General features: G+C 44.1%; 1 long non-coding RNA gene across 1 annotated transcript; it reads left to right on the top strand.

Annotated features, from left to right (window-relative positions):
- The first annotated feature begins 35,433 nt into the window (after window positions 1-35,433).
- On the top strand, window positions 35,434-142,494 carry LOC109279046 (uncharacterized). Its single transcript, XR_002085973.2, has 3 exons — window positions 35,434-35,548; window positions 73,704-73,751; window positions 142,394-142,494. It is a non-coding gene; the product is annotated as an uncharacterized LOC109279046 (long non-coding RNA).
- The last annotated feature ends 1,685 nt before the right edge of the window (window positions 142,495-144,179 follow it).

Genomic DNA, 144,179 nt, shown 5'->3' with positions numbered 1-144,179 from the left:
GGTACGAGTCTCTGCCCTAGTCTCTGGCCCTTCCTCCTCTCTCCCCACCTTCGCAGGACAGCACTGTGATACAGAGCACAGCCTCTAGGCTTTGACCGTGTGGTTCATCCCCCAGCTCCACCACTCAGTGTACGACCTGGCCCATTGTATAAATTCTCTGCTGGGCATTGGTCACATTCACTGTGTGCATATATTAACCTTTAAATCCCCACGTTGGCCTAAAGGTAGATGATCATTGCTATCACCATTGTACAAATGAGGAAACTAAGGCTTATAGAGTAGGAACTGTAACGATATATGCAATTATAAGTATTCCTGGTTCAGGACTAAGTTCAGACACTATCTCCACCACCCAAACTCACCCTTCTAAGCACAGCTTCCTTCCTTCATGCTTGCCATCCCACCCTGGGGTTACTTCTGACTTGGTAGTTACCATCTTGTTGTGAAATGACCTCTTTTTGTGTCCGCCTTTTACAACTCGGCTCTTTGAGGGCAGGGACCAAGCCTCAGTGATCCGTGCCGGTTCACCGCCCAATGGAGTCTTAGTCAGTGTGTCCCAGGAGAGCTTACCTAAGTTAGCAGGGCCTGCCAACTATCTAGGGGAAGCCCGAGGCATTGTCCAATAAGGGAGAATATGGAAGCCGAAGATAGGACCTTAGACAGAAAGACAAAGAAAATATAATGAAGAGAACAGCTTTATTTTTAGAGGAAATTTAGCATTTTCCTTAATGGAACTAAAACAATGACTCTACACCACAAGTCCAGAAAACTTACTCGAAATAGCTCTGCATAGCCCCGTCTAGTAGGTGGAATCAGATCAAGACGCAGCCGTAAGTGTGATTCATGCCCTGCTCTGTTCTCATTCCCTGAACATGCCTATTTCCATCTTCTCAGGAGCCACGAGTCTGTCCCATTGTTGCATACAGGCAGGCTGGTCCGTGGAACCAGGAAAATAGTCACATTTAATCACAAAGGAAGCTAATGTATCAATAGACCTTGATATCACGTGTGTGATATAATTTATATCACTGGTGGCTCTGCCATTGGATCAATGGGAGAACAGTGGCACCGTTAATAGGATGGGGAGATCACGAGTGGAGGCCCTTCTGAGGGTGAAAGGCTCTGAGTTCAGATTGGCCCTGGGTCTGATCTGCTTCCTGCCCCTACTGTCTGCTCTGCCACCCAATTTTAAATAAGCTAATGGAGGCATTTTATGAAAGGAATAACATTTCATTACGATATTTTTGAAGGGTTGCCTTTATGAGAAAAAGTATCAAAACAGCCTTCAGACCGTTGTGGACTTTACAGAAATTTCTTCGGGTTCTTTGCGAAGGGTGGCTTGTGACCAAAAAGTTCTATTCAAACCATAATCAAGAATAATAGGGGAATTGTCATAATTTATCTCCCGTGATCTAATCTCTGACCAGGCTTACATCTCAGACACACCTTGTAGTTTGTTGTGTGTTGAATCTGTGTGAAAAAAAGAAATTAATCCCCCAAATTAGTCCCGCCAGGTGTTTCGGAAAAAAAAAAAAAAAAAGTTTCCATATGACGGCAGCTCCTGTCAATATCCTGCTAAAGAATGAGACTAATTTTTTTTTTTTTTAAGTTTATACAGTCCTGACTTTGTCTAGGGACTCCTTCAGTTTTCCTGTCTCCAGTAATATCGCTTTAAACATTTGCTTTCTCCAAATCGCTTATGCGTTCTGTATAACTCCACTTGTGAGGCATCTTGGCATGTTACTGTGGAAATATTAAATCATTCCATATGTGCCTGTGTTTGCCTCTCCAGGTATATTTTAGAATTTACTTGAGAACTGTGACTGTATCTTCTTGTCCTCCTCCTCCTCCTCCTTTCTTCCTCATCTACTCTTGCCTGGGAACACCTCAGTAGTGTTCACTGAGCAAGTACTCAGTCATCCTCGACTGGTTGATTTCCTCATAGAAAAAAATAGAAGCTACCATTTATTGACTAGCATGTGCCCTATATGAATGAAGTGCTTTACCTATGTTCTTTCTTTAGTCCTTACAACAGCCCCGGGAGTATCGTCCCTGCTTTCCAGCTCTGGAAACTGAGGCACAGCAAGAGAAGGCAACTTGCCCAAAGTCACAGCTGGTGGATGAGTGGCATAGCTGGGAGTTAGACGTGGCTTGCCTGATCCCAGAGCCTGGGATGTCCTATGATCCCACTCATTTTCCGTCCTTTTAACTAGCAACTTCTCAGGAGTCATTGCTCTGCAGATCTTTTTTTTTCTTTTTTAAGTTTATTTATTTTGAGAGAGAGAGAGGCAGACAGAGGTGGAGAGAGAGAGAATCTCAAGCAGGCTCTGTGCTGTCACCCCAGAGCCCAATGTAGGGGTCGATCTCACAAAACGTGAGATCGTGACCTGAGCCGAAACCGAGTGAGACACTTAACCTACTGAGCCACCAAGCTACCCTGCTTTGCAAATTTTGAAAGGAAAGCATGTCCTTGGGCTGGTAAAACAGACATCTCTGATAAGAGACACTGGATAGGAGGCTTGTTGTAAAGTCTTCATTTCTAGAAGGCTCTTGTTTCCATATGCCTCTTGTTATACCCAGGCTCGTTGGCCTATGCAGCCATGGTTAACTCGTTCACCATCCTCTACCTTCTTGCTACTGTAAGTGGGGTTCTTGGACCAGAAGAATCAGCATCACCTGGGGTATTAGAAAAGCAGACTTGTAGGTCACCTCAACTTACTGAGTCAGAATCTACATTTGAACAATATCGCTACATGATTTGTGTGCGCATTACAGTTTGAGAAGAACTGTGCTACTTATCAGTTGTCACGGGACATGGGACTTCTCTCTCCTGTGACTATTGGTAAAGAAGTCAAGACGGGTCAGCAAATTCATTCCAGTGAAGAGAGCGACATCACCACATCAGTCCAGGGGGTAGTGCTGATTCTCTCCCATGAACACATAATCCTTAGCACCAGCTGTTCCAGTCTCCTGTATCAAGATCAATATTTCAAGTTAGTTGAAAATTCTCTGGATATAGAGTCATGTGTTGGGATTAAAATATAAAAGTTTGTCGAAGGAGAATTTGAAAATTCACCGTGCTTTCTACAATATGTCCCTGATGCCCATCTTCATAGTATCCAAAGTTCAGCTGCTAAATCCATGTGACATTTTAATCTAGCCCAACGTCAAAACATCGTAACTTTGTTCAAGAAGAGGTGAGTTTAGGATTACAGCCCCTTTTTAAGATCTACGTTAAGAAATGTTTATGCTACCAGTCTCTAGCATGGGCCAAATCATGTTGTTGCTGTGGGCATAGCATAGAATAGCCTCCTTATTTTTCTCTCTAACCTGCTTAGAGCCCTATACAACCCCGAGTAAGCATTGCCCTTGCACTGGTTTGAATTCAGTGGTATTTTATAACATAGGACTGGTGATTATTTGGCAAGGGCTTGCCGTGTTTTGCTTTACCATTTAGACCCTGCTTCTTTTCAAAGAATACATTTAAATTCATTCTCTTTCTCCACACTCATCTTTAAGTATTTATCACATGATGTGGCCAGTACAAAACAAATCAGACATGAATAATTGCCCCCGAGGAGAGTACATTCTGGGGTAATGGGCCCCCACGGCTGCTGCAGGCAAGGGGTATAGGCAGAGTGGAGATCTTGCAAAGAACCTGGATACAGAAACTCTGGGGCTGGGGGGGGGGGTCACTGATCAAATGACACATCTCAGGCACCCAGCGCTGGGTGGTTGTTCAAGGAGCACGTGTCCTCTCCCCACCTGGCATGCAGGTGACACCGACAGGCCACTTCCCCTCTCTGGGTTTGGTTGGGGTACTTCATCTGTAAATACTGGCACATTGCAGTTCCAAAAAGTTAATCCCTTCTTTCAACAGGTTGAGGTCTGTGTGCCAGTGTGGTAGATGTTGGGATCTCAGCAGTGAAGACAGTCTGTGTTCCCCGAGACAGTTCTTTCTGGCAAAGGAGCCAATAAATGAGCACATAAATAAAATGAAATAAAGATTGTCAAAGGAGAGTATATTTTGGAGAAAATTATACACAGGAAAAAAATTGGGAAAAGTCTAAACTCCTCTGTCCAAGGTGTCCAAAAGGTAATGTTCTGGGGAAGTGAGAGTATGGCCGTGGTCTGGGAAGGTCTTACAGCAGAGGAAAGACTTGAAGACATGAGCAAAGAGTGGAGAGACTATTCCAGAAGGAAAACAACCTGAGCAAAGGGGAATGGGCTAATAAGCCTGGAACCTTGTTCACGGCATTTTTGCCGGGAGCTGGCATATATGAACTAATACATCTGGGGCGCCTGTGTGTTTCTCCCACTAAAACACCATATTAAAAGGTGCATTTAGTTAACACATTTTCTACAGCTTCAGTAATAATCTATAATTACATAATTACATATAATTGGATAGTGTCTGTTGTATATAATTATGTAATTAATATATTAATATCATATTATGGTTCATAATTGAGTTATAGTGTGTAATTAATATTTTAGTAATACAATTAATATTAATAATGCCTTAGCTAATATTAATATGTAATTATATGATATGGTTAGATATGATGATACCATTATATGGTATGGTTTTATGTAGAATAATATACAATTAGCACCTTTAAGCCTCTTCATATCTATGACTAAGTATTTTATATTTAATACTCAGCAACCTCAAGGTGGTATTTGATCTCCATTTTATTGATAAGGAAACAGTTTAGGAACTTGACCAAAGTCACATAGTAGGTGGTGATGTTGTACATGAATACAAAGTTGGAAACACAACCCACATTCTTAACACTATGCCAAACTATCCAGATACTCTACATACTGTAGAACCTTGGCTATTGTATACTCAGGTACAAAACAACATAGGATATTAGAACAAGAAAAATAATCCCTTTATGCATAAATTTCCCTTCTGTAGGGGAAGAGAAGGTATGATATATAGATCTGAAACTATTGAAGCAAGATCATATAGCAATCGCCTCTTCCTCAAATCCTAGAAGTACATAAAAAGGCTTGGGGTGTGGTTATTTGGGTGAGACTTCTTAAAATTGATAATTTTGTGGGATCTCCTATGCTAGGCCAAAGTGCCAATTCGATTGTTTATCGGGCCACGTGGCTCTGTGGTGTGCAAGCATCCCTTCCCAAGATGGCTTAAAAATGCCAAGTCCCCAACTGAGAAGGACTTGGGTCATCTGGGAAATTGCACACATTTGAGTTATTGATAAGATTTCTAGAGTGTGTGTTTGAGTATCTTTTACTCGGTCTTTTTTGAGTTCATGGGAGGCATTTAATCAGATCAAAAATGATTAAAAGAATGGATCTAGTTACACCTACATACCTGGGTTTGAGACATGACCCTGCCGCAGTGGCCATACGTCTGTGTTGTTGACTTAAATGCCCAGCCATTGCGCTTACATTGTGGCCCCAGGCAAGCAGAGTCCACATCACCCAGGAACTCAGTGGGATGCAGAAACTCAGGCCCCACTCTGAAGGCTGAATGGAAAGCTCTAGGGACAGGGACCAGGAATCCGTGTTTTAACGAGCTTTCCAGATCTGGGAGCCCTGTGCCCGACCTTAGCTTCCTCATCGATAAAAAGGAGATAACACAGGAATACTATTCTTTTCACAGTATCTTGCGAAGGTTAAGTAAGATGATGTAGGTAAGGACATTGCTTAACACAATGTCTAAAGTAAGAGTATTTGAGGGCTGGCTCAGTCGGGGGAACGTGGGGGGACTCTCAATATCGGGGTTGAGAGTTCAAGCCCCATGTTGGATGCAGAGATTACTTAAAAATAAAATATTTTTTTAAAAAATAAGATAAAATAAAGTAAGAGTATTTGATAACCAGGGTATCTGGGTGATTCAGTCATTTAAGCATCCAACTGTGGCTCAAGTCATGATCACATGGTTGGTGAGTTTGAGCCCCGTATGTGGCCATCTGCTGCCAGCTCAGCGCCCACTTCAGATCCTCTGCCCCCTTCTCTGTTTGCCCCTCCCTGGCTTGCTGTCTCTCTCTCTCAGAATTAAAAATAAACTTTAAAAAAAGAGTATTTGATAATTACTATCTTTTTTTTTAATGTTTTAATTTATTTTTGCGACAGAGAGAGACAGAGCATGAGCAGGGGAGGGGCAGAGAGAGAGGGAGACACAGAATCGGAAGCAGGCTCCAGGCTCTGAGCTGTCAGCACAGAGCAGGATGCGGGGCTCGAACCCACAGACTGTGAGATCATGACCTGAGCTGAAGTCGGACGCTCAACCGACTGAGCCACCCAGGCGCCCCAGATAATTACTATCGTTAATAACTTTTTTTTTTTTTTTTTACTTATTTTTGGTTTAGAAAAGTGAGAAACCAGGACCCGAAGCAGACGACTCTGTCTGCCTCAGGCTTCAGCAGAAATTGATTCTTACAGTTAGATGTCTGACATTTGCCTTATGTCACTAAGAAAACCTGAATTGTATAAACAGGTTTCTGTTGTGGTCTTCCTTTGGCTCCTGTTTGAAAACGAAGGAGGCCTGTGGCTGAGTGTTTTACGGCCAGTCCAGAGGCTCCATAGAACAGCTCTGATGGATGTGTGTGTCAGATTGCAAAACAATCTTGACTGGAGCACTTCAACCAGAAGATTTAGAAAACCACCTCCAGGTGTCACATTTGGGAATACAAACACTAATGAAGTGACGTGCTTCTTCCCAGGGAGATATGACACCATCACGGCGAGCTGTGACATGCCCATATATATCAGGGGCTGAATAAAGTCCTGGTAAGGCCTGGCTTGACCCACAGTGGCCTATTCCAAACCACCTGAATCCATTCTAACTTCTCAGCAACTTCTGTTTAGTATTCATTTATAGGAGTTTGGGCATCTATCTTGCTTACAGCTTCCTTGCTTCTCACTTGCTCTTTCCCTCTCAGACAAAGGTCAGCGCACTTGTTTGTAAAAGGCCAGAGGGTAAATGTTTCAGGCTTTGTGGGCCATAGGGTCTCTGTCGCAACTACTCGAGTCCACGATTGTAACTCAAAGGCAGCCGTAGACAAGGCGTAACCAGCTAAAAGTGGCTGTATCCCAATAAAACTTTATTTACAACAACAGATGGTGGGCCAGATTTGTTCCACGAGCTCAAGTTTGCTGACCTCTGACTCAGAATCTCAAAACATCTCATAGAAAGAACCCAGATGACCAGGCAGAAGAATAATTCTGTGTCCACAGGTAAAGTTATGGCTTAGGAGTTCCTGGCCTCAACTGAGCCAGGCCTTGGGTAATGAAAGATAACAAGAATGTTCCTCCAGACCAGCTGAACCAAAACCCACTCTGAAACTGTTTTGCTCCCACCTGGTGGGAAAACACCTTTTCTCACTTTAACAACTTTTATTGAAGGTGTTGTCTCACAGTTTGGGACCAACTAAATCACATTCCAAATCTAAAACAAGGAAGTCTTCCTGTAAGTGATGAGACAGAAGGGCTCAGACACCAATGAAGTAGGAGGCCAAGGCCCAGCCTTAAATCATAAGAGTAGAGAGTGAATGCCAGCATCTAACTTTTCTAGAATAGTTCAGGGTATGTAACTCCTGGTGCTTAGAGACAGCTGAACTGGCCCCTCTGCAAAGAGATAACCCAGAGGGTATGAATGTCATAAATTATTCTTTATCCTTGCCCTAGGAATGCTAAAGTAATAATATGAATCCCTTATGAGACTACAGCAGAAGAACCCGGTTGACAAGCATTTGTGACCTGGCCTGTTCTTCCATTTGAAGAGTTTTTGCAGTGCCAGGTGTGGTTTGAGACTCAGCCTCGTATGACTTATTCATTCCAAAGTTGGAATTTGCTTCGTGCCAAGGGAGCCATTTGTAACAAATGTCATTGCTTGCTTGTCCAACAGCCGTTCCGATGCCTGCTTTTTTTTTTTCCCTCGAAGAAGAGGTGCTAATTTTGTTGGGGTTCCACATGTCACAAAGATAAATCTTCGTTGGTTTCGTTCAGGGATGATCGTCCCATTAACCATAGCCGTGAGTTTATGGAGATGCATGTGATCCAGTGCTAACAAGTGAAAAATCAAGAAAAATCTGTGGGGAGGCTTCAGGAAAAGCTATCTTCTCCCTTAAAAAGAGGCATAGGCGAACATGTGTCCTTCTCTTGGCATTGTGCATGTAGAGCATGGAACTGTGGGTCCATCTTTAACGCTGGGGGATGCTAAGCTGCGGATAATAAAGCAGAATAAACCCTGCCCCTGCCTTGACTTCCTGTTTTTGAGGATGTAAGTGTTCCTTATTATGGAAACTGACTTGAATTTTCTGTCTCTTGCAACCAAAACAGTCCCGAATGATACCCATTGCTGTTTGGTCTTCCCCAGGCTAGTTCAGGTCTCTTTGCTCCCACCAGCTCTCAAGCTCTCTGCTTTCACTATCCCCACCTCATCTTAGCGCCCAATAGCGACTTAGTAATTGTGCTTTGTTTTATTTTCTTTTCATAACTGATAATCCTTGAGGTTGCGATCTTACCTGTTAGAATTTCACCAGGGAGCCACTGGCCGGTAAAGTAGTTCTAAAACCAGCTCCTCGCAGACTGAAGTGATCCCAGCCTGTGGCTTTGTTATTGGAAGTGTTGGTAGTGATAACGCTGTGTTTATTTTTCATTTATTCGGTGCAGTTGTCCTCCCCTAACAAAGACTGTAGGCTAGTGGATACAACCACATAAGGAATTATTTACTGTGTGATGATGGACCAGAGAGGGAACTGGGGGCTCTGGAGGTCCAGAGGGAGGGTCTGTCATTGGCTTACCCGACAGACACTACCTTCACATTTCTTCCAGGCTTGCAGAGCCTCCTCCCCTGTAAATGTCAGACACTCACTCTCCAGCCTCCGTTGTGGCTAGGACATGTACATAGGAGCCCCTTCTGGCCAACGAGACATAAAGGAAAGCCTTCAAAGGATTTCTAAGAAGGATTTTCCTCGAAGAGTAAGATCATCCCACAGAAATGTTTTCTTCCCTTTCTGCTCTTGGTTGTTTCGTGGGAGGGCATGATTCAGAGCTACAGCAGCCATCTTGTGACCATGAGGTAAAAGCCAAGAGAATTGCAGCAAACGAATCTAAGTGTAGACATTATCATGTCATAGAATCAGCCCTATATCTGTGTATCTCCAGATTTCTTATGTGACGTTACAACTGTATTTTAGTACGTGTTACTTATAGCCAGCAGCATGATAAATGGTAGCAAGGGTATCTAACCTGGACTGGAGAATCTAAGAAGGATTCCTGGAGGAAGTGACTCATAAACTAAAGCATGAAAGATATGTACACATGATGTAATAGGAGGAGAGGTTATAAAGAAGGGTCCAGAGATGTGGAGGAGAGAATACGGCAAGTTTAAAAATGCAAAAGCAGTGGCTATGGCTGCAGCATAAAATATTATTTATGAAGTGGCAAGAGATAAGGTCAAATAAGTAAAGGAGGGAGGACAAATCATATATAACCTTTAAGACATGTTAATAAATTTTGCCTTTTTTCCTAGGGATATTACAAACCCTTCTGAAATCTTTCTCATTATCAAGGTCAAAATTAATCACTTCTTTTACACACTCTGATCACATTGCTGATAATTTAAGGGTTGTAGTTTGTTATTCAAGTATTTGTTTCCTCCAGTTTAATTCAATAATGATCATCCCATTATCCATACCAGTGATTGGTTTATGGATGAGCATGGAACCCAGTTCTGCCTAATGGAAAATAAAGAAAAATCTGCTAGAAAGCATCTGGAAAAGCTATCTTCTCCCTTCAAAAGAAGCATCAGGGAAAATGTGTCTCCTGGAGGGCAGAAACTATGTCTTATCTCATTTATATCAACCCCCGCCAACAAAACCTAATCAAGGTTTGTTGATTCAAATTGCCTATCTCATTAGAAGTTACAGAACCTAGACCTATTTTTTTTAATGTTTATTCATTTTTGAGAGAGGGAGAGAGAGAGCGCCAGAGTGCAAGTAGGGGAGGGGCAGAGAGAAAGGGAGACACAGAATCCAAAGCAGGCTCCAGGCTCCAGCTGTCAGCACAGAGCCTGATGTGAAGCTCGAACTCACGAACCGTGAGATCATGACCTGAGCCAAAGTCGGACGCTCAACGGACTGAGCCTCCCAGGCGCCCAGAACCTGGACCTATTTTAAAGTAGTTTGTCTTCTTTGATCCTTTCACTAGCCCCACAAAGTGTAGAGAGAATCCAAGCTTCTCACAGCTGGTTAGGGCGGAGCCATAGGGCTAGAACCATGTTGTATCTCTATTCATCCAAAAATATTTGTCACTGTATCATACCGTTTTATCCCATAGCAAGTGTTTCCATGGCTATGAGCTTGTACATTTATTCACTTGCAGTGAGGTCCCAGTTTGATGAAATTAAGAAACAAAATTTTCCATGTAGTCATTGCCAAAAGCTTTGTAGTGGTGAAGACATCCAGTCACACTTTCTTTTCTGGAGAAGAGCTCAGAGTAGCCCTTTGGAGTTAGCAGACACAGGGCAACAAAGCCTCTATGCTGTGGTTTGAGAAAGGCTAGCATCCCCCCATGTCTCCTGGTCTGCACATCTCACAGAATACTTCAGGCTAGATGATGCATTTGTGTAGAAACTGTATTAGTCAGCGTAACTAATTACCTACCATAACAGATGAACCTGAACGTCTCAATGGCTCAACTCAGTGTTTTATTTCTCTCTCAATATAGAAATTGACTTTTAGGGGGACCACATTAAAGACCCAGGCTTGTGTGTCCTTCTTGCGGGTCTCTCTTGTGGTTCCATCCTCCCCAGCCTCTTCTGAGTCCAGTAGACAAACAGAGCGAGAGAGAGAGAAGACTTTTCCATGGACCTCACTTCTGCCCACATTACACTGGGCAGGACTCAGTCATGTGGCTGTACTTACCTGCAGATGAGGGTGGAAAATGTAGTCCACCTGTATGACCAGAAAGATAACCAGATGATTTTGAAAGACAAATTGACATCTCTGACTTAGGGACCAAGGGGAATCTTGAGAAGAAAGTGTTGATAGCCCTCCATCTTCTGAACCTTCTCAGGCTCAACCTTATGTAGTACTTCCGATGAAATAGGATAGTGCAGAGAACGATGGCGTACCTAGAAGGGAATTCACCATAAGAGACAAGATAGACTTGCCTGTTGCTTTACCTTAAAGCCAAGGTCATGTTTTTTACGAATGAAAATTTGTTCCACATATGATAAGTGGGTGAAATTAGAAATCCCTCCTTATCCAAATGGGTATTTATATATTAGAAGAGCTATGTACTAAAGAATTGCATATATTTTCAGCGCGCCTGGGTGGCTCAGTCGGTTAAGCGTCTGACTTCAGCTCAGGTCACGATTTCACGGTCCGTGAGTTCGAGCCCCGCGTCAGGCTCTGGGCTGATGGCTCAGAGCCTGGAGCCTGCTTCTGATTCTGTGTCTCCCTCTCTCTCTGCCCCTCCCCCGTTCATGCTCTGTCTCTCTCTGTCTCAAAAATAAATCAATGTTAAAAATAAAAAAATAAAAAAAAAAGAATTGCATATATTTTTGAAAGCCTATACCCCAATATAATACCATTTAATATAAAATAATAATCTATTATAAAAAAAACTCATTTATTGAGTACCTATTGTATGCTCAGCGCATTCTAAGTGGTGGGGTACAGGTGTCCCTGCCTTCACGCCCTCCATAACAAATAAATATGATTTCAAGTAATCTTAAGCACAACGAATAAAATGGAGATTGGTTGCAACATTAACGGATAAAAAGTGACTAGGAGAGAAGGGTCTAGCACTCTTTTAGGTTGGATAGGGCAGGAAATAGCAGTTGTCACCAAGAGAGAGAAAGGCTTCATTTCTCCATTTCTAAGACCCAACAAGATTGATGCTATGCCAAAAAGTACTGATAACCAAACACTCTTCTGCATTGGTCCAAGACTACTGCAAGTTTCTGGACCTCTTGCTTTCAAGAGCCACACTATGTAACCATGGTGACAAAAACAGCCCAAAATGAGCTTCCTGCGCAGGCTCATGATATTTTCCAGGGTTTTCTCTATAGAGGATGGTAATCAAGAATGACCCCTTTTGCCAGTGACTACCCCTGGGATTCTCATACTTACCCCAGGAGGTACATCTCCTTAAAAACACACTAAGGAGGGAGGCACCTGGGTGGCTGTGTCAGTTAAGCATCCGACTCTAAATTCCAGCTGAGGTTATGATCTCACAGTTCACGGGTTCGAGCCCTCCATCGGGCTCTGCACTGACAACATGGAGCCTGCTTGGCTCCCTCCCTCTCTCTGCCCCTCCCCCGCCCACTCTCTCAAAATAAATAAACATTTTTTAAAAAGGATTACAGTGATGAAACTCAGGCCTCAGAGTTACGCAGTTTGAGTAGGAAGAAGAAGTGGGCTCACAGGTAAAGAAAGGCGTATCAGTTCCACCTTCATTTCACAATCATTTCATCAGCGCTTTCTATGGGTCAGCTACTGTGTTAAAACCTGGAGATAAAGCGGGGCCTGGGTGGCTCCGTCGGTTAAGCCTCCAACTTTGGCTCGGGTCATGATCTCGCGGTCCGTGGGTTCGAGCCCTGCATCGGGCTCTGTGCTGACAGCTCAGAGCCTGGAGCCTGCTCTGGATTCTGTGGCTCCCTCTCACTTCCCCGCCCACGCTCTGTCCCTCTCAAAAATAAATAAACGTTGAAAAGAGAGAGAGAGAGACCTGGAGATAAAGTAACAGGTGTGGTGCACCCCTGACTTGCTAGGTGTTAGCCTCCAGGGAAACAGAGTGCTCGACAGAAAAATCAAAGCTGTCCATGCACGAGGGTTCATGCTCTCCCGATTCCGTAAACTGGGGTGCGGTTGTGGAGGCTCTTGGGCCACTCCACACGTCTCTTCACGAAGACGTGAGTCCATTCTTCCACCGCGAGGCACTCCTCCCTGAAGGGGCACTGACTTCCTGTTCCTGTTAATGATTCTGCAGGTGCTCCCCCAACGAGGGAATTCGGCCTCGTTCCGCTTCACGACCAGGCAGCTGTGGGCGTCCCACAGGGCGGTGTTCTTACCTTATCCCGGGATCCAGCCCCCACATGTGTGTTCTCATTCTGACCCTCCCAGGTCACCCCGTGGCTGCCAGAAACCACGCGTCCCTGTTGTGCGTCGTTCCCCCAGAGTCGACCTTGTACATGACACAGGTGCTGTCGGGGGCCACGTCTGAACTCCGTGCCAAAACAACTAGCCCAGAAGGAACCTTCGGTCAATCTGGTTTGTCAGAAAGCCAAAAAATAAGACATGTGTTCGATTGAATTCATGGAAGAGTTGGTCTGTTTTATTTTTAGCTGAATTTAGTCTTGTTGGCTCGCGTATCTAGGCAAAGTTCTCGTCTCCTAGGGTTACAAGAGCTCACGTAGTCAACAGCCACCACAACAAAAATGTGTCCATTCCCCCCAGCCCCAAGATCTTCTTCTTATCTCCATAACCACCGCAGAAAGCAGTTGAGGGCAAGAACTGTGTCATCTTCTCCGTCGCACAGAGTAGGTGTGTATTAATATGCATGCCAGTCAAGGCCCCTCCAGGAAAGAAATGACCTTACCCAAACGGAATCACGTGAGGAGAACGTGGCACAGGGACAATTTGCAAAGGTGGAGGCAGGTGTACAGAAATGGTGGGAGATAGGGCAGCAACTCCGGGTAGTAACAGAACTCTGGCTAGGCCCGAAGGGGCATGATGGGGGGATGTGGAACGGAGAGACCAACAGTCAGCCATCTTTATCCAAGGAACACACCCACTATGTGTCTCATCCATAATAGCAGGAGACCTGGCGGAACAGAACCCCAGCCTCATGCTCCTCCCTCCCTCCGGTCACCTTCCTGGGGTCCCCTGTGGCCAGACTCACCTGGAAGCCTGAGGGCACAGAGCCTGTGAATGTAACTCATACCTGTCAGCCTCCCCGAACACAGAAAAATCTAGAAGGATGGAAAGTAGAGCTGGAGGGACAGACAGAAGTTATCCAGCCCAGGACCGTGTCAAATCTAATTTCCAGGAGAGTTTGATTCCACTCCCTCCCTGGATCAGCATCTTACGTTTCAAGTTAGGCAGGTACGTGGACGCACAGACTCTTGAGCTTAGCCGAGCTTTGAAAGCACCAATCCCTCTGGGATGCAGAAAATGTCTCTCAAGTATCCCCAGCAACTGGCAGTCCATCCCCCTCTTGAATGCTTCTATTGATAGGAAGATCACTCCACGTCAAAGCATTTGAGGGCACTTGTAGTGAGCAGCCTCCATAGCCCAGCTCCCTTTTTCTAGTTTTGTCCTCTGAGGTCGTCACAAGTTTAAGCCCCCAGCTCCTTTTCCCAAGGAAGGATGTCTGAGCTTTAGAACACATCTTCGTCTGGGGTGAGAAGCTGTAAAGCTTGATCTGATCTCCCAGGCAAAGGCACAAGGGAGCCTATCTTACCAAGAGGGCAGGGAAATCACTTCTCTCCTTGCACCCCAGCGCAAACGCCTCTAAAATTCAGAGCATCCTAAAAATGAAGACGTGCCTATGAACTCCCTGAGAACCAGGGCTGGGACCCTGTAGACAGACTGAATTGTCTGAATTGTCTTTCGGAGCTGCACGCTCCCCTTGGCAAGACAGAAGAACCCAATGGCGATGGCCCACGGCAGCCAGCGTCATTAAGGAAAACCTAGCAGCTAAAAATACCCGCCGCCAGCTCTGAGGACCACACCGTCGCCAGTTCGTTATTATTTCATCTTTTCAAAACTCCCAGCCTGCAGAACGCACTCCGCATGGGAAGGACTGGGGCATTTGCAGGAATCAGTGTAAAACGCAGACAGTAGTTTATTTGTTAGGCTGGTAACACGTGAGAAACGGAGGAGAGATTTGTTTTCTGTAGCAGGAGGCGGATCCAGCCAGCTGGCAGTGTGCCTGAAACAAACAACCAAGAAACAACTAGATCTGTGTGAAACTTGGTGAGAAAGTTTTGAGTCGGTCGGGCAGGGAAGGGGCCGCCGGTGGAAGATAAAACGGGCCAGCAGAGAGGACAAAGAAGACTGTCGAGTTCTCTTACTGGTGGACTCACTGCATAGACGCACATATGGATTCCCTCCCTCCTTACCATCTCCCGCCCATTTTCAACTGTCACCACGTCACTGAACCATGGAGAGCCCTGGACTTTGTCCTGTGTCTTTCTCACCAGTTTTAAGAGTTGAAATTAAATTTGCTGGGTTCCATCTCTTCTACTTCTATTCAGCAGCTGCAAGCTTGGAAATATCAAGTTAGGACGATAAAGGAGCAATTTCGGTGGTCACCCCACTGTTTGCTGTGTAAACTCAGATGCCACAACAACACTGAGAGACACATTTTACTAGCCCATCTTTTGACTGTCTAAATATTTTAAAATTTACTTTCTTTAAAATTCACTTTTTTTTTTCCTGTACGGCTAGTTCTAGGAGTTTTTGTAAATGCAGCCAGTTGTGTAATCTCCACAGTGAAAATACAAAGCGCTTCTTTTGCCTCAAAACTTCCCCTTGTGATGGGGCGCCTGGGTGGCTCAGTCGGTTAAGCGTCCGACTTCAGCTCAGGTCACGATCTCGCGGTCCGTGAGTTCGAGCCCCGCGTCGGGCTCTGGGCTGACGGCTCAGAGCCTGGAGCCTGCTTCGGATTCTGTGTCTCCCTCTCTCTCTGCCCCTCCCCAGTTCATGCTCTGTCTCTCTCTGTCCCAAGAATAAATAAAACGAAAAAAAAAAAAACAAACTTCCCCTTGTGCTAAACCTTTGTGGTCACATCCTCCCCCAACCCAGCCCTATCCCCTGGAAACTACTGCTTCTCTGTCCCTACAGTTCTGTCTTTTTAAAATGTCATATAAGTGAAATCATATAGCATATAGCCTCTGGAGTCTGTACCAGCCACGTTGTACAAGTAAGTCAAAGGAAGTTCAGAGACATTTAGCATCTTGTCCAGGGTCACACAGCCAGAAAAGCAGAGCAGAAATTTGAGAACAAGCCCACTGATCCTAAATCTTATCCTCCTCCCCAGTGCTGAGCTGGAATTCTACCTGGCTTCTGTTTCCTCGGCTCCCTCATCAACATTGGGGGTGGTGGCAGAGGGGTGCAATGAAATCACCAACGCAAAAGAACTTAGGAAAATATAAAGGCCTTTGTGCACGGCAGCGTTTCTTATTGTTTGTAACAGTCTTTGTCCCATGCCAAGTATTTGCAGGAGGGCCTTGAGCTTTCCAAATCTCCCTACTGAACTTGGTGGCATCCCTTTGAACCTGGCCGTATCAGTCTGTTTAAAGAAACACACACACACACACACACACACACACACACACACACACACACACACACACTCCTTCTGCTAAGGTAAGAAGCACCTCAGGAAGTCAAAGGACCTGTCTTGACTGGAAAAAAGAATCACTGTTTTCTACAAACAGAGATTTAGCTAATGGAATTTGGGTTGTGCAGGGATGTTTTGGTCATCTGAAGGCATTTTTCTATTCTCAGGACATGAAAGTAAGTGCTATGAAATAAAATTTGACTTGACTCTTATGTCACAAGAAGTAAACATCATCTGCTGGCCTGATGGCTTGGATGCCTCTCTTTAAACTGCCTCTGCCAAAGGCTTTGAAATGTTTGCTTTCAGGCTGGATTCAACCATCAGAATATTTAGAGAAGCACATACGCCAAAGCCCACAGAGCAGATCCCTCTCTTGGTGAAGACAAACCTGCAAAGCTGTGGTTTTCTCGAAGCCACAGCAATAGGAGTCTGGTTCCGTCCCCCACCCCTGCTCCCTATAAATGTCATCAAAAGCAAAGGTCTTCTTCCTTTGTTACGGCTACAGATGGTACAGTTTTAGAAATAGGCCCAACCAAGGCTTATGAAATACGATAAAACCTTGGTTTGCGAGCATAATTTGCTCCGGAAACATGCTGGTAATCCAAAGCACTTGTACTTTGGAATTTCAAGCGAATTTCAAGAACCATTGGCTCAGTTGTGATGTGACTTTTGGCATCACATACTACGGGTATTGTAAGACATGGCTCGTTTATCACCTTAAAATTTATCAGAAATGTTTTGTCATCTTGCAGAACGCTCGTAAAACCAGTTCCTCACAATTCAAGGTTTTACTGTACCTGGAAGATCACTCTGTTCCAATATTGCCCTGTGGAGAGATGATGCAAACCACAGGTGCAATTTTAAGTTCTGTAGTAGACATATCTTCAAAAGCAAAAAAATAAAATAAAATAAAAATAATAACAATAATTGAAATTCATTTTAATAATATATTTTAAACCAGTATATCCAAAATACATAATCCACATCCAGTTATTCGTGAGATTGGTTTTCTCATCCAAGAAAATGACAGTGATGTCTACTCACAGAGTAGGCGGGAGGATTAAGCGACATACTCTGACTAAAGTGCCTGACATGTGGTAAGCGGTCAATAAATGTGAGTTGTTTCTAGAAGCATCAGTATTATTCTTTTTACTGGTATCATAACTCTTACTGTGACTATTGAGAAATCAAACCTCACAAGTCTGTCTTTGGGTTTCTCGTGGAAAATGGAAACCAGAATCAGATTCACCACCTCCAAGGTCAAGGGGATTTAGGAAAAAGGCAATCAAAGGAATGAATCATGCTTTATAGCCCCTAAGTCTTTAAAAGATTCTTTCCCTTGTGCTACTGTTCCAGAGTCACAGTTAGCCTGTAATGTGGAAAATGTTTTATCCTCTTTAGGGATGAGGAAAGTGAAACCCAGAGAAGTTAGGTAAGGTGCTTAAAGTTACCCAACCAGAGCAGGATAGTCAGGACTTAACTACAGCGCTTTTATCCCCAGAGCCATTTTTCTTTTTTTTTTTTTTTTTTTTTAATTTTTTTTTTCAACATTTTTTATTTATTTTTGGGACAGAGAGAGACAGAGCATGAACGGGGGAGGGGCAGAGAGAGAGGGAGACACAGAATCAGAAACAGGCTCCAGGCTCCGAGCCATCAGCCCAGAGCCTGACGCGGGGCTCGAACTCACGGACCGCGAGATTGTGACCTGGCTGAAGTTGGACGCTTAACCGACTGCGCCACCCAGGCGCCCCCCCAGAGCCATTTTTCTAAGAGAACTCCAGCCATTCGGAACCTCAGGTCTGCATCTGAATGCGGGTTCTGCCACTCACCGTGTATGCTGGGCAAGTCGCCTGACCTTTCTGAGCTGGCTTTTCTCATCTGTAACTTGGTAATATCTTGCGCGTGGGGCTGTGGGAAGGTTAAATGCAGTGGGTTCGTCGACTGAGTAGCAGAGCACTCTGCAAATAGTCACCATACAGTCTGCGTTGGTTTCCTAAATCGGAACCCCTACCGGACTTGCAAGTTGGATGTTGAGTTGGTTGGATATTACTCTACACTTTGGGCAGAAACTGTCAGGGACCAGGGCTCGTAAGACACCACTTGTTTAGACGAGAAAAAAATCACTGAGGGTTGGGAGTGAGCGCTGGCGTCCTGCCTTTCCTGCCTGTTGATTGACTTCAGGGTGCCCATCTGGCTTCACATGCTTTTTTTTCTGTGAAGCCTTCCTCACCCTGCAAGATACCCTGAAGAGGCCTCATCTTGAAACCATCACTGCCATCCGGCTAGCAGACACCGTGCTCAGCTCTTCAGGGAAGGCATAATGGGGGAAAAAATTACCCCACATCAAGAGAAGTGTGGCTCCGAGTCTTAGCAGGGACACACATGGCCGCCTCCCATGGGACAGTTGTGGAGACTTTAATAAAAGTAAAGAGCTGTTTATAAAAGTGTGGGTATGGTTAAGGGAAACCAGCGAGCGGTGGGGTAGAGCCTTGTGCTTAGCTGCAGAGGAGCTGCGTCTGCTCAGGCTTGAAGGCGAGAGGAGACAGAGCCAGAATTTCACCGCAACTGGAGAGGGAGCTCTAACCAAACTTGGCTGACCGGAAGCATGGCCCTCAGTAGGAAGATGCAGCCACGCTGTGGAGGAAGGAAAAGGGAGGAACGAGGAAGGAGGAAGGGAAGTAAGCGTGGTGGCCTTACTCTCAGATCTCATGCCAGTGCCCCTGATGGGCCTGCATTCAACAGAAAGTCAGAGGGAAAGGGAGCCCGTTGGGGGAGTCCATAAAGATCAGCCCTCTGGAGCACAGAGCTTGGTAAAGAAGCGAATGGTACTGGAGGGACAGATGGACACTGTGCAGCACAAAGTTCTCATTTGGTTTGGATCTTGGAACTTTTCCTCCTTGGCCGATTCTCCAGCCCCCAAATCTGGGAGGTGTTTTGGAAGAGAGCACAACCAACATATTGCTCTTCAAATTCTACCCTCGTATGCTCTAACATGCTCACTGACTTGAGCATGAGTTCTCTTCCTCCCCGACATCTTTCTTTCTGAGCGGCATTTTTCCAACACGCACACTATAGCAGCTCTAGAAAAGCATGTTCGGTGTGTGACTTAAGAAACCACTGCCAAGAGGAGCGCCTGGGTGGCTCAGTGGGTTGGGCGTCCGACTTCGGCTCAGGTCACGATCTCACGGTCTGTGGGTTCGAGCCCCGTGTCGGGCTCTGTGCGGACAGCTTGGAGCCTGGAGCCTGCTTCGGATTCTGTGTCTCCCTCTCTCTCTCTCTGCCCCTCCCCTGCTTGCACTCTGTCTCTCTCTCTCTTATAAAAATACAGAAACATTAAAAAAATTTTTTAAATAAATAAATAAACCACTGCAAGAGAACCAAGGCTGACTAAGTCCTTTGATAGACCAGCCACTGTGCTCGGTGGTTAACAAAGGTTACCCCTCAATCTGTGCCCTCGAGGATTCTATCATCTAATACGAAAAGGAGAAAACATGTTTGAAGCTCACCACTTCAACTGCAAACATAAGTGTTACAAAGATAACATTATACTGGAAAATAGGGTTGGGCTTTGGGTTAGAAGTTTGGGAAATGGTTAGCACTCATCTGAAAGAAGTGATTTACACTAAGAAAAAGGATTTGATGGAAATCTGATGGAGATGGGCATGGTATTTCATATAGAGCAAGAGAGAGAGACTGTATTTGACACAAACTGAAATATTGGCCAAAATGTCTTAGTCCCTGGACCTGATTTTATTAAGGCTGTGTCTGATTTATTTCAAGCCCTTAAGGTAAGCAAGAGGTTAAATCAAAATAAGGCAGTTGGAGCGCCTGGGTGGTTCAGTCGGGTAAGAGTTCGACTTCGGCTCAGGTCCCGATCTCGCACTTTGTGACTTCCAGCCCCGCGTCTGGCTCTGTGCTGACAGCTCAGAACCTGGAACATGCTTTGGCTTCTGTGTCCCACAAAAGAAGCCCTAAAGACCTACACAGCTCCATCCCTGACCACACAGAGTATGAGACTGAACCCTACCTAGCCCCTCTGGGCCTGAATAAATTTGTATTCAGTGGTTGCAGTGGGCTAGGGCAGAAGAGGAACAGGAAAAGAGAGGGAATTGATCATCTGTCATCTTATAACCCCAAGAAAGGTAGATAAACTTTTTCACTTTTCAACCAACTCTGGACACAGAACACATTTGGCTGCACTAACAAGGATACTCCGTGTAATAGAAGTTGGGATTTGGGGTAATTTCAAGTTGTAAAATGGGAAATCTCTCTTCTTCATAAGTAATTCATTGACGAATTTCCTTACTAATTTTCATAAAGTTTTCTGTGGATTGTACATCTAACACTCATGCAAGATTCTCGAAGTAACACACATACAAAAGTGAATATATAATGACCTGTCAACCATCTTTTATTCCATCTTACAGAGATTTCTGCTGAATAACTTTTCAAGAAATCTCTGTGTGTGTTTAGCTTTGGAGTCGTTTTTTTTTTTTTTTCCTTTGACACATTTTGTTTGACACAAACATCCTCATTTTTAACGTAGCACTAACTTTTACTGCATTTTCCTCCATCACAAAATAATTCCTTCTTTATTAATTTACCCTTTTAACCATTTTTAAATATACTGTTCAGTGGCATTAAACACGTTCATGATGGTATATAATCATCACCACTACCTCTTTCCAAATCTTTCTCGTCATGCCCAACAGAACCGCTATACCCATCCCTCCCATGCCCACGGTCCCTGTAGAAAAATATTTTCTAAACATCATTTCATATTGACTACAAAATATTTCTTATATGGATATTCTATTGTTTATTGAACCATTATTAGAACTGTGGACAATTATGTTGTTTCCACATTTCTCTCCAAGGCAGCAGCAAGCACCTATATGCGTGCATGCTTCTGTTTGGTTCTCCTTTGTATCTGGTGTTTCTCTGCTATGATATTCTAGATTTTCATTTGTGTCAACTGTGTTTGCAGTTGCTTGTTGGAGCATTTGTACAATACATGGTGTAAAGTCGGGATCACATAAATTTACATATATTCACAAACATAATTCTTGTATGTGATATGTGATTATATAACATATAATTCATATACATATTACTATATACTTGAAATAAACTCCTGGAAGTGAATTTACTGGGCAAATGTGAAGTATTTTAAAGCTTTAAAGTTCCTGACAAAATAGCTTTGTTAAATCTTTATTATTGGGGTGCCTGGGTGACTCAGTCCATTAAGTGCCCAACTTTGGCTCAGATCATGCTCTCAAGGTTGGTGGGTTCAAGCCCCACATGGGGCTCTTTGCTGACAAAGCAGAACCTGCTTCGGGTTCTCTCTCTTTCCCTCTCTTTCTGCCCCTCCTCCACTCATGCTCTTGCACTCTTTCTCTCAAAATAAATAAATAAGCTTAAAAAATCTTTATATTTATTATTAAAAAAGATTTTCACCAAATTCTCTCTAAACCGTTTATCACATTTAGTAGATAAATAAGAATTATATCTAATACTTATGATTTCTCTTACATAGCTTATCAATGAAGAATGTATTTCTTTTACATGTTTATTAGCCATTTTGTATTTTGTAAATTATCAAGGTATTTGGCTGTTTCCCTGCTTCAATTTTACTATGCCTCTTATTCATTTATCTAGGTTAAGATTGATAGAGAATACTTACCTTTTGCCAGAGTTGTTTGAGATAAATATTATCCCTCATTTGTTGTTGGATTATTATTTGTGATTTTTATAGCGAAATACAAAGTATGAAATGTGTATATGATATAATCTTTAACCTTTGGGATTGTTGTCTTTTGTTTTTACTGTTAAAAGCTCTTCCCCAAATGAAGAGTCAGTAATCACTTATTTTTTAGATATTTGTGGTTTAAGGGTTTTTTTCCCCCTCTTCAACTCAAGTATGCCCAGAATTCAGATGGAAGTTTTGTATCCGGTAAACTTTTTTTTAATAGCTAATTCACTGCCATCATATTATCTACTTGTTAAAAAGCTTCCCCACTGATTTGTGATAATGTCTTCAACATATAGGTCAGAATTCAATGTGCTTGGTCTGCTTCACGCTACCCATTCTATTTCAGTGATTACATTTTTATTCCTACAGCAATGCCATACTGTTACAATCATTTCACTTATTTTTTTTTAACTTGTAATCTTTTACTGTGGAGAATTTCAGGAATATGCAGAATAGACATGATTAAATTACAAAATCCTATGTACTCATCATCCAGGTTCGATGCTATATTTTTTTTAAAAGAGCACGGTAGCAAAGCCCAAAAGAAATGGCAAAGAAAAAGGAGAGCAGAGACTAATAACCTTCCCACACTGCGGCTTACTCAGTATGACTTAGTCTCTACCAACAAAATGAGTATAAAATCGTAAGATGTTAGGGAAAAAACTGTTGTTCCAAGAAACCTAGCTAAGGAGAGCCAGTGTCATTAAACAATATATATGAGGTTCTGATATTCCTACAAGCAGGACAAAGAGAACACCTAAGTCATATAAGAAGTATGTGAGTTCATAAGAAGTGATGAACCTTTTCTTTACAAGAAATTCAAAGAGGAATGTTTTCTTTAAACATTGTTGAACAAAATGGACCGTGTCTTCCAAAGTAGAATTGCAAAAGATAACAAAGCAAATTTTAGATTACTTTTCCTTTTCTCCACTTTGGATAAAAACCAAAGTCTGTTTTTCATCACCATCTTGAGCACATTTCCACCAAGAGCTAAAGTCATAGCCTCAAGGTATGTAGTTTTTCAAAGATGCCTAGAGAATCGAAGGCAATAAGTCACACGTTTTTAATTAATGGTGCCTGTGTCATGATGAAAAGAGTGATAAATATAAATTTGTTCTTTCCTTAGAAAAAATAGGAGATTGATATACCTTGCTTTTGACCGGTTCTTCTCAAAGCGTGGCCTGAGGCTTTTTATGATAAGTGTTAACGAGTTGGAAAAAAAAAAACACATGTTTTAAAGTTCTTGTTCCAGGTAACGTGGAATAAACACACTCTAGACTGTATCTCCCACCAAATGTAACTATAAAATCTGGACAGAAGGCATAGAGCAGTTGTTGGAGGACTCTGAAACATGATTAGTAGCAGGTGAATTGGCGAAGATTAGAATTTAAAGTATTACCAGAATGGTTGTGCGTTTATCATTTTTTCTCTTCTAGCATGCCCCAGCCCGAACACAGTGCAGCCTAAAACCCCAAAGAGAGCACAGAGGTGCACACAGAGCTCCAGGAGAACTCTAGTCCTGGCTTGAGAAGAGGGGACAGGAAACTTCTAACCCTGAGAGACCGTGTGGGAATCCTCCATTTTGCCTTCTTTTTTTTCCTTCTCTTGTCTCTCTCTCACCCTTTCACCTCAGCAATCCCACGGTGGTAGTGACAGAAGCTGGCAGGAGCCAGAACCCTGCGGGAAGGACATCTTCCTCTCCTATAGTTGGAAATGTGATCCCAAGAGAGTAGGGCAAGCCCTCCATTGAATTTGGTGCCTTCTCTATCTTCTTGCCACTTGGGCCCAGACATGGGTACAGTCACAGATATGCAAGACAGAAAAAGTAAATGAAGCCCCAGCTATCAGGCCACAGGGCCAAAAAAAGGAGCCCAAGGGAAGTGAAAAGTACCAAACGCATCCAGCAGGGAAACTGAGAAAACAACTCTTAAAGTTGCTCCCTCTGAGCTGTCTCTGCTGGAGTCTGATCCTAATCAGCCAGCCAGCAACTATGAGAATTGAGCTAACAGATAGCCCATGGCCAAGGTCCCAAATGAATCACTGAGTGACACACAAGTAGGACAGATCCTAATAGGACTATCAAGACCTTGAAAATTGAAATGACACTGGAAACAGTGCCCGTATTTTGGAATTTATGGTCTTAACCTCACCAGTTTGATTGCCTGCTAAAATAAAAATATCAACAATTTTCATCAGATTTAAACAAGACACAGATTTTTATAATATAATATTCAAAATGTTCAGAATACACTCCAAATTACTGAGTATACAAAGAATGAGAAAAACCTCAAACTGCATGGAAAAGGCAATCAGCAGACATCAACATGACAATGACATATATATAGGAATTATCTGACAAAGACTTAACAGCAGCTATTATATAAATGTTCCAACAAGTAATCACAAACACACTTGAAATAAATGAAAAACAGAAAGTCTCAGCAAAGAAATAGAAACTACTAAGAACCAAATGAAATTTTAGAACTAAAAAAACTCAATAACCAAAATTAAAAACTCATTGTATGGGATCAAAAGCAGATTGGAGATAACAGGAAAGAGTTGGTGTACTTGAAAATAGGTCAGTAGAAATTGTCTAATTTGAACAATAGAAAAATATTTTTCTAAGCTAATAAAGCCCCAGGGACATGTGAACCACTAACAAGAGGTCTAACATTCATGGCATCAGAGTCCAAGGAGAGAAGGAGAAGGAATAATATGCTGAATAAGTACTTGAAGAATCAATGGCTGAAAACCCCAAGTTTGGCAAAAGACCTTTATCTACAACTACCCAAAGCAATCTACGTATTCAACCCAACCCCTATCAAAATAACACCGGTATTCTTCACAGCACTAGAACAAACAATCCTAAAATTTGTATGGCACCAGAAAAGACCCCAAATAGCCAAAGCAATCCTGAAAAAGAAAACCAAAGCTGGAGGCATCACATTTCCGGACTTCAAGCTGTATTACAAAGCTGTAATCATCAAGACAGTATGGTACTGGCACAGAAATAGACACATAGATCAATGTAACAGAACAGAGAACCCAGAAATGGACCCACAAATGTATGGCCAACTAATCTTTGACAAAGCAGGAAAGAATATACAATGGAATAACGACAGTCTCTTCAGCAAGTGGTGCTGGGAAAACTGGACAGCGACATGCAGAAATATGAACCTGGACCACTTTCTTACACCATACACAAAAATAAACTCAAAATGGCTAAGAGCCCTAAATGTAAGACAGGAATCCATCAAAATCCTAGAGGTAAAAGCAGGCAACAGCCTCTTTGACCTCAGCAACAGCAACTTCTTACTTGACATGTCCCCAGAGGCAAGGGAAACAAAAGTAAAAATGAACTATGGGGACCTCATCAAGGTAAAAAGTTTCTGCACAGCGAAGGAGACAATCAGCAAAACTAAAAGGCAACCAACAGAATGGGAGAAGATATATGCAAATGACCTATCAGATAAAGGGTTAGTATCCAAAATCTTTAAGGAACTTATCAGACTCAACACCCACAAAACAAATAATCCAGTGAAAAAAATGGGCAAAAGACATAAATAGACACTTTTCCAAAGAAGACATCCAGATGGCTAATAGACACATGAAAAGATGCTCAACATCACTCATCATCAGGGAAACACAAATCAAAACCACATTGAGATATCACCTCACACCTGTGAGAAAGGCTGAAATGAACAACACAGGTAACAACACGTGTTAACAAGGATGCAGAGAAAGAGGAACACTTTTGCACTGCTGGTGGGAATGCAAAGTGGTGCAGCCACTCTGGAAAACAGTATGGAGGTTCCTCAAGAAATTGAAAGTAGAACTACCCTACAACCCAGCAATTGCACTACTAGGTGTTTATCCAAAGGGTGCAAAAATGCTGATTCGAAGGGGCACATGCACCCCAACGTTTATAGCATTGTTTATAGCATTATAGTGCTATCAACAATAGCCAAAGTATGGAAAGAGCCCAAATGTTCATTGACTGATAAATGGATAAAGAAGATGTGGTATGTATATTCAATGGAATATTACTTGGTGATCAAAAGGAATGAAATCTTGCCATTTGCAACAATGTGGATGGAGCTAGGGTGCATTATGCTGAGCAAAATAAGTCAGTCAGAGAAAGACAAATATCATAGGATTTCACTCATATGTGGAATTTAAGATACAAAACAGATGAACATAAGGGAAGGGAAGCAAAAATAATATAAATACAGGGAGGGGGACGAAACCCTTAAATGTAGAGAACAATCTGAAGGTTGCTGGAGGGGAAGTGGGTGGGCAGATGGGCTAAATGGGTAAGGGGCATTAAGGAAAACAATTGTTGGGATAAACTCTGGGTGTTATACATAGGGAATGAATCACTGGAATCTACTCCTGAAATCATTATTGCACTATATGCTAACTAACCTGGATGTAAATTAAAAAATTAAAAAAATATGTGTCTATTAAAAAAAAAAGACCTTTATCTCCAGATTCCAGAAGTGTGGCCAGCCCCAAACTGACTAAGTCCAAAGAAATTCAAGACCAAACATTACCAAACTACTACATTAGAGAGAATGAATTTTCAATGGAAATTTACTGAAAGCCACCAGAGGAAAACAATGCATCACCTACAGGCAATCAATGAACCAAGTGACTGAACATTACTCATCAGAATACCACAGATGCTTGAAGAGAGTGACACAACGTTTTTGAAGCCCTGAAAGTAAAGAAGTGCTAACCTAGAACTCTATATCCAGTGTAGAAATCCTTCAGCAATGAGGGTAAAATAAAGATACTCTTAGTAAAGAACAACTAAAAGCAGAGTTGCTCTAATTTTTTTTTTTTTTTTTTTTTTTTTGCCAAAGGAAATACTTCAACAGAAGTGAAATGACTCCAGAAGGAAAAATTGGAACATTCAGCAATGGAGGGAAAGCAACAGAAATAGTGAATATCTGAATAAACATAAAGAACTCTCGGTTGAATTCTTTAAAATATTTGATGACTGAAAGGTAAAAATTTAACATTGTATACGGAGTTTTTAATGTATGAAGATATGACATATAACAACTGGAATGTAAAGAGAGGAATATAATGAGACCTACCTGGTAATAAGTTGTCTCCATTGCACTCAAAGTGGTAAAATATTACTCGTAAATAAATTATGTGACATTAAATATATATATACTTTAATCATTAGGATAACCAATTAAAACCTTTGTAAAGAGATATAGTCTAAATCACAATAAATAAATTAAATGATATTTACCCTGATGCAGAGGTCAACAAATTATGGGCCATTTCCATCCTACAACCTGTTTTTGTTTTGACTGCTATGCAAAATGTTTCCATATTTAAAGATTCTTTAAAAAGTGAATATGAAACAGAGGGAGAAAAAAACATCAGGTTGTATATAGCCCACAAAGCCTAAAATATTTCTTATCTGCCCCTCTATAGAAAATATTTACTAACTCCTAAGAGAAATGAAAACATATTCACACAAAAATCTGAATCTGAATGTTTATAGCAGCTCTGTTCATGATCACCAAAATCTTGAAGCAACTTAGGTGTCCTTCAACAGTGAGTAGATAAACTATGGCATATACATATAATGGAATATTATTCCATAATTTTAAAAAAATGAACTGGGGCACCTAGGTGGCTCAGTCAGTTAAGCGTCTGACTCTTGGTTTCTGCTCAACTCATGACCTCACAGTTTTGTGGGTTCAAGCTGACATGATGACAGTATGGAGACTGCATGGGATTCTGTGTCCCCCTCTCTCTGCCTCTCCCCAACTTACGCTGTCCTGTCCCTCTCAAAATAAATAAATAAACTTAAAAAAAAAGAATGAACTATTGATACACACAATAGTATGGATGAATCTCAAAGGCTTTGTGTAAGGAGAAGGGAGGTGCTGTAGTGTCAGAGGAAGTCAACTAAAACAGAAAATCTAACTAAGTTCCAGAGTCTCATAATAACCAGTTATCCACCTTTAATCATAAACTGTTCATCATACCAAGAACCAGAAACATGTCAAACAGTGAAAAAGGACAATATAATCTGAAAACCAAGATGGCAGTAATGTTAAAATTATCTGATAAAGAATTTAAAGCAAACAAATAATCCAATTAAAAAATGAGCAGAATACTTGACTAGTCATTTCTACAAAAAAGGATATACAGATGGCCAACAGACACATGAAAAGATCTTCAACATCATCATCATCAAGGAAATGCAAATCAAAACTATAATGAGATATCACTCCAGAATGGCTAAAATCAAAAACACAGGAAACAATAATGTTGGCAAGGGTGTGGATAAAAAGAAACCCTCACGTACTGTTGGTGGGAATGTAAACTGATGCAACCAGTGTGGAAAAGAGTATGGAGGTTCCTCAGAAAGTTAAAAATAGAACTACTCTATCATCCAGCCAGCAATCACACTACTGGATATTTACCCAAAAAAATGTAAAATCCCCAATTCAAAAGGATACATGCACCTCTGTTTATTGCAGCACTCTTTATGATAGCCAAATGATGGAAGCAGCCCAAGTGTTCACTGCTAAATGGATAAAGATGTGGATTATGTACACAGTAGAATATTATTCAGCCATGAAAAAGAATGAAATCTTTCCATGTGCAACAATATGGATGGAGCTACAGAGTATAATGGTAAGTGAAATAAGTCAGAGAAAGACAGATACCAAATGATTTCACTCATCTCATATGTGGAATTTAAGAATCAAAACAAATGAGTAAAAGAAAAAGAGAAAGAGAGACAAACCAAGAAACAGACTCTTAACTGTTGAGAACAAACTGACGGTTACCAGAGGAGAGGTGGGTAAGGGATAGGTGAAATAGATGAAAGGGATTAAAGAGTACTCTCATCAGGATGATCACTGAGTAATGTGGAGAATTGTTGAGTCACTATATTTTACACCTGAAACTAATATAGCACTGTATGTTAACTCTGCTAGAATTAAAATTAAAAACATGGGGCACCTGGGTGGCTCAGTTGGATAAGCATTGGACTCTTGATATCAGATCATAATCTTGCAGGCATGGGATCAAGCCCCACTTTGGGTTCGACACTGAGCCTGGAGCCTGCTTGGGATTCCCTCTTCCTCTCTCTCTCCCCCTCCCCACTCATGCGCTCTCTCTTTCTCTCTCTCCCTCTCTCAAAATAAACATTTAAAAAACTTAAAGGAAAATAACTTAAAGCGTCCATCATAAAACTGGTTCAGCGGACAATCATGAACAGAATCAAAATAAATAAAAAATAGAACATCTCAGCTAAGAAGTAAAAGAAGAACCAAATGAAAAGTTTAGAACTGAAAAATACAATAATCAAAATTATAAAACTTAGTGAATGAGTTAAATAGCAGAAGAGAGTGAACATAGGAAAGAATCGTTGAACTGAAAGATAGAATAATATTACCCAATCTAAGCAACAAAGAAAACAATGGACTGAAAAAACATGAACAGAGCCTCAGGAACCTGTGTTACTGTAACATTTGTGCTCTTGAAATTCTAGATGGAAGGAGAAAAAGGCAGGACTAAGAAGTACTTGAAGAATTAATGGTTGGAAATTTCCCAGATTGGCAAATAAACCTTCAGACTCAAGAACCAAAGCAAATTCCAAATGAGATAAACTCAAAATCTATGAGACATGTCATGGTCAAACTTCTGCAAACAAACATAAAAAAATAATCATGGTACCAGCAAGAGAGAAATGACACCTCTGGGGGAAAACCCATCCAGCTGACAGTGTACTTCTTCTCATCAGGATCCATGGAGGCAAGAAGGAAGTGGAACAACATTTTTCAAGTACTAAAAGAAAAAAATTGTCAACCCAGAATTTTATATTTCAGTAATAAAGGGACATCAAGACAATTCTCTTAGGAAAACAAGGAGGATTTTCCCTAAAAGAATGTCTAAAAAAAGTTCTCCCAACAGAAAGAAAATGATAAATAAAAAAACTCAGAATATCAGAAAAGAAGAAAGAAGACTAAAAAATATGGGTAAAAACATTAGATTTCTCTTCTCCTTTTGAGTTTCTTAAGTTATGTTTGATAATGGAAGCAAAAAATTATAATACTGTCTACTGTAGTTCTAAGTATTAGAGAGGAACTATTTTAAGATGATTAAAAACAAGGAAGGCTAATGGATATAAAGGGAGATAAATGTTCCACACTTCATTTAAACTGGTATATTGATGGCACCAGTAGATGGAGGAGTTACGTGTGTATACAATGTAATATCTAGAGCAACAAATTAAAATAGCTATTAAAATAAAAGGAAAATGTAAAAAAATGTTAAGAATAACTTATAAAAGCTAAGAAATAGAAAATGGAGCAATGAAAAATAGAAAAAGCAGAAAAGAAAAATTTTAATGACAGGCTTAAGCCCTAATATATAAATAATTACATTAAATATAAATTATATCTATATTAGTTATAAAAATTATATATAGTGTATTGTATACAATTAAATAAAAAAATACACAAGACTGAGCTTGGCAGAGACAAAAACAATGAATAATGTGGACTTCAGAGCAAAGAAAATTACTGGAGTCCAAGAAAAAAGGGTCAAACCACCATGAAGACAGAGTAATACTAGGTTTGTCATGCACCAAACAACAGAGCTACAAAATATGGAAAGCCAGAAACTGATAGAATTGAAGGAGAAATAGACAAATATAAAATTAAATTTCAAGACTTAAGCATCCCTCTCTCAACATTTAATGGGACAACTAGGCAGAAAATCACCAAGGACATGGAAAAACTCAACAGTGCCATCAACCAGCAGCATCTAATTAACATTTTATAGAACATTCTACCCAATAACAGCAGATACACATTCTTTTCAAGGGCCCACAGAACATGTACCAAGAAGTCATATCTCTTAGACCATACACCGAATACCAAGAAATTTAAAAGAATTGAAATCATGCAAAGCATGACCTATGACCACAATGGAATCAACCTAGAAATCAATAAAAGAAAGTTAACAGGAAAATCACCAAAACTTGGAAACCACAGAACATACTTTTCAATAATCCATGGGTCAAAGAGGAAGTTTCAAGAGAAATTTGAAAAAACATAGCAGTGAATGAAAATAAAAACACAACATATCAAAATTTGTTAGACACAGCTAAGGCAGTGCTGAGAGGCAAATTTATAGTAGTAAATATATATGAAGAGGGAAAATCTTATATAAAGAATCTAAATTACCACCTGAAGATCCAAAAAAAGAAAAAAATAAGCCTAAAGGAAGAAGAAGGAAAGAAATAATAAAGGATCAGGGCTCAATGAAATTGAAAACAGAAAAACAATTCTTGGAAAAAAATGTATGAAAAAAGAACTATTTTTTTTCTTAAAAGATCGATAAAATTGACAAACCTTAAGCAATAGTGACAAAGAAAAAGAAGACATGAATTATCAATATCAGGAATGAAATAAGGCCATCACTACAGACTCTGCAGACCTCAAAACAATAACAAGTGAACAGTGTAAACAACTCTACACACAAATATAACAACTTGGATGAAATGGACCAGTTCTTCAAAAGGCACAAACTACAACTCAGTATAAAAAGGATCATTTGAAGGGCTGTAAAAAAAAAAAATTGTTAATCACATTTGTAATGTAAGAACTTCCAAAACCATACAACATGACCAAGTGGAGCTTATTTCCAGGATGCAAGGTTGGTTCAGTTTTCAAAAACCACTCACTGTAATCCAAGATATTAACAACCTAAAGAAGAAAATCATGATCACATCAATTGATGCAGAAAAGACATTGACAAAATTCAATACCTACCATGAGAAAAACTCTCAGAGAAATAGAAATGAAACTTCTCCAACTCAGCAAAGAAAATGTACAAAAAACCTACAGCTGGCATTATATTTAATAGCAAAAGACTGAGTACTTTGTCCCTAAGAGCAGGAACAAGGGAAGGATTCTCATTCTTGCCACTCTTAGTTAACATAGTGCTGTAAGTTCCAGCCAGTGCAGTAATGAAAGAAAAGGAATGCAAATCAGAAAGAGGAAGTACAACTGTTTCTCTTTGGTGACATGATTGTCTCACAGAAAATCTCAAGGAATCTACAAAAAAACTTCTAGAACTAATAAGTGAGTTCAGCAAGGTCACAGCGTACAAAATAAACATATAAAAATTAATTCTATTTTGATGTAGTAACAATGACACACAGACACTGAATTTTAAAACGTAATGCCAGAGCGCCTGGGTGGCTGACTCTTGATTTCGCCTCTGGTCAGGAGCTCATGGTTCATGAGTTCAAGTCCTGCATCACGCTCTGCGCTGACAGTGTGGAGCCTGCTTGGGAATCTCTCTCTCCCTCTCTGTCTCTACCCCTCCTCTGCTCACGTTCTCTCTCTCTCTCTCTCTCTCTCAAAATAATAAACATTTTTAAAAAATAAGATATGATGCCATTAAAATCCCTCAAAAAAATAGAAATATTGTATAAAGTATGTACAGAAAGCCTATGCTGATAAGCACACAATGCTGGTGAAGGAAATCAAAGAGGATCGGAATCAATGGAAAGACATAGTGTGTTCTGGATCGGAAGACTCAACAGTCAAGTTGTCATTTCTTTCCCCAATTTTATTTATTTATTTTTATTTTTTTAACATTTTTATTTATTTTTGAGAGACAGAGCATGAGCAGGGGAGGGGCAGAGAGACGAAGACACAGAATCTGAAGCAGGCTCCAGGCTCCAAGTTGTCAGCACAGAGCCCAAAGTGGGGCTCGAACCCAGGAACCATGAGATCATGACCTGAGCCAAAGTCGGACGCTCAGCTGATTGAGCCACCCAGGAGCTCCCCTTCCGCCAATTTTATACAGGTTTCATGCAATTTCTATAAAAATCTCAGAACATTGTTCGTAGGTATAGGCAAGGTTATTCTAAAATTTATATGGAAAGGTACAGGAACTAAAAGTGTCCAAAATAATTTTGAAAAAGAAGAGGTGGGAGCAATCAGTCTACTCATTTTCAGAACATGTTATGTATCTACAGTAATCAAGACTGTGTGCTATTGGCAGAGGGATAGACACATAGATCAGTGGGACCAAACATAGAACCCAGAAATACATCCATACAAATACACCCCTCTGATTTTGACAAAGGTCTACAAATAATTCAATGGAGGGGATCTGGGTAGCTCCATTGGTTAAGATTCCAACTCTTGGTTTTGGTTCAGGTCACAATCTCATGGTTCGTGGGTTTCAAGACCCGCATCGGGCTCCATGCTGGCAGTACAAAGCCTGCTTGGGATACTCTTTGTGTGGCTCTCTCTCCACCCCTACCCTGTTCAAGCTCTTTCTCTCACACACAAAATAACCATTTAAGAGAGAATAATAATTCAATGGAGAAAAGAGAGGCTTTTCAACAAATGGTGCTGAAGGAAGTGGACATTCATAGGCAAAAACCCTGAACTTCCAAATAAACCTCACACCTTATACAAAAACAAATGCAAGATGGACCACAGAATTAAATGTAGAAACATAAAACAATTTAAAAAAACATAGTAGAACATATTTGGGATCTGGGAATAGACAAAGCATCCTTAGACTTGACATCAAAAAGTATGTTCCGTAAAAGAAGAAAAATTATAAGTTGGATTTCATCCAAATTAAAAACTTGTGCTCAGCAAAATATCTTGCAAGGGGATGAAAAGATAAGCATAGACTGAGAAAAACACGTATCCAACAAAGGACTAGTATCTAGACTACAAAAGAATTCTCAAGCTCGCCTGTAAAAAAAAGATAGGGCAACTAGAAAATGAGCAAAAGCCATAAAAAGATATTTCCCTGAAGAGGATATACTGATGGGAAGTAAACACATAACAGATTCAACATCATCAGCCATTAGGGAAATGCAAATTGAAACCGCAATATCACTCCACACCTATCAGAATGGCTAAAATAAAAAATAGAGACCACACCAAATGCCGGAGATGATGTAAACAAACTGGATCACTCTTGCACTTCTGGAGAGAAAACAAAATGGTACCATCATTCTGGAAAGCAGGGTGGCAGCTTCCCAAGAGGTCACATAGTGAATCATCCCATTGATACAAATGGGATGAAAAAATTATAGAAATGGATACCAGGTTATGGTTGCCTGGGGTTCAAAAGAGGGTGACCATGGGCGATGAGTGGAGTCTGTCTATAGAAAGAAAACATGAGAGATTCTCGTGTTGATGGAAATGTTCTGTATCTAGATCATACTGGTGTCCGTGTTGTGGTTGTGATATTGACTATAGTTTACAAGATACTACCATTGCGGTAAACCAGGTAAAGGGCACACTGGATCTCTCTGTATAATTTCTTACGACTGAATGGAAAGCTAAAATTATCCCCCAAAGCCAAAATGTTTTAAATGTGTGTTATTTCTTTGGGGGCTTCTGGGTGATTCCATGGACTTTTATTTTCATGCATAATTAAGGGCTACTTCCTAGTAACCCAAAAAGTGAGTTATTCGGTTTTCAAAAACCTGTTATTCATTCATTAGAACTAGAAGATGACTCTGGCTTTCATTTCTGAGTTCTGCTTAGAAATCTTTCTGCTGAAGGTTTCAGAGAACTCTGAAGCCCTTACTGTGTGTATAGCCCCCAGCTGAGCACTGGAATCCCTGAGCCTTGCGGGTTAGAATACATTGTGGTGTGTTACGTTACTTGACGGTAATTTTCAAATTCTCCTCATGGTGTGTCTTTTTTAATCTTAAATTGCTCTTGGTTAAAGCTCCCAGTGACTGAGTTTGTGGACTTGTTTGCCGAACTTGACAATGTGTAGAAATTCCTATTTGTGTGGGCAGTATGTCCAGCGTATGACTTCCCATGCGTTCACCTTGCCCGTACCTTTCGTGACGTGGTTCAAAACGGGTAGTCCTCCTGGCAATTGCTCAAGCCAGGGTATGCATAATTCCAGCATAGTTTTCTTAGACGCTGACCCTTCATATTATCAGTGAACTTTCTTTCCCCTGGGAAGTGGGCGAGCGTGGATGGGTAGACTGAGAGGACTTTCGCTCCACTAACTGCCCGTGGCCAGAGAAGTATGGAGGCCTCGCTCTCAGGCTCTCTGGTCTAACTACTCATGTTCCTAGCCAAGTTTAATAGCAAAAAGTCCAGATTGGAGTTGCCAGCAAAACGCAGATATTGTGATACTCGAATGAAACAAGACAGAGAGACACTGAACACCACGTGCGTGAGTGGCAGTCACGGCTGTTGTTGTGAACAGCAATGATTCTGACTTGCGGTGGGGTCCAGGTGAAGGCTCTTCCTCGTTCCGTCCGAGGATGCGCTGTTAACAGTCCATTTTATTTCCCACAGAACAAAGTGAGCTTTGTACATTTGCTGGTGCCGTTTGTGGCAGAGGACTTTCTCGGATTGCTCTGGAATGATGAAGAGGGTGTCTCTCGTCCAAGAACTGAAATGATACCTTCAGGTGAGTCTGGAGTCCAAATCCTCAAAGGAGGGATTTAGGAGGGATTTAGCATTTGGGAGGATCAGATTTAAACCAAACAATCCCTTAAGAAGAAATTCCATTCAAGTTTTTTCTTTAAAACAGGAAATTAAACAGAGTCATTAGAAGGCAAACTCAAGAGAGTGGTAGCACCGTGTCTCCCTGCTGTTAGTTGCATGAATTTCATTTTGGGTCATCTGTGAATTGAAGACTCTATTTAAATTTGATCCTGGTAACCGCAGCTCCTTTAAGGTGCAACGATCAGAATTCTAGGCACAATGTGCCATTTTAGGATCATATAATATACCTGAAGTACAACTCCTTGCATAATTATCAAGATTTAAGTCTCCTAGAGTATTATTTTAAGTATTTCATTAAATTCACGGGCTGATTTCCAAAAGTCTTGTAGCAGTAGAGAGGGCCAGATTATAGAACGAGAATTCCTTCAAGACCCTGGTAGAGTTAACATACTTTATTAAAATGACTTGAGGCAAGCCAGAAAGCTGAACCGGTGAGGCCGGCATCGGTTGGCACACTTTCCAGATGTTTTTATTTTTAAGTTTCATTAAGTATCAGCAGGCTAGCCAGTGCTATGTAAATGCAGCAAGATCGAAACCCCACCCAGAAAATAACTCTTTCAGTTGTTTTCAACAAAGCCTTCTCTCCACAACTGAATGGCACATTGTTCTTTATGCACACAAGAAGGACTTCCTACACATCCTCTTAAATTCTTACCAGGGCAGAATGTTGGTGCAAACTCCTCGTGCAACATTGAACGGTGAATGCTTAACATTCATCTGATTTTACTGGCAAATTTTCTTCTTTGAGCAAAAAAGAGAAATTGGGGGGAAGACTATTAAACTCAGTCAAGGTCTTCGCTTGTCTTGTTCACTGAGATGTACTCCACCAGATCAGAGAGGTAGAGAAGGCACGGGAGTGGGACCATGCCTGCCATATTTAAGGAGGAACAAGGCAGGCAGTGACAAGGTATGGAGTCAACATCCCTGGGACCCCAGATCCCCGAATGGAAATCAGGGGCTGTTGGCAAGAGTATAGGAGAGCAGATGCTGGGGAGGGAGCCAACAATGTGTACTGCACATTGGGTTTTCCCACAGTGAATGATAGAAAAGAAAACAAAGTACGCTTTTGAAACCAGGGATACTCACACATGTGTAACACACACACACACACACACACACACGCACGCACACACGCGCACACACACAGAGGGAGAAAGAGAAATTTTACATCCCACATACCTTTGTAGCCATGAAAAAGTGAACAAAGTACAGAAACAAAAGAATCAAAATAACGGAAATACTTTGATCAAAACTAATTTTTTTTTCACATTAGGGTCACTTTGAGGAGTTCAGACTCCTCAGGAGTACATCTTCCTGGTTCCATCTGTCCAATGTTTCAGGAAACAGTCTGTTTTGGCAGTTAACTGTGTCTACAGTTCTTACGTAAAATATGTTAAACATCTGTCCCTGATCAACTTAAATATCACTGCCTTTATTGTGTCTAATGCTGGCCCATCAAAATATAACTTACAAGAGAGGATTTTTTTTTCCCAGCCCATCTAAAGAACTGCTCCTTTGCAACATGGTCATATTCTCAGGACTAAACAGGGAAATTTCAGTATCACAGTTTCAGTGTAGGAGTTTCTTTGTAGACAGGTATTATTAATTTGGGTACCACATGGGATGAATTTGACCCAATCCCTTTTTAAATACATGTGCATCCTTGTTTGTAGCTCATAGCTTAGAGGTATCTCTTTTTGTCAGTGAGGGCAACACCAAACCCATCATCCATCAAAGAATGAACTTCCATCGGTACTAACTTGCTGACCAATGTGGACTTTCTACCCAGCCATGATTCTCATATTCCTAAGGCAGCCCCTTAGGAAAGGTACTGTCTCCACACAACACCATGAATATTGTTTTTTATTGAGACTCTGCCATGAGCCAGGTACTGAATGGACCTCTTCACATATAATGGTCTAGCTTTACCCCTTTTGGCTGTGTGATCTTGAGTAATGAACTCAATAGCTCTGAACCTCAGTTTCCTCATCTGTAAAATGGGGAGAACTTCATAGGGTTGTTGTGAGTATTAAGTGAGTTGCTGTATGTAAAGTGCTTAGAATAGTACCTGGCGCATCATAAGCACTAAAGGTGTAGCCTAGTAATAATCTAGTTTAATAATCCTCATAGCAGAGTTATAAAATAGTACCATTATGTTTCCCACCTTACTGATCAAAGGGAAGAGAAGATAAATGACAATAGCAATGATCATGAATACTACAAATAGCTGGGCTAAGCAAGTGATACACATTATCACTAATGTTTACCACACCCTTATTCCCCCTTGGGAAGCCAAGAGGTTAAGGTCACATGACTGGATTGATAGAACCAGGATTCAGACACAAGTCTTCCGATAGAAATATCTGTGCTCTCTCTGTTACACCATGCTACCTCTCTCCTTCGGGAGTTTGGTCCACATGGCAGAAATCCTTTCTAAATCCAGGTCCTCGTCAATTGGCCAGTGGGTTTTGAATAAATACCCTCTTTTCTTCCATTAACCAAATGAGTAAGTTTGGCATCTTAAGATCGTGATTTAAAAAAAAAAATTGTTTTAATTGTATCCTTTTTCTCCAGTGCTGTGCTTGATTCTGTTTCTTCCTTTGGCTAAAAAGTTAATGTGATTTTTTCAAGTGGACTTTAAAAGTGCTTCTTGATATTAAAGCCTATCTCAGGAAATGACTTGGCGGTGGAGGACGGGTGGTGCACTAACATGGATTGAGCACAAGCAGTCCCTGCGTGCCAGAGCCAATATTTTCTTACTTAAGCAACAAGTTTCAAAGCAAGAGAGTATTGATGTGAGCATGCGTTAGAACCATTTTTCTCACTGTGCGGTTCAGGGATGACCCTACGTTGGACCATCTGGACGGGTGCTTAGAAAGGAGCAGATTACTATGCTGAACTGGCTGAGTCCAGAGATTGGGGGTTCGTACCCCCCAAGTTCACCTTGTGATCCGTGTGCACAATACAGGTTGGACTGGTGCTTCACGCATATGACTTCCCATCATCCTCAACATCTTTAGCACAGGCACCCAGAACCGGAATGGAGATCTTTACACACCATCAGACAGCAAGGAAAGCTCTTATCAACAGTCAAGGAAAGGTTGAGAGCAGAGAGGGTGGGGAATTACGGCGAGGAGAGACCAGGTCATGCTCTAATCCCATGAGGCTTCTCTTATGTGAGTAATCTAAGCCTATGAACTCAGTGGCCCAGGAAATCCTGGATGCAGGGTTTCTCCTCCCCGTTTCACCCCACCTGCTTGGCCGCAAGAGGGATAGGCTGCAGCAGAGGATCAAGGCTGGGCCTCTTTCAGCCTGCCTGATGCTGTTAATACACATTCACAGCTCTTTAAATTACAGGTGGTGTTTGTATATCCTGTTTCCCGTTTGAACCAAGCTCCACAATGAGATGATGGGGACAACAGGGGAGATAGAAATAATGCCAGTGGCCCAATAGTTGAGGACTTACGATGAACTCTCTCTGGCTGAGCACTTTGTGTGTCTATTTTTTTTTTTAATTTTTATTTTGAGAGAGAGGGAGAGAACAAGGGAGGAGGGGCAGAGAAAGGGAGAGAGAGACTCCCAAGCAAACTCCGTGATGTCAGCGCAGAGCTGACACAGGGCTCGAACCCACGAACTGTGAGATCATGACCTGAGCTGAAATCAAGAGTCGGGCACTCAACCAGCTGGACCACCCAGGTGCCCTTGCAGCCTCTCATTTTATCCTCACAACCTAAGAGGTAGGTCCTCTTTTATTCCCATTTTGTAGATGAGTAAACAGAGGCACACAGAGGCTGAGTAATTTGCCCAAAGCATTCAGGTAACGGGACAGAAACCCAATGCAGTATTGTTCGTTTCTCTGCTCAGCTTCAGAGGTGTGGCCTCAATTAAGTCACAAGATCCCGTATAGTGTTTGTCCGCTGATCAATTCACTTAGATACACATAGGTAGAAAACAACTACTATGTATGTTTTTTCTCACATACCTTTGGTGTTTGAATATGGGATGGATGGGTCTAAGTTGAAACTGACCACCAGCCAAGTGTCTGAAGACCAGACAGATTGGAATCTGGTGAACACTGACCGCATTTCAGTATATTTATAGGGATTCTAGACTTATATTCCTAAGATTGGGATATGCCCAGCAAAGCCCCAGCCAGCTAGGTCTGTGTTAGTAAAGGTAGCTGATGCTTTCTGGATAATCACCATGTGCCAAGTCCTGGGTGGGAACATCCTGTGTATTTTTTTCGTTTCACCATCAACACAATCACACAGGAGTGACTTCTGTGATTCCATTCTCCTGATGAGGCAAATGAGACAGAGGGTGAATCCTTCAGAGTGAGGTCTGTGTGACCCCAGAGCTGAGCTGCTGTATTGGTCAGTGTTCTCCAGAGAAATAGAACAAATAAGATTATATAGACACATATATAGAGGAGACTTATTATAGGGGTTGGTTCACACAATTATGGAAGCTGAGAACTTCCACACTCTACCGTCTACAAGCTGGAGACCCAGGAAAGCCAGAGGAGTAATTCAGTCGAATTCAAAGGTTCAAGAACCAGAGACGCTAATGATAGAAGTTCCTGTCTCAGTCCCAAGACCTGACTGAGAACTAGGAACGCCTCTGTCGAAGGGCAGCAGATTAATGTCCCAGCTCCCATAAAAAGAGAGCAAATCCACCCTCCTTCTGCTTTTTTGTTCAATTCAGGCCCTCAGCGGATTTGATACTGCTCACCCACATTGGTGAGGGCAATCTTCTTTACTCCATCTACGGATTTAAATGCTGATCTCTTCCTGAGACACCCACACAGACACATCCAGGAGTAATGTTGGACCAGCTCTCTGGGCATCCCTTAGCCCACTCAAGTTCACACATAAAGGTAACCATCACTGAGGTGCCTGGGTGGCTCAGTCAGTTGAGCATCTGACTTCAGCTCAGGTCATGATTTCACAGTCTGTGAGTTCGAGCCCCGTATCGGGCTCTGTCTGTGCTGATAGCCTGGATAGCCTGGAGCCTGCTTCAGATTCTGTGTCTCCCTCTCTGTCTGTCCCTCCCCCACTCAAGCTCTGTCTCTCTCTGTCTCTCAAAAATAAATAAATGTTAAAAAAAAATTTTTTTTTAAAGGAAACATCACCTACCTTTCCAGCATGAACTATGTGGGGTGGAAGCCCATAGGAAGAAGCAAGAGATGAGAATTCTAGTTCTAACTTTGCCATTTCCACACTTGGCAATTCCGTGACAGTCCCTTGTCCCCTATGGGCTTCATTCTCTCGCATTCATAAAATGCAGATATTGCCTCCATTATCTTACAGACCACCAATCATTGTTTCAAACACCTGGAACTTACCATGATAGACGCCAAATGTCTACTTTTTTTCCCCTGAGAAACACAATTCTATAGGCATTCTGTTGTCATAGTTGCCACGTGTGAACAGTTTTAAGGAACAAAGTTGTAGCAGTTTTACGGAAATGCATTAGATGGTGACATTCAGTTTTGTCTTGTAACTGGAATAAAATTCCCACATTCCATCAAGAGATCTTCTCCCCACTCCTGGGGTGAAAACTGTTAACCTAAATAACATTTATAATTTTTTCTTTGCTTCTGATGCTAAAATTTGACCAGCCTATGGCCATAGTTCGCAGCGAAAGAACAAAGGGAGGGAGTTCCTTCAATAATTGGCACGCCATGTTCCATTTACCTGTTGCTTCCTAATACAAGCAAAACCTTGGCTGGTAAGGACACCCAACAGATAGAGAAAGCATTGTCGGATGTTTAAAATATGCTGAGAAACAAGTGCCCTAGTGATACTTAATAAGGCAGGTCATTAAATAAAACAGGTAATTAGCCATGATAATGGAAATATAAACAGGACCTAATTAGCAGAACTTTTCATTACTCTCTCTTGGTGTGGGCCACAAACATTTGGTATATTGTTATCACACCCATGTGCATAATTTCTTCGTTGATTTTGGACCAACTGGGCAGTAGTCAAGATGTGCAAAACAGTCGAGGGCAGTCACGATGCTGAGGCTTTTGTGTTCGTACCGTCGCCAGTGTGCCAAAGATAACGTAAGTATGCCTTGGAATGTTCCATGTTATCAAATCAAGCTTCTTGTAAGAATTACCTTCATCTGATGTCTGTGTTCCAACGCTTTCTGTATTTAGAAACCATTTAGAAACAGCACTTCACCCCATGTCTTCCATTACTGGAGGATGGAGGAGAAGCTTAGCTCCTCAGTCAACTGCAATCTGTCTTCCACGTCCATCAGTCTACCAGATCTGCCTAGGATAGAGTTCCCAATGGCCACACCATGTTGTTGAGGCCAAGGGATACATTTCCCCCCTTATCCTGCTTTCTCTCTTTAGTCCTCTTTACTCTGTTTACCACCGTCTCTTTAAAAACACACTCTCGGGGCACCTGGGTGGCTCGGTCGGTTGAGCGTCCAACTTTGGCCCAGGTCATGATCTTTCGGTTCATGAATTTGATCCCCATACTGGGCTCACTGCTGTCAGTGCAGAGCCTGCTTTGGATCCTCTGTTCCACTCTCTGTGCCCCTCCCCAACCTGCACTCTCTCACAAATAAATAAACATTAGAAAACACACACACACATACACACACACACACACACACACACACTGTTTGGTGACGCCTGTCTCTCTTGGTCTTCTCCCTATCTTGGTGGTTATATTTTCCCCATTTACATTGCTGGCTCTCACTCTTCTGCCCACTTTTAAGCAGGACTTCATTGGCAATATTCCCCTCTTTTACCTCCATGAATACTCGCTATGAAATCCATGCCCACAGCAATTATAATTAAACTGTTGCTTCCTTTACATTCTTATGGGCGGTGCCTTAGCTCCACCTCTTGTCACTTCTCCTCTGGATGATTTCAGTATCCCCACCCCCCAATTTTTCTCCTTGTTCCCGATGTGACATCCCTCCCTCTCCAATCCAGTCTGTACCACTATTTCCAGGTGGTACATTTGATCCTGTTGTTCTGTGTTCTCTGTCCTCTGGGCTTCTTTTCACAAAGTCATCTTGAGTACGAGGCGGTCAGGGTAGTTTGTGACTCCCCGGGCTGAGGTGATAGACGTGATGGCTCCTGTCACAAACAGGCTTCCCAAGGGACGACTATACAAAGACCAGACTCAGGGGTGGGTGACTCCCCCAGGATCTTCCAGGAACAGGGGTTTTGTCACCTGAAATAATGGTTACCAGAATGCATTCTGATCATTAACAAACTGTTGTCTTACCAAGTTGCATTCTGGTGTAAGTACGGTATATGAACAAACCCCTAAGGAGGGAGTCTCTGTAACCACCTGACTCAAGGATACCAGGAAAGTCGCTGCCTGTATTTTCATTTCCCTGCTAGCCTGCCATAGTGGCTGCTCAATAAGATTAAATTAGGTTGCTAGTGACATAAAACCCATGGCAGTTTTATTCTCTCTTACATAAGCAAAGTCCAAAGGTAAGCTGCCCAGGTCTGCTGGGGTGCTCCCTAATCTTTCAGCCTCCTGTTCCATTACCCTCAATACGCTACTTTAACCTCATGTGCCAACCTGACTGCTTGAGCCCCAGCCTTCAAATCTGTGTTCAGTCAATAGGAATTGGCATAAAAGATCACACTTCTGTCCATTAAGGACACTTCTTGCAAGCTGCACAGACCAGTCCCTTTGTATACCATTGGCCAAAATTCAATGGCCTGGTCACCATAGCTGCAAGAGAGGCTGGGAAATGTCATCTTTCTTTTGGGTGGTCATGGTCTCAGCTAAAGAATGGGTGTTCCATTATTAAGGCAGAAGGGGCAAATTCAGCTATGGGAAAACTATCAACCTTTGTTGCAGCACCTGCAAATCCTTTTGTTGGAGATGCATACCTTTAGTCTGAAAGATTCTCAGTGACCGCCAACTCTCTTTATTAGGTACCCTCATGATTCTTCAACAGGCATTGATTCATCACTTCCCTCCCAGTGTGCCATCAACATAAAGGAGGGAGGTTAACACCACCGGAACAGAGGGGTTCTAAAACCAGAAGGAATGAGCTATCACATACACATGGTCCACTTAATAATTTCAGGGGTGGGGGCGAAAAATAAAACAGAAGTTAGAACCAGTCGTGGCCTCCTATGTGAACTCGGAGTCAGTTTTCCTCCTATGAGATGGGAATAACTGGGCTGTTGTGATGAGGAAAGAATTAGCATGTTTTATTTATTTATTTATTTTTTTAACGTTTATTTATTTTTGAGACAGAGAGAGACAGAGCATGAACAGGGGAGGGTCACAGAGAGAGGAAGACACAGAATCTGAAACAGGCTCCAGGCTCTGAGCCATCAGCACAGAGCCTGATGCGGGGCTTGAACTCATGAACCGCGAGATCATGACCTGAGCCAAAGTCGGACGCTTAACCGACTGAGCCACCCAGGTGCCCCAAGAATTAGCATGTTTTAAAGCCACATGTACCCTGCCCTGTTGGGTTAATAGACATTAATCACTGCTTCTATGACCAACTACAAATATTAGGTGGAGTAAAAGCTGCTGGAAAGAAACCAGATTCAAAATGCAGGTCTGGAGGAACACCTGGGTGGCTCAGTCAGTTAAGTGTTCGACTTCAGCTCAGGTCATGGCCTCACGGTTTGTGAGTTTGAGCCCCACATCGGGGTCTGTGGTGACAGCTCGGAGCCTGGAGCCTGCTTCGGATTCCATGTCTCCCTCTGTCTCTGCCCCTCCCCTGCTCATGCTCTGCCTCTCTCTCTCAAAAATAAATAAATGTTCAAACAAACAAACAAACAAACAAAAAAAAAACGTAGGTCTGATGTTGTCTCTTAGCCCAGTGGATGGCAGTTTGCTTGTTGTGAGCTTCAAGAAGGCAGAGAGCAAGACCTATTTTGGTCACCATCGGACCCTTGGTGCCCAGCACAGCGCTTGGCACATGACAGGAACTCTGGAAACATTTCTTGAATTCCATGAATAAGTAACCCAAAGGAATAAGATAAACTGTACAGAAAATGGTTAAGGACAACATAGTGGAGACTGCATGCAAGTTCCAAATCAAATTAAGGGGAAAGTCGCGTAGGGAACACAGAGGAATTGTTGAAGGCGGGTGAAAGAGAAGGAAGAGTCGACTAGCACATTTGACACTGACAAATACTTGGCGGAACAATGAGTCCTTTTTCCACAACCTTGGGAGTTTGACCCTTTTTTTGTTTCTGAATTTGGGGTTTTTAAGTTCTTATTTGCTCCTTTATAAATTTGGATGGGCTAAACATGTAAACTGGAGTTGGTTTAATTAATCGGGCAAACAAATACAAGCAGAGAAACCTGTCGCATTAAATGATATCCATGAAGAAGTCAAAGTTCCAGGAGCTACTGGCACCTTCCTCTGGTCCAGATTGTTTTTCCCCTTGGGGTTCCTGGCTGGCTCAGTCAGTAGAGCATATGACTCTTGATCCCAGGGTTGTGAGGTTGAGCCCCACTTCGGGCATAGGGCTTACTTGAAAAAAAAAATTGATTAATACAATAAAACCAAATTGTTTTTCCCTTGAATTAAACAAATCTAAATGTTTGTACAATTCTTGAGAAAATATGGTGGCCACATGAATAAAGTCAGTAAGCGCTTTCTTTTTATGGGTTGTGGCACTGTGTTAATGAGATATTTATGGTGTTGCTATGATCGTTCCAGATTCGTCACAGGACATTTAACATCCACCTGGACGTTGAATCTTGTAACCACTGGAATATATAAATATTTCTCATCAGCATTACAAATAGCTCATACTGGACTAATACCATATAACTCTTTTTTCTTCTTTATAAGAAAGTTGTATGTATTTGTCACCAGATGTACTTTTTCTCTCACATGCACTTTGTCCCACCTTTTTATTAGCTTGCTGTGCCTTAGTAATCTGACAACAAAGAGTGAATCTCGATTCATGATTCAAGTATACAAGGAATAAAACTCAATTTTACTACACTCTGTCTTAATTACTATTTCAAATCCTTTTTCAGCAAAGATAGGAGAAACTTACTCCCCACCAATTTAGGATCTGTCTTCCTTTCCCAAGGTTGCTGCTAAGCTCTAAGGTTGAGAATCATACTGTGCCAAAGCTATGAAAGGAAGTGTGCCCTCCATGACTGTCTGGGCATCTCTGGGAGGAATGGTCCAGTCAGTGCAGGGCAATCCCCTTTAGAGGGGTATAAGTGTGAGGTGTCCACAATAAACACCTTTAGCAGCCAGGAGTCCAGATGATCAGCCATGTAGAAGAATCTGTGCTGAGCACATCAAGTCTAGTAGGCTAACCATCTGTCAGCTCACTGCTGCATTAGCCCCATTCCTACCATGAAGCCTTTTCAGATCCAACAGTTGCTTTATTGTGCCTGGGGACACACACTGGGGTGCATGGGAATTCTTATCCTGGAGTAGGGTAAACCTAATGAGGCCACTAAGGCCCTGTTAGCTGAGACCACCTATGGTCATCTCTTGTCTAGAATCCTGCTGCCACATCAGAATTCTTCCTGGCAAAGTTTGGAATCCTTGATCCTTGATCCCGAAACCCTATCTGGGGACAGCGACACCCCCTCTTCAAGTCTTAGGCTAGAGACTTACAGGTCATGCCGAACAAAGGAATAAACTTGTATCTTAGCTCTCATGGCAAGCCTTTGACCCTCCTTACCCAGGCCAGGGATTCTTTTCTAATCCCAGGGGCAAAAAAAAAAAAAAAAAACCCCACAAAAAACAAACAAACAAACTTGCTCTGACTGAATAGATGTTTCTCCCCAATCTATTGACCACATCATGAGTCCTTTCTCTCCTTTATTGTCTTGATCAATGTTGTCTAATAGAAATGGGATGTGGGCCATAAATGGTGAGCCACGTACGTCACTTTCTAATAGTTCCATTATTTTTAAAAAAGGAAACTGGTGAAATTGATTGTAATCAGGTATTTCACTAAACCCAATAAGATGCTATCATTTCAACATATAATCAATTTTTTAAATAAGTAATGAAGTATTTGACATTCCTTTTTGTATTAAGTCTTTGAAACCCTGTTTGTGTTGTATACTTAGAACACCAGCGCAACCGCATTTCAGGCAGTCAGTAGCCACACATGGCTAGTGGCTACCATATCGGTCAGCACAAGTGTATGCCATGAGTCTTCCTTTCTGTTCCTGCATTGCCTAATTTTTTTAATGCAAAATCCAGAAGAGTCTCCTTTTTATCTGCTTTTCGGCTACTTCCTCTATTTCCTGAGACAGTGAACCCAGAATGTATAGCTTCCCAAATGAGCAACATGGTTATGGGATAAAAAGAAATTTTGGAAGAGGGATGGAGGGAACAAAGATTAGAAATTCACAGAGGTTATCCCACCATCATTTATTAATAAATTATTTATGGCTTATTATAAATATATAATTTATTATATTTTACTATAGTATATCTTATTACATTAATATAAATATTATTATATATTAGTAAACATTATTTATTATATAATCCTATTCTGCTATTATTTACTGCATGCCTACTTTGTGCACATTATAACACCTATGTCTGGGACTTGGAACAACACAACACAGAAGTTATATGCAAATTCATCAACTGAAGACACAAGCTCATAGAGGTTAAGTAACTTGCTCATGGCCAAGGGTGTCAGAATCAGGATTAAAACCCAGATCGTTCTGGTGGCCCCAAAACCATTCGCCCCTTTCCACTGAGCCATACCAACTTCCTTCTCTCCTTGCATGACCTAGTTTTGTTTGTTTTTTAGAAAAGACTGCTCCTGCCCCTTTGTGACCTTGGTTGAATTAGCTCTCAGAGTCAACCAGCAGAGGAACCCAGCATGGCGGCAGAGCAGCTGTTGGTATGACTGGTTCAACCAGAGATTGCCCTGGCCTTTGCTGCCATTCTGAGTGGAGCCATCACTGCTGTCCATGTCAGAAGGACCTTTGTTTCTGATAAATGATGGCAGCTAGGATTGGAAAACTCATGCACAACCTTTGGCAACGAGCTCCGGGCTCTTGCCCTCAAACTGACCGCCTGCACATTCATAGGCACAATTGGATGTGAGTACTGGGTTCCCAGCCATCATACGGGATGCAATAGAGCCATGACTTGGGCGTTTTATTCCTAGCTTAATCTTTTCTATAATAATTTTCATTCTTTATCCGAAGACAGCTACTTCTTTCTCTTCTGCTCTGTGCCACACAGATCTAATATTCTTGTTTCCTTTTTGAGAAAGGGCAGTCCACAAAGTTCAAAGGGCTACTTGAATTACCTGCTTCAGTTCTGTTTAACTCTTAGGTTGGTCTTCAGCATTTGGATTTGATTTTCTCCTTCTTATTGACAATCCTAGGTTAGACCATATTTCATTTACCTACTACTATATAAATAATTATGCATCTGTCTTACTCATATTTAGCAACTTGACGGAAGAAATCTTGTCTTATCAATTTTGATTTCCCCTTTGCCTTGCGTTCACACAACATATATTTATCAAGTACTTACAATAATAGCCCAGGAACAGGCCCGCCCAGAAAATACAAAGAAGGACACAATTTGGTCCTTACCCCAAAGAATGTAGAGCAGTGTTTCTGACAATGGGATGTGCATCAGTTTTATAGGAGAAAGAGATTCCTTGAAAAATGTTGTGTTAAATTAACCTCATCTCCACCCATCAACACTGTAGGACTTCTCAGAGCCTTTAATATGTCGATGTGCACCATGAATCTCCAAGAAGAAAAATAAGATATGCAGTGTTTCCTGAAATGTTTTGACCATAAAGCTGTTTTATGTGGTACAATCTCATGGGACAAGTGTTTTATGGCACATGCTTTAAGAAATGGTAGGTTAGAGGCCAACAGAGGAGAGAAACATGGAGAAGTAATTATAGTAATGCCAGCTAACAATTACGGAGTTCTTACTCTGGCTGGCTCTGCATAGATGTTGAGAAAAAGAAAGCTTCCTGAGGGCAATAAAGAAGACGTCATCAAGGAGGGGACTCTTGGGGGACCTGGGGGGCTCAGTCAGTTAAGCGCTCGACTTCTGCTCAGCTCATGATGTCACGGTTCATGAGTTCAAGCCCCACATAGGGCTCTCTGCTGTCAGCACAGAGCCTCCTTCAGATCCTCTGTCCTCTTCTCTTTCTGCCCACCCTGCTTGTTCTCTCTCTCTCAAAAAAAAAAAAATAATAAATTTTTCAAAAAGAGGGGACTCTGAAGCTGGCAGTTGAAAGAGTGGCAAAGACTTATATATAGATCTTGAAGAATATTTGTTGACAAAATGAGTTCAAAAGATATATCTGCATTCAACTTTATAGGTACTATCATTATAAATTTTAACAATGTCGTTTTGTTTGTATGTTAAGGATCCAATTTGTAAATAACTCAAAACTGGACTTGTGGTAGGCTAAATGATGGTCCCCAAGATGGCCTTGTCCTGCTTCCCAGAACCTGTGAATAAGTTATGTTATACGACAAAAGGGACTTTGCAGGTGTGATTAAGTTAAGGATTTTGACGGGGGGAGAATGTGCTGGATTATTCAGGTGAGCCCAGTAGTTAGCAAGGGTTCTTATAAGAAGGAGGCAGTAGATCAGAGAGACAATAGATAGTATGAGCCCAAAAGCCGGGAAAGGTTTGAAGAGACTCCTCCACTGCTGGCTTTGAAGGTGGAGAAAGGCTGCCACAGGCCAGGGGATGGATGTAGGCAGACTTGGGAGCTGGAAAGGACAAGGAAGCAGATTCCCCCCTAGAGCCTCCAGAAGGGACCTAGTCCTGGGGACCTATTTGAGACTTCTAACCTCCCACACATTCAGGTAATAAATCTATGTTTGTTCTAAGCCACTAAGTGCATGGTGTTTTGCTACAGCAATTACACAGCAATTGGAAACTAATGCAGAATGTATTTTTTCTTTATTTTTAAAACCACGCTCGTAAACAACTCCAAATAGCTTTTGTGTATATGAGTTAGAGCTGCTGCTGTTTGCCATATTAGAAATTCAAACTAAGAATGTATTAAGTAATTAATGTATTTAAAATAGCAACACTAAGCTCACTACATGTTAACCAAAAAAAATGCATACTTTGTAAGAAATAGCTGTATTTTCCAAAACAAAAAAGGAAGAGTACTATTAGTCTATGTTTTTACTCATTTTTTTAACAGTTAGCTTAATAGAAGACATTTGGATTCTAATAACTGCTTCTACATTCCATCTGTCATGATGTCTGTCACATGTACGGAAGCCTCTGGAAAACTAATGAGTGAAAAGGGCAAATATCTTCGTATTATCATGAGAACCATTTTGACCTCACAGACCCCCTGACAGATTCCCCAGGGTCTCCAGACCACAACGGGAGGATCCCCGATGCAGAGAACTGTGTGTCCCCACAACAATTCAATATGGTAGGTGCTAATATTAACCCATTACAGAGATGAGATTTGGACAATGTAAATAACTGGTCTCAGGCTACATCTTGGTAGAACCAAAATTCAAACCCAGGAAGCCTGACTCCACATCCCATGATGGTTCTCCCACGTTCCACTGCCCCCAGTTATCTTGATTGGTTATTAGTGGGCCTCATTCACCTCTGTGCATAGGACTCCCTCTTTTCTGCCTCTCTTTCTTCTAGATTAGACCACCTGCCGAGCCCACCCATCACGTTTTGTCTAGATAACTGCTTTAAACCTTTAAAGAGTTGTAGAATCACCAAGCTGGAAGACAGTTCAAAAACCTTTCCCCCTCATTGGGCCTTTGGAAAAACTGAGGCCCGGGGAAGGAAAGGCCCTGGCACACGATCAGGTAACACAGCTAGTTATTAACAGAGCCGGAAAAAGATCTCCACGCTCCTGGCTGTTCAGGTGTGATTCCCCCCAGATAGCATGTTACATTGGACCCCATAATTCAAACCAAGATTATTAAATATAATAGAATAATAGCAACCATCCCCACATAGCATCTCTACTTTCACAGCTGCCCATCATGTCTGTTCTCCAGAAGGGTGGAGATTTTCCAGGGTTTGGGTCAGCTAATGAAGGAGACATCTTTGCTTGATCCCTTGCAGGCGTGATATCCAACTGCATTGTGACAGCAACCTTAGTCCCCAATGCCAAGTGGGTACTTACTAAATATTTATGGGATGTGTCAGTAAATGAATCACTCCCTCCCTTCACTCCACCTCTGTGTGGTTTCTTAAAGCCTTGTTTGAAGGAATGTGGATGGTTTTGCACCTCCACCTATGGAGGCCAGCTAGGAGGCTCTCCCAAGTGAAAAGAACCACTGAGATTCCAGACAGTGGCTTCATGTTTTCCCTTTTGTTTCCCTTTCAAATTCCTGCTCTTGATCGAGGCCTCCACCCTCCCTGCCAGAAAAGAGGGAGGGAAATCTTTTTTTAAAAAGAAGAAGAAGAAGGAGAAGGAGAAGAAGGAGGAGAGGAGAAGGAGGAGGAGGCGGAGAAGGCGGAGGAGGAGGGGGAGGAAGAGGAAGAGAAAAAAGAAAATAAAGTTCCTTTGTAACAGCCCAAACTTTATCTCCACCTATCTCTACCCAGCCCTTCCCTTTAGACTATAACAACTGGACCCTTTTTTAAGTTTTTCTTATCAGGGGGGAAATAAGGGGGGAAAAAAGTGCCATTCATAGGCCCTCAGAAGTCATCAGATTGCATCTCTGGAAGGGGTGAAATGTTCAGACATTCAGGGAATCGGGCCCAAGGAAGGCCTCCTCCCAGTTAAGGCACACCTGCTCCCCAAGAAGGTTCTGGCTCCTGTGTCTGGGGACAGAGGGGTTTACCGAGCCCGGGGGTGCAGCTGTTTGCTTGAGGAAACTAGCTTACGCTGTAAATACTCCAAGTATTGTGCCTAGTGTACAAAAATCTTGGTTCCAGAGCAAATACATAAATCTGAGCCTGACGGGGGAGCTTAGTGGGCCACATGTTCGGAAACATTCGGAGATTTCTTTAATGAAAGCAGATTGCCTTGCCCTGTGGACTTAGGGGATCCTATTTTCTTTTTTCATTTCCAATCCGCAGGCTCTCAGAAGAATTGAAAGCAAGTAGGTTACACCAGGTGCTTTGAGGACAATGAAAAACTGCCGCCGGACCTAAAAGCATTAGTCATTTGGGGAATTTCTCTTTTTCAAACAAGACCTGGTGGAATTAGATGCTCAGAGCGGTTATTACAATTTAGCTGGGCCAGGTGGTTTCTCGGGCAATGTCTGTAATGGACCACGTTCAGTCGGTGTTGTCAAAAATCTGGTTTGTTTCATGAAAAAGGAGATAGCCAAGCAGATACCAGAGTTCTCCCCTAAAAAAAAAAAAAAAAAAAAAAAAATTATCTTACCAGCTTTTCCACACTTGCAGTCACAGTCTTTGCTGGAGATGTGGATTAAAATAAGGATTATGTGTCCCAAGAAGTACTCCAAACCAAAAATCAGTGCTAACATCAGTCAACCCTAAACCAAGGACCCAACAAATTACTCAAGCATTTGCTGTTTTGACAGTTCTGTTCTTTATAGCCACCTCCCTTTGTTGCTTTAATTTCTTCCCCCTCAAAAAAGAATGGTTAAAATTTATGGCTAGGAGAAATAACTGATTACTGCTGGCAAGTTAACTGAAGGGGCCAATTGTTCCATACGGCAAGAATCAGAAGGCTAGGAAGCCATTCACCGGGAAAGACTGATGTGTGAAAGGGCAGAGCAATGTTCTCTCCATTGTGTGATAAAGAGTTTCATGTTTGGTTCCAAATTCCTAAAGGCAGCCTGGTGCGCAATGGACCAAGCCATAGGGAGAGCATGCGAAAGCTGAAAGTATATGCTTCACACACAAGACGGGGTCAACTTCCAGGAGACAAAGGTTTCCTGTTCACTTTTGTTAGAGTGGTCCAGACATTCTACGCATTTGTCAAGACCGGGGAAGCAAAATGGCCGTTGTGCTCTTTTCACATGGAAGCCGAATGGCCCCGGGCCTCGTCAGATGCTAAGAATGACGTCATAGAGACCCCCCTGGGACACCCCCACACACGTACATCAGAGTGTTTCTAGAAACCCCAGGAGGGACCCGTTTGCTCTTAAGCCAACTTCAACTGGATGGTGCTGTTACAGGCAACTGCCGTGTATTGCTAAAACTTCTCTGCCATCTCCTACCAGGCAGTAGAATCTCAGCCACCATTGTCCCACTGTTCCCAGAGACACTATCATCAGTGTCGAAGAATCCCATGAGCCCAAGACAGAGCTGGGTTCCACCCGGAAGCGGGAGAATGCTCCGCTCCACATTTTGCCACATGACCCTAAGCAACACTGGATGTGCCCATATTTCCAGAGCCCCCCTTGAAAACAACTGCAGCTTTTCGTGGAACTCCCCTTAAGGCTTACAGTACATTCAAGGGATTGGGGAACAGACCCTGCCTCTCATTAGTTATTCCCCTCCTGCCCCCAGGTGCCTGCTCACAAAACTTCCTTCTCGGTGAACTGTTTTTCTGTCAGAGAGTATCAGTTCATACGTATAATGCACCAACTAGACCCTGACCCCCAGTGAAAATTATGTTCCACACAGTAGGTCCAAGCAAAACCTCAACTAAAAGGGGTCCAATTTGTGTGGGTGGCTCTCCGTCTCACACACTTCCTTATTACTTCGCCAGTCATTTGACGTGTTTATTGTACGTGTTGCTAAGAATGAGAAATTCATAGAATGAGAAAATGTTATAAATAAGAGGGAGCTACGAGATGATCTAGTCCAGCCAACTGTAGGAAGGAGAAACCTCAAACCTTATGTCCTCTGCGTGGTCGTAACAACCACAATAGCAACCGTAATGACTAACAGGCATGGATTGCTTTAGAATTTATGAAGCATTTTACATACATTATTTCATTTAAATAATGAACTGAACCCGACCATTTGGACCCCTAGTTGTTAAACAGCAATGAAATGGAACTTTCTGTTTCTAAGTAGGGAAGCTTAAAAAAAAAAAAACTTATTAAAAATAGCTCCAAAGGCAATTTGAACATCAAAGAGCTTTTTATGAAACAGCATTTTGATGAGTTAAGTGTAAATGAATCAGAAACATATGGATTAAATTTTATTTAAAATAAACAAGGGTTTAAAAATTAAGAGGCGAAGTAGTTTGAAAACACATCTGACTTAATCCAAAGTGTCTGAGCACAGAAAGGGCCTAGGGCTTTGTAAATCAGGGAGGTGAAAAATGACAATCTTGTCACCTGGATTTCTTGTCCTGGGCTCTACATGGAATAAAACTCTGCAGACTTAAACTCCTACACAAGAGGAGACCTGAAAGTGATTTTGAAATTTCCCTTTAAGTTATGAAACTATGGTATTAATACCAGATGACTAAAATCATGAATTAAGCTAGCCACAGATTGATAATGTCATCAAGCTTCTGTTTTTCCAACATTTTAACTCTTCTGTGGGACCGCTTTTCGGAGCAGCATGCCCAGTTTTCAAAGATGTTTTTTGAGATTTATATCTCTTCCTCGGTCTTTCTTTTCTCAACATCCAAATATTTATTTGGAGCTATCTCTGTTATTTTTTTCCTTCCAACATTAATGGGCAGTCCATAGACTATGAAATTTTTATTTCCATTTTATTTGTCAATATTTTTTATTGTTCACCGAGCTAGATATTTTAAGACATGCAACTTTAAAAATCCACCTGCTTTGAGAAGCCATAGTTGTTTGTTGGTTATATAAGAATCCTTGTTTCTTTTTTGTTGTTTTTTAAAATTTTTTAATTTTTTTAATTTGTTTTAACATTTATTTATTTTTGAGAGAGAGAGAGCGCGCAAGTTGGGGAGGGGCAGAGAGAGAAGGAGACAGAGAATCCGAAGCAGGCTCTAGGCTCTGAGCTGTCAGCGCAGAGCCCGACGTGGGGCTCGAACCCACAAACCGTGAGATCGTGACCTAAGCCGAAGTCAGATGCTCAGCCAACGGAGCCACCCAGGCACCCCTGTTTTTTTTAATGTTTGTTTATTTATTTATTTGTGTGTTTGTTTGTTTTGAGAGAGAGACAGAGACAGAGACTGAGACAGAGAGTGTGCACGAGCAGGGGAGGGGCAGAGAGAAGAGAGAGAATCCCAAGCAACGACAGTGCAAAGCCCGATGCAGGGCTTGACCTCACTATCCATGAGATCATGACCCGAACCTAAATCAAAAGTCAGACATTTAACTGGCTAAGCCACCCAGGTGCCCCAAGAATCCTTGTTTCTAACCAACGTCCAAAACTGGTAAAGTTTTGGTTTGCACAAGATGATTTTTCTCTTGTCATAAGAAACTTTTGCCTTATCGACGGTTCTTTATTCGTCTTGAGTGAACGTTACCCTTCGGCATATTTTGCGTGTATCCCTTTTGTTAACAGATCGATGTGCCTACTCCAGCAGCCGGCACAATTGCAAACCTTAGTTCCCATGTGATGAGATACTTGTCTCCTGACTGGTAGTGAAATCCCCAAAGCAATTGCAGATCTCAGTCCCACCCCACTAGCTATTAAATAAGTACCACTTGGTAGAGTCATGATACTTAATGGATTTCTAGGAAATGTTTTAGGCAGTGTCTGGATGTCTGCAGGAAAATTGGATTGAGACACAGTTGTGGAGTACCAATTATCCTCTGCCCATCCGTGTCATCCCATCGTCTCCTGGGTTCCAGAAACCGGAACAGCCTGGGGCAAATCGTCAAAGTGTCAAAATTTGCCCTTGGCAGTCTTCTGGCTTCTCGTGTTAGTCCTCCGACTTCTGTGCCCACACGCAGACCCGGTGCTCTCCTTGGGGTGGAGTGGAAGACACTGTATTGAAAGTCACCCAGACCTGAGTTCAAGACCTGCATTTACCGCATGCTGTTAGATTCAGTAAGGATTTGTCCACACACACCATGGCATTTCTTTGTTCCAAGTCATTCCCTTCCCATTTTGTGTTTGAGTGTCCTGGGCTTCATGCAAGGTATGTTGTCAAATTAACTCCCTTTGATGTGGTCTGTTTAGGGTGCTGTACATTCGAAAGTCACATCCTTTGCATTTCGAAGATGCTGTATTCCTGTCTTACAGCCTGACCTCCGTCCACACTCAAATACTGAGTTCACCTCCCTACCTAGTCTTTGCACACATGCTTCCTCTGCCTGGAATTTGCTCCCCCTCAGTGGCCCCCATTCTTGCTGTCAAGAAGCTGTCCATCCTGCAGGACCACCTTTCATGAGTCCCTTCCAAGAAGGGCCTGGTCACAATTCATACCTTCGGCCCCTTAGTTCCCTCTCCACAACTGTGCACCCGCACACACACTGTATCGTGAATGTCAGTATTTGGTCTATGTCAATCTCATCTTTGTCTCTAACCCACTCTGTCCAATATGGGAGCTACTTACCATGTGTAGCATCTTAATTCTGAGTAATTAAGGTTAAATAAAATTTAAAAAATCAGGGGCTCCTGGGTGGCTCAGTCGGTTAAGCATCCGACTTCAGCTCAGGCCATGATCTCACAGTTTGTGAGTTGGAGCCCTGCGCTGGGCTCTTTGCAGTCAGTGGGAGCCCGCTTCAGATCCTCTGTCTCCCCCTCCCCTGCTTGTACCCAGGCACACACACTCTCTCTCTCTCTATGTCTCTGTCTCTCTCAAAAATAAACATTAAGAAAAAAGAAATTTCAGTTCCCTGATTGTAGTAGCACAATTTCAGGTGCTTAAGCCACACGCGGCTAGCAACTAGCATATCAGAGAGAACAGACATGGAGCATTTGCATCACTGCAGCAAGTCCTATTGGACAACAAGGCTCTAGATGCTGTGGGACTTAGGACCACGTCTCTGTACTCTGTCTCTTCTGCAAACTCGCCTCACCATCTCTTCCACATGCGACAGTGCCGGGCACGTCAGGTTCTCTCTGTGTCTGTCAACTTCCTGTCTTTCAGTACCTTTTGCAGGGTCATAATGGTAAAATCTTAGCGTGTCAAGTGCCAGCGCTTTACCGGGTAGGTATTAGTAGCTTCCTTTCCCAAAGGAAAGAACTAAGTGATCTGCCGAGGCGACACAGGCATTAGGTGAAGAAGTCGGGATTTGAACCCTGGCATTTCCGACCCCAGCACCCGTGTGGTTACTCACGGTGCTCTGGAGCGGGACTCCTCAACTTCGGCCCTGGTGCCGCTCCTGACTCTTTGAGGTCAGATCGTCCCTCGTTGTGGGAACTGCCCTGCGCATTGTAAGATGTTTAGCAGCTTTGCTGGCCTCTACCTGCTAGACGCCAGAAGTGTTACCCGCTCGCCACCCACTCCCCCACGCCCGCCGTTGCCACAACCAGAAATGTCTCCAGACATTGCCACGTGTCCCCTGGGGACACCCCCATCCCTGCTTGAGACCCACTGCTCTAGATGCTCAGTTAAAGCCGGCCAGATGGATGAAGAGATGGTTCTCCAAATCCTGACTTCTTGCTTTGAGCAAGCGGGAAGCAGGCTGACACCCACTCGGCAGGGAAACCAAGTAAGAATTCTCTTCATCTGCTGCCTGATCCACCCGGCCAACTCCCCCATCTGGGAAGTGTTCTGCGGCCGCTTCCTTTCATGTTCCGCAGAGATAGAGCCTTGGGTTGCTGACAGCCCAGATGTTCTGCAGCCCCTCGTGACTCACGTTAACACCCACATGCCTTGTTCCACAGGGCTGGCCGGTCAGCTTTTCCTTCAGACCACCTGGTTTAGGCAGACGATCCCAGCAAATAGCACCTCTGTGGGAGGGAGGCCGAGTGGGGTCAAAGACAAACCGGGAAGAAAGCAGAAAGAGCTAAGAGCTGGCCCCTGGGCACAGCCACGGAGGCAGACCTTGGAAGAGGGAAATCTGTCCTGAACTGTTTGAGAAGACCCAGGACCTGGCAGATGGATCCAAAGCCCGCACATGCCGCCTGGGAATGACGTTTCAGTCTTCAGAACAATCGCAAGATGAGGAAGGCAAACAAGATGGTCTTTTTAAAAGCCGTGGGGTCTTTCTAAGGCAACTCAGTCCCCGCTGTAGATTCAGCCCTGTCGTATCACCCCGACTTTCATGATACTGCTGGAAAGTGGGACACACAAGTTGGAGACGTGCTGACCTCCCCTGCCTGGGGTTCCCAGGGCACATTCATGTGTAGAAGCTCTGAGAAGTCTCTCAGCAAAGAAATGTAGATCGCTTGCAAAATTACCCTCCGCTGGCTAACTCGGGCAAAAGGTGACCATACGTGCTCCAAAGCCCTATGGGACGAAGCAAAGTAATGAGATAGCAGGTAGGAAAATATTTCGTATTATAATTATACGGTATTTCACAGTATAAGTGCAAATAGCCAGTAGAACCCAAGAAGCCTGCTTTTTGCAAGGCCGCAGGAAACCTGTGGATTATGGGACCATTGGGTTCAAAAGAAACTTCACGGGCTCAAAATTTTTTTTAAAGAGAAGATTTTTTTTTCCCCCCAATGAGCACATAAAGCTTTATTCTTACAAAAATAATCTGTTTGAAGAGTTTTATTTTAGGTTCAGAATTTCACATGTTCTCCATGCCTCTTCCTTGGGCGTCCAACCCCTGACTCTAATTAAGGATGTCACACTCAGCCCTCCACAAACAATAAAACCCAGAGAATGAGCAGTTATAGTTGACAAATAGTGATTGTCGTTGGGCTGAAGCGCTGACTGGCAGAACCTGTCCTGAAGCCAGTTTCTTGCTCTGCTTCCCTTCCCTCCCATAGCCCTCCCGTCAACGTTTCTAGAAGAGACGCCATGGCAGTTCAAGGCTCGGAGAGGGGGGCCGGGTCACAGAGCTAGAATGTGGTAGAGCTGTCTGCCCTGGTGTCGTAGAAAATCCTCACTGTCACCCATCCCACCTCTCGAAATAATGGCAGTGACCGCAACAACAATAACTAGAGTTGCTCTGGGCCACGTGTTAGTGGAAGTGCTTTTTCGAGAACCGTGGTGCTAGAGACTCAATATTTGTGCCCCCCCCCCCCCCCCCCCCGCAAAATTCAGGTGTTGTAACCTAATCCCCAATTTGATGGCAGTAGGAGGTGAGGGCTTTAGGAGAGGAGGTCGTCAAGATGGTGGAGCCTTCCTGAATGGGATTAGCGTCCTTATGAAAGAGACCCCACAGAGACCCTACACTCCTACCTCCCAGTAAAGACGTTGAGAAGACAGCTCTCTGTGTTCCAGGAAGCAGGTCCTCACCAGACACCACATCTGCTGGCACCTCAGTCTTGGACTTCCCATCTCCAGAACTTTGAGAAAGACACCGTTGTTGAGAAGCCAACCGGTCCCTAGTATTCCGTTCTAGCAGCCTAAACAGACTAACGCAAGGATCCACACATGTCCAAAGGCTTAGTGGTTAGAATTCTCTGTCTTTCTGCTTGGATGAATGGGATTTAATTTTTAAAATTTTAAAAATATCTGCTTAAATATTTTGATAACAATATTTTGGCATATTTGGTTTCCTTTGGAGTCCTGTGTATTTTATTCTATGCTTTTAGAAAGATTTTTTTTCCAAGAAGGGATCCACAGACCACGCCAGACCGCCACGGGGTTCAAGGTATGGAAGAGATTAAGAAAGCCTAAGGAGCACGGGTATAACCCATTTTCCCAGACCGGGAGGCTGAGGCACGGAAATCCTAATTTACCCAAGGTCAAGGGGCATGTAAGGAGCAGATCGAGGACAGGAACCCAGGTAATATGGCTCCAAATGTATGGTCTTCACCCAGACCTCATAGCTGCCTCTCTGGGGCTCTGTGTCAGATCCTCTGTGAGATTCCGGAGGCCCCATGTTCTCCCCACAAGCAAGGTAGACCTGCGCCCACGCTTCACAAAGCAGCCAGGTGGGTTCAGTGAAATCTTTCCCGCCCTCCTTTACCAACCTGTTTGCTCTGGCCTGTGCCTACCCTTCTGAGCCCGTCTCCTCCCCCTCTCTCCTCTGCTTTCCAGCCACACTGGTCTCCTTCCTACACTTCCCAGCCTTTGAACTTAGCCTTTCCTCTGGCTGGAATGCTCCTCCTCCCTTATCTTCCTTCTCATCCTGTGATCTCTGCTTCCTGGTCACCACCTCACAGATGCCTTCCGTGATTAACGTAGCAAACGTATCAAAGTGAGTTCTGTTTTTCCTTAGTATTTTACATGTTGATCCTTTTCGCTGTTCTGGGTATTGCAAATATCTTCTCTCAGTTTTTGGTTTATCTTTTCACCTTCTTTACAGAATCATTGAGTGAGCAAAAATTCTTCATTTTAATGAGTCAGATTGATCAATCTATTCCTTGATAGTTTGTGCTTTTTGTTTCTTGTTTAATAAATCATTCTCTACGTCCAAGGGCATGGAGTTAAACTTGTGTATTTCTTCCTAAAAGTTTTAAAGTTTTGTGTCTCACATTTAAGCCCTTGATGCATCTGGAATTGACTTTGAAAGTTGTGGAAAAGGGACTCGATTATCTTTTTCTGTATGGATAGCTAGGTGTTCTAACATTAATTATCGAATTGTCCAGTTTTCTCCCACTAATCCCAGGTGAAACTCTTGTTTCTGTGGTCTGTTAGCCAATCCCTGGGCCAGTAACTGCCCTGCTTTATTTTGTATAGTTGCTTTTTTTTTTTTTAAGAGAAAGAGAGCCCGAACAGGGAAAGGGTAGAAAGAGAGGGAGAGAGAGAGAAAGAGAGAGAGAGAGAGAACACCAAGCATCCTCCATACTGTCAGCGTGGAGCCCCACTTGGGGCTCGATCTCACAAAACATGAGACCATGACCTGAGCTAAAGCAAAGAGTTGGACACTCAGGTGACTGAGCCACCCAGGCTCCCCTATTTCGTGTAGTCTTAACATGTGTTATGGCAAGTTGCCTTTACTAACTTATTTCTTAAGGAGTGTCTTGCCAATTTTTGCTTTTCTATATAAATTTTTGAAACAGCCTGTCAAGTGCAACTTAAAAAACAAAGAGCTTGTTCTGAGATTTTCATTGGAATTACTTTATATCTACACATTAATTTGAGAAAAATTGACATTTTTTAACTATTGAGTCTTTCTGTCCATAAATGGGAGTTAACTCTGCATTTACTTAACTCATTCACTGCTTTTATTTGGGTCATTCAGTTAAATGCTTTTTATATATCTCTGCCAGATCTTAAACATTTTTCATTACATTTGTTTCTGAGACAGATAATGTTGCTATTACACATAGAATCTTAGTTGTATTTCCTGTTTTTTGCTAGTGCAGAGAGATGTCATTAATTTTATAGAGATATATTCCACACTCTTGTTCAATTCTCATATTAAGCTACTTGTGGACTATTTTATGTGTTTTCTTTCTATACAGACTTTTTTTGTCATCAGTAGATGATGTGAGTTTGGTTTCTTCCTTTCTAGTATTTAGACATTCATTTACTTTTCTTACGTTATTTCATAAGCTAGAACCTCCAAAACATTATTGAAAAAAATAACTTTCTTGTCTTGATTTTGGTTCCAAGAGAAATGCTTTGTGTTTTCTCTTGTTTTGTTTTGTTTTGTTTTGTTTTGGGAGAGAGAGCATGCGCAAGCAGGGGAGAGGGGCAGAGAGAGAAGGAGAGAGAGAGAGAGAGAGAGAGAGAGAGAGAGAGAGAACATCTTAGCAGGCTCCACGCTTAGCACAGAGCCTGACACAGGGCTCAGTCCCACAACCCTGGGATCATGACCTGAGCCACAATCAAGAGTCGGACGCTCAACGAACTGAGCCACCCTGGTATCCCTAAAAGAAATGTTTTTTAACATTTCAACTTTGAGTCTGATGTTCAGTTAAAGGTTTATGCAGATATTGTGGGGGCTTTGTTGTGTGTGTGTGTGTTTCTTTTTAATTAAGAAAGTTGTTGGGGTGCCTGGGTGGCTCAGTCGGTTAAGCGTGAGACTTCAGCTCAGGTCACGATCTCACGGTCCGTGAGTTCGAGCCCCGTGTCGGGCTCTGGGCTGATGGCTCAGAGCCTGGAGCCTGCTTCCGATTCTGTGTCTCCCTCTCTCTCTGCCCCTCCCCCATTCATGCTCTGTCTCTCTCTGTCTCAAAAATAAATAAAAACGTTAAAAAAAATTTATAATTAAGAAAGTTGCCTTCTAGTCTTAAAATTTACCATGAATTTTTACCATAAATGTTTGCTGAATTTTATTTAATGCTTTTTAACCGGGTGAATTTATTTCCTATGTTTTGTTGACTTAGTGATTTAGTACACTTTCCAAGGGTGAACCAAACTTGCTCTCCTTCTTGATTGAGATACGTTATTTCTTTTTATATGTTGACAGATTTTGTTTCCTTAGATTCCGCTTAGAATTGTGTTTATGATCCTCAGTGCATTTGGGCTATTACTTTTCTTCTCTCACACTGTTTTTGTCTAATTTTGGTGTCTGGGTTTTACAAGCCTCGTAAAAATGAGTTGTGGGGTGGTCTCTCTTTCCCTGTTTTTGAAGAGATCCCGTATGAGTGGATGTGTTGGGGGAAAAGACCTTTTTTTTTTTTTGAGAGAGAGAGAGAAAGAAGTTGCCCACGCACATGCACACGCAAGCGAGGGAGGGGCAGAGGGAGATTGAGAGAGAATCGTAAGCAGGTTTCACGTTCGGCACAGAGCCTGACATGGGGCTCGATTCCATGACCATGATATCATTACCTGAGCCAAAGTCAACAATCAGACGTTTACCCGACTGAGCCACCCAAGTGCCCAGGGGAGAAGACTTTTTATTTATTTTTTTTAATTTTTTTAAATTTTTTTAACGTTTATTTATTTTTGAGACAGAGAGAGACACAGCATGAACGGGGGAGGGGCAGAGAGAGAGGGAGACACAGAATCGGAAGCAGGCTCCAGGCTCTGAGCCATCAGCCCAGAGCCCGATGCGGGGCTCGAACTCGCGGACCGAGAGATCGTGACCTGAGCTGAAGTCGGACGCTTAACCGACTGAACCACCCAGGCGCCCCGGGAGAAGACTTTTTAACTGAATCAACCTCTTTGATGATGTTAGGATACGATAGATTACAAAAATGGCCACAGTCCTTCATTCTTCTCTATATCTATGACCTGTCACCAAACAGAAAGTACCTATATCCTCACCTTTAGAATCTGGGCTGGCCTTTGTGAGCTTCTTGGCCAACAGAATACAGTTCTTCTACCATACTGTTTTCAAACACAGGTGGTAGAGGCCTTTTGCACGTCTGCTCGCTCTCTCAGAACCCTGCCCAACCCCACGAACAAGCTCAGCCAAGCCTGTCAGAGGATGAGGGGCCATGTGGAGGGCAGTTCCGATGTCTTAACGGAGGCCACACCACACCATCCTGCACCCAGCTGCCCTTAAAACATGTGTGAGAGAGAGTTCAACCTCAGTTGGTAGCCGTACCTACCCAATCTGCAGCTGGCCAAAGACGTATGAGTAAGCCTAGCCAAGACCACAGGAACAACTCAGCTAACCCATGGACTTCTGAGCAATAACACGTACTTAAGTCACGGAGCGGTAGGGCGGTTTGTAGATTACTCATGCGTGGCACCAGTCACATTTTTTTGTTTCTTGAGTCCATTTGGGTAATTTATACTTTTCTAAGAACACATCCATCTCACCTGAACTGTTACAATTTATTGACATGAAATTATTCACACAAGTCTCCTATTTTCATTTTTTCTTGCATTCATCATTTCCCCCCTTATGATTGTTTTGTTTGGGTCTTCTTTTTATTTTATCCATCTCGTAAGAGACTCTCAGTTATATCACTTTAATAAGTCAACCAATATCTGTGTGTGGCGATCCTCTCTATTGTATATCTGTGTTACCATTCATTAGTGTCTGTCTTTTTGTTATTATGTCCCTCACTCAACTTTCTCTGGCTTTTTTCTGTTTTTGTTTGTTCGTGTTGTTTTTTCTAAAGTGTGTGTTAGTTCATCTGTTTGCAGCCTTTCCTATTTTTAAATAGAATCATCGAAGGCTGCAAAGATGTCATAAAGAGCTACAAAGAACACTTCAGCTGCATCATACAAGTTTCACATGCAGTGTTTTCATTATCAGTCCGCTTGAATGCCCCTTGTCTTTTCTTCTTTGACATATGCACCATTGAGAAGTGGGCTTTTAATATCTAAATGAATGAAGGGTTACACTTTTGTTATTAACCGCTAACTTTACTTATTTTTTTAAGTTTATTTATTTTGAGAGAGAGAGAAAGTGCAAGTCAGGGAGGGGCAGAGAGAGGAAGAGAGAGAGAATCCCAAGCAGGCTCTGCACTGTCAGTGCAGAGCCTGATGCAGGGCTCTATCTCGCAGACCATGGCATCATGACCCGAGCCAAAATCAGACGCTTAACCCACTGAGTCACCCAGACGTCCCAGCTTTTTTTTTTTTTTTTTAATATAAGTAGACTCCATGCCCGGTGTGGAGCCCAATGCCGGGAACAAACTCACGACCCTGAGATCAAGACCTGAACTGAGATCAAGCGTTGGGACACTTAACTAACGGAGCCACCCGGATGCCCTGTGGCTTTACTTTTCGTAGACAGTGCTGCATCCAACTTGCAGTGACACACAAGAAGTGATTGTTAGAGATTAAGGAATTTTTCAAACCTATTGTTAACACATTGATAGCCTGAAATCAGCTGTAGTAGGAATATCTATACGACAGAAATCTGGAAACATTACAAAGCAGGGCCCCTCCCCCCCCCCCACAGCGGTAGTTTACCAGCATGCTATTGTCTGTATGATACCAACAGCTTGGAATGTGTTGATACTTGCTCTGGGTCCCAGCACACAGCCAAATGTTACATATGTTGCCTGTATGCGCACAAAGAAAGGCTTCTTCTAGTCGCTAGTAATAATACTCTGCGCGTTCACCAGAGTAGTCTCCGCTATTCTATATGCATGTTTGAAATTCCTTTATTATATTTTTTATTTCTACTATCTACCTTTATCAGTTATTGATTAAGAAGTTTTGGGGTGCCGGGATGGCTCAGTTGGTTGAGCGTCTGACTTCGGCTCCGGTCGTGATCTCACCGCTGGTGAGTTCCAGCCCCGTATCAGGCTCTGTGCTGACAGCTCAGGAGGCTGGAGCCCGTTTCGGATTCTGTGTCTCCCCCTCGCTCTCTGCCCCTCCCCCACTCGTGCACCATGCACGCGCACTCTCTCTCTCTCTCTCCCTCTGTCTCTGCTCCTACCCCATTGCACTGTCTCTGTCTCTTTCAAAATGAATGAACTTAAAAGAATTTTTTTTTAAGTTTTTACTCACTGTAGTAGGGGACTTATTCATTTATCTTTGTGGTCTTGAACCTCTTGCTTTAGATATTTTGAAGTTATATTATTGGAAACGTAAGTTTAGAATTCTTGTTTCTTTCTTATGAATTGAAACTTTTGTCAAAATATAGTGACCCTCTTTATCCCTGGAAGTGTTATTTCTACAAGTATGGGCTCCCATATTTCTTTAGGTTAGTCACCCTTTCTTTTTCAATCTTTTTGTATTGCTGGACTGTTTTGATGTCACCTAATAAGGTCTGATTTCTTCCTGAAATGTCCAGTTTCTTTTTTATTTGATTGTGACTACTGATATATTTGGGCTTATTCCTATGATCTTTTAAGCTTTCAGTTGAACACATTCCACTTCAAATGGGGGCGGGGGTGGGGGGGAACTTTCTTAATCACATCTTGTCCTCTCCACCAGCTTGGGAATTTTATTTTGTTTCTCCTCTCATTTATGGTAACTTTGTTTCCTAATGTTGTAGTGGTTTTGATTGTGAATGTTATTTCCGGATATTTTCTGAAAATTGGGTTGAAACCAGGTTGTGTTTCTACACAGATTTGAGATTTTCGTTCTACCCGCCACCTTACCCCTAAAGTTCCATTTTTGGTATGAGGTCCTCTGTTAATTGTGTGGATCCAATCTGAGGTCCTCTGTTAATAGTGTGGATCCAATCCCAAACCTGCCAATTGCCTTTACCATGGGTTTACGATAAGGAATTCTCAAGGAATTCTCTTTTTTCTTCACCCAAAGGTTGAGTCAGACATTATACCCCCAGTGTCCTCCATGGCGAGGGTTTGGTGTTTTTTGTTTTGTTTTGTTTTTATAGTTCACTCGCTAGGACTGTTGACCTTTCGTTTCTGGATTTATGTAAAGGTTCATCAATCCAATCTTATGTCCCGCCTCTTGTCCCCGAAATGTGGCTGATTAAAACCCAGGATTTAGGCTGCTGGAGGCAAGATTTACCCTACACCAAATGCTAACTCCAGAGTTAGCTCTCCCCTGATCATTTTGCTTTCTGGTCATTTCTGGCCTCCACAGAATTCTCATCCCCTCCTGTCCAGGCAACCATGTTTTTTGTTTGTTTTTTAGTGTCTTACTATTTTTTAACAAAAACCAGAAATCCCTCCCTGATTTTTCTGTTTCTCAGTCTCTTATTTATTTCCTTTGTAACGCACAATTTATCGTTATGTGTTTACCTGTTCACGTTCGGTCTTTCTCACTACAGTGTATCATGCATGACAGTGGCAGCCCGCCCTGGTCTCCTCTTTAGCTTTCTAACTTTAGCACCCAGCTGGCATGACGAGGCTCTCAGTACATTCTTATTAAACTTACCTGTAAGCGAATGAATGGATGGACGACAGACCAGCATGATGGGAAACTAGTATCCGATGATAAAGAGACGGTGGGTCCTTGGAGAAGGTACTTGCTCCACACCTTACATTTGAGGGGAGTGAGAAGGCAGCTGCATGCAGCTGGTGAATCTAGTGGACGCTGTGCAGAAAGCTACATGCAGGCCGAGTATCCAGCCGCCAAATGGGAGGAATCTGTGGTCCTGCCATCAGGGTGGCAGGTGTCATAGTGAGTGCGAAAAAAAGGGTTTTACAGGCTGAGGGTGTCTAAAAATACTCACTGTCTTTACGCGATCTACATATTCCAACTTCGATGACCGTGTTGTAAAGTGTTTTCAGCTCCTTTGTCTTTTTTTTTTTTTTTAATGTTTATTTTTGAGAGAACGCAAGTGAGGGAGGGCAGAGAGAGGGGGAGAGAGGATCCGAAGAGGGCTCTGCACTGACAGAAACGAGCCAGACACGGGGCTCCGAGTCACGAACCGTGAGACTGTGACCTGAGCTGAAGTCAGAGGCTCAACCAACTGAGCCACCCAGGCGCCCCTCCTTGGGTCTTAATATACGTTTTTTTAAAGGCTTGGTGTGCTAATCGAGGTTAGCAGGGGCTGGAGCCCCCAAGGAAATCATGTACAACGTGAGAAGAAAGTACTGGCCGTACTGTTTACCCTCTGACCACCCTACTCCCAGTTTCTGCGCCAACGGGTCTTACTTATTTTAAGATTAAAGCACATCACCAGTGGACATATAGTTATTGCTTTATGGTGAAATACAAACACGTAAGCCAGAGGCATCAGTGGATTCTGTCATCTTTGAAAAATGATTTATTTTTTTTTATGGGCTTTGTTTTTCACTCATGGGTAACCTGATAGCATTTCAGAGCCTGAAATCCTTCCCTAAGCTAAAATAACCTGTTGAAGGTAAGTGTAAACCAAGTCTAGGCTAGAAGAGCAGAGAATTTTTTTTTTTTCTGAAAGTTCCTTAAATCTAGAGACATGTCTGGTCATACTCTTGCAATACAGAAAATAAATCATAATTGGATTCCATTGAGTTACATATGACCCTGAAATTGACTAACTGTATTACCTTAGAGAAACCTAAGGCTCATAAACTCACTGATTAATACATTCACTCTAGGCTCTGTGCCCTCGTTAGTCAGTTATGGTGCTCCTACACTAGGCCTCAGAATCCTTCTTAACACAGAACAACCAGACAAGCCTCAGTGGCATTTCTGGTTCTTCCTGAATAAAAGCATCAACACCCATTTGCCATTTTGCCAGCTAAGCAAATGCTAAATTAATCGCTTTAGGGTAAGTTGTGGATTTGTTCCCGGGTAACTTAATACTTGGCAGTTGAGGGGTTGATCTCCAAAGCTTGGTGATACTTGTTCTCCATGTTTCTCTTTCACATAAATCATCTTTTTTGTTTTTCTTTTATTCTGCCTCTATCCTACCATAGCTTATTTCCTTGTGTCTCTTTCTAGTAGTTCAGAACCCAGTCCTAGAACTCCCAGTTCTAGGAGTGCCTGGGTGGCTCAGTCAGTTAAGCACTGACTCTTGATTTCAGCTCAGGTCATGATCTCGCATGAGATCATGGGTTGTGGGTTCAAGTCCTCTGTTGGGTTCTTCGCTGCCACCACAGAACCTGCTTGGGATCCTCTCTCTCTCTCTCCCCTCTCCCCCCTGCTCATGCTTTCTCTCTCTCTCTCTCTCTCTCTCCCTCAAAGTAAATAAAACAAAACTTAAAAAAGAAAATTCCTTTAAAAAATTAATAGTTCAAAACAAAAATAATATTATTTACAAATTAAGGTAATTCCTAACAGCAGAGAAATGTGCAATCAGGTAAATGAAATTGACTTATTTTCCATAAAATGAATTTAGTGGCTCCTGTCCCTCCTGAACATGCTGGAAGGAGATAAGTTCTATACAGCAGCAGCAAAAGTTGTGATAACAATCAGCAAGTGATTTTTTTTTTTTTTTTGCCACAGTGAAGAGATTTTCCATCAGATTTCATTTGACCTTGAACACTGTGTTAGCAATGAATAATTAATGGTACTTACTACAGTGATGCCCCACTTAACTGACATTATCAGGGAATTAGATGCCCTAAATGAGTGAATTGGCCAGATAGGAAGACTTGCCCCCTTTTTGCACACACACACAAAAATCTTTTTTGTAACCATTTCTGGTTCTTTTGTTTTTTAAACGTGTGGCAAAATTTTGTGACCTGTTGACATTCTCTGAAACATATTTATTCATTCAATAAATACTTAGTGAAGCCTAGTATGTATCAGGTACTATGCCAGACGTGGGCAATATAACATGAATGGACAGAGTCCCTGTCCTTATGAAACCTATGTTTGGGGGGAGAAGAGAGAGAAACAAGGAATCGTGCTGGAGTGCTCGGATAGGAGCAGCAAAGACTTAAGGGCCCACGTGGGGCAGCTCAGTCGGTTGAGCATTCGACTTTGGCTCAGGTCACCATCTCACGGTTCGTGAGTTCAAGCCCCACATCGGGCTCGCTGCTGTCAGCTTGTTAGTGCAGAGCCCGCTTCAGATCCTCTGTCCCCCTCTCTGTGCCCTTCCCCGGCTTGCCCTCTTCCCCCCAAGAATAAATAAAAATAAAAATAAATAAAAATAAAATAAAATAAAAACTCAAGAACTACACTGGACCGAGCATCAAAACCAGTTGAACTCAAAGTTGGCTAAGTTCTCCAGGACTGTTTGCCACTAACTGGCATCTGATTTCTGTGGCTTGAGTTCTTGTGATTGGTTCTGGTAACTTTATCTTCTTTAAATTCGCCTGTAGTTTCTTGCTGCTTGCTAAATGTGTCGTGCCGCTCCTACTATTTTTTGTACCGCAGTAAGGTGCATATGAAGTGGTGAAACTGAGGAAGGCAAATACATGATATGTTCATTATCTATTACTGCGTAACAAATTATTGTACAGTGCGTGGGGGTCAGGAATCGAGCACGCTTAGCTGGACCCTCTCCTTCAGGCTGTCTGGCATGGCCATATACCCTCGAGGCATCCAGCCAGGCTGGGGTCTCATCTGAAGGCAGGACTCCGTTCCTCAAGGAATGTTGGACAGAGAGCATCAGTTTCTTGCCAGCTCTTGACTGGAGGCCACTCTCCATTCCTCGTTATGTGAGCCTCTCCAAAAAGGCAGCTTGCTTCATGAAAGCCATGGAGAGAGAGAAAGAGAGAAAGAATCTGCTAGCAAGATGGAAGTCACAGTCTTTTGAAACCTAATCACAGAGGTGACATTCTTTCACTTTTTCTGTATTCTGTTGATTCCAAGCAAGTCACTAAGTCTTGCCTACGCTCGACGGGAAGAATACCAAGAAGGGGATGCCTAAGGGCCACCACAGAGGCTGCTTGCCCCCGTATACCAAGCATTTTATCATCATTGTTCCCAGGGCCATAGCAAACCTCACTAATCCATCATGGCACTCTCAACCGCTGAGCCCCAAAATGGCTTCCGCTGAGCCCCAAAATGGCTTCCAGATCCTGCTTAATGGAGGACTCCAAGAGGCCCATTACCAACCAGTTGGTGAGGTAAGGCCAGTTTGCCTTCTCCTCCTTACACAATGACCATTCCAAGTACTTGTTGGGGGGAAAATACTTAGGTCAAGAATCTGGACAGAGATGGGGGCGCCAGCTGGAAGCAGATCTACAACATGACACAACAAAAGCCATCATTTGCCAAGTCAGGGGGAAGGAAGCAAAGCCTGTAGCAGAAATCAACTGATCGAGACTTGAAGGCAAATATTTCACAGTAAGGACCTTGAATTGAGAGATACGTATCCCAACATGCAAGAGCCCAAACGAGATGGGATCATATATGGTTGGACACAGGCGAGAAGAATCCAGTCTTGCCCGGTACAGGGGTTATCCCCTTGGCTACACTGAACAAGAGTCATCATCATTTTTCTCAATGAAAAATACCAAATTTGAACATCAGATGTCATGGCCTATCCTTATGTGTCTTCTTATGCCTGTCTCAGATTTGGGGGTTTCCCTCTCTTGTCTGTGGTAGTGTTACTCAACCTTCCTTCATCCACCCTCCCTTTGCATAAACATAAAAAAAAAAAGCTCATTATCTGGCTGCCAAGGAACTTCTCCATTCCCTTCTTCGACAGTCACTCACATATCTCTCCATGTTTTTATTAGTATTACAAAGTGAGGACCTTCTCATTCTTTTTTATTTAATGTTTATTTATTTATTTAGGGGAGAAAGAGGTCGAGCGCAACAGGGGGGAGAGGCATAGAGAGAGAGAGAGAGAGAGAGAGAATCCCAAACAGGCTCTGTAATGTCAGCACAGAACCACGAGATTATGACCTGAGTGGAAATCAAGAGTCAAGTGCTTAACTGACTGAGCCACATTCAGAAAAACTTCAGTAATAGCACGAGTTCCTGTGTACTCTTCACTCAGACTCTTCATATTTCCCTTATTATCCTCTTTTTAAATGTTTTTAAATGTTTATTTTTGAGAGAGAGACAGAGCACGAGCAGGGGAGGGGCAGAGAGAGAGGGAGACGCAGAATGTGAAGCAGGCTCCTGGCTCTGAGCTGTCAGCACAGAGCCCGACAAGGGCTCAAACCCACAAACTGTGAGATCGTGACCTGAGCCGAAGTCTGACCCTCAACCGACAGAGCCACCCAGGTGCCTCTCCCTTATTACCCTCTTAATATGTATACTTATATTTGTTTTCCTGAGCCATTTAAAAGTACCTTGCAGGGGCGCCTGAGTGGCTCTGTCGGTTGCCTGTCCAACTTTGGCTCAGGTCATGATCTCACGGTTCCTGACTTTGAGCCCCGTGTGGGGCTCTGTGCTGACAGCTCGGAGCCTGGCGCCTACTTGGGATTCTGTGTCTCCCTCCCTCTCTGCCCGTACCCTGCTTGCGCTCCGTCTCTCTCTCTCAAAAATAAATAAACATTAAAAGAAAAAATGTTAAAGTAACTTGCAGAGATGATACCCCATTACCCCTTAATATTCTAGCTTATGTTTCCTTACATACCCAGAGTACAGCCATGAAACAACAATAGCTTCTGATCTGCAGATTTCCCTAGCATTTCACGAATTATCCCAATAAGGTCCTTTACAGGTCAGCTCCAACCCCAGCCACATGTGGCATTTAGCTGTCAAATTCTCTCGCTTTCCGTGGCTGGACATTTTTGAAGAATACAGGCCAGTTACTTTGCAGAACATTCCTCAGTTTGGGTGTATCTATCTCAACGTGTTTCCCCACGATTAGATGCAGGTTTTGCTTTTTTAGGCAGAGCCAGCAGAAAACGCTAGTATGTTTTTCTCAGTGCATCCTCTCGGTCGGTACCCACCCATATATAGTGTCTGTCCATACGGAGCATCTGCTAGCGTCTCCATGGTAAAGTTAATTTATTTACAAGTATTTTGTATTTGGAAATTAATGAGTAATTAATCCGTGTTTTACGGAGAAACGTTTTGAGATCCTGTAGCTGCCCCGTTCCTCATCGGACTATGCCCCAGCACTTCTGGCCTCTGCTGACGATTCTCGTCTGAATCTGTTATTACTCTCATAGCTTTGCCACGAAATTCTGTTAAGGGTGACTTTGGCATGAATGGTTTTAAAGGAATAATTTCCAGATTGTCGGCTCCCCTCTAGATGATTCTAAAACTGCTGTCTGAGACCAGGCTGGTTCTCCTTTGGTGGGGGGAGGGGGGCATAACTTCAGGGTGTCCTTCCTGCAGGACTCCACAAACACAAAGGGACGGATGCCCCAGCTGGTCCCCTCTCCAACCTCCCTTTGAGAGCTGCTTCTTGTCCCCTTTTACAAAAGAAAGGCCTACCTCTCACCCAGTCCCTGAATCTTACTGTGGTGCAGTCCCCCAGGCTACAGACAATCCGGGACTCCAAACAAAGGGGTGATTCAGAATCTAGCTGTTAGTGTTGAGAAAGTGAATGATTCTAATGATTGGGTTACAAATCCTTTTCAACTCTTTGCTTTCAACAAAATTGAAGAAGGATCTGATGGAGTTGTCAGTTAGTAGATCATTAAAAATAATTTTTGATGATAGATCGCCATATGATTTTTTGGCAAATACCCCGGAAGAGTTTAAAGAATTGAGTGATGTTGCTATAAGGAAACTCTGTCCTTTCCCACTACTTATGTGAACAAAGTTTTTCAGTGTTTGCAAGTATGACTAACGGGGGAAATAAAAGGAATAAAACTGATCCTGGACTCTATCTCTTTTGGACAATAAGAAATATTCAGGAGTTAATAGAAGGGAAAAGTCCCCTTCTCATTTCAGATATATGCTTCCAATAAAATTGTGCTTCCCATGTTTCATAATTATTTATCAAAATGTATAAGGTATTTGTTGTTTTGAGCAATGAAGTACAAATAAAAATAGTTGTAATGATAATTCAACACAGAGGAAACTGTTTAACATTTATAGCATCAAATTCACAGAAGATATTAAAGGTTTCAAAGCTTAACTTTGTACAGAAACCTGATCCAGAAAATTGTAACAGAGGGATCAATAAAAAAGCCTCTCAAGCGTTAAAATACGTTACGTTGTAGTAAATTCTGTGCAGGGACTGGAATGGAAACAGAAAAAAGAGCAATGTGTCAAGTCTCCATAATATTTAGCTTCTCCTGTATGAATTTAAAAGAGCGAATAACACTGATTTTATTTTACAGCGTCAACATGAAAGTGTGCTAGAAATTACCTAACGATATAGCCTTATGATAAAATAGGTTAGCCTTCCATTTTAAAATGTGAGGAATAAATAGGTTTTCAAAAACTTTGTGGGAGCCGCAAGAACAATGGACGTTGGAAGAACACTGCCAAGGAAGACGCTCCCTCACGGGTATTACTCACAGTATTTCTCTGAGGCTTTGCCTCCTGTTTTCTAGAGCAAACCTTTTGCTTCCTGTCCGGGGTCCCTCCCCACCTTGCTTTGGGAGCCCCACTCACCCATCACATTCACCCAACCCTCGTCCCTCTGTCGGCTCACCCCCAAAGTCAAAGACCAGCTCACCCCTTGGCGGGAAAGGCTCCCAGATCATCTCCGTAGATACTCAAATTCAAGATCGTCTCCTGAGTATTGCACTTATTATGCGTAGATCCCTAGAACACATGGCCCCTGTCTGAGTGTCCTCAAGATCTCATATCCAAAGAGGAGAAACTCGCCCTGTGGCAGGTGCCCCCTGGTCACGGTTCTGTTTGAACGAGGGCCGTCTCCCTCAGGGCATGGGCACCCTATCAGGCCGGCTGCATTGTGAGTAAAGCACAGTAGGGTCCACGGCCAGAAGGAAGTCCATAGCCATCCCTAAACTGCAGGATCCTTGGTAACGTGCAAATTCCCAGCCCTGGCCCACAGGATAATCTAATTTGGTGAGTGTGGGAGAAAGCCCAGCACACCCGCTTCGGTCCCCGCCAGGTGACTGTGTTGACTTTTGTCCTGGGGCCTTACTTTGAGTGTCGCTGCCTCAGAGTGTGATCTTGCATCCCGATCTGAGCTGCTCAAATCCGTTCTTTTGTTTCTGTTCAGGTACTCGAAATTCCAAAGGGTTCACATGGAATCACAAGTCAGCTGAAGGTAAGTGAGCTGTCAATGTGCAACATTTTTATGTTTGTAGTTTATTCCAGGCTGATTATTTATATCAAATGACTCTATACATTATACTTACAATATCGATTTTAATTGGTAGTCGAATCAAGCACAAAGACAACATTAATATGTAAGTTTAATTGAATTTTTATTCTTTGTTTTTTCTTTATTTATCTTGAGAGAGAGAGAGAGATTGAGAGAGAGAGGAGAGTTGGGGAAGGGCAGAGAGAAAGAGAAAGAAAGAATCCCAGGCAGGCTCCACATTGTCATCGCAGAACCCATGTCATGAGACTCCAGCTCATAAACCATGAGATCATGACCTGAGCTGAAGTCAGACACTTAATCGACTGAACCACCCAGGCGCCCCTGGATTTTTAAATATTTAGGCTCCAGAAGAGATGCACGAGGGGCGCCTGGGTGGCTCAGTTGGTTAAGCATCAGACTTTGTCTCAGGTCATGATCTCGCGGTTTGTGAGTTTGAGCCCTGAGTCAGGCTCTGTGCTGACAGCTCAGAGCCTGGAGCCTGCTTCCGATTCTGTGTCTCCCTCTCTTTCTGCCTCTCCCCCGCTCACTCTCTGTCTCTGTCTCTCAATAATAAATAAATGTTAAGAAAAAATTTTAAAAAGAGAGATACGTGAATAAGGAAAGTCAATTTGCAGAAGAAGAGATATAAATGATGAACATATTCTAATTGAGCCTTTCTAATTAAATATAACAGTATTACATGAGAACAATGTAAGAGTATTGATGAAAATCTATGGGGAGGGTAATATCAAACAAACACTATGGATGAGGACCATGGAACTATAGCACTCTATATCATATATATAGGTCCATGGAATCTATATCCTACCCACGCAATTTGGCCATTCCTGTAAACGTAATTTAAAATTCTGTACTCTTGGGGCGCCTGGGTGGCGCAGTCGGTTAAGCGTCCGACTTCAGCCAGGTCACGATCTCGCGGTCCGTGAGTTCGAGCCCCGCGTCAGGCTCTGGGCTGATGGCTCGGAGCCTGGAGCCTGTTTCCGATTCTGTGTCTCCCTTTCTCTCTGCCCCTCCCCCGTTCATGCTCTGTCTCTCTCTGTCCCAAAAATAAATAAAAAACGTTGAAAAAAAAATTAAAAAAAAAAAAATTCCGTACTCTTTTAGCCAATAATGCCCTCTGTATAATTCTAGTTAAAGGAAATGCAAAGTTAAAGTCAAATTTGTTCACTCTTTAACTGTATATTAGTTAATGGTAGAACGATAGTAGCAATAGACAGAAAAGAACTGATATAAGGGATTGGGGCAGATTCACTGGAATAATATACAGTTCTTGAAAATGTGATTGTCAAAACACATTTAATGTTACGGGACAGTGTTCGGGACAGAACATAAAGGGATTACAAATGTGTTAAACAGAGGGAAGGGAGGAGGGAGGGAGGAAGGGGGTGAGAGAGAAAGAATGAATCTAAAACACATATAGGTAAGAAAAAAAAAGAGGCAGCTATAATGGTGAGATTAAGGGTAACTTTTATTTTCTTATGTACATTTTCTTTAGCTTTAAAATTCTTTGCAATGCATGCATCAGTTTTGTCATCCAAAACAGTATTGCTCTAAAAAGCATGTTAAGTAAGGATTCCAACCTCTAAACTGCTGGTTTTGAGAAAAAAAAAAAAAAAAACAGACTTCATGGTCCACGGGCAGCATATTTGCACCAAGGACCACAGAACTAGTCCATCCCTCTGTCCCCCAAGTCTATGGACAGCAGCTGAGGCACCTCTCTCTCTCTCTCACACACACACACACACACACACAATTGGAGAAGGATATTCTAGCACGTCCCTCGAGAGCCTCCTTCCTTGCCTTTATTCTGAATAATTTAAACGGAGCTGAAGGAAGCTCTTCTTTTCCATGAGCTGATTCTGAAGGGTTGAGAGAACCATGTAACGAGTTACTTTCATTTATCGGTATTATCACGATTAAACGGCCTCTCTTACATTATTCATTCATTCAACAAACAGTTTTGAGTGCCTATTAGACACTCAGTCACTCTGGTGGAGACGCAGTGGTAGCCATTCGTTCATCTGTTTCGTCGGCCAGTAAATCGTATTTCCTCCAGTATTTACCCCGCGTGGGATAGACCTTGCTCAAGACATTGCAGAAATGGCGGAAAACTAGATTGTACAGCCCCTGCCCTCAAGGAGCTCATGCTCCAGGAGGAGAGAGAGAGACCATTGGACAAATCGCTGTAATGATAGCTTACAGTATGTGCCATGCAGGAACGCACGGTGTTGCAACAGAGGCCAACGGTGGTACCTAACCGGGTTAGGTGGTCAGGGAATACCCTGTGTCAATAAGGACCTGGAAAATAAGTAGGAGAGCCAGTCTGGCTGAAGAGGGCTGAGGAACTGTAGCTTTTTATGCCTCAGAGATTTTGAGGGCCCGTGTAGTAGCAGGTGCTGTGCTGAACAGCGGGGGACGGAATGAGGGGCGAATAAGGGTTGAGCCCTGATCTCTGTGACCTCAGACACCAGAGGGTCTGACAGATACATACACCTAAGTCATCACACGGTCCACTCAGTGTGTGAGAGTCAGAGAAGTCTTCCTAGCAAAGGTGAGTCAAAAAATTAACTTTTTTTCCTTCATTGTAATTGTTTCTTTTCTTTTCTTTTATTTATTTTTGAGAGAGCGAGAGAGACAAAGCATGGGTGGGGGAGGGGCAGAGAGAGAGGGAGACACAGAATCCAAAGCAGGCTCCAGGTTCCGAGCTGTCAGCACAGAGCCCGACGTGGGGCTCAAACTCACGAACCACGAGATCATGACCTGAGCCGAAGTCAGATGCTCAACCGACCGAGCCACCCAGGTGCCCCTGTAATTGTTTCATTTAGTGTTTAAATAGGTAAATACATTCATATGTTGGAAAATTATAAAAGTCAAAAAGGGTTCACGGTGAAAATCCTCTCTCCCAACGACTGTCCCTTGTGCCCACTATCCAGTATCATTCCCTAGAGATAACCGATGTCATTGGTTTCTTCTGGATCCTTCCAGAGATGGTCTATGCTGATCCAAATACATGAGTGTGTTTGGGGTTCTTTGTTTTTCCTTTTTATTACACGACGATCTGAGCTGAATCTTTGAAGTATGGATTTTCCAGAGAAGGGGATTTGGACAATGACGGGAAGAAGAAGGCAGTGGAGGCCGAGAGAAAGCATACATCTTAACGACACAGGTTAGGAGCGTAGGACAAGCTCTTCTGTGTTGCAGACACATTAAGTGTGAGGCAGAAAGGCAGAGGAGCCGGATGGTGGCAGAATCTGATTGCCCTGCTGCAGGGCACAGATTTAGTTTAGTTGGTAGCCGGACTCCAACCAAGACTTCCAAGTACAACCGTGTCATGTGCTAATGGGTGTTTTAGGAAGATCGTTCTAGCAGCTGGGAGAACATCGACATCTACGAGAGCCTTACTCACCAAACGGAAAAGTTGAGCTTCTTTCCTTCAGCCAATGTGAGCCAGGAAAGGTTTTTTTTTTTTTTTTTTTAACGTTTATTCATTTTTGAGACAGAGACAGAGCATGAATGGGGGAAGGTCAGAAAGAGAGGGAGACACAGAATCTGAAACAGGCTGCAGGCTCTGAGCTGTCAGCACAGAGCCCGACGCGGGGCTCGAACTCATGAACCACAAGATCATGACCTGAGCCGAAGTCGGACGCCCAACCGACTGAGCCACCCAGGCGCCCCCAGGAAAGGTTTTTAAATAGGGTCTGGCGATATCAGAAGTTGTGTTAGGGCAGGTCTGTCAGCAATGTGTTGTCGTTAAATGTAGCACAGTATCAGATGAGGAAGAACTGACCGAAAACCAAATAAGTGACTCTCTAACGGAACACCGCTCCCAGCAGAAATACAGGCCTTTCCTCTGCTTTTTAACTTTAAGGAAGAAATCTGTATTAGTTACCTGTTGCTGCGTAACCAATTAGCCCAAAACTTAGTGGCTTAACACAACACACATTAATTATCTCACGGTTGGTATGGGTCAGGAATCTGAGCATGAGTCACTTGGGTCCTCTCTTCAAGGTCACTCACCAGCTAGAATGAAGACATCAGTCGGGGCAACAGGTTCATCTGCAATCTTGCCTGGGGGAGGGCAGTTGGTCATGTTGTTGGCAGGTTCACTAAGGATTGTTGGGTCTTAGCCCCTTGACATCTGGGTCTCTCCCAGTGGCAGCCTGTTTCGTGAAAACTAGCAAGTCAAGAAAGCAGTAATGGAATCTGCTGGCAAGTTCGACATGTTTGTAACCTAGTCTCAGAAGTGACATTCCATCACCTCTGCCATTTCTGTTGATTAGAAGTTAAGTCACTAGGTCCAGTCCATACTCGATCGAGGGTGGGGGATTACACAAGGCATGAATTCAAAGAGGCGGGATCATTGGGGCCCATTTAGAAACCGCCTATCAGGGGAACTTAATGAGAATTGTTCCTGTGACTGTTGGGAACCAGGACAAGGTCCGGGGGGGAGAAAGCCAGTATTGTTCCTCGTCCACGATCAAGTTAGGAAATCATCGCGCTCTCCCCTGGCCTGCTGATTACCACCCTTGTTACAATCACCGCCCAGCCACCCGTCACATTTGTCCACTGGTTCTGATGACAACACACCGCCCCTTTGAAAGTTGGAGCATCTGGGAACATTTATATGCAAGCTGGGTTGGGCTCCATCTCCCTGCTGGAGTCCGAAGGTTGTTGACTTTCCTCATTGCTGCTGCTGCAGATACTCAGGACATCAACTCACTAAAGGAAACGCCTTTAACAGTGAAGACCAATTCTTAAAGCATCCCTGACTTTTCAAACAGAGTGGGCTGGTTAGTTGGGTTAAGTAGGGCTTTATAAACCATCCTGGTAGAAAAGAGCCTGAGAGTGGGCAACTCAGGGAAAGCCCAGGGTTGCTTAGGGGCCAGAATCCGGGCAGTGTAAGCTACCATTCCAAACCAAATAGAAATAAGGAAAGAGAAATTACGACTGCTACCACTGTCTGTGTGTACGGTGCACCAGTGACCGAGGTCAGGACCTGACCTTCATTATCTCGATTTAGTTCACTAACTGGGCAAGGTCAATGCTGTTATCCCCATTTGACAGAAGGGGAAACTGAGACCCAGAGAGGTTAAGCACTTGGCTGGCAGTCATAGCTAGGAAGTAGCAATGCCAGGATACAAACACTGTCAGTATCCCTTAAAGTGGGAACCAGCAAGAATTCATCGTTAGGAACAGTCATGTTTTGTCCTGAAGTACAGGAAGGCCCCATCAGCTGAGGATAATTTGGGGAGGAAGAAGAGGGAGACAGGCATCACCTAGAATATATCAAACTTAAAATGGAAATCAAAATACAAATGTAGGGGTGCCTGGGTGGCTCAGTCGGTTAAGCGGCCGACTTCGGCTCAGGTCATGATCTCGCGGTCCGTGAGTTCGAGCCCCGCATCAGGCTCTGTGCTGACAGCTCAGAGCCTGGAGCCTGTTTCAGATTCTGTGTCTCCCTCTCTCTGACCCTCCCCATTCATGCTCTGTCTCTCTCTGTCTCAAAAATAAATAAACGTTAAAAAATTTTTTTTAAAAAAATACAAATGTAAATAATGAAGGAAAAAACGCTTTTGTTAGAACGAAGTCTTCCTACAAAATATTTTAATAAAGCAGAAAAGTTTATTTTTTTTAAAGTTAGGTCAGGAATCAGTTTTTTTTTTTTTTTCTGTAAAGGGCCAGATGGTAAATATTTTTGGCTTTGTGGACAATAAAATCTCTCCTGTAACTACAGAAGCCTCGAGAGGTGGTATAGAAGCCGCCATGGACAGGAAGGAAATGAGTGAGTGTAGCTGGTTCCAGTACAGATTTATTTACAAAATCGGGTGGCTGGCTAGCTTTGGCCATTAGGCTGTAGTTGGCCACCCTTAATTGGGTCATAACTGTAAGGGATACTAATTCTTAGAAAAAGCAAGAATCGTGTGGGTTTTGAACATAGTGTTTCTGACAAAATGTGTGCTAACACAATACGATACCACCCCTCCCTGTGTGGTGTTAGCAGTTTTATCAAAGAGAGTCAACTGTGCAACACTAGGCCCCGTCACTTGTCTCAGGGTCTCCCACTCTCCCTTGAGAGCCAAGTAGTTTTCTTTTGAAACTCTTAACACATCATCCTTCTGGATTTTCTCTTCTTCAGGTGTAAACTTATCTAACTCTGCTAGATCCCTGTTTCCACGTAACTAAAACAGTTCTCCATCTTTCCATCAACTGTATGAAATCCTGTGGCATTTGTCATATTTGCTGTTCACGTTCAAGTCGGTTTCATGGGGATTGTGTGTTTGCTGAGTAGGCATCCAATGGACAGCAAGACGGGGGAGTGGGGGGGGGGGACCCAAATAGAGTGTGAACTGATGTGCAAAGCTGGTGCTAACCAAGGAAAGATTTGAGTAAGAACTTTGAGATAGTCTTGTCGTTGCTGGGTATTTTCCATGTTGCCGTGATCTCAGCCTCTCTTTACAGCTGCCACCTGCAGGTACTCAAATAACAAATACTCAGGTAGTGATGGCCTCCCCCGTACGATGTATCCACCTTTCTTACGCACACATTGTTCTCTTGCGTTCAGTTTTTCTATTGCACCATCACTTACTGAGCTTCTAGTCCGTAACAAGTCACTTTACTGGTACAAATTTCCCCCTCTATCCAAACTCTTACTAGCTAAGCTCAGTCACAAAATACACGGAAATGAATTTTCCTCTAAAATCTTTGTTACCTAAAATTCGGGTGCCGAACGGTTTCAGAAAACACTATATTCCTTGCTATGGAAATTCACTGCTTTTGGTCTCATAAACCAATTCATCTTTGACGAGGAAGGGATATTTTTGGTGTTTTACCGTTTCTGCTAGCCACTGTGAAGTCTTTTACTGTCGCCTGTCTGAGAACCTAAGAGAGCGAGTAACTTACCCAAGGCTCCCTTGCCCCTCAACAGTGAAGTGAAATACAGAGTCAAATGTCTTGGTTCCAGAGCCCATGATCTTTCTTACATGTGCCTTTCACATATGGCACTCACACTGATGAAAAGCCCCTCTATTTTTCTCCCACAAAGTCAATGCTACAGATTCCTAAGTTCCTTAAGTCACACTTTAATTAATAACGATGATTTGGGAGCACCTGGGTGGCTCGGTCGATTAAGGGTCCTCCCCTTGATTTCAGCTCAGCAGTTGTGAGTTTGAACCCGCTCTGTCCCGTCAGTGCCTGGGATTCTCTCTCCCTCTTTCTCTGCCCTTCCCCACTCTCACACATGCGCACTCTCTCCCTCTCTCAAAATAAATAAACTTTAAGAAATAATAATGCTGATTTTACATCAACAGTAACAGTTATTTACATCAACGGTAAACAGCTGTTTACATCAACAGTGACATCAACAAAAAGTTAACAATAACACTGCCATTTTTTTTTCAACGTTTTTTTGGGGTTTTTTTTGGTTTTTTTTTTTTTATTTATTTTTGGGACAGAGAGAGACAGAGCATGAACGGGGGAGGGGCAGAGAGAGAGGGAGACACAGAATCGGAAACAGGCTCCAGGCTCCGAGCCATCAGCCCAGAGCCCGACGCGGGGCTCGAACTCACGGACCGCGAGATCGTGACCTGGCTGAAGTCGGACGCTTAACCGACTGCGCCACCCAGGCGCCCCAACACTGCCATTTTTTAAAGCTGCCAGTAAATCCCAGAGTTAAAGAGAAATCCCCTCATAATGCAATTCCTGTATTCGTTGTCAAAGTGGTTCTCAAACGGGTCATGGCACAGCGACATCAGCCTCCCCTGGAAATGTGCTAGAAATGCACCTCTCAGGCAGTAACTCTGACAAACTGAGTCAGAAACTGGGCAGAGGGCCCATCCATCCGTACTTTAACAAATCCTTCCGGGTGATTCTAACGCCAATGAAGTAGAGAACCACTGAGTTGTAGGAATCACAACAATGGTCTCTGGTGATTGTTGCAATCAGATCCAGAGCAAACATAGGTGTCAAATGTCCAGATGACTCGCGACTATCACAGAAGTGTGGTTAAGTTAACGCTCTTCTTTCCCTTCTCCTGCGTTCATTCATCTCACAAATAACTACTGAGCCCCTGTCCTGGGTCAGATATGAAGCCAGATGCTGGGACAAGGTAGGGAAGAAAACAAATACGGCTCTAGCCTCTTTCAGGCTTACGGTCTGATGTGGGTGACAGACCAGAAAACACTCAATTCCAGTAGAGTGTGGTCACTGCCATGAGAAGGTCAACTCAGGATGCTGGGGGCGAGGAGGTTCACCTAATCCAGCCCCGCAACTCAGTGAAGATTTCTAGAACAAATGACTTTTAGAGAGGGCAGGAGTCCCCAACTTTCTGAGAAGGTCTAGTGCTGTGGGGGTTTGTGTTGTCTCTCCCTTGGGTCCGCAGCCTGCTTGAAGCCACTTCAGATGAAATAAAGGGGAAACACACTCAACCTGTTACTTCCAGCTTGTTGGAACACTTATCTCTGACATGCGTTGAAAACACACAGAGGGTCAAAGCGCCGCGTGTTCACTAGGTGGGGGAGCAGATAGGCATACCTCCCGGTCCCAACTGTTGGACTCCTCCTGCCAATTTACGTAATTTCCTGGGCTTCTTCCTTTTTTTCTTTTAATTTTTTATTAATTTTTTTTTTTTTTTTAGTTTATATCCAAGTTAGTTAGCATCTAGTTCAACAATGATTTCAGGAGTAGATTCCTCAGTGCCCCTTACCCATTTAGCCCATTCCCCCTCCCGCAACCCCTCCAGCAACCCTCTGTTTGTTCTCCATATTTATGAGTCTCTTCTGTTTTGTCCCCCTCCCTGTTTTTATATTATTTTTGCTTCCCTTCCCTTATGTTCATCTGTTCTGTGTCTCAAAGTCCTCATACGAGTGAAGTCATACGATATTTGTCTTTCTCTGACGGACTAGTTTTGCTTAGCATGATACCCTCCAGTTCCATCCACGTAGCTGCATCCCGTGCTTATTTCTAAATAGTAAAGAGGAGATACTGTGGACACCGTAACTGAGCCATTCAGACTAGTGAGTGCTGACACATTCCCTTCTTTCTTGATTTAAAAAAAAATTCTAGCAGAATTGGAGAGGAAAGCCTCTTTTGGGAAATAAATGAATAATTTCCTAAGAGAAGTCAGTTTGGATTTAATAAGCTATCCACAAAAAAAAAAGATTCTCACTTGGGACGCCTGGTTGGCTCAGTCGGCTCGGATCGTGATCTCACGGTTTGTGGGTTCGAGCCCCACATCAGGCTCTGCACTGACAGCTCAGAGTCTGGATCCTGCTTGGGATTCTGTCTCCCTCTCTCTCTGCCTCTCCCCCACTTGCACTGTCTCTGTCTTTCTCAAAACTTAAAAAAAAAAACAAAAACAAAAAACAGGTGCCTGGGTGGCTCAGTCAGTTAAGCGTCTGACTTTTGCCAAGGTCATGATCTCACCATTTGTGGGTTCGAGCCCCGCGTCGGGTTCTGTGCCGACAGCTCAGAACCTGGAGCCTCCCTCAGATTCTGTCTCCCTCTCTCTCTCCCCCTGCCTTGCTCACACTCTCTCTCTTTTTCTCTCTCAAAAAAAAAAAAAAAAAAAAAGCTATGGAATGAATTGTGTCCCCCTCAAAATTCACATGTTGAAGCCCTAACCCCCAGTGTAAGGTCTTTGGAAATGGGACCTTTGGAAGGGATTAAGGTTTAGGTGCGGTCATGAGGATGGGCCTCCATGACAGGATTAGTGCCTTTATGAGGAGACACTTGAGAACTTTCTCAGCATGTGGGGACACAGCGAGAAGGCAGTGATCTATAAGCCAGGAAGAGGACCTTTTCACCAGAACCCATTCTGACACCCTGACCTCTCGGATGTCCAGCCTCCAGAACTGTGAGAAAATAAATTTCTGTTGCCCAAGCCACCTAGTATGCTATTTTGGTACGGCAGCCTTAGAAAAGGCAAAGAGATTATTATTAATTTATCCATCCGTTCATGGTACCCAGCAGTGATTACACATTTTGGTTGTACCCCTTGGTCTTTGAGGATCCGTGAGCGAGCCTCAGTATGGTCAGGGTAGCCTCAGAGAGCCTCCCTAGGCAGAGATAGGCTCTGAGGGAGAGATGAACAGACACCAGGCAGTGAAATGGACACGAAAGGATGTGCCAGGCAGGAGGCAGCGAGGCCCTGGAGTGACACAGGGCACCTGGAACATCCAGGAATCGAGCATGGTGTGGCAGAGGGGGAGGGAGAAGGCTGAGGCGGCAGGCAGGGGCCAGACTAAGTGAGCGACGACATGTCCTTCTGTGTCTGGGACGGCGTCTGCATAGAGCCTGTGTCCTGGCATTTTCAAGGCACTCACCGTCACGTCCAGAAATGTCCTTGTTCGGATGATCCCTTAAATAGTCCCCCTACATCTGAGCCGTGGAGAGGACAGCACCTTCTCCTGAGGACAACGGGTGATCCTTTTCAGGGTTTTTAGTTGGACCCTTAGCGTCTCATGTTTATTCTAGATTAGAGCTCTTGTTGAAAGGGAAAATAAGCTGACCTGAAGGTATTTGCTTATTCTCCACAAAAGGGAGAAAAAAAAAATGGGAGTGGAGAGAAGGCTGCCAAGGACTTCAAAACCGAACAGAGTCTTTGTGGTAAACTCCAAGCCATCACCCTCCCATCGCACTTGGGATGGCCGCACCCAGCCACAGCCAGCCCTCATTCCGTTGTTTACACACACACACACACACACACACACACACACACACACACACCCTCCAACCCCCAGCCCTCTCAACCGTCCTCCTCCCCCTTTCCCCCTCTGCCTCCCAGACCCACCCCTAGATAAAAATGCCGCTAACAAAGGACACCATGGAAGGGGGCAGGGCCGGGTCCTTTATTGCCTTCCATGCCTCGCTCGGGATTCCGGCCCGGAACTAATGAGCAGCAGCGTTCATTGTGGACACCCTTACTGCAGAGTCCAGAAGGTTCGGCCCCAGCCCTATGCCTGAATTTTCCCCTGCAAGAAAGCACGAATCCTGTGGTATCTTTGGGATAAACGCACCCGTGCTTCATCACCGTTTCGAACAGAGATGTCCTGCAGGGTTAACAAATCAAGGTCTCTCCCAATTTCTTTTGCGCGTTCTACCACGAGGTTAGGTCACTGTAATTTCTGTACGAGGCTCTTCTCTCTCTCCTTTATCCTCTTAGCTCCACCCTTACTCCCCTGATCTTTTATGTGCCAACCACGCAAGCTGTTATCTATTGGTGATTTTTTAACGTCCCTGCAAATTCCTCTCTCTAACCGTAGACACCAACCCTGTTCTTAAGAATTTGTTACAGCGCACTCTTCATTGTCCCCGCAAACGCTGTTGAGGAAACATTGCCGATTTTCCATCTCTAATTCCATTTTCAAATTAACTTCTTTTTTCTTTTTTTTAGCGTAAAACCAAAGTGGTCCCTGTCCCTTTAAGTCAAATATCCCAAATGTGGATTGGAGTTTGTATTGGCATGGTCTTGAAAAGAGAATTATTTCCTGACCTTGCTCGGGAAAGAAAACTTTCTGGCTGTTCGTTAGTGAAGGCAATTTTGATGTAAACTGACATTTCTCAGATGCCCATCTTGGGAATAGTCAATGTGAAACCCAAAATTTCTGGCAGCTGAAACCCCGGCCCGTCTGCCAGGCCCTGGGCAGAGATAAAAGAATGTCGATGAGCAGCAGGCAGATGGGATTACAACAAGAAGCCTTTTCTCTGCGCCCAAAGAGATGAGCTGGGGAAGGGGTCAAGGAGGAAGGGGGAGCCGCACTTCACAGTGAGGGGATCAACAAAAAGGGCACTTTTGCGGCTTTTTATTGCGGGGGCCGTTTCTCCTGTTGTCCAGCCATTCCCCTGTTTTGAGCACCATTCATTGAGGGTTGCCTTTCTTCTCAAGGCTTTTATCCCAGGATGCTGAAAGCATTCCCGTGTCCTCCTTCCAGAGAGGACTCTCCCACAGCCCCGAGGCCTCTAGCAGCCGGCCCCAGCCTTTCACTGCTGGCTGCAGGCTGCTGCTACCTACTCAGCTTCGAAAGCGGTTTTATGCTGTGTCCTCGTCCTCCTCGTCTTCCTCGTCTTCCTCCTCCTCCTCCTCCTCTTCCTCTTCCATTCCCAAGACCAGGAATTCAACACTTTGAAAAGATAATCCCCAAAAGTAGCGATTGCTCTTTGGGAGAGGATAATGGTTAGGGTTGAGAGAGGGGAACCCTGTTTGAATTCACTCTTGATTTGTTTGCTCGCCTTACATCTTCCACATAACCTGAGAATCGTGCTTATCTTTTTTAAATACTTAAAATCAAAAGGAAAACCACCAAACGCTTTCCTTTGCCACCAGGTTTTCAAAGTGTCAGACACCTGAGATGGGGATTGATTGATTGATTGATTGATTGATGTTTGTTTATTTATTTAAGTTTATTTCTTTATTTTGAGAGAGAGAGGGAAAGAGAGAATCCCAGGCAGGCTCTGCCCTGTCAGCCCAGAGCCCAGTGCGGGGCTCGAACTCATGAACTGTGAGATCATGACCGGAGCAGAAACCAAGGGTTGGACACTTAACCGACTGAGCCACCCGGGTGCCCTGATAGGGATTTGTTTAAATTTGGCCTCGACAGACAAGCCCCAGGGGAGTAATGGCAACATGGATTGAGTAGTGCTCAGTCTGGTCCCTGCAGCCAGATGCCTAGACCCAAGTCCCAATTCTACCGCCTCCTAACTGTGTGACCTTGAGCAGGTTACTTGATGTACTCACTGTACATCAGCTTTCTGTATGAATAAAATTAAGGTAAGAATAGCACACATTTTTTTTTAAGTTTTATTTATTTTGAGAGAGAGAGAGAGCCTGTGAGAGAGTGGGAGGGACAGAGAGAGAGGGAGACAGAGAGGGAGAAAGAGAGAATTCCGAGCAGGCTCCACACTGTCCGCACAGAGCCCGATGTGGGGCTCAAACTCACTTTGTGAGATTGGGACCGGAGCTGAAATCAAGGGTTGGAGGATTAACTCAGCCACCCAGGTGCCTGCCCCCCAAAATAGCACACGTTTTTATAGAATTGTTATGATGATTAATTGGAACACGTTAACTTACATGTTTACTATATAACTATGCATTTAGTCTACATTAATATATAAGTATGTATTGGGGCGCCTGGGTGGCTCAGTCGGTTGAGCGTCCGACTTCAGCTCAGGTCACCATCTCGCAGTCCGTGAGTTCGAGCCCCGCGTCGGGCCCTGGGCTGATGGCTCAGAGCCTGGAGCCTGCTTCCGATTCTGTGTCTCCCTCTCTCTCTGCCCCTCCCCCGTTCATGCTCTGTCTCTCTCTGTCTCAAAAAAAAAAAAAAAAAAAAAAATATATATATATATATATATATGTATGTATTAACGTACTATTTCCTTCTGGGCAAAAACTGGTTACCCTTCATTGTTCTAAAACAGAAAGCTGGGTGCCCTTGCATTCGAGGCCAAGTCGCTTCTTGGTTTTAACATTTACCGCCCACCTAAGGCCCCAGACGGTGTGGCTCCCAGGACAGAACTGTAGGGTTTGGGGAATTGGTCGCTTAAATAAATAGGAGTCTCTGGATTATTTTTATTTTTTCTTTCAAAGAAATTTCCAGAGTAAAAAACAGGACATGTTGGCTGGAAGGAAAGTCCCAAAGCCCCCGTTGCATACTTCTATCGTTGCACTGAAGAATGGGTGGGACCTCCCAGCTGTATTGCCCCTGGAGCCCTTCCCCCTTCCTTCAGGATCTCAAGGTCATTCAAGGTCACATGGGTCCCCAGGAAGCTCATGGTCCTCTGCACCCCAATCCAAATACTTCTCCTGAGGGAGAATGGATTTTCCAAAGCCCTGCCCGTGGGTTTTCCAATGTCCCAATTTTATGCTTGTTGTTATGACTTATAAAAGCTTTCTGGGTTTGTTTTGAAGACAAGGGAAAAAATAACATTACGCTATTTTAAACGCCTGCAAATATTTCAAATATGACCCAAGGCAGTAAAAATGCCGTATTTCCCAAACCACAAACCCCACTCCTTGTTAAAATCCAATTGCCATCTGAGTGTGGGATGAAGAGTCAGGATGTCAATTCCTAAGCATCACACATTTTATCTTTCTTTGGGCGACCGTGAAATACTGCTTTCTCCATCACTTTTACGCCCGTGTTTCACCGATGAACTTCGTGAAACCACTGAAAACCTGCACCCCAAGCGTTTGAACCCCCATACAGCTTGGTTTCAGGGGACAGAGCTTGGTAGAGAATGAAAAGGGAAAGCAAATCATTTCTGGTATCTCTTTTTCGAGATGTTAGAGATGGAAAAGCACACATCTGTGTAAAAGGAACCCCATCCCGTTCTTACTGCTTCCCTGCGCAGATTACAAGGACTGTTTCTGGTTCGTTATAGGAAATGTTGTGCCAAGCACGGTCTCTGACACTGAGCACCCAGTGGACAGCTGCAAAGAATGAGGGCTAAATGGGAGGCAAAATTGGCCTAACTCGTTTTATTTTTACTGTATTTAAGTAAGTGGACTGTTTTATGTTAACCGTGTAGTTTAAAATTTAAACACAATATTTGTGCCTACATAAATATTTGGAAAAGGTAAAATGTCATAACACTGGGTGTTTGTTATTAAAGTTGGAGCTTGCCTTTGGATTATGACAACTTGATTAAAAAGGAATGGATTGTTCCCCACTCCGCTTAACTCCAAGTTTTAGTGTTTTGCAACATCACATCTTTCTTTGGGATGTAAACAGACAGTGACAAAGGATAGGTGACTTGTGGAGTCATTGCATCTGAGTACCAGCATTGCTGGGCGCTTGAAGGCCGACAAAAGCTGCCCCCAGAGCCAGGATAGAGCAACTCCGATGGCAAACCCACCCATCCTACCGCGGCCAGAGAAAACCGACCACCTCTCTCAAAGTCCCAGCAGTGGAAGACTTGAACCTGACTGGGTAAAGGGAACGGAGGAACAGAGAGGTGGCTTTTTTTTCGTTAAGGTTTGTTTTTTTTTCCTTGAGGTGTAACGGACACACCACATTCTATTCATTTTAGGGGTACAACACAGGGATTCAATGTTCGTACGTACCGCAAAGTGATCACCACAGCAAGTCTGCTTGGAATCTGTCATTATACATAGTTACAGAAGGTCTTTGCTTGGATGAGAACTTTGAAGATCCACCCTCTTGGCAACTTCCAGAAATGCAAACGGTATTATTAACTATCGTCACCAGGCTGTACATGACACGCCTGTGACCTATCTATCTTATATCTGGAGGTTTGTACCTTTTGACTCCCCTTGACTTTTTAATGAAAAATCAAGGATACGGGGGCATCTGGCTGGCTCAGTCAGGTGAGCGTCCGGCTCTCAATCTCGGCTCAGGTCTTGATCTCAGGATCACGAGTTCAAGCCCCTTGTGGGGCTCTACTCTAGGCCTGAGGCCTACTTTAAAAATTAAAAAAAAAAAAAAATCAAAGCGTCGTATTACCTTTATGTCAACATAAGAGGATAGCTTTTTATGGGGCGCCTGGGTGGCTCAGCCCGTTAAGTGTCCGACTTCAGCTCAGGTCATGAGCTTGAGGTTCGTGAGTTCCAGCCGCACGTCGGGTTCTATGCGGACAGCACAGAGCCTGCTTCAGATTCTGTGTCTCCCTCTGTGCCCCTCCCTTGCTTGCTCTCTCCCTCTCTCTCTCCCTCTCTCTCTCAAAAATAAATAAACATGAAAAAAAAAGTTTCAGAGAAAAAAGAGGATAGCTTTCTCTGAGCCTCAGCACACACATGCACGCACAAGACCCGTCTGCTTTCAGCCTCTGTGATTATCACAGAGCAGTAAGGTGTGGGTGTGACACAAATTGTGCTTCACTCCAGGGGGCTCGGAGCTCCAAGAAGGTCCCCAGTGAAGGTGACCACATCCTACCTTATTGTTGGCCTCTCCCGCTGCTTCTGGGCTCACTGCCTATCCACTGATACGTCTGAGGCGTGCTGTGTCCTTAAAATTAAGGGAAGCGCTGGGACACCTGGGTGGCTCGGTCGGCTGAGCCTCCGACTCTTGATTTGGGCTCAAGGCATGATCCCGGGGTGGTGGGATTGAGCTACGCATCATCGGTCTCTGTGCTGCTTGGGACTCTCTCTCACTCTGCGCCTCTTCCCAGCTCGCTCGCTCTCTGTGTCTCTCTGTCTCTCTCGGAAAGTTCCATCGAGTCAAAACAAAAAAGCAAATAATCCAAAACTTCAAAGGGAAGAGACTTTCAGAGGAGCTTGTCCGAGTTCAGACCCCAGCCTACCACGTGTGGCCTGTGTGGATTCAGGCAAGTTGCCCCGCTCCTTTGAGCCTTCCCCTATTGCCTCATATGTAAAAATAGAAATAATAAGAGTGCCTTCCCCATGGAGCTGTTGTGAGACCCGGATGAGATAATGCATGTAAAGCTCTTAGCAAATTGCATGGCACACAGGAAGTGCGCGATGGAGGTTTAAAACAAATAAATCAATGAGGCATCTTAAGTGAAGAAAATTCGGGGCCTACCCCAAGACCACAACAGTAGAATTTTCGGCAAAGGAAGCCTTCCAAAGGGAGGCGTTCAACCTGTTTCCACCCAGGAGGGGCTGGTGACATTCTGTCAACAAGCAAACCACAAGAACAAAACACCCCAGGCAACCTGTCCGGGCTTCCTCTTCCAGCTCGGTTGGTTCCCAATTAACACCTTATTAGGCTGCACACCTGGGGTGTGACTTTATCTTCTGCCAGCCAGTCTTTAACCCTGTCCTGGATTTTTCTATGAGAAGGCACAGCTGAGTAAGAGTGTCTTCCCCGGAGAGAGAAAGCCACGGAAAGGGCTAAATTCGTGAACTACGGAACACTTAGCGTAGAGCTCTTCATCTGCTCTTTGACATGGACCTTTTGGCAACCTGGTGAAGCCCAAGGACGCCTTCTCAGAATAAGGTTTTCACACTCGGGGGCACCTGGGTGGCTCGGACAGTTGAGTGTCCTCCTCTTGATTTCGGCTCAGGTCATGATCTCACAGTCCATGAGTTCGAGCCCCACGTCGGGCTCTGTGCTGACAGCTCAGAGCCTGGAGCCTGCTTCGGATTCTGTGTCTCCCTCTCTCTGACCTTCCCCAGTTCTTGCTCTGTGTATCTCTGTCTCAAAAATAAATAAACGTTTAAAAAAACTGTTTTTAGTGCAGAAAACAACATACATTCGATTATAAAAGAAACAATGATGCGAAGACACAGTGTTTAAATTGAAAAGTTGTGTTCAAATAATACATGAGCTTCTTTAGCAACACATTAAATCACGTGATCTAGAAGCCAGTCTCATAACCTCCAGGATTTTGAAGAAGAAATGAGAGAAAATGCTATTTCAGTGCACTCACCACAACTGGAATATGATCTGGAAATTCCTGTGATTTTTACAGGTAGGAGAGAACCACGTACTGCCATGCTGAGGGTATGGTTTATTGTCTATGTCTTAACACAAGGAAATGTTAAATTTCAGCTAGAGGTGGTTGAAAACTGACATGCGGTTTTTTCCCATCCAGGTTTATCTAAGTTGGGAAGCCCTGGCCAAGATGCCTCCAAACCTCCCTCTTTCCCCATCTTCTCTTTCAAGCTCTAGAACCAGGGCCACCTTGCCCATTAGGCACAGTAGACACAAAGCCGAGGGCCCACGATACTTACAAGGGTTCATTAAAATGTTTTTAATTTTAATTTCTTTTAAAATTAGTGGAAAACAGGGGCACCTGGGTGGCCCAGTTGGTTAAGCGTCTGACTTTGGCTCAGGTCATGATCTCACGGTCCATGAGTTTGAGCCCCTCATCGGGCTCTGTGCTGACAGCTCAGAGCCTGGAGCCTGCTTCGGATTCTGTGTGTGTGTCTCTCTCTCCCCCTCCCCTGCTTGCATTCTACTACCACCCCCCCAACTCTGTCTCAAATATAAATAAACATTAAAACAAATTTCTTAATAAATAAAAATAAAATCCGTAGAAAACAAAGAATGTAATAATAATAGATGTATAATAATGAATTCCACCCAGATTATATTTATCCTTATACAAATGCAATCTTAAATATAATTGTTAACGTCTGTTCGAGGTGGAAGGGACCCAGAAAGGCAAAAATACCCAGTGCCCATGGGAATCAAAATGCAGACCTTCCTGGAATCGATGGCTTCCTCAAGAGGCTGTGTCTTTGAACTTCTAAGTGTAAAACAAGCAATGCCAGGGACATAAGTCATATCTTTGGTTTGGCAATCCCTTCTTCCACTGAATAGTGGCCTGCTGGGAAGCTGTTTTCTCCCTGCAGGAGCTGTGTGGATCAAAGTCTCCTAGGATGCTCATCTTTCTCCCTCTTGCAAGTATAGTCATCAACCTGTCCTGGTTTGCCTGGGACTTCTCCAGTGAGCCCTGAACGTCCCACATCTCAGGAAGCCCTCAGTCCTGTGCAGACTAGGAGACTTTGCCACCCCACTTCCAAAGTCAACAACCCAGGCACCTGCTGTGGCATCACTGGGATTGTCAGCCATAGGTTCCCCGTCAAGCCCCATCTTCAGAGAGAGAAACGCAAACCCACAAAGCAATGAGGAGCCCTGGGCTTTACCCACCATTGCCCTCATGTGCAAAACGATTTCTCTCCATCTTAAAATAATTTGACTGCTTTAGGGCAGAAAATACAAAAATCAAAATATCCATAATGCCAATATCAGCCCTGCGGACATATTTTTACTTAACAGAAAGCCATGCATGTACCAGTAAATTTTTTTCATGTGATCCGTAAAGGCATAAATACAGAAAAAGGAAAAAAAAAAAACCTCCTCAACCCCAGACCTTCTTTGCAAAAGTAGCCAACATTAACCCTCTCTTATAGATCCTGCCCCCAAAAAGAATCTGAGTTAGTTTCGGATTAACTTTGCCTAGCCCCAAAGTCTAACCACCGTCTACTGATGGGTAACCTCTTGGTACCCCAGTTTCTGTGTCTGTAAAACCGGGGTACGGAGTAGATCTACCCAATGAGAGATGGTCCATGTGAGATGCTAGGAAGGTATTCAGAACATACTGAGTACTCCATGAGTGTTGTTCATGGTCGTAGCAGTAATAGGAGTATGGTAGTTGTCTTTATTGCTGCTGTGGCCTCTGTCTCTCTTTCTCTTCCCTCACACACACCAGGTTACTTGTGGCCCAGGAATGTGGAATGGTCCAGACCAGGACAGTATTTCTCGTGTCTAGCAGGTGGATACGGATGGGGAGTCATAGGGATTTATGCCTCATCCTTCTCCTTTGAAATCAGTGAGCCCGCCCTCTTTGAGTGTGTCCTCGGAGAGCTTGGAATATCCAGAGACATGTGGTTTCTCTTTTTTTTTTTTAAGTTTGTTTGTTTGTTTGTTTGTTGAGAGAGAGAAAGCACGAGTAGGGCAGGGACAGAGACAGAGACAGAGACAGAGGAGAACATCCCAAGCAGGCTCCACACTGTCAGCACAGAGCCTGATGTGGGACTCGAACCCACAAACTAGGAAATCATGACCTGAACCAAAGTCTGACTGTTAACTGACTGAGCCACCCAGGTGCCCGGAGACGTGTGGTTTCTTCCAGACCTGTACTCTCCAATATGGTAGGCCTAGCCACTTGTGGCTATTTAAATCTAAATTATATTTAACTTAAATTTCAGTTCCTCAGTCACGCTAGCCATAATTCAAGGCTCCATAGCTACATGTGGCTAGTGGCTACCATATTGGACAACAGACACCGAACGCTTCTGTGACTACAGAAAGTTCAGCTGTACATTGTGGTTCTCTTGCCCAACCTCATCCTGGCGCTTAGATGTGGACAGTGTTCTGGGCGGCCAGTGGAAGCCTTGTCCCTTTCTGTTGTAGTGTTTCAACCCTCCGTGTCAGATGTCTACCAGGAATGAACTTCACGAGGCTTGTGGATAGACAAGTAAATACTACGTGGTTAGCCATACTTCAGTCCTTCTTGAGGCAGACGCAGACAACATACATCCTACTTTTCTTCTTCTGGGCTGTAGTGATCGCTTCTACTTAGCGCAGAGCCCCAGGAAGTTTCAAGCCAGCCCGCATACATCTGTTTAGCCACTTAAGCTGTACATTTAGATCCTCTTACACACTTCCTGGTGCTCTGTGTGGACTCTCTCATTTGCCCCCTCTCCCACCAGAGGGTCTGTTCTGAGACCAAGAGCTCCAGCCCCAGGCTCCGGGGGACAGGACAGCTATGTGGGGAAGGTTCTAGATCTTCCCCTCTCCTGGCTTCAGGTTGGATGTTCCACCGCTCGGTTTCTCCTTTCCTTCCTCCCCTCCTTCCCTCCGTTCTTCCTCTGTCCTTATTGTGCACCTGTGGTAGACATCATGAACACTTTATAAATACTTACATACGTGTATATATACTATTTAATCTTTACAATAACCGTATCAGGTAGGTGTTATTATTATCCCCATTGTACAGAAGAGGAAACCGAGGCACCGAGAGGTTAAATAATGTGCCCGAAGTCACAAAACTAATAAATGATAGATCTAGAATTGGGACCAAGACATCGTGGCTGGAAACCTGTGATTGATTTTGCCCCTGCGGGAACCTTTGGCGATGTCTGGAAATATGTGTGGTTGTCACAGTTTGGGGGGAGGAAGGTGCTGCTGGCCTCTCGTGAGTAGAGACCAGGGATGCCGGTGAACATCCTGCAGTGCACAGGACAGCCTCCCCAGCAGAGAACGCCCAGCCCCAGATGCCAATAGTCTGAGGCTGAAAGGCTCAACGACTAGTCATTGAGCGTAAAAGGATCTGCTAAAAGGCTGGATGTATACATCCTTCAACAGAGAATGCCGAAATTGTTACTGTTGTTATTATTTCCACTGGTTTCATTTTTATGAGACAAGAGAATGATACACACTTTCAGACTTTTCTCTCAAATAGCCATAACCTGATCCCGCGAACCCGCACGTTGCTCCTTGAATGCCAGCCTTTGAGGGGTGAAGGAACATGGATGTGCTGTTGGTCACCCCTCGACTCCCACCACCCAGCCCCCCCTGGGAGGCTGCGCACGTCCTCCTGACCCCGCAATCGCTGGGTCTCCTGAGTGCCCTTCTGTGCACCCCCGTAGGAAATAATTATCCCCTCTGGCGTCGTGCCAATTACATTCTCCCATGGCTGCTTGTTAGGGAAGAGTGTGGGGAGGCGGGCTTGTTGGCATCCGTTTCCTGTTCATCTCATCTGGGCTCCTGCTTCATCAGCAAGTGAAGCTTTTTCTCAGGGTGCCCACAGCTGCATTCCCAGCCCCGTCAGCCAAACATTCCTGGCCTCACCCGCAGGCTGACTCTCTCATTTATAAGGAAAAAGAGGGAAGAGGCAGTTTCTGGGGAGGCCTGTCTGAAGGTTCTGCTCCCTGGCATCAAGAGAAATCTCCCGTCCTGGGAGTTCTATTTGGCTGTTGGCCCCGTGCCCGGGAATGGCAGCTGAGGCCACTAGATACACCCATGAACTTAACAAATACCAGTGAGGAAGAACATCCTGGAGATTCTACAGACCAGCATTTCTCAAAAGCATATTCCATGGAACACTTATTCTGGGGAGCCTTAAAAGATCTTAAGAGTAAAAAGTTCTGTAGCACTGAGTTGGGAAACCTTGAGGCAGAGAGAAATTTGCATGGCTCTCTTTGCAGCAGGACTTGTCAGAACCTTGAATATGCTAATGTGCATTTTAAGTGTCTGAGAGAGGAACATAGCATACAGTGTTTTCTCAAATTATTGGGCCGTGTGTCTTAGTTTGAATTCTCCCGAAAGCAGAGATGAAGGCTTGGGTTCAAGTACAGCTTGATTAGGCGTTGATGCCAGCGGTCATAATGAAGTAGTGAGCCACATAAGCCAGAGGAAGAACCAAAAGCAATAAAGCTGTGTTAACAAGCTGATTAGAAGCGTGATCGACTAGAACTTGGTGTTGCCGGAGAACCTCTGAGGAACCGTAAAAAACATGCCTCAAAATCATCCCCCTAAAGGTCAAAGCTACCTGAGCTCCGTTTCCCCCTGGTTGAAGGTTGCGCCTGGGGGGTTAGGTCTCCCGCACATCCCGGGGTTGCACCTGCAAGCTGGCAGAGCAGCCCCCCACGGCTCTCGGCAATGCTCCGAGGCAGCAAAGGGAAGAGACGCGGAGGGAAACACTTGACACGAACCTTGGCAACGCGCGTGGAAGTTTCCACACAGCTACACTGGAGTGAGGTGGGCCAGGGGGATGTGGTGTGGCACACAAGTTTGCTTACCACAAAAGTCTGTCTTTTTCTCCTAGAACATCTGATTTATAGCTCTCCATGGAGGGCATAGGAAACTTTGCTCTAAACTGAATGCCAGAAGTTACCAGTGAGGGGCAGAGATTCGGAGGAACTGTGACCTGCTCAAGGTGGGTCTCAGTATTCCCAAAGAGGCTCCCCATGGTTCTCATTCCTCGTCAGGAAAATGGGGCTTATCCTAGCACCTCCTTCCACGGTGAATCCACGTATCACATGCTTACAACAGTGCCTGGCACATAGTAATGTCTCAATAAAATGTACTTGTTACTATTTGCCCCATGATGAAAGTGACCGCAGCCTTCCAAAGAGCTACCCTAGTATCATGCTCGCCCCATATTTGTGGAAGGATGAAGTCCTTTGGTTCGAGAAGCCGATGCTCTTCCAATGAACAAGGTCCATGATTCGTTCCTTCAGCGGATAGACTCGAACTCCTGCGCCCGGATTGTGGGTGCAGGTATAATGGTGAACAAAGTAGAAAGGGGCCCCTTCTTTCACAGAGCTCACAGCCTGGGAGAGAAGAGATCAATTAAACAGACAGTCCAGTAGCTACTGAATTACTTCAGATGTGATGATGACTTTGAAAGAAAATGATCTATGCCGTAGGTCTACTTTCTGGACTTCTGGCCGCAAAACCCTCTTTTGCTCCACTTGCACACATAACACCAACCCCTCCCAAGGGCTGCTAGTGTGGGGCACACAAAGCTAACAGATGAAATGCCTGAGGCCGTGTCTCCATCACACCCACAACCCCGAGTCATTTTGGAAAGAAAAGAAATTAAGCTTGTTACGTGTCATTATTGCATTATTGCCAGCCCTCCTCCCCCGTCATATCCCCAAAGGGGACTCATCTCTGCTCTTCTAGATTTTGAACAACATCTGTGGGAAAAATAACAGAAGACCTTGAGGGAGAAAACCATGTTGACTCTAGCCTAAAAATATTTAACGTTATCACTGTAATAGCTACCATTTGTTAAACATCAATTCAAGTGCCACTACACAGAGTACTTAGTATGTTATTTCATTTCGACAAACATTTGTCAAGTACCTACTGTCCACCAGGCTCTGTTCTAGACATAGGACATGGCCCTCAAAAAAAAAAAAAAAAAAGACTAGTCGGGGAAGAGGGAGAGTACACATAGCAATTAAGTAAGTCATGTCAATGTATCAGGTAGCTTTTGCTGCATAACAAACCACCCCCAATCTCAACGGCTTGAAACTATAACCATTTCTTTATCTCCTGATTCTGTGGATCAGCTATTCAGGCCAAGTGGCTCTTCTCATCTCAGCCGGGGCCACTCACAGGTCTGGGAGGCAGCTGGCTGGCTCGCAGCTGAGAACTTGGTCATCCAAGGTCAGCTGGAGCAAACCAGGCCGTTCTGGCTCATGTGGCTTTCACATCCATCCAACAGGCTGGCACAGGCATGTTCTCATGGCCAGGCAGACATGCAAAGGTGAACAGCCCCGTCCCTCAGGAGGGAAAATGGCAATGTGCACCTGCGATTCAAGGGTCTGTTTACATCATAGCTATTAACATCCCATTGATCAAAGAAAGTTATAAGACAGAGTCTAAACTCAGAGTGACAGGGAGCTACAAAACTGCAGAACAAAAGATGCAGATACAAAGAGGCCATTGGGTGGGACAATTGCATAAATCACTTTGTCATCGACAGAAAAGACAACTACAGAAATGAGGCAGGCCTAGCGGGATGGGGAGTGCTAAGGCCTGGGCGTTTCTCACAGGAGGATCCAGCAGTCTTCCCAGGGAGGATAACATTGGACCAAAAGACTTGTCTCTTCATGTAGAGCTATATACTCATATTATTTCTAATTCTCACAACAAACCACACATTATAAATTATAATCCCCATTTTACAAATGGAGAAATTGAAGCTCCAAGTGGTTAAGTAACTCCAAGGTCTCATGACAAGCAAATGGTTATAATATTCAATAGGGCTTTTCCTATTACAAGCCTTAGAAAATCCACCCCAAGGGCACCTGGGTGGCTCAGTCGGGTGAGTGTCCAACTCTTGATTTCGGCTCAGCTCGTGATCCCAGGGTCGTGGGATCGAGCCCTATGTCGGGCTCCACCACACTGAGTGTGGAGCCTGCTTGGGCTTCTTTCTCTCTCTCCCTCTGGCCCTCTCCCCTGCTCTCATGCTCTCTCTCTAATATGTAAGACAAAAATTAAATTAAATTAAATTAAATTAAATTAAATTAAATTAAATTAAAACCCAAACCTCGCCACACCAAGAAAAGGTAGGAGAGGGAGACTAAATGGCTTACAAAATTGAAAAGATCATCAACAGACACATCAGTAGAAAGACACATTGACAGAAAGCGTGGCTTTCAGATATGCTTGGAGTGAGGCCCTGGGGCTCTGTCACTGGCTCTCCTTTCTCTCTCCCTGTTCCTAAGGGATCTTCCTCTGTATCGGTCCCATCCTTGGACAGTCTCTCTTGGGGTGGCAGGATGGCCAGAAGCAACTGCTTCCAATTTCGGGCCCAGGAGGAAACATGGAGCCCCTTTTCTGGTAGTTTCCACCAGAGGCTAGAAATTCGCTCCGACTGGACCAGTTTTGATGCTAAGCATCCCCTGACTATTCACAGGGGCCAGCAGAACGTGATGTGAAACCTGTCTTACGCCCCACCCAGGAGGCAGACTGTCCGACTGATAACTAAGCAATGGAGTAGGTGCCTGATGAGTATAAAATAAACGAATAAACAGAATTCAATAGGGCTTAGTAACTCGGTGTACATGAGGGGTATTGTCAATACAAGGCTATCTTCTTACCACATAATGTCTGAAACTCCTTACTTCTTTGTAATAAATGGCAGTGACTTTTACAGTGCTTACCCCTACCCCCAACACACACCTACCACATTTACAGATATCAAGCAACTCTGCAAGAACTATAGATTTAACTCTGCAACGCACAGAGGTGGCTGAGGCAGCACCTATGACCCAGAGAAGGCAATCACTTTACCTGGAGTCACACAGCAGGCTAGTCCGGGAATCAGAAAACGGAGAACATCTGATCTGCAAAGCCTACCCAGCCTTTGCAAAAACTCAATGTGTTCTTCTGTGGAGGAAAATACAAGTGTACGGTCGAAGGCTCTTTCAGAAGAATCAAAGATGAAATTCTTCGAAAGAAATGCCCACGTAAAATTTTTTACGTGATCATCATAACGAAAGGCCTCTTATAAGGGAAGTATGTATCCTTAACTGCTTTTCCGAATTTTCTCTCCGATGACTTTTGCAGAACATGTCCTTTGAGAGATCACTTTGCATTGCATCTCAATATATAATAATATTTGAGATCGCAGTGTGACCCAAAGGGAGATTCACGTTAATTCAGGTCAACAAGCATGCACTCAACTCCCACACGGTGCCTCGAGCCGGGCTGTTCCATGGTAGCAGAGAGATGCCTAGAGCTCAGGTGATCTCGCAGAGTCAGAAACGTGCATTTTCACAGCTGACGTTTCTTGAACTCTATGCCCTGGGCTCTGTTCTAAGCTTTAGACACGGTTATCTCATGTAATCCCCCAAACAACCCTACAGGTAGGTATTACTAGCCCCTTGCTTCATATTAGGAAACTGACACAGAGAGGTTAAGTAACTTGTCCAGGGTCAAGTCAGCCAGGAGGGAGCAGAGCAGTGAATCAAACGCAGGCAGTCTGACTCCAGAGCATGCCCTCCGCTCCCCTCCCCCCTGAAGAGCGCTGGGCGCTTCCTTCTGATTCGTGCCGGCCCTGAAGATGGTGAGAGATTCACATTAGCCTAGTCCTCTCAGATTTGTGCCCTAACCGCCATTTCTTGAGTACCTCCTCTGGGCCAGGCCCGGCCTGCAGGGAGAGTAACATAGATTAGCCCGCTTAGTCTGCAGAGCGCCTCTAGGAAGTTAGTGTTATTACCCCCATTTTTCAGTTCAAGAAACTGAGGTTCAGACCAGTTCAATACTGATTGACAGAGTCAAAATTGGTGAGGTATCAGAGGAAGGGATATATGAACGGGACCCCTCCCCACTCCCCTGGAGAGTAGAGCTATCGTTTATTGTGCATTTATTATTTGCCAGCCCTTGTACTACATAGGTTATCTAAATGATGTCCGCTACTCTTCCTAAGGAAAAGGAGTCATAGTATTTCACTAACTTGCTCAAAGGTCACACCACTAGGAGCGTCACGGCTAGAATTCACTCCCATGTCCGGCTGCCCCAAAGCCTGTGCTCTTAGCCACTATGAGAGCACGACTGTCCCGTGTGAGAAGAGGTGAGGGAATGTCCCCCGAGGAGGGATTGAGTAATGGACTGTGGTACGTCCATACAGTGGAGCACTACTCAGCACTTGGAAGGAAGGAATTAATGATCCAACAGTATGACTCTCAAATGTGTGATGCTAAGTCAAAGAGGCCGGAGTCAAAGGCTTGCGACTCTAGGGGCAAAAATCAGATCCATGGTTGCTTGAGGCCTGGTGGCAGGGAGGGGTTAATTACTCAGTAGCCCAGGGCATTTGGGGGGTGGTGGAACTTTTCCATACCTTGATCGTGGTGGTTCCACGACCGTAGGCGTTTGTCAAAACTTGCACAGCTGTATACTTAGGTGGATTTGACTGCTTGTAACCGATATCTTCATTTTTTAACAAGGCAAAAAAGAAAGAGGAGGGGAGGGAGGCAGGCAGATCAGTCGGAGGACCTCAGCTAGCCTTGAGTCTTCAGAGAAGGCTGAACTCTTCCTTAGAAAGTGTCACATGTAGCCGTTGTCGAGTCAGCAGAGGTTTTTCTGAGCTCCTACGACGTGCCCAATACCGTAGACCTACCTCACAGAGATTGCAGGGCTTGGTTCCCACCACCAGAGGCAAGTGACTAGCTATGACGCTGGAGTGGATATTGCAGTAAGGAGAGTCCGAGGAGTTATTTGGTGTCCCAGTGCCTATAAAAGTTGTGTTGACAGTACCGGTCTGTTAAGCGTGCAGTAGCATTCGGTCTGAAACACCACTGTAAAGGCCTTGATTCCAAACTAGTTCATGGCTGAAAGTTGCCAGCCATCATCTGAGTTTTTGGGGAGTACTCATCACTGAGCATGGATCTTCATAACAAAGGTGATGATAATGAAAAGGTCTGAAATACTCCGAGACACAGAGGCACGAAGTGAGCAAATGATGTTGGCCATGGCCGGTTTTGGCTTTCCGTCCAAGGAAACTGGGGAAGAAAAAAAAAAAAATGGTGCTGGTAGATTTGCCCCACGCGGGGTTGCCACCCACCTTTAATTTGTGAGACAAAACAAAAAAAACGCAGTATCCGCAGGGTGCAATAAAGCCAGCCACAGTAAAAGGAGATATGCCTGCATAGGCCTAGAGAATTCTCCAGTGAACAGAACACAGGAGCCCCTGAGCCTCACAGCTTATGTGCTGCTTTAAGTGTTTACAAATTAAAATTAAATAATACAATTCCAGCTAAAGGGAATAAAATAAGAAAATAAACCAGGTGACAAGGGACAGTGCAGGTACTGTAGGTCAGAGAATGTCACCCCAGTAGTTAGCACAGCACACGGCATAGAATGACCACAGCAAAAGCATCGATGGACAGTACGGGATTCACGGGGTTTTTTAACTCGAAAAACGTCCCAGACAATAGCGCACGCAGGCAGTGCTCCCTGAGGCTCGCCTGAGTTCTCCACAGGAATGTTTTGACCCCAGGAAGGTTTTCTACGTGCTGCCCGATACACAGCTCACCTTTCCCCAGCCACTCGCGGGATGCTCATTCATGTTAGCGGCCACTTGCAGAAAACTCACTTAGAAAGAAGTATGCTGGGACAAGACATCACATTACTCCTTCCCAGGACTTGGAGCGATGCTTTTTGGATCATTCACACTCCGCTCCTGTCAATTCTAAATGGATTTATCATCTATTCTTTTGCCTAATATGAAAAAACTACAATTCCTTTCCAACCTGCACTGTTTGCTTAGCTTTATATTTTAGGAACAAAACATTCTTCCCTTCCCCTGGACTCTTTCCTGTGCTTTATGCCAGGAAAACCACACGACTTTAATTACCTTTGGGTTGGGTGGCTTCTTCCCCTTTATGTCCTGAGAGCCTGATGCGAGCAATCACCTTGCACATTTACATGGTATATTCCTTATTTCACCGGAACACATCCTTCCTCCCTTTTTGCCTTTGTCCTGTGCTCACCTGGAGAATAATTCAAGTTCAACGTGTCACCAGAGAGCCAAGCTTTTGTCTGAGTCGACAGTGGGAATGATTTTGGTATCTTTACAAATATACCCCGTTGTCTCCAAAACGTTCATTCCAACCCTAGTTCTCTCCCTTCTAGTCCCCCAAACCTAACCTGGTATGAGCTGATTCCATGGCCATTTTTGGCATTCAGTCCAAGAAACCTGGTAATTGGTTTTGCATCCGTTCCAGGAGTAAGGTTATTATGTTACGATACCCAAACTCTTGCGAAGGTTGCAAAATCTGACGCAAGTTGTTCCTGAATTTCCAGTGCTCCGAAAAGAAAACACCTTGTCTTTTGTCTCTGTAGGCTGTTTACTTAGGGCTTTGACTGGCTCCCCACCTTCCACACACACAGAAAAGATGACTTCCAGACAGTTGGCATTTGCTCTTTTAATTTGTCCCCGAGCACGTCTTTTTCTTCTTTAACTCTCTGTGAATGTCAAGAATCTTCACTGGAAACTCAAAAAGAAGTTTAGGATTTTCGGAAGTCTCTGGCCAAAGAGATTATAAAGTTACTCCCTGCCAAAGGCTGGCCTGCCCCAGCAGGTTTAGACAATGTGAAAACCATGTCTCTAGTGAGAATTGGCTGTACTGCCTCGCTTCTCTTACAACCTTGGCTCTCCTGTCAGGGTTATTAGGAGAGAGCAGACACTTGCATTTTTTTGCTTGAAGTGTTTGTGGTTTGCTATTGGCCATGTAATCTCAGTTACATTCAGTGACACAAAGTGATTTCCAAAGCAGTTGGGGCCAAATTGATTTTGAAGAAGTCATCAGGGAGGTGTGTAAAGAGTAAGCCACAGAGATGTTCATGATAGTGATGTCTATGGAAGGAAAGGAAGAGAGAGAGAGAGAGAGAAAGGGAAGGAGGGAGGAAGGGAGGAGAGAAGGAAGGAAGGAAGGAAGGAAGGGGAAGGAGGGAGGGAGGGAGGAAGGGAAGGAGGAAGGGAGAAGGAGAGAGAAGAAGAAGGAAAGGAGGGAAGGAAGGAAAGGAAGGAAGAAGAGAGGGAGGGAGGGAAAAGAAAGGAAAGGAAAAGAACAAAAACGACAAGGAAAGGGAGGAAAAAGGGGATAAGGAGCAGTGTAAATGTCCCACAATAGAGTATTGTTTGAACGAATTTTTGTGCAGCCATTTGACATTAATGACATGTAGTCATAAAAAATGCTGCTGTAGAAAATTACATGCTGGCATGAAATTATTCTTTCTCCCCTGTATGTACCAACACACCAGAAGGTAACTAGTAATATTAGATAAAGTGCAGAATTATTTCTTGACTTGAAAACACAAGTGATACGAAGCATACGTACACATGTGATCTCATTTTTATCCTAAAAACGTAAGTAGTTACAGGATGGGGTTTCTCAACCTTGGTACAATTGACATTTAGGGGCAGATAATTTTTGCTGTGGGGGCCGCCCTGTGTGTTGTAGGATGTTCAGCGGCCTCCGTGATAGATTCCTGGTATTAGCACCCGTGTCCAGCTGCACCAACCGCGAATGTCCCCAGATACAGACATATTTTCCCTGGGAGACAAATTGCCCCCAGATGAGAACCACTGTACATAATGGTAAAACGGGAGAGCGATTACAAAGGAGAGGACTTTGTGCGAATGTGTTGAGTACGTCTGGTCCAGTCTGTGGGGTCAGGGAAGGCCTTCTTACAGAAGTGATATTGCAGCCGAGGTCTATAAACAAGGGGGACCTCGGGGAGAGCATCCAGAGATCAAAAACCAATGGCTGGAGCACTGCGGATCATTTGGGCTCCATTTTGAGAGAATTGGCAGGCCAGAATCTCAACCTGTCACCCTGGTTCTCCTCCAAGGAAGGATCAAGAGTTGGGACTTCTTCCCCACGAAGAGAGCTTAAGATTGAGAGGTTTGGCCGATGGGATCCAGGGTCACAGAGAGCTGTTAATTTAGTCCTGCCCCTTCCACTTACCGGTTGCATAACCTTAGCAAGTTATTGGACCTCTCCGAGCGTCAGTTTCCCCATCTGTAAAATGGGTGTCATGATTCCACCCTCACACGGTTTCAATGAAGATGAGTTCTGTAAAGCTGCTTGCACAGCAACTAACTTGTGCTCTGTGTTACACGAATCGTGGCTGCTGCAGCGGCTCTTAGTCTTTGACCGCGAGGCATCACGCCTAGAACTTGATACACATTCGTCCACTTAATCTTCATGAGCTTCTTCTCACCTTATCCAATATTGCCATCTTGTTTTACACCTGAGGAAACTGAGACTGTGAGAGATTAGGGAATCTGTTCAAAATCACACAGCTCCTGGGGCGCCTGGGTGGCTCAGTCGGTTGAGCGTCTGACTCCCGCTCAGGTCGTGATCTCGCAGCTCGCGAGTTTGAGCCCCGCGTGAGGCTCTGAGCTGAGCCTGCTTCGGATTCTGTGTCTTCCTCTCTCTCTGCCCCTCCCCTGGTCCACACTCTGTCTCTCTCAGAACTAAATAAACATTAAAATTTAAAAAAAAAAAAAAATCACGCAGCTAGTAAGCGATGGAGCCAGGATTTTATCAGGGAAGTTCAAGGATTGATTGAATAACTGGAAAAAGTTATACGGACACCAAGGGAGTCTTGGGGGCTGTCTCAGCATTCTTCCACACCTATTCCCGTTTTTAAACGGTGGCTGCTGAGGCTGTCCGAGAGAGCTCCCTGCCCATGCTGTGCTCCCAGGTCTAACACAGCTCTTTGCCATGACATGTCCGGTGACAGGCCTCCTACCCCCGCGTCCCCCAGCTCTGCACCCCATGCAGGCATACAGGACTTGACCACGCGTTTCCTGGTGTGGATGCCTCGTGCTGCGTCTCTGTTACTGTCTCCATCAGCTCTGTGAATTCCCATTTGGTCCTTCCTTCCTCCGGTCTCTGTTTGGACAGCCAGGTAATTCCCACTGTGAAGAGGGGAAGTCTGTGCTTTTGGAGAAGGGAGAAGGAGACCGTTGCCAAGTGTAACCAGGACTGACTCCAGTTCAGCTGGCCAGTGCCATTTTGTGGAATCCAAAACTTTTCTCTGACTTCTCAGGCACAGCTTGCACTCCCCCTACTATGTTCTCTGGTTTCCCCCTGAAAATTCCTGTGTTCTTGCAAGCGTGCCAAGAAAATCGCACTCAAACCATCTGGACAACTAATCCCAGCGTGAAAATTATCTGGGTACTTGGACTTCCCAAATTAAAAGGGTTTTGGTTTGAGTCATTCATAGAGACCCACCCTAAAACAGCCTCATTCTTCTGAAGGAGGGGAAGTGACACCTTAATAGAAAGGCAGCATCCGGAGCAGAAAATTTCACCTTGCCATCGATTTCTTCACATCTGATCTCTGCAAAATATTCCACTCCTTTTTCAGAACTAACAGGTCAAGAATGCAGAAGACAGGATGTAGAGAATTAGCTGTCCCAAGCATGTATGTTAGTTGAAAGGTTTAAAGGTTAAAGCCCCTCAGAAATACTCAAATAAAGTAATATCTTTGTTCCAACCAGACCACTCGGCATCTGTTTATTTGGTTCTTGATAATTTCAAGAATATTGGTTTTGGTGCCTTTAGGAGAATCATGGACAGGTATACCAGAAGTAAAAGTTAGTCAGACATTTATTTTAATAGAAAATGGAATCCAGTACAGTTTTCAAATGAATGTATCTTCTCTGATTATTTTTAGTGAAGACAAAAAAAAAAAAAATCAAAGAAATGCAAGTTGAGTTCTGGAGAAGAAAATATGACAAGCAATAAATACATGGTCCTCTGATGACACCAGGGCTTAGAGGTCAAAAGATCTGGGATCTTCACCAAGTCTAGATTCTGCAGCTGAAATCATCAAAACCCCCTCTGTTCACAGTTCCCATTGAGGAAGGGGAGAGAGGCCCGTGAAATGTGGATAAGCCGGAACCGGAATATACCAACTCGTCAGGGGTTTGACTTCCCAGGAGACACCCTCTGCCTCATGGGCAAGGAGGACCCTCTGGCAGCCAGAGAAAGCCCTCAGGCAAAGATGGGCAGGCCCTGGCTCTTGGCGCTCAGGGCACTGTGTCCTGAGTTGGAAAGGACAAGCCAACGTGCAGAAGGTTTAATGAGGTGCTTCCTTTCTCCGGGAAAGGGCTGTAACAAGTTCTGCTCTGATGTCCTCTTAGAACTTAGATTTTTTTTTAAGTTTATTTATTTTTGACAGAAAGAGAGCACGGGCGGGGTGGGGGTGTAGGGGGCAGAGAGAGAGAGGGAGACACAGAATCTGAAGCAGGCTCCAGGCTCCCAGCTATCAGTGCGTAGCCCTCTGTGGGGCTCGAGCCCACAAACCGCGACATTGTGACCTGAGTCGATGTCAGATGCTTAACCGACGACACCAACCACCCAGGTGCTCCGGGACGTATTATTTTTTTTAACGTGTAAAAACAGATGGGTTGTCAGAAAGTAAGTTACGATGTTAAAAACCAGGACCAAGATTCACATCCTGTGTATTTGGTCCCCACTGCTATCCTGTCGTCTCCTACCTCAGCCCTCTGTGTCCTCTGGGATCCTCAGTCCTGGGCTTCTTTCAGAGACTTAAACCACTGTGCTCTCCCCCCACCCCCACACCACTGCAGAATCCCCACAGTGCATCCCCACCCCCAGACTAGGCTCGGTCACCATAGGATGCCTACCTGGACTTTAATTAGGTCCACCAGTCAGGAGGCTCCATGAGGGCCAGGACCGCCTCTGGCTTTGGTTCCTTACCCTGCCTCCCCGGGGTCTGGTACAATGCCTGGCACAGAGATTAGCTAATATTGGGTAAATAAATGGGTATTAAAAAAAAAATTCCAAGTGTCAGCCACGCAAAGAAAGTCAGTTGCAGATACTTGTGATGGCTCAGACATATATCCTTTTGTTCTGTTTTTTTTTCTTTAAACAGGTACTGTAGTCACATATACAAAAACCAAAGGAATGAAATTATTTACCTTATGCGGTATAAAATGTGCCCTCTCATCTCCACCTCCCCTCCTCTGATGGAACTCGTCTCTGTGACAATTCATTTCTAGGGTCTGTACGCATCCATTCTTTTTTTTTTCTACACCCGGTAGCATTCCGCAAATGCTATTCCTTTTTTCACTTAATAAAACCGGAGATAAGTCTTTATCGGGGCATAAAAGCTTGCTCAATCTTCTTTTCCTGAGGCTTTATGAACATTTTATTTTTTTATTTATTTTTTTATTTTTAATGTTGATGTATTTGAGAGAGAGCGGGGGAAGGGCAGGGAGAGAGGGGGAGACACAGAATCCAAAGCAGGCTCCAGTCTCCGAGCAGTCAGTGCAGAGCCCAACGCGGGGCTCGAGCCCACAACCACGAGATCATGACCTGAGCCGAAGTGGGACGCTTAACCGACTGAGCCACCCAGGCGCCCCTACGGTTTTTTCTTTGTATGTAAGATATACATATTAGAAAACGTGCACATCTTTAGTGAATATTCTGAATTCCGATAACTCTTGGGTCCACCGCACTGACTTATGAGAATGAATACGTTTGCATACCCTATAAACTCCTATCAAGATGTGGAACATGAGCATCGCCCCCAGAAACTATCCTCACGTTCTTAATCAGTCAGTTCCCACTCTTTTATCCTCAGATACAGCTACTATTCTTTTCCGACCATAAAATAGCCTTGCCTGTCTAGAGTTTCCTATAAATGCAATCATACAGTAGGTACTCTTGTTTTTTAGACTCATGCATGTCATTGCACGAATCAGCAATCCGTTCTTTCTTATCGCTGAGTATCAATACACTCAGCATATAATCCATACTCACGATATACATAACAGAATATATCCCACAGCATTGCCACAGTTTATTTCCCCCCTCCTTATCCTTCCTATTAAGTGCACAGTATATCGTTATCGATGAACATTTCGGCTGTTTCTACCTTCTGCTATCGCAGAGATTAACCTCTCCGGATAGCATGTCACATGGATTACAAACATACAGGCGGAATTCCAAGAATGGAGATCACCGAGTCCTAGTTCTTGCTTTTTTGGCTTCCAAACCTGAGAGCAAGCCTCGGTGCATCACAAATTCAAGACTGAGACACCCCAAAGCCACGTTTAAATGGCAGGTGATTTGCAAGGCCCCTTAAGAGAATAAGAACTGTGAATTACCACCTCAGCCATGTGAATTACCACCTCAGCCATCCCACCCCCCCCACCTCCCCCACCACCCCCCCCCCCCTGCCCCGGGGCTGTCAGGAAGGGCAGTCAGGTCAAATACCAGCTTCCCACCCACACCTCGTGTTTTAAGGCTGACAGACCAGTCACAGAAAACAGCAGATTTCTACGAATATTGTGAGGGAGTAAACTCCTCTAGAGTGGATCCCATTCTGGACACATTCTTCTAGTTCTCCCACTACCCTTTGGTTTCCACCAGGTTGTATTCCTGAGACTGTTGCAGACCAGCTGCTGGTCCTGCTCTGGGTTACAGTCCTTTGTTGGAGAAGTCACATCCTGGGGGGGAAAAGGCCCTGGGTTTCATTAGATAAGCTTTTACCCTCCACCCTTTTTTCACACCCATCATCCCAAGCCCCTGAACGTGGTGATGGCTTTTCCTTACTTCCCACCCACCCCACCCCCCCTTCTCTTTTATTTCCCACTGATAAATGGCAAAAGCAGCTGCCGGGTTTTGCTTTGAAGATGCTGATGGACGAGCATGATGAATCGGGATGGATTAGAGCAGATGAATCACATAACACGGCGAGGGGACCAGGGAGCGAGCGCGAAGCCGGCTTCCAGCTTTACGTTTTTCAAACTCAGCCTTAAAAGCCTGCATTTCTTTTAATCTGGTTCCAGTTTCTGCGATGACTCTGCATATGTTTAAAAGAAGGAGAGCCAGAGAAGCCTTGTGGATATAAACAGGGAATTCATTCTTCGCTGGGACTCCAAGAGCACATTGTCATTCAGGGGGAGTTGAAATAGCTAAGAAACCACTTCAAGGTTCCTCAGAAACAACTGGGCAGCCCCAGGAAGAGGAACAGTTGGCAAACCAAGTGACAGAATTTAAAACTGTAAATCTTTAACATGAGGATTGACGAGCAAAATACAGCTGTTGCCGCTGGTCGCCATAGCCTTGTTTGGACGGAAAGTGTACTCTCGAGCCGATTATCCTAAACTGCTCGGTTACTGTGAATGGTAAGCATTAGCAGGTTGGAATCTGGTCTTGTTTTGAACCCAAGAAAAATAAGAACAGTTATTTCACCGCCCTGTAGTGTTTTCTGGTCTTAAAGGGACAAAGAAAATAAACTCCAGTTCTGGAGCTGCAGTTTCTGTTTGAGACTGAGAAATTCCAAGACCTCCTTTGAAATTCAAGAGACACTTAACAGAGAAGAAAGGTCTCGGTGAATGGATGGTTCCTTTGTATTTGAACAAGAGGGGCCCTCTTCCTCCCTAGATGGAAAGCCATTCAAAGGAAATCATTAAAGAACGTCCCTTTTTGCACAGCTGAGACTCTGGGGATACAGGCAAAACGAAGTGTAGAATTGATGCGGTTATCCAAACAACAAGGGATTCGATAGAAAGGAGGGGGGGAATCTAGGCTCAGCTCTTTGGCTAATTGCTAGGATCCTGCGATTCACCATGACTCCCTCAGACGTTGTCATCATCAAATAGTTAGCGATCACTTTCTAAATTTCACATTTGAGGCAGAGGCAATGGTAAATGGTACAGAGGACTGTTGAATGGTGGGGAGGGGACTCTCGATTTGGTTTATTGAAAACCTTTTGACCACAAGAGTTTTAAGGTAATCAGTACAGGCTCCAAGAGTAGCGATTCTAAAGAGACTCTCCCAGCATTGCTGAATACTAATAATCCCCGCCGACACTGCGATTGAACGCTTGCTATGTGGCCACCACTTTGCCAAATCGTTTCCATGGATTATCTGATTTAATCTTTACCTCATCCCGATGGAGAGTGTGGCATTTCTTTCTCTTGGAGAGGTTTAAGAATAAAGTGGGTCATTTTTTAAAACGGTTCTGGCTGCCCTGCTCAAGGTGGATCGAAAAACATTAAGCAATGCATAAGAAAAGACCTTTCTTTTCACCAGCTTTCCTTGCTACACTTCTTGCATTGGCTTTCCTGAGAATGTGGGTCTAAGGGGAGCTCCGAGGGGGTCCATGTCAATTGCTGCTCATGTCCCCAGTTCATTTCCACACCTCCTGTTGCCAAGTCCTTGCCTGATTCTTGGTCATGAGAAGTGGAAGAATAATAAAAGCAGAAGTCGGGGGAGGGGGGGGGGATGATGGAATTGCTTTGTGTGCATTTTGACCATGCACATTTTATAAATCTATTTACAAGGCAGGCGTGGCTCCCCATCTGTTTGGGAAAGTCCCATTAAACATAAATGAGAGTTAAATGATTAATCGGATTTTCACCCCAATTGTCGTGATTTTTAAATTTAACTAGATATCTGGACATTAATGAAACCGACCCAGGGTCCAATAAAATGCATGTGGTTTGTTTATAATTCGTCTCCACCTAACGTCTTCCTTCTGACCGCAGAGAGCATGTTATGATTCAGTGCTTCTCACTCAACAAGTATTTATCGAAAAACTGCTCTGTGCCGGGTTATCTACCTGCTAGATTCTGAAAATTTGTTAATATATAAGATACACGGTGCCCCCCTTCATGCTTATAGTGCAGGGGGTGGCTGACATTAAGTATATAATATATAAACACTCAGATAAAAATCTAGTTACAAATGTAACGAGTGCTAGGGAAGGGATCTAAGAGAGAGAAAAAACACACAAAGGATCTAATTTTGATGGGGTGCCCTAGAAAAGCCTCTCTGAGAAAGTGACACACCAGTAGGGTTATAAAGTAAGAAACAGTTAATTCAAAGCTAATGGCAAGGATATTCCGGGCGGAAGGACTCACACTGGCAAAGGCTCTGAGGCTGGAAATTGTTGGGTGAGCTCAGACAACTGGGGGAAGGCTGCGAGGACTGTGGCTAGCAGGACGGGGTGGAGGGATGGCGATAAGCTGCATGGCCCAGAACAAGACCAGGTACCATGCACCAAATGCCAGGAAGGGACTAAATCCTGCAGGCACAATGAATGGGATGCTATTCGATGATGGTTTTAAGTGAAATGATGAGATATCTCAGTTGAGGGACCGGAGATGAGTTGAGGGCAGCAAGCATGGTCTCAAGGAGACCAGGTAGGAGACAGTTGCAGTAGCCCAGCTGAGCGTTGAGGGCGGCTTGGATGACGGTGGGGGTTAGAGAGATATGACTAGTTTGCGGGAGTTGAGAAACAAAGATCATTCCACCATCCCTGTATTCTGAACACGGAGACCGTAGGCACAACCACCAACAGAAGTAGGCAACGGCTTTGAGGTTGTCCATTTCGTTAACCACATAAAGGAATTCATATCTGTATAATATTTTTTTAGGGGGAAGATTTTCCTAAATTATTCTTTTTTTTTTTAAGTTTTTTAATTTATTTTGAGAGCAAGAGCTTGAGCAGGGGAGGGACAGAGAGGGGGAGAGAGAATCCCTAGCAGACTCTGCCCTGTGTGCTCAGAGCCCGACGTGGGGCTCAGTCTCAGGAACTGTGAGATCATGGCCTGAGCCAAAATCAAGGGTCAGACGTTTAATGGGCTGAACTGCCTAGGTGCCCCTCGTTTCCTAAATTATTCTGATTAACTGTTCTCAGCACACCGTTAAGTGGTAGATACTAGGTGCTTAGCTGTTGACACTGGCATTAAGAAGTCATAAACTAACTCAGTTTTTAGCGCATTGCTCATTCAACTAACTTGTTGAAGGCTCTACAAGTGCCCCGTATAAGAAGATAGAGACCCTGTGTGTTCATTTATCTACCATGTTGTAGAAAGCACTTACGAGAGGTCACTGTAAGCTTTAGTATCCTTCATAATAGCCCTACCAGCATGCAATTTTGATCTTTCTCAAGTGCAATCATTTCCTTATCAACCAGAAGCCACTCCTTCATTCCTGAGTCATGAAGTCTGTCTTCAGAGCATCATGGCTCATGATGAATTACATCCCCATGCACACTAACATACTGTTGCCTGGTCCCTATTAATTCTTTGGTGTTCATATCTGGTTACACATGTTGAACCAAGCTCTTGTGAACTTTACTCACCCTCAGCAGGGTTGAACAACAGACTCTGCTCTATGTGATGTTTGTCTTTGCTCAACCACAGCCCTTCGCTGGATACAGCCTACAAGCTGCTCTTTCAGTTGAGTTGGCAAGGGCTCATCACTCTGGAGGTGACAGTTGCATACTCTGTTTCCAAGAACACATGCCTGGGATGAGCCAATAACCGGGGTGCCCGTCTTTGTGAATGGGTCATTACAACACCCACTAGTCATAGCCACAGTGTGGTAAACCACCCCCTACAAGAACCAGGGGACTTTCTTCATTTTAATGTGTTATATTGCTTAGGACTTGTTAGAAGGTTAATGTTTTAAAAATAGTTTTAATGGTTTGTATTTTTTTTTAACATGAATAACACTTTTATTCCATATGGGAAGGTAAACATTTGATGGATTTCAATGATGTCTCTCTAAAGTTATCCCAGCTGTGTCTATGCACACATTGAAATGGATAACAATGAGGACAATTTTCTGGATAAAATGCCAAGAGCTGAGATAAGAATCTGAATCAAATCCAAAGTCCCTTTGCCTCACTGCATCTTCTCACGCGGCTGGTGGCTCTCTCTTTTTTGAATGCGGTAAAATTGACCTAACGTAAAGTTTAACATTTTAGCCATTTTTAAGTACACGGTTCAATGGCATCAACTATATTCACATTGTGTGTGCAGCCATCATCACTATTGGTGTTTCCAGAACTTTCCCATTACCACATACAGAAACTGCACTCCGTTTTCCTCTTTCTCCCAAGCTCCTGGTAACCCTTGTTCTACTTTCCATCTCTATGAATTTGCCTACTCCAGGTACCTGATAAGGGCAAACCTCATTCTATTGTGTTCCATTTTATTGCACTTTGCCTAGTAGCATTTCACAGATTTAGTGTGTTTTACAAATTGGAGATTTGTGGCAACCTGGAGTCAAGCATATCTACCAGTGCCGTTTTCTTTTTTTTTTTTTTAAGGTTTTATTTTTAATTTTTTTTAAATGTTTATTTTTGAGACATGGAGAGACAGAACATGAACGGGGGAGGGTCAGAGAGAGAGGGAGACACGGAATCGGAAGCAGGCTCCAGGCTCTGAGCTGTCAGTACAGAGCCCAACGCGGGGCTCGAACTCACGGACCGTGAGATCGTGGCCTGAGCCAAAGTCGGATGCTCAACCGACTGAGCCACCCAGGTGCCCCCTAAGGTTTTATTTTTAAATAATCTCATACCCAATATGGGGCTCAAACTTACAACCCCGAGATCAAGAGTCACACACTCCACCAACTCAGCCAGCCAGGGGCCCCAATTGGTGCCATTTTTCCAACACCATTCGCTCACTTCATGTCTCTGTGGCACATTTATTTCAGACTTTTTTGTTATTATAGTGTTTGTTATGGTAGCCTGCAATCCGCGACCTCCGATGTTACTATTGTAATTCGGGGGGGATGCCATGAACCGAGCTCATATAAGACAGTGAATTAATAAATGTTGTGTGTGTGAACAGCTCTTCCTCACCTCTCTCCCTCCCTCGGGCCTCCCTATTCCCTGAAACACAATATTGATATTAGGCCAATTAATAACACCGCGACAGCCTCTAAGTGTTCAAGTGAAAGGAACAATTGTATGTTTCTCACTCCACATCAAAAGCTAGAAGTGGTTAAGCTTAGCAAGGAAGGCACGTCTAAAGCCGAGACAGGCAGAAAGCTAGGCCTGTTGTGCCAAACAGTTAGCCAAGTTGCGGTAAGGAAAGAAAAGTTCTTGAAGGAATGTAAAGGTACCGCTCCAGTGAACACATGAATGATAAGAAAGTGAGGCAGCCTTCATGCTGATACGGTGAGGGTCTGAGTGGTCTGCATCGAAGATCAAACCAGCCCCAACATTCCCTGAAGCCAAAGCCTAATCCAGAGCAAGGCCCCTGACTCTTCAGTTCTCTGAAGGCCGAGGGACATGAGGAAGCAGGGAGAGAAGCTTGAAGCTAGCGGGGGTAGGTTCTTGACATTTAAGGAAGGACTCCATCTCTGCAACAAAAGCACAAGGCGAAGCGGCCCGTACACATTAACAAGCTGCGGCACGTTCTCCAGAAAAAGCCAACTAGGACAATATAACGAAGGTGGCTGCAGTAAACAGATTTCCCCTGTAGGTGAAACAGCCTTCTAGTGGAAGGAAATGCCATCTAGGGCTTTGATAGCTAGAGAGAAGTCAATGCCTGGCTTCAGAGCTTCAAAGGACAGGCTGGCTCTCTTATGAAGGGCTCTTGCGGCTGGTGACGTTAAGTTGGAGTCAGTGTTCATTGGCCATTCTGAAAATCCTAGGGCCCTAAAGAATTATGCTCAAGCTACTCTGCCTGTGTTTGTCCAGTGAAGCAACACAGCCTGGATGACAGCACATCTGTTTATAACATGGCTTACTGAATATTTTAAGCCTACCCTTGACTCCTGCTCAGAAAAAGAATTCTTTCCAAAATATTACTACTCATGGACCACGTATCTGGTCACCCAAGGGTTCTGATGGAGGCGGACAATGAGAATGATGTTGTTTTCATGCCTGCTAACACCACGTCCACTCTGCAGCCCGTGGATCAAGGAGTCATTTTGAGTTTCCAATGTTATTATTTAAGAAATGCATTTCATGGGAGACCTGGGTGGCTCCGTTGGTTAAGCATCCAACTCTTGGTCTTGGCTGAGGTCATGATCTCACGGTTTGTGGTTTGGGGCCCCACATCAGGCTCTGCGTTTACAGCACAGAGCCTGCTTGGGATTCTGTCTCTCCCATTCTCTCCCCTTCCCCTGCTCACGTGCTCTCTTTCTCTCTCAAAATAAATTAAAAATTTTTAAAAAGAAATACATTTCAGAAGGCTATAGCTTCCACAGACCCTGATTCCTATGATGGTTCTGGACAAAGTACATTCAAAACCTGTTGGAAAAGATTCACCATTCTAAATGCCATTAAGAACGTTCGTGATCTAGGGCGCCTGGGTGGCTCAGTCAGTTGAGCATCTGACTGTTGGTTTGAGCTCCGGTTATGATCTCATGGTTCAGGAGTTCGAGCCCTGCATTGGGCTCTGTGCTGACAGCACCGAGCCCGCTTGGGATTCCATCTCCCTCTCTCTGTCTGCCCTCCCCCACTTGCTCTCTATCTCTCTCTCAAAATAAATAAAAATAAACTTAAAAAAAAAAAAAAAAGAACATTGGTGATTCATGGGAAGAGGTCACCATGTCAGTATTATTGAGAGTTTGGAAGAAGTTGATTGCAACCTTTATGGATGACTTTGAGGGGTCCAAGACTTCCATGGAAAGAGCAAGAGAACTAGAATTAGAAGTGGAGCCTGAAGGTGGGACAGAATTGCTACAATCTCATGAGAACACTTGAGTGGATAAGGAGTTGCTTTTTATGAATAAGCCAAGAAAGTGGTTTCTTGTGATGGCATATATGCCTAGTGAAGATTGTTGACATGACCACAAAGGATTTAGAGTATTACATCAACCCAGCTGGTGAAGCAGTGGCAGGAGTTGAGAGGACAGACTCCAATTTTGAAAGAAGTTCTGTAGGTCAAATGCTATCATGCTGGAGAGAAGTCATTGGCGAAAGGAGGAGTCCATCCATGCGGCAGACTTCACTGTTGTCTCATTTTAAGAAATGGCCACAGCCGCCCCAGCCTTCAGCAACCACCACCCTGATCAGTCAGCACCATCAATATCGAGGCGAAACCCTCCTCCCGACAGCAAAACCATTAGGACTCGCTGAAGTGAAGTTAACGGTTAGCATTTTTTTAGCGATAAGGTATTTTTTATTGAAGTATAGTCGACATAGAGCAACAAAATATTTTTAATTACAATTACATTGTTTTGGGTTTTTTTTTTTAGACACAATGCCATTGAACATTTAATAGACTACAGCATAGGGGCACCTGGGTGGCTCAGTCGGTTAAGCGTCCGACTTCAGCTCAGGTCATGATCTCGTAGCTGGTGGGTTTGAGCCCCGTGTCAGTCTCTGTGCTGACAGCTCAGAACATGGAGCCTGCTTTGGATTCTGTGTCTCCCTCTCTCCCTGCCCCTCCCCTGCCCATGCTGTGTCTCTCTCTCCTTCAAAAATAACCATTAAATTTTTTTTTTTGTAAAGACTACAGTATAGTGTCAACATAATTTTTATACCTATTGGGAAGCCAAACAGTTCGTCTGGCTCACCTTATTGCGGTATGTGCTTCATTCCAGTGGTCTGGAGCCAAACCTGCCAAGTCTCCAAGCTATGCCCGTAGAAGTGGAATCATGGCTTCTCCTTTTGTGTCTGGTTTATTTCACTTATGTTTTCAAGGTTCATCCTTGTTGTAAGGTGTGTCAGAATTGCCTTTCCCTTTTGGGGGCTGAATAACATTCCCTTGTGTCGTAGATATCCCACATTTAGTTTATCGATTCATCCACTGGTAGTTGTTTGGATTTTTCCTATTAGCTCTTGTAAATGATGCTGCTGTGAACATATGAGACTCGGTTTGAGTCCCTGCTTTCAGGTCTTTTGGATGTATATCTAGGAATGGAATTGCTGGATCATAATAGCAATTCTACGTTTAACTTTTTAAGGACCTGCCAAATAGTTTTCTGCCACCGGCCACACCTTTTCACATTCCCACCAGTGATGCACCAGGGTTCCAGTGTCTCTACAGCCTCTGGAACGCTTATTATTAACATCCTAATGGCTACGTACATTTCTTTTTAAGTGATCCTATGTCTATTTGCCTAGTCATCTTGATACAGTCAACACATGGCTCTGTTTAACGTGGCTGAACTACTTGCAGATAGATGGAAATTTTCATTCAGGCAAAAACTGAAAAACAGAGTCTATCCAGATTCAAAGTGAGGAAGCAACGATAACCCATGGCAAAAAGCGTGGACTCTGGTGGTAGAATGTGAGGGCAGCTCTGCTCTGGCTAGGTATGAACTTGGGTGAGCTGCTGAACTCTTCTGCATTGGTCCTTTCTCTGTGACGTAAGGATAATAAAGATACCCACTTCCTAGGGGTGTCATGAGAATTAGATAAATGGATACATGCAAAACTCTGAGAACAGTGCTCTGTATAGGGCGCCTGGGTGGCTCAGTCAGTTAAGCATCCGACTTGGGCTTAGGTCATGATCTCGCCGTCCGTGAGTTCAAGCCCCATATCGGGCTCTGTGCTGACAGCTCGGAGCCTGGAGCCTGCTTCGGATTCTGTGTCTCCCTCTCTCTTTGCTCCTTCCCCACTTGTGCTCTGTCTCTCAAAAATAACTAAACATTAAAAAAAATTTAGAAAGAACAGTGCTCTATACGTAGAAGTTTACAAAGCGCAAACTCACCACATTTCTGGTCCAAATATGCATGAAAACTTTTGAACTTCATCTCATAACCCAGACAATTAAGTCAGAATCCGGGTGGGGAGTGGCATTTGCATTTTTAATGAGCACCCCATGCCCCAGTGATCCCCACGGGCAATCGTGTCTGGTAACCCCTGCTCTGACTCATAGCCAGCTGGTGTCACCTTTGGGTTTCATCCGACTTTCAGGCAAGCCGAGTCCCAAGAAGAGCCCCAATTTATGTCTAAAGTTCCAAAACTACAAGTAGCATTTTAAATTATTGAAACCAATAGCCTATAAAGATTATGCGCTTATTCCATGAAGGAAATTTGTTTTAAAATTTTGCAGCCTGTTAATTTGAATGTCACACTTTCCTCTTTCTGGAGCAAAAAGAGGGATATTTTTTTTTCCCTCCGATTAAAATGACAAAGGCTTTTACATTTTTGTGACCAGTTCTGGCCCAGCCATTTAAAAAAAAAAATCTAAAAAGTTGCACATTATTTTTATAAGACGGTAGTAATTCTGACAGCCCAGAAAATGCCAGAGCATTCATGCAAGTCACCTGGCCCAGGATATATGGCATTAGATAGGCAAAACATTGGAGCTGAAGACACAATTTCTATCTTGGCCTCAAAGGGACACAAAAATGTTCCATTTCTCAAAGCATTTTAAACAATCCAGGAATAGGAGCTCTTGTGAAATGCTTTACAAGTTTCCCATTTCAGAAGTAGCTTCCGCAATATGAAATCTTCGGAAGACTGAAGAGTTTAAGGATACGGAGACTTTACACATACAGGTCACACTTTTCCACCCAGGCCAGTCTCGTCAAGTGCTCGCTGGGAAAACCATCAGAATTTCCACTTCGTGGCAAAAGGAAGTAGAGCTGGAAACACCACGTGAGGAGTTCCTTCCAGAAAAGCTAGGGTTACTAAACAGCATGTAGGAGAAAAGAATTAAGGACAGTTCACATGCAGAGCCCCAGAACTGCTTTGAAAAGAAGCATCTCTCAAAAGAATTGCAAGCAGTGGAAATATTTTGCACCGAAAACAGTGGCCAGAGACACCCTATCAGCCGCTCACCAAGACTTCCCAAAGGCGCTGTGATGTTAAGGGGCAGCTGTCCGGAGACAGAGGGGCTGATGGAGAAATTGTAGTGTCACCAGCCAGAGCTTAGAAAAGACCCTGAGTTTCCTAAACACACACTCAACCCCTACACATACCCCATATGCACACCAGCATCACTAACGTCAGGAGGATGCCCCCCCCCCCCCCCCCGAATGTGAAAAATAGCCACCACAGCTCTAAGGGCTTACCAGCAGCCATACACCGAGCAAACCTGCCCATAGGTTCCCTTTGTGAATCCTCCCAAGTCTATGAAGTAGACCACTTTACAAATAAGGACCATTTAAGGCTCGTTTATTTCTCTGTTCCATAAAAATTCACTGGGTACTTCCTACCTCAGGGACGCTGGAACACAGGATTAAAAATGTGGCAGAGACAGAACTGCTAAATGCAAGAAGCCAATCTGAAAAAGGTTACATATTGTTTCATTCCAACCACGTGACATTTTGCAAAAGGCAAACCTGCGGGGACAGTGAAAAGATCAGTGGTTCCCTGGTGTTGCAGGGAGGGAGGGATGAAGAGGTGGCCTTACAGGGGAGGTTTCGGGCAGTGAAACGATGCTGTATGATATGAACGTGGCAGATACTTGTCACTAAACGCCAGTTGCTGAATATCCAACACCCAGGGTGAACCCTGATGCAAGCCCTAAACTTCAGTTAACAATGTATCAACATTGGCTCACCAGTTGTAACAAATGTGCCAGCCAATGGAAGATGTTAATAACAAGAGGTGTTCAGGGAAAGGAGGGCATGATGGGGTATGTGGGAAGTCTCTGTACTTTCCACTTAATTTTTTGCAAACCCAAAGCTGCTCTAAATAAATAAATAAAGTCTTGTTTGGGGTTGTTTTTGTTTATTTGTTTCTTTGTTGTTTACAAGGAAGAAAGACCATAGCTCCTGCCATCATGAAGACTTCAAGAGGGCGAGACAGATAAAAGGAAAGAAACAAGGCCATGGAAGAACGGGGGTTCCGCGCAGTGAAGGAAGGAAACAAACAAGGCAATTGGCTGGGCCAGCGCTGGTGGGGTGATCAAGGAAGCCCTCTCTGAGGAGGTGACATTGAAACAGAGCACTGAAGGCACTACCATGCAAAACAAGGGGAAGAATGTTACACAGAGGGAACAGCATGTGCAAAGACCCTGAGGAAGAAGGGAAATCCAGGAACACAAAGATCACCAAGCTGGCGGAGAGCAGAGTCAGGATTTGATGCTCCTTCCGAGCCCAGCGCCTTGTCTCTCATTTAAACAGCCAGTGTCTTGAATATGGAACCTCACTCTTGTTCAAAGTCTCCCTGTATTCCATTCCTCATGGTGTGGCTGGATAGTGTAAACATTACTTAAAATGGGAATAAATTCTTCCATCGCTGATGGCAAAGTATTCCGCCCCACTCTTCAATCAGTAGAGAAAATTCCAGGGCTTTGCTTTCCCAGCTATCTTTAAAATTCAAGAGGTTTTGGGGATGGGGGGGAGAGCATTTTGTCATTTTGGAAAAAAGGTCATCTATTCATCATTTTCCAAAAACATCCAACGCATTATGAGAGAGGTTCCTATGGTCTTCGTAAATATTTATGATACACGACTGGCCATGTTATATATACTGTGCCTTGCTAATATTAGTCATGGCTTAAAGTCTTCCTGCGCACTGAGCCCGGTGAGTGTGGGTGTGTAGAATAGCATCCTGACCAAGGGGGCAGAGCATTCATTGCAGTTGTTCCGTGGGTCTGCTTAAAGAATTTGCACATAACCAAAAAAAAAAAGAATTTGCACACAACCAAGTCAAAACACAGGTCCATCTTTTCTTGCAGAAGAAGAAGAAGAAGAAAAACAAAACAATCTGTTTCAGTCCATATGAGAAAGCATTTTAAGACTGAAAACACGGCATGTAAAGAAGAAAGAGGTAAGTGTGTTATTTTAAATGGAAAAAACAGCTGCTTGGGTCAGATAGAAACCAGATGGGAGAGAAAGAATCAGAAGAGTAAAGCCGAAAGGCATTCAGGAAGAAGACAGCAGAATGTCGGACGAACGGTAACTCCCAGGCTTTTCTTCCTGTGGTGCGAGACCACATGGCTCACAGGATCGCTCCTTCTCCGGGAACAGGGAAGAAAAACCGAGGTGGACGCACCAAGTTATCCGAGGAACGGATCCAAAGACACAACCCTGTCACCCCCCCAGATGGCTGGGTGTCTTCATGAGGGAGGTGCAGAACTTGGCCTGATCACTGAGGGAAAGGATAGAAGCCCCAGAAGTGAAAGCATGTGCCTGTGTGTTCTCATCCAGCCCCGGTGCTGGAGGAAATAAACCAGACGAGGGCAGCCAGGCCTTTTAAGCTTGTGTCACAACACACCTGTCTTTTAACACAGTTCTCCGGGGAGGACGTACTGGGAACCTCGGAGGCATCGCGTGCATCCCAGCTGCGGCCATCCTGCCCGGCAGACATGAGGTAGAGAGTTCCGGTGAATTGTTTCCTCCGTGCTGAGTTGTGGCTTTCTCACACTGGGGAAGTGTATTATTTGGGTTGCCACGTGCTGACCGCAGACTTCCGGCCGCACCGCTTGCGCCACGAGGAGAGTGGCTCGTGGTCGTACTTCCCACTGAGGCTTGCTGTGGTACCCGGGGAGGGGGCGGCCGCCTCCCCCGGCACAGGGCTGGAGACTAGCCGCCTCTGCTGGCTGAGCGGTCCAGGCCCAGACTCGTGTGGCCGCGTGTGGTTACCTTATCTAGCTGGCATTCTCTGGGCGGCTAATGATGCGTGAACACAGCACGTTAGGAAAAACAGTCTGCAGAGAAGACAGCCAGCTCCTCCCCAGGCCACAGAAGGACAGGGCCGGTACCCAGGCGGCTCAGCCTAAACCCGTGAACATCGACGGGTTAGCAGTAAGCAGAAAGGTTCTAGTGAAGAGTGATACAGGCTGCTTTCACAAAGCTCTCTAACCTCAGGCCAATGACTCAACATCCCTAAAGTTCATTTGCCACATTTACAAATGGTGATCCTAATAATATCTGTCTCGCAGGGTGGGTGAGGGAATCACGTGGGACAATTTATATTTAAGAAGGTTATATTATGAACAGTATCTTTACAGTTAAATAGGAGAACCTCAAGTCTAGTTTAAAAAGAAAAAAATAAAACATACTTACTGGCTCCCGTAAGCTGTTAAGTTCTGGAGTGCATCTGGCTTCAGGCGTGGCTGGATCCAGTTACTCATATTATTTCTTCCAGATGCTTGCTCGCTCTTAGATTCTCTGTCTCAGTCTCTTCATCGCTCTCTCAATCTGTTTCTCCCTACTCCTCTCCCTACTTTCTTCTCATTCTTGCTTTTTAACTCTTGTTTTGGGCTTCTTCAGTGTTGGCTTTATTCTCCGGCAGTGTGTTTCACACGCCATGAGAAAGATGGCCCCTCGCAGTTCCAGACAAAATAGTCTATACAGAGGAAGTGAGACTTCTATACATCCCATTTCGTGGAGGGACTCTGGTTGGATCTGGAGGTTGCCCCTTGCTTGTCCCAATTGCTACAAAACAGGCATGGAAAACTCTGATTGGCCAGGCTTAGTCATGTGCTCTCTCCTATACAGAGAGATGGGGAAGGGGCAACTTTAGGCTTTTTTTACAGATGGACCCACCGGAATCCTGTAGGGTGGATAAAGAACAATTCTCTCCAGACACAACATCTGTTCACAAAAACGGCTCAAATCTCCATAAGCAGATCCATGTAATTACTATGGGTCTCTCTTATCTCTTCATATCAAAACCTGCTCATCCTGGACGTTGTTCCCTTTTCTTTGGCTGTCACTTTGGAAAAGAATTGGATGTAGATTGGCCTCTAATCCTGTTATAGAAAGAGCTTCTACCAGAAGCCAGAGACCTGCATTCTAATCCAGGTTTTGCCACTCTGGCGGCTTAGGGTCTTCGCTCTGATTAGTTTGGCCTCCCTGTGAAGTTTCCCCAGCTATCGTGTACATGAGAGTTGCGATGGGTTATCTCCCAGACCCCTTCCAACTCACAGGCCTGTGTTTCTACAGTTTCATCCTTGTTACATTCACATTTTAGCAGAGACTTCCTGAAATGGCAATGATTTGATGCAACGAGTGAAATGTTAATAGAGATCTTTGGACCAGAGAAAGCAGGAACCTCCTTCCAAGCCTCCTAAGCATCTTTCCACAGGGGCAGGCACCTGATCGTGGTAGAGGGACCTCCCTTATCCACGGTTTTGCATTCCCACCGTCAGCCACAGGCGGAGGCAGATGATCCTCCTGATAAATCATCAGAAGGTCTGTAGTAGCATAAGGCTAGGTCGCAACACCAACGTCCTTCATCTTATTTCATCTTGTCACAGGGGCACTTGATCATCTCGTGTCATCACGAGAAGGGAGAGGATGGTACACTCACATGTGGAGAGAGAACGACCCCATCCACGTCTCTTTTATTACAGTAGATTGTCTTAATTTTTCTGTTTTCCTCTTACTTGTTAATCTCTTCCTGTGCCTAATTTACATATTAAACTTTATCTCAGGTGTATACATATAGGAAAAACCTTAGTATACATAGGGTTCGGGTCTGTCTGTGGTTTCAGGCATCCACTGGGGGGACTTGGCACGTATATCCCCCAGGTAAGGGGGGACTACTGTATTTTGAATTTGCTGTTCAAGGCAGTGGAAGGCGTGACTTACTTGCCTTGTGTCAACACAGCGGTGGAAAACGAGGCTCGATGAACAAAGCATACGCTGACCAGATTTGGGGTCTTCCACCTCTCTTGCCCTCCTTTGGAATAGTCCTTCTGGGGCCTCCCACTGGGATTTGTCCTGGGGCTACTTCACAAAGCTCCAGCCTCCAAAGTGTTCCTACTCGGCAAAGCTCCACCAAGATTTCCCTACCCGAGTTCCCACCCCTTTCAAGTCCTACACCCTCCTCAGTGGCAGACACTACATTCAGTACATGAGTCACTTGTACCTCACTCATGAGTCAGAAAAGTTACCCTCCAGAACAATATACGTGTGCTTCTCAGGGGTCTTGTGAAGATGATGCCCTGACACGAAAGAGTGAGTCCAGTGGGGGAACCCAGGACCCGTGACGGGTGAGAAGGGAGTTGGTATAGAAGCTGGGAGCTCATTCTCAGGCAATCCATATTTATTATTTTATACATCACTTCTTCCAAACAATATTGGAGGCCACGTATGACTCTAAAAAAAAGACAGGTGTAAAACTATCTAAATTAAAGAAGGGAAAACATACAGGTCAAGCCCCTAGACTAGTATATTTATTAGGAGTATAAAGTTCACCCTGAACTTCTTGAGAGGCACGGCAAGATTAACCATGGCGGACCAAACTACGTTCCACCAGGTAAAAGGAAAAACATTAGATCTTTGTTATAAATTAGCAGAGGGCCTCGTCTGAATGACTTTAAAAACAGTGGAAACAATGGCAAAGACTGCTCGTTACACGGATGCAGGTACGTCCTTCACATTGGCTTTGGGTCTTTGAGAAAAGATAATGGTACAGGGCTCCCTGGTTCTCCCAGGTAACCCTGTCTGTACAGCACAAGTGAAGTGGAGATTCATCAGTTGTTGTAGGCAACCAACGTTGTTGATGTAAGTCTCCTCCCTGATTTGAAGCATAGAGATTTGAGTGATCACCAAATCCCGTCTCGTCCCGTAACGCTCTCAAACCAGTACATTCCTCTTTTTCACCATCGGCCTTATGAGCAGCTCTCCCTGGAACTGATTTGTCTCCAACCTTTGCAACCGTTGCAACCCCTCCAAGATGTGAATGTGACATTGCCACTTCAGGGCCTTCATCCGTGGGCAGGACATGAAGGTCCCAGCCTGGCCTTCCGGACCTTCTGTGATCTGGCCTCCTGTCTATGCTGCCAGGTTCATCTCCCTTTCTCCTGTACCCTTCTTCTACTTCTCTGTTTTCTAGAATATGCTGAGCTCTTCCAGATGCCCTGCAGTCTTTGTCTGCCCGTTCTTTCTCACCCTTCAGATCCCAGCCTCACCACCCTCTCTTGCCCAAACCCTTCTTCAGCCTCTCAAGACAACCCTCTGTCCGTGTTTGTTCTTCTCACGTCTGAAACCACCTTGAAGTCACCCACTTACCCACCTGCTTGCTCTACTGGGCTAGAGCCATCCCTGCTTCTCCACTTTCCAGCCGTGGGAATCCGGAACAACTCATTTCATGCCCCTGTGCCTCGGTTTCCTCATCTGTAAAATAGGACTTCTAATAGTGCCTGCTTCATAAAGGTATTGGGAGGACTAAATGAGAAATTTCATCCAAAGCACTTATACTGTGGCACACACAGAGTAAGTATGAACAACAATAATTATAATCCTGAATAGGTTATTGTATTAGGATAGAGATTTGATCGGGCTTATTCACTGTGTTATTCCCATAGCCAGCCCAATGTCTGGCACAGAATAGTTGGTCCGTGAACCCTTGTCGGATGAAAGAATGAATGAATGAGCGTCGAATTATCTGGCTCTATCACGTGCACAGATCCGTCTGCATTTTATCTGGGTCTGCACAGACCAAAAACACCAACTCTGTACACACCTCCCCCTGTTTGTTTGCTCTGGTGTTTTTACCATTTACTCTGTTAGGAGAAGGATTCCATTTTACAAAGAAGGGGGGGGGGGGGACCCTGTTTCCAAAGGCCTGTTTGTTCTCATTATTAATTTTCCTCTCCTCTTCCAAGTAGAGTTTGAATGATTTTGAATGTGCACTCATCTCGAACAGCACCCTCGTTCTCTCGTTTCATGCCTGGCTGCAATTAAAGTCAAAAGCAAAATTTGAAAATACAACTTTATTATAGAGCGAAAGAACTGTTGATTCAGGGACTAGCCTGTAATCTCACAACATTACAGAGAAACAAAAGAGAGAGAGAAGAAGAAAGGGGTGGGGGAGGTGGGGGAAAGGAAAGAAAGAAAAGGAAAGATTACCAAGCCGCCAGCTTCTGGGTTTGGTCTCACCAACAGAGACTCAAAACTCAAGAATCAATAACTCGGTTAACTTTGCCGGTTTCCAACTCAATTGTAAGAATTGGAAAATTGCCCAATGCTCCGAAAGGAATTAAGGGTTTACGAGAACATCCCCACCTCCTTTTTTAAGGAAGTACTCCAGCGATAAAAGGCAAAATAACTGAACGGGGTGGGGCTGGGCAGCCTCCAGTGTCAGATCAGAGAGCTGTGGAATTTCAGAGCTGGAAGAAAGCTCAGAGGTCATCTCCAGGCCATTTCACAGATGAGATAACTGAGACCCAGGGAGGGAAGGAATTTACCCAAGTTCAAGAGTGGGCATGAATCTTGCTTGAAGCATTTCTATCCCGATTTCTTCTTTTGTATGAAAAATATTTACTGAGAGTCTCTTCGGGGCCAGACATTGTGCCGGGCGTGGGAAGTTCATGGATAACCCAACGTGACGTGCTCTCTGCCCTAACAGAGTTTACCAGTTACCATGGTAACCATGGCAGTCAGTCAACACGCAGCCCAACAAATAGGATGCGATAAATGACCAGACCCAAACTCAGTGCGGTGATAGAGAGCGGGGTATCTGGGGTGGTCAGGCAAGGTGGCTGGGGAAGAAGAGGGGACATTAAGAGGGGACATTCCCAGCTGGGAAAAGAGAGTGAGCTCAAAGACACAGAGACAGGGAAGAGCTTGGCAAATTCAAGAAAACAAAGGGAGAAGAGTGTGGCTGGGGCACCCCGAGCGATAGGATGTCCGCATCCTAAAGATGGAATAGACTCGCCCTCACACTCCTGACACCAGAGATGCCACTGGCCTTTGGCAGAATGAGGAGGGGCCAGAACCCAACCTCTCACTCCCTCTCCCTGAGAGCGGGGACACCTGGATTCACGAGCGCTCTCACACCTGTTCACGTCGCTTAGGATAATAGTTTCTGTTCACCAAGGAGAAAACAGTTGGACCAGGCTTCATGCCAGACTTAGTAGTCAGCCACCAAAATCAGGAGACAGCCGCATCAAGGGGAATGTGGCTCTGGTAAGAAAGGTCTGGCCAGGGGGTTGCCACATACCAAACTGGGGAAGAGCACAGACTGTCTCGTCAGACACCCTTCCAAAGAGACAGGCTCAAGCATTATGGAGCTGGGCAAGTTGTCTAACTTCTGAGCTGTAGTGGTCTTCTCCCCTGTAAAATGGGTACTTCACCGTGGAGTTGGAAGGAGTAGATGGGATCCTGATCATAAAGAGCTTAGCACCCATCAAACCCTCACTCTGAGCCACATACTAGCATCCGCTTTCTTGGGTGTGCACACCCACGGGCTTTCCCAGCCAGGGCCCTGATTCCACAGCCCGATTACGTTATCCTTTCTTCATTAGTGCCCACCAGAGGTGCCCCTGAAGGAGAAGCTGATCCTCTGGGGCCCAAGGCCCCGTAGGCTGCCTGCCCACCCCCACCCACCACCCGGTGAACTCAACAGCAGATGACCTCAGCAGAATTAACAAAATGAATAGCACTGTTTTTGTTTAAACACCAATGAGGTGATGTCTGGTTTTTATTAAATATCATAAGTAATTAATTCGTACCAGAAACATAAGTATAAACACGGTCGTATTATAAACATTGATCCTTACACAGTTTGTACGTCCCACCAAGGGCCCCTCTTGGCCACACTCTAGGACCCATGGACGTAACTGGCTCCAGGCCTTAGCTGCGCTGAAATCCCAGCAAGCGTTCTGGAAGGTAGGAGAATGGGATATTCCTCTGCTCTACTCTACACAACCATCCTCTCCTACGAAAAAAAGCCTTGATCCTGTTACTCAACACTGAATAACAACGATGATGATAATTATATCAATAACAATATTTCTGGGCGTGCCTGCGCGGCTCAGTGGGTTGAGTATCCAACTCTTGGTTTCTGTTCAGGTCATGATCTCACAGATTCCCGAGTTCAAGCCCTGTGTCGGGCTGTGTTGCTAACCATACGGAGCCTGCTTGGGATTCTCTCTCCCTCTCCCTCTCTCTCTCTGCCCTTCCCTCACCCACATGCGTGCTCTCTCTCTCTCTCAAAATAAATAAACTTTGAAAAAAAAAATAATATTTCTGCAGCACTTCTGTGCCATCCACTAGGGCAGCCACTAGCCTCATGTGGCAACTCACCGGAAATGTGGCTAATCAAAACTGAGAGGCACTGCAAGCATAAATATTATACACCAGATTTCAAAGATACAGTATGAAAAAAAAGTAAAATACCCCATTAATAATTTTTATATGGATCATGTATTGAAACGATATTATTTTACATATATTGGATTGGCTGCAATGTACTATTAAAATCAATTTCACCTGTTTTTACTTTTTTAAACGTGGCTGCCAGAAAATCTTATTTACATGGCTCTCATTTTATCTGTAGTGAGGAAGCAACCAGGGGCAAAACATGAGCCATGCGTTATTTCCTTCCAGCTCCGAAGTAACTTGTTCGGGTGATGACCATTATTACACTCATTTCACAAATGATAATTCCGAGATGGAATAAGTCTGACTCTAATCACTCACGGCCTAGAGATTGTTGGAGTGTTTTGTAGATATGTCCTTCCCTGACTTTTTTCACTAAATTCTGTTTATTCTCAAGGCTTAGAACGATGTCTTCCTCCTCCTTGGAAGTCTTCAAGGGTGATTGGACCCCTAACAGTTGTCTCCTCCCTCTGTCTTCTCCTCTCTCTCTTCCAAATGCTTGACCATAACACTTCCTGCCTATTCCCCACAATTAGGTATTTAAGTTCTATCTGTCCCGTCCTCTATGCTTACCCTTTCACATTGGTGGGCTTTTTCTTTGCAAAGTAGTATCGTCTTATGCTGTTGTTTTTTTTTTTTTTCAAGCTATGGGATGTAACCCAATCTTGGTGAGATGTGAAATCAATTTAGTGAGCCATAACAAAACTTTAAAAGAATGAAATAGAAGAAAACAGAACAGGAAGAAAATCAGCACACATTACACAGTGAAATATCGCTCCCTAGTCCATGTGTCCTGGGTCACAAAGTAATTCATATTTCTGACTCTGCAACTCAGTCCAGAAAAGTTTGAGAAACACTATGCACGTGGTTACGGGCATGGGTTCCAGAGCAGGGCCGCTGAGTTTGAGTTCACTTATATCACCAGACATGTGTCGTGAAGTAGGTTCCTACTTCAGTAGAAATGTGATTCATTTGGCCTTATAAGAAGCTGGTGCGTAGTATTTTTAAATGGGTATATAAGCAAAGATACACTGTAAGTGTTCATTCAGGAATGTGTGTGAGGATTACAAAATTGGTATAAGATTATTGGTAGGGGGAGAAAGTGGTTATGACTAAAAGGATCTTTCAGGGTCCCATGATCTATCCTTTTTTTGAAATTTTTTGAAGGAAAAGTGGGAAGACCATTTCGCTGGCGTTCCTCCATTCTTGTTTTTAAAAGAACAAGCCCCGAGCTCTGCAAATGGCTTGTATTGAAATTTCGTACTGGAATTAAAGATTGCTAAACATGATGGGGGCGGGGAGAGTAAGGATTATATTCATGCCTCACGGGGCTGTTGGAAGGATGAATTGAGGGATGCATATAAGAGCGTATGTAGGGGCACCTGGGTGGCTCAGTCCCTTAAGCGTCTGACTTCAGCTCAGGTCATGATCTCACAGTTCATGAGTTCGAGCCCCTCATGGAGCTTTGTGCTGACTGCAAGGGGACTGCTCAGGATCTTCTCTCTCCCTCTCTCTCTGCCCCTCCCCTGGTGGTGCATACGCGTGCGATAGATAGATAGATAGTGTATGTAGCCCAGGGACTGATACACAAAGCTACAGATTGCTTTCTCCCACGAAAATTAATTAATGAATTAATTAAGTGTGGTTAGGACTCCCTTGCTCAAAACCTCCCATACCTCCTTACTGCCTGCTAGATCCAGCATTAGCATCTAAACCTAGAATTCGGGCCCGCCTCAGTCTGACTCTAAATGACCTCTGCAACCGGGAAAGGCTCACCTGTCAGCCCCGCCGGCTGCCTGCCTGACCTGGACCAAACTTGTCCATTTCTCCCTCTGCTAACACTGCCCTTCTCCTCCACCTAAATTCCCCTCTTGTCTGCTCTCTGCCTGGTCAAAGTCTAGCAACTTTCAACACCAAACCAAGCCCCCACCCTTAGGCAGAGTCTTCAGCGATCTCTCTCCCAACGTCCTAATCAACTCACTGGTGTCGACTGTTGTCTTAAGTTCAAGAGCCAGCCAAGGCACAGGGTAGGGTGGTTAAAGAAGAGAAAGGCAGAGGAGGAGGAGAACTGTGGACAGGCAAAAGGTGTCCGTGGATCCTCAGAATCACCAGAGGGCTTGTGCAACCTTGGGTTGCCAGGCCCCACCCTCAGAGTTCTTGATTCAGTAGGTGCTGGGGGAGGAAGGATTGAGAATTTGCATTTGTAACAGGCTCCTGGGTGATGCTGATGCTTGTGGGAGGGGAGCCCTCTTGGAGAACCATTGGTGAATTACCCGAGAACATGGGCTCAGTTAGACGGCCCTAGCCTGACAGTGACTCCACATGGTGCCAGGATTCAAATCTAGTCACTCTTTTTTTAAGTTAATCTCTGTTTTCACCGCGGAATGTGCTCTGTCATTTTTTAAAACATCCCCCCACTTACACCAAGAACTCCAGAACTATACTGAGTAGGGAAGGAGTCACCCCTCTTCCACGGGCCAGAGCAACTCTGCTCACCAGTGTACCATTGGCATTGCTTCTCGTGAACACGCGGGGGCGCCACTGAAGACTGCTTCCACACCACCACTGGCGCTTGGCCCTTAATGACTGGGCCATCCTGACTGGTCCACGCGCCTGCGGAAGCGCACTTGAACCCTTGTTTGGGGCTTCAGTGTTACAGCTTTTTGCCATTCACGTGCACGTACCCAGGCACTTTTCACCGAGGCACAACCACTGTGCTAAGATAGCAGGGTCCAAGGGAGTTCAGATCGTCAATCGACCACTATGCCAAAACCGCCTCACCTCTGTGAATTCTCAACCCTTTGAGTTGAACTCAATCATTCGTATGATTCTCCTCAGGGTAACTATTTTAGGGACTCCGTTGCCCTGTCCTGTCTTTGGTAGGGCCACCCTGAACAGCCCAGATCTCTCTAAAAGAGATCGGGGAGCCATTTCCACAAAACTGGCCAGTTCTCTCCAGGCACCAGCTTTACATAACAAAGGAGGGGAGCAGCTTTTGGTAAACCAGTCAAAAGAACAAAAAGGTGTTCTTTCTTCTCTTTTCCAAGACAATGCAAGCCTATTTATGCTTTTCATTTGCACCTTAAGAGAGGCTTTTCAAGGGCCTTTATCCTGACCTCAGAGACTCTGAGCCCGAGCCACTTGTGTTTAACTTTTGCTTCGTCAAACACTAAACCCACCTCCAGCGCGGGCCTCTACTGTCTATCTGCACATCGTAGGCTAGTAGGTCATAACAACGACTTAGTGGATTGCACTTCTCTTTTTTACTGAATTAAAGTGAAAAGTAAAGGAGTATTTGCATGTATTAAAGAAAGAATCGATAGGGAACTTTTGTTTCCCTTGTATCCACAGACATGTCTCTACTGGATCAAAATTGTAACTGATTTTAAGGGGGAAGAAAAGTCCAAAGATCTGAGTCCACTTCTCTCTGCAAAACGTCTACTTTGTTACTGAAACACTTTCCTCTTTTCATTCTTTTGCCTAAACTCTTGGAAGCCTAGTTTGACCCCCCTCTTCCCCTTTAAGAGACTGGGCTCCAAACTCCCAGAAGATCCTGCGAGTGTCCGTAAACACATTTGCCAGTGTGGTTTTGCAGGGATCTAAGTACTCCAGGACGCCTCCTCCTTCACCCATCCACCTTTTACAGATCTTGAGCTCCTTGAGAGCAAAGACTGTATCTCTCTGTCTCTACTGCACCCCCAGTGCTCGCGCGCGGCATTGGCACAGTCAATATTTGCCGAGTGTCCCAACCTGCCCCCTTGACCTGTTGCCTTTGACACATTTCAGATACCTTATGTCACAGTTGATAGAAAGTCTTCCCCAATCTTGTGTTTGGAACTTTGGGTGTTTTGGGGGCGCCTGGGTGGCTCAGTTGGTTAAGCGTCCGACTTTGGCTCAGGTCATGATCTCATGTTTTGTGAGTTCGAGCCCCGTGTCAGGTTCTGTGCTGACAGCTCAGAGCCTGGAACCTGCTTCAGATTCGGTGTCTCCCCCTCTCTGCCCCTCCCCTGCTCGTGCTCTGTCTCTCTCTGTCTCTCAATGATAAATAAGCACTTAAAAAAAAAAAAAAAAAGGAACTTTGGGTAGCTCTTCTGTTTCTCTTAGTAGATTTTAAACCCCTTGGGGGCAAAGAACATCTCTTATTCTTTGTATCCTGAGTCCTTAGAGAAAACTGAATGTTAAAGGCATGTGCACTTCTAATCCCAGTCTGTGGATGGAAGGTTCTGTTGAGCAGAGGACAGGAGATTAGGCATGCCTGACTTGCTGTCTTTAATTATACCTCAGCTGGTTCCAGAAAGTAAGGGTGCGCAACGAGATATATTAAATAAACCAGATTACATACATTAGAAGCCAGTTAGAACTTCTAAGAATTTTAACTGGAAGATCATCGTATGCCTAAAGATTCAGTTATGAGTGTTTACCAAAACATTTCTTTAAATAAAAAGAGAAAAAAAAATTAGAAACAGGCCAAAGTTCAACAATCTTACATTGGTTGAATAAATTATGAGACATCTACAAGACCAAAGATGTGCATGATAGAATGTAACAAGTCAGAGGAGGACTGATCTAAAATACTATATACGGTATTGATTTCATTTTGTAAAATACACGTGTATACGAATGGGGGCAGGAGGAGGAAGAAAGTCCACCAGAACGTGAACGTGATTCTCTCCAGACATGACTGGCTGATTTTTACTAATTTTATGTTTGTGTCCTGTATTTTCTACATTTTCTAAACATGAATTCATATTCCTTTCGTGAAAGGGTAGGGTAAGGATTTGGTTTTGTGTTACGGAGGTAAACCAAAAGACAGAAAAACAAGAGGAAGGCGCTAAGCATGAGGCTTATTCGAAAAATGAATCCATAAAAGCTCCAACAGGCAAGTCACAAGTTCGGCTCTGAGCTTTCTAGCAATTCACATAAAAAGGGAAATGAGATCAGCCGCATAGCTCCCACTGTCCCGGGGAAAAACTGTGCTCTTCCTGAGCACATACATATCTATCAGTTTCCCCTTTGAAGCCCTCTGAGGATGTTGTGCAATGTAATTAATAACATCGTATCATCCAGAGTCTCCTAGAGTTGGCCTACAATCGAGAAGACTCTAAATTAGATTACCACAGTGCCCTGCCCTTATTCCAAGGATGGCCGTGGGGCAAGGTGTTTAATTCCTCACTGAGTATCTCTACTTACTAGTGGTGATTAATCACTTCATATCTAAATGACTGGTGGTTATTAATAGCCACAGTGAGTAAAAATAGTTATTAATCCATCCTAGCCTCCAGCTGGCTTCTCTGAATTAGTGCCCCCCTCCACAAAATTGCCAGAGGCACCTTTCCAGAGGCGTGGTCTCCTCCATCGCACAAGGCAACAGGGCTAAGAGGAAAGTCAGTGACTCACCTACGCTCCCACCTTGACCTCATCCACGAGTGCAGAGGCAAGAAACCAGAAAGACTTAATTGTTAAGAAATTATCTCCCCTCTAAAACCCAAAGTACCCCATAAGACCAAGTTAAAGGGCCTTTTTCTTCACAGCCAGAGCTCTTGGAACAGATATGTGGAGAAAAGGAAAAGAAAGGCCAAAGAAATGGGGGTAGACTCCAAGAAAGTTCCCCAGTCTGGGATTCCCAAGGCCTTCTCCATTGGAGGCATTTGGGCTCAGGGTCTTTGACTGTCTATGACAGCAACCTGTAAAGGTGCCCGGCACGACACTAGGTGCTAAGGTACACGAAAGAACGTGCACAGGTGAGAGAGTTTCTGAACTGGGCAGGCCGATCACCTCAGTATCATAGGTTAGAGAGGGCAGAAGCAACTAGAGGAGATAAAGAGATCCTGACCCACTCCTAAGCATCAGGGAGGGCCTCCTGGCAGAGGTGATATCTGAACTGGGAGTGGAAGCATCAGTATGGCTTTGCAGAACTGAGAAAAAGGTAAGGGGCATTCCAAGGAAGCCAAGGTACACCGTCTTCTGGGAAACTCCCATCATCTCCTATCGCCAGGGCATAAAGTTCAGGATGGGATGGAGACAAGGCAGGAGAAGCCAGGTCACGGAGGGCCACGGATGTAGCCCCAGGCCTGGGTTTGTGTGAGTGAATGCAAAGACCAGGCAGGTGATGTGAATCAGTGCGTTGGCCAAGGGGGCACCAGGGAATAGTGGAGAGTGTAGCAAATAGGAATGCTCTTGAATCACCAAAAAAGGCCAGCCGTGACTTCAGCCAGTTGTTACCATGAAAGAATACAGGACTAGCATCGCGAGATCTCCCCATTGTTCAAGAGAAGACAAATCTAGATCCCTATGTCGGTGACTAATTCAAAGTTAGAACACAGTGAAAACCAACAAGGGAGAGGGCCCTCATATTGTATCAGTGAGCATTGGCCTGTAAACCCACCGTGATGCCACTTCTGTCTTAGATTTTTTTTTTTTATGTTTATTTTTGAGAGAGACAGAGAGACAGAGTATGAGCAGGGGAGGGGCAGAGAGAGGGGGAGATACAGAATCCAAAGCAGGCTCCAGCTGTCTAGTATTGTTACAAAAAGAGTTTTGAACCCACAGATCACTCCAAAGATCTCGGGGGTGGGGGGGTGCCTGGGTGGCTTGGTCAGCTGAGCGACTGACTTCAGTTCAGGTCATGATCTCGTGGTCCAAGGATTCAAGCCCCACATCAGGAAATGTGCTCTCAGTGTGGAGCCCACTTTGGATCCGCTGTCCCCCTCTCTCTCTGCCCCTCCCCTCCTCGTGCTCTCTCAGAAATAAACATTTTTTTTTAATATCTCAAGCACCCCAGAGGTGTCAGACTGTTGCTGAGTGAGCTATTCCTTAGCAAATGTTGCTTACTTACACATCTCTCTCTCTGTCTCTCTCTCTCTCAAACTTAAATGTTCACTCACAGTAGTAACAACCATGTAGAATAACGGAGCTGCACTTTCTTCATAGATCCAGAAGTACATTAAAATTTTTTTAACGTTCATTTATTTTTGAGAGAGAGAGAGAGAGAGAGCGTGCACTGCGCACAAGTGAGGGAGGGGCAGAGAGAGAGGGAGACACAGAACCCGAAACAGGCTCCAGGCTCTGAGCTGTCAGCACAGAGCCCAGTGCGGGGCTCGAACCCATGAACCTTGAGATGCTGACCTGAGCCAAAGTCAGTTGCTTAACCGACTGCGCCACCCAGGCACCCCAGATCCAGAAGTACTTTAGACAGCAATCGCTCTGAAAAAATGTACTACTGTTTTCGTCAAACAATAATTTAGTAGCAGTTTTCCCCAAGTCCTGTTCTTTTTTCTTTCTGAAATGTTTTATTTTTTTTTATAATTTTTTTTAAAGTTTATTTATTTATTTTGAGAGAGAGGCAGAGAGAGAGCAAGCAGGGGAGGGCCAGAGAGAGGGAGAGATGGAATCCCAATTAGGCTCTGAGCTGTCAGCAGAAAGCCCAACGCGGGGCTTGAACTCACAAACCGTGAGCTTATGACCTGAGCTGAGATCAAGTGGGACTTGGGGTACCTGGGTGGCTCAGTCAGTTAAGCGTCCGACTTCGGCTCAGGTCACGATCTCACGGTTCGTGGGTTTGAGCCCTGTGTCAGGCTGTGTGCTGGCAGCTCAGAGCCTGGAGCCTGCTTCAGATTCTGTGTCTCCCTCTCTCTCTGCCCGCCCCCTGCTTGTGCTCTGTCTCTTAAAAATAAATAAATGTGAAAAAAATTGTTTTTAATAAAAAAATAAAAAATAAATAAATTAACAAGAATTATTTAATACCATTTACTAGCCAGTCAGAATTCAGCTATCCCCAGTTGTCTCAAAAGTGTCTTTTTATAATCGGTTCATCTGCAAATACGCTAGATTGTTATGTCCCTTCCATCTCATAGTCTAAAATAGATCCCTTATCCCTCTTTTTTTCGTGCCCTTGACTTTCTGTAGAAACAAAACCAAACAAACAAGAATAAAACAAAGTCAGCTGTCCTACCTTTCTGGGATTCGCTGATTGCCTCCAAAGTCTAGAGCACTTGAACTTGTGCCTCTATCCCCCTTGGTTGGCTCTGGGGGCGTCGATCAGCCTTTTTGGGCAATAATACGTCATACCTTGGTCGTGTGTTTCGCACGTTGCACCCCTTCAGGAGTTACCACATCCTGTTCTTAAGAAAGACTGGTTGTTCTAAGAAAGATCGGTGCTTTTTCATCATTACCTGGAGTATCTCACTTAATCTTTCCAGCAATTCAAAGAGGTGTGTTCCATAATTAGTCCCATTTTATAGTTGAGAAAACTGAGGCATCAAACAGGCTTTGCCCAAGTACACACACCTAGTAAGTAGGTCTCTGACCTGGAAGCCTTAGATGTGCCTTAAAAACTGCCAAGTCAGTCGTTTCGGTCTGCCACTCTCGAAGGACTCCGTGTCTTAGGCAGGAGATCCATCCTGCCGTCTCTTCCGCAGCCTTGCTGGCAAACCTTCCCAGGCTGAAGAGCCCACTTCCTCCTGACGAGAGGGTTTTATACAAAGGCCTGGTGGAGAGAACGCTTCTCTTCCTTTCACTTAGCTGTAGTTAACAGAGAACAGATATTTTGCTCCATCAGATAAGATATGTGTATGTACGTATGCATCTATGTATAAATAGATCTATACATACAGTGAGTCCTCATTTCTCACGCGTTCTGTATTTGTCATGTCACCTGCTTGCTAAAATTTATTTGCAACCACAAATTCAATACGAGGCAGCCCTTTTGCACCAACACGCGCAGAGCAGCAAAAATTTTGAGTCTCCGTAATGCATGTTGCACGTTCCCAGCTGAGGTCAAGGAAGGTGACCCTCTGCCTTCTTGTTTCAGCTTTCATACTCTAAACAAGTGTCCTTTTCACAGTCTACTTAGCACCACGTTTTCCACATTTTTGTGCTTTTCGATGGTGATTTTGCTGTTTACAGTGGCCTGCAAGGAGAGCGCTAAAGTGCTCTCTGGTATTCCTAAGCATAGGGCCGTGGCGTGCCTTTGAAGAAAATATGTGTGTTAGATAAACGTCGTTCAGACGTGAGTTATAGTGTTCTTGGCCACAAGTTCAATTTAATGAATCAACAATATATATTAAGTAAGATGTCTTTAAGCAGAAACACACATAAAACAAAATTATGTGTTGATCGCTTAACAAAATGTTACAGCCAAGGCTCGCAGGAACAGAGCCCTGTAGTTCCCTTAGGGGCAATGATTCGCTATTCGCTAATTCAGTGTTTGCTATGACTTTATAGAGCAAAACCGGCCCGAATAGCGAGAATTGGCTCTATATACATATATACTCACCTTAAGGTTATTCTTTTTTTAGTTCTACAAAATCTGATTGTGTTTTCAAATTAAATATTTTGAAAAAGGGTTTTTTTTGTTGTTGTTTTTTAAATGCCATGAGGGCGGGGGGGAGATACACGGAGCACCTGATGAAGAGTAGGAGTTTAAAAATATATGGATCAGATTTTATTTTCTCTGCTCCAATCAATTCTGGATAAACTTTTCCACTGAAGCGTATCCTAATACTGCTGACTTCCGAGGCAAGCTGGCTTTGGGGAATAGGTTCAAATCTGCTCCCAATTTAATGTTACTCAGTGCTGAAGTATTTATAACTTTGTTTTGCTGAATCATTATAAAGTATCTGAGTGAAAGAAAATGAATCAATTTCTGAAGTTTTTATGCCTCCAGGGTTTGGGGGGGGGGATTAAACTAGCAGAATTTTCTTTTATTATAATTAGTTCTCAGGCTTCATCAGAGTCTGTAGCCTTTAAGATCAGTAATTTAATATTGATCCTGGGTTTTCTCTTTAATAATGCAAGTTGGGTTCCATTTGAGAATTCTCAATGTTCTCTGTGTCTTGTTGCTAAAGGATAGTGAAAAAATGAAATGAGATGAAATGAAAAAAAAATCTCTTTTATGATTATGCACACACATACCACACACACCAAACAAAAACCACCCCAAACTTTTCAAATTGTTTGTTTGAAAAGCATCGGTAAATTCTGTCCAGTTGACTGCCCACGGTCATTTTAACCTCACACTATCTATTTTTAAACTTTCAGCTGTATGTGGAAGATGAGATTCAGAACTTTCAGCTAGAAAACATTGCTTGGATTTAAAGGGTTGCAGGTGTGGCTTTGGGTTTTAAAGAACTATTCTTCCGACCATGGTTTTCATCAAAATCCCTCTCTACGTTTTTGTAAACATGCTTAATAAGAAAAAATTTAAATAGCAAAAACAATATAAAAGATTGCTCTAAATATGGAAACACTGGGATAACTGTTATGTTTTAAAGGCTCTTGCTTACGAAAACACGAATTAAAAAGTCCACACTGTGTATTTTAGGGTAGGGTAGCACTTCTTTACTGCTTTCTAAAAAAAACACACTTGTTTTTTCACTATCTTTTAGGACTAAGAATGGAAGAAGATAGGTTTTCTTTTGGTTTTACATTGGCTTGATACAACCATAATCTTCGTTTTTGAAAGTGATTTGAAAACAAGAAAGGGACCCAGATCTGAGCTTCCTGAGAGCTTAGTCCCTTCTCTTACTGGCTATGCAACTGGGGCACGTCACTGGGCTGCTGTGGCTCTTCTGCAACACGGAGCCCAGCCACCTACCGCACAGCCTTCATTCATGTCCAGCCATCTCCCGGGGCATCAGAACATAGTGCTCCGTACAAGTTGGCTATTGTCCCTAAGAGTCGCACCCTCCAATAATCATATTTACAAGAGGGGAGCTGTTCTCACATTGGGAATAAAATGGCCAATTATACTTTAACCGGTGTTTATTTTTAAATGTCCAAGGCATGTAACTAAGGAACAAATAGAGGAATTTTCCACCTGAAGTCCTTGTTTACCAAATATCTATCCCTGGGCAATTACAGGTTTGTCTGTTTGTTTGTTTGTTTGTTTGTTTTGAGAGAGAGAGCAAGCGGGGGAGCAGAGAGGGGGGAGAGAGAGAGAATCCCAAGCAGGCTCTGCACTGTCAGTATGGAGCCCTCCATGGGCCTCAAACTCACTGTGAGATGATGACCTGAGCTGAAACCCAGAGTCAGACACTTAACTTACTGAGCCACCCAAGAACCCATCTTTTTTTTCTTTTTAATGTTTATCTATTTTTGAGAGAAAGATTGAGAGTAGGGAGGGGCAGAGAGAGAGGGAACAGAAGGTCTGAAGCAGGCTCTGTGCTGACAGCAGACTGTCTGACGTGGGGCTCAAACTCATAGACCATGAGATACGACCTGAGCCAAAGTTGGAAGCTCAACCAACTGAGCCACCTAGGCGCCCCTATCTTTTTTTTAAAGAGAGGTGAGGCAAGAAAAAAAGAGGAATGCCCTCAAAGAAAGGCAGTTTGGTGTAAGTTTTCTGAATAAAAAGAAGAATGTCTGCCCTGACCTGTGATTGTTTTCCTGTGGCCACCAAAGCCACAGATTAGATATCAATGAAACTCCCACTTCTTTCTTTTTTTTTTTCAATTTTATTTATTTATTTTGAGAGAGAAACAGAGCATGCACCCACGAGCAAGTGGGGGAGGGGCAGAGAGAGAGGGAGAGAGAGAGAATCCCAAGGAGGCTCCACTCTGTCAGCACAGAGCCAGCCACGGGGCTCGAACCCACACACCACAAGATTATCACCTGAGCTGAGATCAAGAGTCGAAAGCTTAACCGACTAAGCCACCCACATGCCCCCAAACTTCCATTTCTATGACCTGATTCTTCCTCATGAATGATACGCCTCATGAATGCTTTCTTAGTTATAAGAAGAGACAAAATGTCCTTCTCAGTTCTCCCCCTTGGACTTTCCAATAAAGAACATTTATTTTAAAAACAAAAAAGCAACACGGGGAACGATGGCCAAATCCACAGCCATTACACTTTTTCCTTAAGGTAGAACTTTTTTCAGGTAGCAGCGTGCTTAGCCTTGGGGGCTGATTTATGATTGGTCTAAGCCAGTCATGACTATCCCATTTCTCTTTGCCACTCATTCATCAAAGGCAATGCTTCTCAACCCAGTCAAGTTTACATACACACACTCATATCCCCATAGGACATTGGCAGCTCCTGGAGACATTTTCGGGTTGTCATACCTGGAAATAAGTTACCGGCATCTAGTGGGTAGAGGTCAGGGATGCTGATAAGCACCTTCAATGCCCAGGATGGCCTCCTCACAACCGAGAATTAATCTGGCCCAAAATGTTGATAGGGCTGAGCTTGAGAAACACTGGTTTAAGAGTTGACAGATGGCACAGTTCTGTTAATGAAATGTGACAGGAAGTAGGGCAACGTCTAGGAAATAATTTTCCTGCAGGAAAGGAGGGAATTGTTTTGCCCCCTTCACCTTCTTTTCTTTTTGGAATGAGGGGGTGTGGGGATGTGATGCTTGGGACTGCTGCAACTATCTTGGGACCATGAGGAGAGATATCACCAACATGCTGAGGATCTTTGAGCCACTGTCTCCAGACTTCTTATTGTATGAAAAAATGCTTAATTGCCTCTGTTTTAAAACTGCTATTAGTTGGCATTTTTGTTCCTTGTAATCAAAAACATCATAGTTATTACACCTACAATGGCATATAATTTTTCCCTGAGAGGTCCACATTAGGTTAACTAGAAAACAGCAAAACTTTTCTAGGTTTCAGACATGGCTCAGTGAACTGGGCTCAGTCCCTAGCTAAATGTCTCGCTTCTTGCACAAAGCCCCTCTTAGCAAAAGAATGTCGTGGCATGCCGTTGAAGAATGACACATGACTCCATACTGTGTATCTTCAGACTAACTCGTGGAGACCGAAAATTGCGAAGCCATCCTGTCCTGGTTTAAATTCAAGCTCTGCCACCGAGTCGACGTGTGATCCTGGGCTAGTTTACTTTTCTGTTTCTTTGTCCGTAAAATGGGGATGAGAGTCCTCAGCGGCTAAATGAGCTGTCACATGTAAAAATTGCTTAGAATGGTGGCTGGCACCTATAAGCCCTGTGTTCACATCCTTGTTATTAAGTGTGACATCTGAGAATACCAAGGGTCTGCTCAACCATTTTCACATCCGCAGCTCACCTGATTGCGTGACTAGTGTTCACAGTTGAAGCTGACAGCCGACTGGGCATTAACTTCGAGCTACTGATAGGGGAGTAGATTAGCTACACTCTGTCCCGTCTTGCTGAATTCCACCCCAGGTGGCTTGTGCAGCGCCACCCCCCCCCCCCCCCCCCCCGCCCCGGGACAACCGTAGCATGATGCTAGGAGACCCATTGCGGGTATATCACCTGCTGGCAGAAGTGCTCATTGTAAGAGACGTGTGTCCTTGTCTTGCGGTGTTAATAACCCTCTCGCTCTGTAAGGTGTGGACTCAGATGGTTCGTCTAGCACTTCCACGCTTCTGTTTCGCAATCGTTCTTAATTCAGTCAAGCCAATACCGGGACACCATTACGTTTTGCTTCCACATATGCCTGGACAGAGTGACCTTCCGCAGAGCCTTGCTGCCTTCTTCTCTGCCGTGAAAACCTCGTCTGGTGTCTGAACGTCTGCATAATGGGACTTGGGCACGAAGCAGGCTGGAATTTGAACTGAGCCCTGTGGCTAAGTCTCCGTGTGACCTCAAGCAGGTTACTTTACCTCGCTATATTTCGTCATCCTTCAAAAGGGGCTGGGGCGCCTGGGTGACTCAGTTAAGTGTCCGACCCTTGATTTCGGCTCAGGTCATGATCTCACGGTTTGCGGGCACAGAGAGCCTGCTGGGGATTCTCTCTCTCCCTCACTCCCGGCCCCTCCCCCGCTCGCACACAGTCTCTCTTTCTCTCTCTCAAAATAAATGGGTGAACTTAAAAGTATGGGGCTCATGAGGCCCCCTTTTACAGAAATGCTGTGCGTAAGCTACCAGTGAAAGTCTCTAGCGTGGCTCGTGAGATAACGCAGGTGCTTGATAAATGGTTGCCAGTGGTAGTAATTCCATTTGGTTCTCTCCAATCAAATACTTAGTAACCAAATCAGTCTCGGAGCATATTTGAGGGCGCGTTGCAAGTTGATTGCACTGAACTGTGCTGGACCTCAGCCACACGTGAGGCTCCCTTTTCATAAATACTTGAGTAACTTTAGCCCAAGAAGGCAAAGAAACAGCAATAGAAGCCAGGAGGAGTCCGCCAAGAATCCACGTGAACTGTGCGTTCGAAGTGGTGCACCTACAGTCCTAGAGCGTAAATCTTAACGTCTGCAGGTCTGTTCTTTTTTTGTAGACTCCAAGCCCTACAGCTTGACAACCACTTGAACCGGTTGCCGGGTCTCCCTAGGCAAAAGTAGTCCTGGGCGCAGTGAGGCTTCCTGCCTTGTGTAAATGTTCCAGAGCGTGGCACCAACGTGTCTATTTTCAGTCTTCCTGGAAGGAACCAGACCCTGTCTTCATCTGCCCCTTCTGTGCCCTAGGCTAACCGGTTACTTACGTGCCCTAACCTCGAGACAAAAGCGTCAGCACGGGACATGATGCTCAAATTATTCCTTTACATCCTGCGGTCCTTCCAGTGATGCTCCAAGTAAGTGGTGCTTGTAGCCCCGGGGAGCCCACAGGGTGACTTGGATGGTACACAGATCATCTTTTTGCACAGGGTCCGTGCAAATCTTCTCTGTCTCATTCCAGTTTTAGTATACGTGATGCTGACGTGAGCACGATAATCTTTTGGATGTAGAGTTTCTTTTAAACTACATTTTGACTGTTTAAAGTGAAACACTAATCAGAGTATTGCAAATGGATTTTTTTTTTTATGGTGAGTTCATTTTAAGTACAATGTCATTTTAAGAACCTTCCTTCGTAGCTAGAAGAGCTGTGTAATTTATTCAGTTATTATATCGGAGCTACCTTAACCTCCATGCTCCTCTGCTCTATTGATACATTCGCTTTAAGTTCTTAATTGTTGAAATGAGGTTCCAAAGCAACAGAATTAGGACTCGGGAGATCTGGCATTGGCCCAGGAATCTCTGTATTTACTCCAGCAGATGCTGACGCGGGTTTCTGGAGACTATCTCTTAGATCCTCAAAGTTGGATGATGTCTGCAACCACTTCCAGCTGGACAGGGCGGCAACAAATGTCACTTACTGAGCAAAAAGTGTGCTGGACACTGAATGAGGCACGTCTATTGGTAATTTTATCCAATCCTCTCTCCCAATAGCGTTATTTTCTCCATTGCAGAGATGGGGAAACTGAGGCTGACTCTTGCACAAAGTCCTGGATCTTCATGTGGCTGGGTTAGGATTCAAGCCCAGATCTGTGTATCTCCAAAGCCCATGCTGTTAATTTCCATAACGTAATCCTTGGAAAATGTGGCTAACAATTCCTGTTCTTCTTTCCTCTTACGGTCCTTCTGAAGATCAAATATAATAACATATGTTAAAGTAAAGTCATTTGTGGTGTGTACAGTGCCATGTTTAATCATTCAATCAGTAATTAGTCTGATCATGTAATTTCTCTATCTAAAATCTTCCAAAGGCTTTTGACTCACTCAGAGTTAAAGCCAGAATCCTCGTAGCCAATGATCCAGCAGCCCCATCACCTGTTGGATCTCACTTCTTTCTACTTTCCTCTCATTCACTCTTTACCAACCACTCCAGCCTCTTTGACATCCTCAAACACACAAGGCACACTCCTGCCGCAGGGCCTTTGCATCTGCTGTTCCCTCTACCTAGAAGGCTTTTCCCTCACATATCCACGTGGCTTACTCTCTCATTGTCCTTGGGTCTTGCTCAAATTTTCAGTAAGACCTTCCTCAACCTCCCCCGGTAAAACTGCAACATTTCTCAACCCTCCAACCCTCTATTCTTTTCTGATTTATTTTTTCGAACTTCCCACCGTGGAACATACTGTATCTCTGATGAATTGGCTGATCTCCCATCATTTAGACTCTAAGCTCCTTGAGGTGGGAGACTTCTATTTGTCTCAACTACTGAAGAATGGTACCTAACCTAAAGTAAGTACTCCATAAATAGATGCTGAATGAATGAATGAATGAATGAAGTTAGTGAGTATTCTTATCTGCCAGGCATGGTGTCAGGTGCTGGGGATTCAAAGATGAAGCTCATATATGCAGTCTGGGCCTTCCTGTAGCTTATTAAAAGATTCCTTTTTGGTGTCCCTTTGACATCCAATTTATTTCTGGATTCTTAAATGCAAGAGCACAAGTTGTAAATAAATGTGACCTGAGTAAATCTCTCAGCTCC

Source organism: Panthera pardus, unplaced genomic scaffold (assembly GCF_024362965.1).
Source record: "Panthera pardus isolate Hobbes unplaced genomic scaffold, ASM2436296v1 HiC_scaffold_8, whole genome shotgun sequence".
In the NCBI taxonomy this organism is placed as follows: domain Eukaryota; kingdom Metazoa; phylum Chordata; class Mammalia; order Carnivora; family Felidae; genus Panthera; species Panthera pardus.
Note: the sequence above shows the minus strand (reverse complement) of the source record. Positions and strands in the feature narration are given on the sequence as shown.